This window comes from Phyllobates terribilis, unplaced genomic scaffold (assembly GCF_046119375.1).
Source record: "Phyllobates terribilis strain yellow unplaced genomic scaffold, ASM4611937v1 Scaffold_10__3_contigs__length_209671492, whole genome shotgun sequence".
In the NCBI taxonomy this organism is placed as follows: domain Eukaryota; kingdom Metazoa; phylum Chordata; class Amphibia; order Anura; family Dendrobatidae; genus Phyllobates; species Phyllobates terribilis.
The window spans coordinates 51,868,595-52,012,773 of NW_027362770.1; positions in this window are offsets into that span (position 1 = coordinate 51,868,595).

Consider the following 144,179-nt stretch of genomic DNA (forward strand, 5'->3'; position numbering starts at 1 on the left):
GACGATCTTCGTGGCAACACACCCGTGACAGTACCCCCCCTTCTACGAGGGGCCTCCGGACCCTCAGGGCCAGGTTTATCCGGGTGAGTCGTGTGGAAGGCCCGAACTAATCGGTCTGCGTTAATATCCGACGCAGGAACCCACATCCTCTCCTCAGGACCATACCCCTTCCAATGAACCAAGTACTGAAGGGACCGGCGATTAAAGCGTGAATCAATGACCCTCGATACCTGGAACTCCAAGTTACCATTGACAACCACAGGAGGGGGAGGTAAAGGTGACGGTACCACCGGCGCCACATACCTCTTAAGCAATGATCTGTGAAACACGTTGTGAATTTTAAACGTAGGGGGGAGGTCAAGACGGAATGCCACCGGATTAATAACAGAACTGATTCTGTACGGCCCGATGAACCTGGGACCCAGTTTCCAGGAGGGAACCTTAAGTTTAATATTCCTGGTAGACAACCATACCTGATCGTTCACACTTAGGTCCGGACCAGACACTCTCCTCCTATCAGCCATACGTTTGTATCGGTTCCCCATAGTATTCAGATTCTTCAGCACCCCTCTCCATACTGAAGCGAGAGATGAGGAAAATCGTTCCTCCTCCGGAACCCCCGAAGAGCCCCCCCTACTGAAAGTACAAAACTGGGGGTGAAAACCATATGCCCCAAAAAACGGGGACTTACCAGTGGACTCGCTTCGCCTATTATTGAGAGCAAACTCTGCCAGAGGTAGGAAAGAAGCCCAGTCCTCCTGGTTCTCTGACACAAAACACCGAAGATATGTCTCCAAGCTCTGGTTCATACGTTCCGTCTGACCATTGGTCTGAGGATGAAAAGCCGACGAGAATGACAAATGCATCCCCCGCCGTGCACAAAACGCCTTCCAGAACTTGGACACAAACTGAGACCCCCGATCAGACACCACCTCGGAGGGTACCCCGTGAAGCCTCACAATCTCCCCAATGAACACCTGCGCAAGAGTTTTAGCATTAGGGAGAGCCGGAAGAGCGATAAAATGTGCCATCTTGCTGAACCTGTCCACTACAACGAGTATGACCGTTTTACCCGAAGACGGAGGGAGGTCCGTAATAAAGTCCATAGACAGATGAGTCCAAGGACGCTCCGGGATCTTCAAAGGTAAGAGGGCCCCAGACGGACGGGTATGTGAGGTCTTAGAGCGCGCACAAACCCCACAGGACGCGACAAAAGTTACCACCTCTTTATGTAAGTTAGGCCACCAAAACCGACGCGAGAGGAGATCCACAGTTGCTTTACTCCCCGGGTGTCCTGCAAAAACTGAGTTATGGTGTGCCTCGATCACCTTTTGTCGCAACTGATCTGGAACGAACAGTCTCCCCGGAGGTCCAACAGGGGCGTCCCCCTGAGCCTCCAATATCTCCTCCTCCAGCTCAGAGCATACTGCCGAAACCACCACCCCCTCCTGAAGAACAGGAATCGGGTCGTCCGTATTCCCGGCCCCAGGGAAACTACGAGATAAGGCATCCGCCTTTACATTTTTAGACCCAGGACGATATGTAACGACGAAATTAAACCTGGTAAAAAACAATGACCACCTAGCTTGTCTGGGATTCAGACGTTTAGCGGACTCCAGATATAGCAGGTTCTTGTGATCGGTGATGACGGTGACCGGATGAACTGCCCCCTCCAAAAAATGGCGCCACTCCTCAAAAGCTAACTTAATGGCCAGGAGTTCCCTATTGCCGACATCGTAATTCCTCTCAGCGGACGACAATTTTTTAGAGAAAAAGGCGCACGGATGCCACTTACCAGGGGACGAACCCTGTGACAATACTGCTCCCACCCCTACCTCGGAAGCGTCTACCTCTACAAAGAATGGCTGAGACGCATCAGGTTGAATGAGTATGGGTGCCGAGGCAAAACATTTTTTCAAGGAGGAGAATGCTTGACAAGCCTTGTCAGACCACCTAGAAAAATCCGTCCCCTTTTTAGTCATGTCTGTGAGAGGCTTAACCACGGACGAGAAATTACGAATGAACTTCCGGTAATAGTTAGCAAACCCCAGGAAACGTTGTAGTGCCTTAAGATTCTCCGGCCGATCCCACTCAAGAACTGCCCGCACTTTCCCAGGGTCCATACGAAAACCGGACGCAGAAACCAGGAAGCCTAAAAACTGGAGTTCCTGTACGGCGAACACACACTTTTCCCACTTGGCATACAGTTTATTATCCCGCAAGATCTGTAACACCTGTCTAACATGCTCCTGATGAGACACCAGATCCGGCGAGTAAATTAAGATATCATCCAGATATATGACAACAAACTGTCCCACCAGGTGGCGAAAAATATCATTAACAAAGTGTTGAAACACCGCCGGGGCATTAGTCAGACCGAATGGCATGACAAGGTTCTCATAATGCCCCTCCGGAGTGTTAAAAGCCGTCTTCCACTCATCCCCCTCCTTCATCCTAATCAAATTGTACGCCCCCCTGAGATCCAACTTAGAGAACCATTTGGCGCCCACGATCTGATTAAAGAGATCGGGAATAAGTGGGAGCGGATACGGATCTCGGACCGTAATCCGATTAAGTTCACGGAAATCCAGGCAAGGGCGTAGGCCTCCATCTTTCTTCTTAACAAAGAAGAACCCCGCGGCCACCGGTGAAGATGAAGGTCTAATATGCCCCTTAGCCAGACTTTCAGAAATATAATCCTTCATGGCCTGCCTCTCAGGACCAGAAAGGTTATACAACCTAGCTTTAGGTAACTTGGCCTCAGGGAGCAGTTTTACAGAACAGTCATACTCGCGATGAGGAGGTAGTTCCTGACACCCATTCTCCGAGAATACATCCTCAAAGTCTGCCAGAAATGGAGGTAAGACCCAAGGAGTAACCGCACCGATGACCGTGTTCATGCAGTTTTTATTACAGAATTTACTCCATTGGCTTATCTCTCTGGTTTGCCAATTAATAACAGGGTTATGCTTAGCTAACCAAGGAAGGCCCAACACTATAGGAGTGGGAAGACCCTCCAACACGTAGCAAGACAACAGTTCTTTATGTATTGCCCCCACTTGAAGTTTTACGCCATGCACAGCTTGCAAAAAACTTCCCTGACCGAGAGGCCTGGCATCGATCGAGAATATGGGGATGGGTTTAGCCAACTCACTCAATCGCATACCTTGAACCCGGGCAAACCGAGCATCAACCAGATTAGCCCCGGCCCCACTATCCAGAAGAACAGATATCCTCTCAGTTCTCGTACCCACCACCACCTCCGCCGGTACGAGAAACTGAGACGAACCTAGGGACGAAATACCTACTCCCAGATTGCCGTCCACCACACAACCTGGGATCAACAGTTTTTTCGACGACTCTTTACTCAGCAAGGGGCGGGATGGACACCCCCCAATAAAATGTCCCTTTTTCCCGCAGAGGAAACACCTTCCTGTCTTATGGCGCACCACCGGTCCCCTTCCCCGAAATGATGTCCCTCCTAATTGCATAGGCTCCTCCGGACTGACCAGGGGAACCACCATATGAGGGGACCTTGTAAGAGGTGGAGACATTACAGGGGGTAGAGTTATCCCGCACCTCTCCCGAAGCCGTCTGTCAACGCGAATAGCAAGGGCCATAGCGGCTTCCAGTGACGCGGGAGAGTCATACTGTGCCAACACATCCTGTAATTTGTCGGATAAACCATGACAAAACTGGCTCCTAAGAGCCGGGTCATTCCACTGGGTGTCCGTGGCCCACCTACGGAACTCCGAACAGAATTCCTCCGCCGGACGATCTCCCTGCTGAATCCTACGTAACTTAGACTCAGCAAGGGAGATCCGATCTGGGTCATCATATACGAGTCCCAAAGCAGCGAAAAACCTATCCACTGACTGGAGAACTGGGGAGCTAGGGGGAAGAGAGAACGCCCAAGATTGTGGGTCCCCTTGTAGGAGCGAGATGACAATTCCCACCCTTTGTTCTTCACTGCCCGATGACCGAGGCCGCAGCCGAAAGTACAATTTGCATGCCTCCCGGAAAACAAAAAACTTGTCCCGCCCCCCAGTGAACCTGTCAGGGAGAGCTACTTTAGGTTCTGGTCCGGCTTGCTCCAGAGGATGCAAAACCTTGGACCTAACGTCCGCCAGCCCCATGGACAAACTCTGCAACTGCTGAGCTAGACCGGCTACTGGATCCATGGTAGCTGGAGAAAAACTAAGTGGGTCGGTGAAAATGTCACACTGTCACAGAATACTGGAGGTAGGGGGCCTAAGCTGACCCTAAGCTGGGGCCCTGACTAATCCCTCATCCTGGAGGTACTGTTAAAGGTACAGAGGTCCAGGCCGCCAGCGTAACCCCTACCTCCTGAGGATCCCTGCACCACAGTAATCTAGTCCTGAGAAGGACCCCGATCACAACAATTGGGAACCAGCAATAATATGCCCACACACAGTACTTAGACGAACGAGACAGTACAAGGGAAAAACCAAAACCACCTTGCATACAACTTCAACAAAACTACAACAGAGGGAACACCAACGGGAAAGGAGATAAATGATAAAGCGAGGAAAGGGAAATAACACTTTCAAATACACTTATCTCAGCAACTCCAAACACCACGATCCGCTCTGTAAGTCTGAATGAAAAGCTTTCACCGACACCTCACAAACAGACCTGCAGGAATATAAAGGAGTCTCACTAACGAAGCATTGATTGCAGCTGGGCGAGGCTGGACCTCAGCTAGCCCAGAGAGAGAGAGAATTAACTCCTTCACTGCCGAGAAAACACAAAGCACCAACAAGTCAGCTGCGAGAAGTCAGGCTGTGTACTCGTGACGATCTTCGTGGCAACACACCCGTGACAGGTGCATTGGTATGACCCAAAGGCATCACCAGATTCTCAAAATGACCAAACGGAGTGCTAAAAGCAGTTTTCCATTCATCACCCTCCTTCACTTGTAGCAAATTGTATGCCCCCGGAGATCAATTTTGGCCCCCACTAACTGGTTAAACAAGTCAGGAATTAATGGCAGTGAGTAGGAATTGCGTACAGTAATCTTATTAATTTCACGAAAATCCAGACATGGACGTAAACCCCCGTCGTTTTTTTTTAACAAAGAAAAATCCAACTGCCACAGTCGACTTAGAAGGTCTAATGTGACCAGCAGCCAGGCTAGTCTGTATGTACTCCTCCAAGGCCTTTCTTTCAGGGATAGTCAGATTAAACAAGCGACTCTTGGGAAGAGTAGCTCCCGGAACAAACTCAATGGCGCAATCATAATCCCTATGAGCAGATAAAACTTGCGACTCCTCCTCCGAAAAAAAACTCCAAAAATCTTGAATAGGTACAGGTAATTCTCCTTTTTCCACAGCCGCAATGCGACCATTACAACATTTATCATAGCACTTCGGACTCCAAGAATTAATCACATTAGTAGACCAGTCCGGTAAAGGATTGTGCAGTTTTAACCAAGGCAATCCTAGAACAACCGGAGAAGGTAAATTATCTAAAAGTCCAAAATTTCTTGGTGAACTCCATTGATAGTGAGGGGAAATGCTGCAACCTTGTGCGTAATACATTTCAAGGGAGTGATATTAATTGCAAACACAGAAATAGGTGATGACAAAGGTTTGGATTTCAATTTAAGGTTTTCCAAAAACCCTTTATCAATCACATTAAGTATTGAACCGCAATCACAAATAACTGAAATTCAATCAAATCTTCCTGCGAAGTAGTACTCCCAGAAAGAAATACTCCTGCAGAGCGTAAACAATCAATATGCGCGTACTTGACCTTTTTTTTTCTTTACTTAAGCGAAGCTCACAATACTTAATCAAATGGTCAGTTTTACCACAATAAAGACACAATCCCTCAGCGAACCTCCGGTCTCTGTCCTGAGAGCGGAGTGACATCACCCCAACCTCCATCGGTTCTCCGCCGTCTGAGCAGATTTTCTGGGGACTAGGAACTGACATTACAGTAGTCTTTACCGCATTCAGCCTGCACCTCAGACTCCTGACCACACGAACAGTTAATTGCATGGCATCCTGCAGAGTCTCAGGTGCAGGGAATGCAATTAGCAGATCCTTAACCCTTTCACTCAGACCAGCAAGAAATAAACATCTCAGCACAGGATCATTCCATTTAACTTCTGAGGTTCATCTCCTGAAGTGTGTGCAATAATTTTCAACATCACCTGGCTCCTGATTCAAAGGTCTGAATTCTGCCTCAGCAGATGAGATTCGATCGGGATCGTCATATAATAGCCCCATAGCAGAAAAAAATTCTTCAACAGACCTTAAACCCGGATCATTAGGTTGGAGAGAAAAGGCCCATCCCTGTGGTTCATTGTGCAAAAGTGACATAATAAAACCAATGCGCAGTGATTCATTCCCAGAGGACCTTGGTCTCAAACAAAAATATAACAAACAAGCATTTTTAAAGGAAAAAAAATCTTCCTGTTTACCATAAAAAACAACAGCCAGTCCTACCTTGGGTCGACAAAATGCGCTCCAGAACAGCTACTCACGTGTTACTGAAGCTCAGCCACCTCCAGAGACAATCCCTGCAGGTGTTGAGCCAAATCCTGGACGGAAACCATACTGATCCCCGAATTTCTTTCCTTTTAGTTTTTTGGGCTGGACTTACAGTTATGATCTGCAACATGAACTAAGGAAAGATAAGGGAAAGCTGTCCCTACAGTAAGACTAAGCTGAATCCCTACGATGCAGCAGGCTGCCTGTTCCTAGCGAATAGACCCGCCTTAGTCCTCGACTAGTCTGAAAGAAGACCTATAGCATTAAGGGAGAGGTCCATAAAAGAACTAAGGACTGGGACAAAAATGGGACACCTCCTAAACAGAGAAGTTGTTGCAGAACACAAAAAGACAAACAATCAAAAAGGTACTACAGGTCCCAGAAGGACCAAGCGAACTGACAGAGAAAGGCACAGAAGCACCTGGCTAGAGAAACAGTCATACACAGAAGTTCAGCACAGCCAAAATGGCGGAGCTGGAATATAAAGGCAGATGGTCACGTGACCGCAAAACACAAGATGGAAAAAACAAACAGGAGGGTTCTAACACAAATTTCAGAGATGGTCTATAGAAATGGGGTGGAATTATTCCTCTCCGCAGTATATTCCTGACTGGTTTGGATGATTAGGTTAAGGATAAGCTGGTCCGTTACTCTTCACCAGGGTCTCTTGAAACCACTCTTACTTTAGGGACTTGTCTGGACAGGAGATGACGAGGATGGCTTTGGAAAAAATTTTCCTCTGGACAGGATCTATCCTCTCCCTCTCTATTCTCTGAGGTCATCGGTGAACCTATGCAGATTAGTAGAGTGAGTACCTCTGAAAAGTTGAAACAACAAAGATGGAGTCCGTAGCAATGTCTTCTCTGCTGCTCCCCACATCACTTGGTCCATGAGTGCCCACACTTGGAGCCGGCGGGAAATGACTGCGCCTAGTCGGGACAGGGGTTACCCGTCTATGTACTCAGGTACACCTAGATATGAAAAAATTACTTTTGCCAATTGTTGTTTCTTTTTCTGGTAAACATCTTGAGGATTATGCTTTTGATAATTTTGGGGCTGAGTTATTTTTGGGATGCCTATTTAGCTAAAAATTCTGGGGGTTCCCCTAAACTCCTTAGATGCTTCTATAAAGCTATCTTCCTTGGATAATTCTCCTCATAGTCAAATTGTTGGGTTCCCTACTGCAGAGTATGTGTCCCTTACCACTGTTTTTTTTATTTACAGGGGGAAGAGATCCTTTTTCATCCTCCGGGACCTCCCTGCTGCAGTGGTTGCGGGTCTTCCATGGCTTTGTGCTCACAATACTATTATTGACTGAGAGGGAGGGTATATTGTCAGGTGGTCCTCAAGGTGTAGGTCTCACAGTATACCCATGCTGTCCCAGGTGGTGGGCTCCGCCTCACGGGTCCCTTGGTACTAAGGAATTCCAACATGTATTTTCTGAGAGGGCCACACAGAAGCTGCCGCCACACAGAACTTATGATTTCTCCATCCAACTTAATGAGGGGGCGAAACTGCCTAAGCGTAGAAATTTTAATTTGTCATAACCTGAGAGTCTCGCCATGAGAGATTATATTAAGGAGAATTTGGATAATTGGTTTATTCACCCCTTCAAATTTTCTGTGGGAGCAGGATTTTTTTCATTTTCAAAAAGGATGGGGGGCTTGCGCCCTTGTATTGATTACTGTACATAACCAGTACCCCCTTCCACTCATTCCCTATCTCTTTAACAAACTTATTGGGCCTAATTGGTTCACGAATCTGGATCTTAGGGGATCCTATAACATTGTCCGCATCAAAAGTGGAGATGAGTGGAAAACTGCCTTCAATACCCCAGAAGGCCAATATGAATATCGTGTCATGCCCTTTGGGCTTTGTAACACCTCAGCTGTATTCTAGGTGCTGGTCAATGATGTTTTTCGGGACCTCCTGGGTATCTGTGTTATCGTTTACATTGATGATATCCTCCTCTTTTCCAAGGACCTTGCGACACAGGTGTGCGCCATTCTGAAGAGATTAGAGGATCTTTTATGTCAAACTAGAGAAATGTGTATTTGAAGTGCAAGAGTTGGGATTCCTAGGGGTATCCCCTCCCCCAGGGGGTTTCGGATGGACCCCGCGAAGGTAAAGGCGGTGTCCGATAGATCCCAACCATGCAATCTCAAAGCTTTACAGCATTTCTTCAGTTTTGCTAATTATTACAGGAGGTTTATAAGGGGATTCTCCAAGGTCGTGAAACCCGTTACTGATCTTACTCATAAAGGGGCAGATGTCTCTAACATCTGTTGCGATCAAGGCATTTAACACTCAAGAAGGCACTTTCCTCCGCTCCTGTTGTGGCTCAGCCATATGTTAATAGGCCTTTTGTGGTGGAGGTGGATGCCTTTGAGGTAGGGGTGGGGGTAATGCACTCCCAGGGATCTCCTACCCCAACTAATTTGAGGCCATGCACCTTTTTCTATCAGAATTTTTCTCTCACAGAACTGAACTATGACGTTGACAACAAAGAGCATCTCGCCATTAAGTTAGCTCTGGAGGAGTGGAAACATTTCCTTGAGTGGGTTAAACATCCGTTTACTGTACTTACGGACTGTAAGAACCTGTATGCCTCATGACAAGTTGTTTGTTCCTGTACATCTGAGGTTGGGGTTGCTCAGGGAGTGTCATGACTCCATCACTACGGGTCACCTGGGCATAAATGGTACATGTCATCTTTTATACAGAGGATATTGGTGGCCATCCTTGTGTAAGGATGTAGAGGCCTATATTTAGACATGTGAAATTTGCACCAGAAACAAAGTTCCTTGCACTGCCTTGGTAGGAAAGCTTGTACCCCTGTACATCCTTGGTCGCACATATCTATGGATTTCATAACTGATCTCACAAGGTCCAACGGTATGACCACTGTTTGGGTAATTGTTGACTGCTTTTCCAAACAATGTCAATTGGTTCCTTTCACCAAACTGTCCAACGTGCTCAGGAGATGGTAGATCCATTTCTCACTCAGGTGGTACGACTGCATGGTGTCCCTATGAATATTGTCTCTGATCAAGTCTCCCAATTAATTTCCAGGTTTTGGAGAGCTTTCTGGAAGTGTCTTGGGACAGAGCTGTCATTTTCATCTGCCTATCTCCCTCCGACTAACAGGCAGACTGAGAGAACCAACCAGCGAGAATGGAAAGCTTACCTGGTCTTGGCTGAATTCACTTTAAGCAACAGGCACCATGAGGCTCTTGGCATATTCCCTTTCTTCTGTAATCTAGGTTTCCATCCTAGGTCTCCATGCTTTGAGTGGGGTTGTGGGACACTTCTGGCAGTCTCTTATACACTTCACTATCTCAGGAACGTCTGAGTGGAGGCTTGGTGTTATCTTAGGAAAGCAGGGGAGAGAATGAAGAGACAGGCCAACAAACATCGACAACAAGGGCTTAAACTAAGGGTTTCGGATAGAGTCTGGGTGTCGACCAAGACTCTTAAAATTAACGTGCCTTCCCACAAGTTGGCACCCAGGTTTATTGGACCATTCTTCATTATCGAGAGAATCAATGACGCTGCCATGGGGTTGATCTTCCTATTTCCATGCATATTATGAAAGTATTTCATAAGGGGTTGCTTAAGAAGTTAGCAATTACATTGGTGACCCAAGACCCCCCTCCTCCTATTGTAGCAGACAAGGCCAAGGAGTAAGAGGTAGAGAGTATTGAAGATTCTTGGAAGATTCAGAACTCTGTCCAATATTTACTCCACTGGAAGAGGTACAGTCCGGAGGAGAGGTCCTGGGTCTTGAGAAACAGAATTCATGCTGATCGAATTATCACTCAATTCCATAAGAGATTTCCGAATAAGGTGGGTGGTGAGAGTCCAGAGGTCTCTTTTAGACAAGGGGGTACTGTAAAGAATATCTGCCATGGACGCAACTGTCCTCCGGTATCCAGACTTCTCTGCTGCTCTGTTTGCACTGGGGGCGGAGCTAGCGGGTACTTTTGTGGTGCGACTATACACAGTGATGCCTCGTGTGTGGAAGCGGAGAGCGATGTGGGAACATGGGATGCCTTGCTTCCCACTGGTTTTGAAGCCTGGGAGACATGGAAAGTTGTGTCTCCCGGTTGCCAGGCAACACAGAACGTTGCCTTGCATGGTGTTAACCATTGGTGGGAGTGCGTGCACCCTGCTTTGCAGGGGAGCAGTGAGTGGCTCTCTGGACATGATAATGAAGAGTGCATCACCTGATTGTTATCTATAGATTTGGGAAGGCTATTTAAAGCTGCTTTTAATTCAGTTCAGTGTGGTTTATTTAGTTCCCCTGCTAGGTGTAGAGTGATTGCTTCCTGTTGGAGCTCTGGTTTAGAGATGAACAAACCTTTTGATGTTCGGGTTCATCGACTTTACCCGAACATCAAAAAAAGGTTTTTGGGCACCTGATCATGAACCCGAATGGGGCCCCAAACAACCATGGTTTCCAATGCTGTCATCTGTGTAACAGCACGGGAAAAAGGGCTTTGATCGGTGGTAACATCTTTACCGCCGGTCGGAGAGCTGCGGGATCATGCTGTCAGTTGTGACTGTGACCCGTGATAAAAAGCTTACCACGGGTTACAGGCATAAGCTGATGAGACTACTACCCCCATGAGCCAGTGCCTGCTGTCACTGTAAACAGCAAGCGCAGGAGCCTCTGATGGGAGAAGTAGTCTCTCATCAGCCGATGTCTGTGCTCCAAGTAAAAAATAGTTAAAATTAATAAATATTCAAATAAAAATAAAAAGCACATTATACTCAACTACACCTAATCCCTGATGCCTTTGTTCCCTGTAAAAAAATAAAAAAACATATACTCATCTTATAGCCTAATCCCCGATGCCCATGTCACCTGTAATAAAGAAAAAATCATAAACCACTATAATCCTCACCTATCTGCCATAATCCAGGTAATCCCGAGTGTTCCACGCAGATCAAACTTATAGATCAGTTACATAGGTAGATGTGACTGCTCTATCCGGTGATACACTGACAGGAGCATAATCGCTCGCGGCAGTGTATAGTGCTGAGCTGCCATGAGTGATGTCACTGGAGTTCATCAGCTGATGAAGCTCCGGTTATCTCACTTATGGCACCACCGATGCATGAGAAAATTCTCGCACAGTGGTGGTGCCGTAAGTGAGGTCACAGGAGCTCTTCAGCTTATGAACTCAAGTGACCTCTCTGAATGCAGTTCAGCGCTATGCACTGACACAGGAGCAATTACACTCCTGTGTCAGTGTGTAGCCAGCTGTCCTGTAGAGCAGTCACATCTGCTGATGTGAATCTTCTATAAGTGAGATCTGCGTGGTGCACTGTGGATTATTTCAACACATCAAACAGATGAGGGATATGGTTGTTTTTTAATTTTGATTTTTTACAGGAGACCAGGTCTTCAATGGAATGGGCGTTAGGTGAGTATTTTTGTTGTTTATTATTTTCTGTTTTTGCAGGAGACGATGGCTTCAATGGAATGGGCGTTAGGTGAGTATAACTGTCTTTGCTATTTTTAAATAAAAAGTAAAAGTGTGTTGTTGTTTTTTCAAATAAAGGATTTTTTTCTTGCTGTGTCTTTATGTCACAAATTTTACTATGGGGTTAGTAATGGGGGTGTCTTATAGACACCTCTCCAGCCTTGTATTGGCAGCTGACATGAAGCCCAGGTGAGTAATGTAGAGGCGTGGATAGGACACCCCCATTACTAACTCCATAGTAAAATTTGTGAAATAAAGATACAACGGAGCAAAAAGTCAAAATTTTCCAAAACCCTCTAGATACACCAGTTATATTACAGGAAGTTGCAGAGATATTCTCTTCTACAAGGTGTAGCAAAGCAAGTGGCCTGGAGGGAATCCCACCAGAAATGTTGCGCTTTTTTATTTGTATTATGCAAGTCATGCAGCTCGCACAAGTTGACACTTAAGAGGTGCTGGTCAGGTTTTTTTTTTACTATTTATCTCTATAGGAGGTTAAATTGCCTCCTACCTGACACTGTACTCCTCCCATTGACCACCAGGTGATTTATAATCAGTTTTACCAGCCCATTTAAATTGTAGGCATTTTAGCCCGAAGGGATGTGTGTTGTCCAAAGATGTAGGCTTGTAGCCCAAAAGTGGCATAGTACGTAGAACAAGGACCTACCAGACAGGAGTTCACCTTGCCGCGGTTGAAGGGCAAACATGAATTGACCAATTTATGCGCTTTTTGTAAGTACAACTTTTTGAGCAATAATATAGTCTAAATTCAATGATCACACTAACTTTGTGTATCTTGGCCACAGTGGACTGTTGCTGCGCTTTTTTATTTGTATGTATCCATCTATCTATCTATCCCTATTTATCACTATCTATCTCTCTATCCCCATATCTCCTTCCCTATCTCTCAATTCCCATCTCTCCATCCCTATCTCTCCATCCCTATCTCTCTATCAGTATCTCTCTATCCCTATCTCCTTATTCCTCCGTATCTATCTATTTCAAATCAAAAAAGCTTTATTGGCAGGACCAAATAAACATTAGTTTTGCCAAAGCACGTGTACAGTAGGGAATAGAGATAGGGACTGTGGTATGATGGGTAGGGACTGTAGGAACAATGGATGGGGCACATCCAGGGTGGGGGCAATGGAATTCCATGGCATATCATTGTTCTCTTTCTTGCAGCCTATGGCATGCGCTTCCCAACTTCTTTGCTATCTCCACCACACTCTCTTCTTCCCCCAGCAGGATAAATGTTTTCTCTTCATCCTTCAAGGAGCTGAAATCCGGGAAGAGATCAGAGAGTCTCCTGAAGTGAGTGTCCCTCACTGCTGAGTATTTGGTGCAGTGTAGCAGGAAGTGGATCTCATCCTACAGAGCCTCCTTGTAGCAGTGTGGGCACAGTCTGTTTTCCCTGGGCTTCTAGCTTTGTCTGTGCTGTCCAGACTCAATGGCCAGATTGTGGGCACTGAGTCTATACGCACTCAAGATCTGTCTCTGGGGTCCTGGAGTTTATCCAGATATGGAGCCATTCTGTAGTCACTCTGTAGACTCTGGTCCATGGTCAGTTTCTGTGAGGTGATGAAATCGTTCCTCCAGTCACTAACAAACCTCTCCTGGCCCTCGTCTACCATATTCCTGATTCTGGCTTTTGTCAGACTGCTGTGATTGGTATTTTGGTCAGGTTGGGTTTGGGGGGTGGGGGCTATTCTGGGGGTGGACCACCTATATGTAGCAGGGCTTTATGGTGATGGGAACTTGGATTGCTACTATGTAGGTGAGCCCGGAGAGACAGCACCCTCTTCAGAACTTCTAGGTGTAGAGGGACTCTGCCCAGCTCAGCTGGACCTGCAGTGGACCTAGAAAAGGTGCTTAAATAATTTCAGGTGGAATATTTCTGTTGTGCTGAAATCCCACCTTGACCAGTCTGGGTATGTGTGAGGACCCCAGAGTTCACCGCTGTACAGGAGGATTGGGGTGATGAGGGCATTGAAGATTTTTAGCCAGACCCTCACTGGCGGCTTCAGATGGTAGAGTTTCCTTCAGATGACATAGAAGGTTTTGCAGGCCTTGTCCTTCAGGGTCCCCATGGCTTGCTTGAAGCTCCCTGATTGGTGAATTTCCCGGCCCATGTTTTTCCATTCTTGTAAGAGTACAGTTGTTTAGTACAAATGAAGGGTGATCGACTGATCCTGGCTTTCTCTTCTGGAACATCATGATGTTAGTTTTCTTTGGGTTTATCGGTAGTGCTCATGAAGAGCTGAATTTCTCCAAGATTTTCAGGTTGTCTTGGAGGCCTTTCTCAGATGGTAACAGCAGCAGTAGGTCATCTGCATACAGCAAGAATTTCACCTGGGCATCATGGAGTGTGAGACCTGGTGCCGCAGAGTATTTCAGAGCAGTGGCCAGCTCATTGATGCAAATGTTGAAAAGCGTTGGAAAAGGCTGACATGAACCCCAACCCTATTACCCCTCTTGCCACCTCATCAGGGCAAGTGGCAAGAGCGAGTCTAAGTTCCAGAATTGGCACATCTTATTGATGCACCATTTTTAGCCTTGGAGGGGGCCAGGCTCCATGGCCCCTTCCCTGGCTATTAATATCAGCTCACAGCTGTCTGTTTAGCCTTTGCTGGTTGGATTTTATAGGGAGACCGTACATCAATTTTTTCCATTATACTCACCTAAGGCCCATTCCATTGAAGCCATCGTCTCCCGTAAAAAAACAGCAAATAATAAACAACTAAAATACTAATCTAACACCCATTCCATTGGAGCCCTGGTCTCCTATTAAAAAGCAAAATAAAAAACAACCGTATCCCTCACCAGTTTGACATGTTGAAATAATCCACAGTGTAACACGTACAGTAGTATTCAAAATAATAGCAGTCCAATATGGCTAATTAGATTAATCACTGCTTTTGGTATAAATTATATGACCACATGTCAAACAATTTACCAGTTGGTGCAGTAGATTCTAAGAAAACCAACAAACTCAGCACTCATGTTTTTGAGTATGTGTATTTGAATCATTAATTGTAAGGGGTGTGATCAAAATAATAGCAGTGTGGAGTTCAATTATTGAGGTCAGTCATTCTGTGATGAAACAGGAGTAAATCAGGTGGCCCTTATTTAAAGGTGAAGCCAGCACATGTTGCGTTTCTCCTTGAAAGCCTGAGAAATATGGGTCATTCGAGACATTGTTCAGAAGAACAGCGTATTTTGATTAAGAAGTTGATTGGAGAGGGTAAAACTTATAAAGAAGTGCAGACAGTGATAGGATGTTCAGCTAAAGTGATCTACAATGCTTTAAAATGTAGAGCAAAACCAGAGAAACGTGGAAGAAAATGGAAGACTACTAGTGTTGAGCGAGCATGCTCGACACTGCTCGGTACTCGCCCGAGCATCTCACTACCCGGGATGTTCGGCGAGCACCGAGCATTTCCGGGTTACTCGGGCGGGAGCTCGGGTCTCCGCCCTGCACATTTGGTGCTCTTTACAGAGCCAATGAACATGCAGGGATTGCCAGCCAGTCACTGTAATGCCGCAGCCATGTTGTTTGTGGGCATTACAGTGATTGGCTGGCCGCACAGCGTCACCTTGAGTATTTAAAACCAGGCGCCACCATCTTGGACACAGTCGCTCCGGATCAGACAGCGTAGGGTCAGTGCTGCTGAGCTAGGGAGAGATTTATACTCCGAAATACAGAACAAACCAAAAGTTTGGACACACCTTCTCATTTAAAGATTTTTCTGTATTTTCTTGACTATGAAAATTGTACATTCACACTGAAGGCATCAAAACTATGAATTAACACATGTGGAATTATATACTTAACAAAAAAGTGTGAAACAACTGAAAATATGTCTTATATTCTAGGTTCTTCAAAGTTGCCACCTTTTGCTTTGATGACTGCTTTGAACACTCTTGGCATTCTCTTGTTGAGCTTCAAGAGGTAGTCACCGGAAATGGTCTTCCAATAACCTTGAAGGAGTTCCCAGAGATGCTTAGCACTTGTTGGCCCTTTTGCCTTCACTCTGCGGTCCAGCTCACCCCAAACCATCTCGATTGGGTTCAGGTCTGGTGACTGTGGAGGCCAGGTCATCTGGTGTAGCACCCCATCACTCTCCTTCTTGGTCAAATAGCCCTTACACAGCCTGGAGGTGTGTTTGGGGTCATTGTCCTGTTGAAAAATAAACGATGGTCCAACTAAACGCCAACCGGATGGAATAGCATGCTGCTGCAAGATGCTGTGGTAGCCATGCTGGTTCATTATGCCTTCAATTTTGAATAAATCCCCAACAGTGTCACCAGCAATGCACCCCCACACATCACACCTCCTTCTCCATGCTTCACGGTGGGAACCAGGCATGTAGAGTCCATCCGTTCACCTTTTCTGCGTCGCACAAAGACACAGTGGTTGGAACCAAAGATCTCAAATTTGGACTCATCAGATCAAAGCACAGATTTCCACTGGTCTAATGTCCATTCCTTGTGTTTTTTAGCCCAAACAAGTCTCTTCTGATTGTTGCCTGACGTTAGCAGTGGTTTTCTAGCAGCTATTTTACCATGAAGGCCTGCTGCACAAAGTCTCCTCCTAACAGTTGCAGAGATGTGTCTGCTGCTAGAACTCTGTGTCGCATTGACCTGGTCTCTAATCTAAGCTGCTGTTAACCTGCGATTTCTGAGGCTGGTGACTCAGATAAACTTATCCTCAGAAGCAGAGGTGACTCTTGGTCTTCCTTTCCTTGGTCGGTCCTCATGTGAGCCAGTTTCTTTGTAGCGCTTGATGGTTTTTGCAACTGCACTTGGGGACACTTTCAAAGTTTGACAATTTTTCGCACTGACTGACCTTCAATTCTTATAGTAATGATGGCCACTCATTTTTCTTTACTTAGCAGCTTTTTTCTTACCATAATACAAATTTTAACAGTCTATTCAATAGGACTATCAGCTGTGTATCCACCAGACTACTGCACAACACAACTGATGGTCCCAACCCCATTTATAAGGCAATAAATCCCACTTATTAAACCTGATAGGGCTCATCTGTGAAGTGAAAACCATTTCGGGTGACTACCTCTTGAAGTTCATCAAGAGAATGCCAAAAGTGTGCAAAGCAGTCATCAAAGCAAAAGGTGGCTACTTTGAAGAACCTAGAATATGAGACATATTTTCAGTTGTTTCACACTTTTTTGTTAAGTATATAATTCCACATGTGTTAATTCTTAGTTTTGATGCCTTCAGTGTGAATGTACAATTTTCATAGTCATGAAAATACAGAAAAGTCTTTAAATGAGAAGGTGTGTCCAAACTTTTGGTCTGTACTGTAGTTATCGTAGGGTCTCTAAAGCCTGCCAAATCAAACAAACAGTCCTTCTCAGGACTAATATCCATCCCAGATATCAGGCAGGCAGGCTGTATAGGAGACGCCGTGGTTATACCAGCAAACGCTGCATTACAGTCCTGTGTGCTCCTGTTGGTCAAATTGCTAGACTTATCACCCCGGTCTCAGGGGCCAGGAAATTTTTTTTTTTTCATCTAAATCCTGTATTTTTTTTTCCTCAGTCAGACTGTCCAAATACGCATCTTATTAACCTTTTGGTCTCCCGCCCCCCAAAAAAAAAAATTGAGTGTGTCTGTGACTGTTCAGATACCAATATATCTGTTTAAAAGAGTCTGGTGTAGGCCAGAAAAATATAACTGTGGTTTTGCAGTTCCACGGGTCAAATCTCTGTATTATCCTTTTTTTGGCTTTTTTTGCCCTAAAAAAAAGCTGTAATAGTGTCTCCCTGATTGTTCAGACACAAATATATCTGTTTGAAAGATTCTGGTGTAGGCCAGAGAAATAGAACTGTGGTTTTCCTCTTCCATGGATCTAATCTCTTTTTTATTACCCTTTTTCCATTGATAGTGCGAGTGTAAGCTATTTTACTTAATTTACAATGGGCAAGGCGATGGTGATGTTGAGTCTAGAGGACGGGGCCGTGGCCAAGGTGAAAATATGCCACAACCAACAGCCACATCTTCTCACTCCCACTTCTTGACCGAATTACTAGGGAACCACACTACAATACCAGTATTGCGAATTGATCAGTGTGAACAGGTTATTAATTGGATAGCAGATAATACTTCCAGTTACCTGGGCACCACCACCTCCGGTTTGTCTTCCACATGGTCAAGTTTTAGTAGACGTGAGTCTCGACCGCATACTCCTCCTCACCCTGATGCTCCTTCCTCCCACCATGCCGAGTGTCGCCAGACAGCAACTGATCCCACACTTGGACACTCTGAAGAGCTGTTCACTAGTCCATTTCCATATTTTTGCCCCTCGCCTGCTCCGCTTGAAGTGGTGACAGAGGAGATCCCATGTAGCGATGCCCAAATATTTGAACAGCCACGGCCAGAGGAATTCGACGCTGTCAATTTGTCACAAGAGGTGGACGATGATGAGACACAATTGCCAGGAAGTGAGGAGGAGGATCGTGGTGCGCAAGTGGAAGAGGAGGAGGTGGTGGATGATCTAGTAACTGACCCAACGTGGCAGAAGGACACACAGAGCGAGGCCAGCAGCACACAGGGGGAGGGAGGCAGAGTACCCCAACAGGCAGGAATAAGCAGTGTGGTGGCCGCACACAGAAGGCGGGCAACAGTTCCCCGTAATACCAACACGAGGGACATTGCCAGTACAACTGGTAGGTCTTCCAGAGTATGGAATTTTTTTAAAGACTCTGCTGATAACCCCAAAAAGGTCAATTGTACCACCTGCCATGCCAGCATCAGCAGGGGTGACAAAACTACCAGCCTGACCACCACCAGCATGATCAGGCACATGGCAGAAAAGCACCCGACTTTGTGGGGTAAACCCCAGGGTCCACGACCAGTGTCAGCGGGTGTCACCACTGCTTCTTCCGCTGTTGTGCGTGTAATAGAACCCCCTGTTGTTCGTGCAAGGCAATCCCCTGTCCATATTGCATGCAAAGATGCCCCCTCCTCTCAGTCTTCACTTGTTATGGCAGTTTCTCAAGAAACAGCATCAATGTGTGTGTTGGAAATGCTGCCTTTTAGGCTGGTGGAGACGGAATCCTTCCTCAAACTTATGGCTGTGGCCGTCCCTCGGTACTTGGTCCCCAGCCGACACTATGTTGCCCGGTGTGCCATCCCCGCACTACACAAGCACGTGTCCCAAAACATCTGCCGTGCCCAGAACAACGAAGTTACTGGGAGAGTCCACCTAAAAACGGACAAAAACGGACATGTGGACAAGTGCTTGTGGCCAGGGACGGTACATCTCCCTGACGGCAACCTGGGTAGACATAGTGGAATCTGGGACCCAGTCGGACCTTGGGACGGAACACATCCTCCCCACACCAAGGATTGCGGGCCCTATGTCAGTCAGAGTTGCCCCCACAGTGTACAGCTCCTGCACCTCATCCTCCTCCTCCTCATGTTCAGCCTCCATCTCAGATATCACCACATCAGTTACAAGCTGGAAGCACTGCAGTACTGACTCAGCCAAGCGGCAACAGGCTGTGCTGAAACTCATAAGCTTAGGTGATAAACCTCACACTGCTTGTGAGTAGAGATGAGCGTTGTTCGACTCGAACTCAAATTCGAGCTATTTTGGGCGGTGTTCGAGCCGTTCGACGAACACGAACGATTTGAAAAAAATTCGGCTGTTCGAGGTTATGTTCGATAACTGTTCATGAACCAAAATCATAACTGGATTTTTTCGCAGTAATGATGAAAATTAATGTTAATACGCAGTTTGAGTGTACAGCGGGGCGGGGGGAGGGACAGGGGATGGATCTCTGCAGGAATTATGAAGATCTCCATTTTTTTTTTCTCTTTCCCGCATTTACAGTGGGGAGGTGCAATCTGTCAGCCTATCAGCAGCGCACACACGGAGCGAAGTGCTTTTTTTCACAAAAGCAAGAGCATGTGTCATTGGCAGTGTATGTCACATGTCCTTGCCCTATAAGACCCAGCCATTTTCCCCGTCGCCACCATTTTCTAACTGCTGCAGCTGCGTGTTAGACGGCACCGCTGTTGCTGTGTGCGCTATACCTTGTTAATTTCAAGCCAATTTTCGCACAAATCTACAGATAGCTTGGGAGTAGGGAATAGTTGTGATTGCAGTCCTTTTAAGGACTAGGTTACAGCATTTCCTATGACTTTTATCAGGCAGGTCTGTGCTCTTAAATAGATAGGTTGTGGGAGTAAAGACTAATTGTAATTGCAGTCCTTTTCAGGACTAAGTTACATCGTTCCTATCAGTTTTTGCCAGGCAGGTCTGTGCCAGTGCTGTGCAAGTTTTTTTCACAGCATTTGGCTGAATCTAGCAAAGCTAATCCTTTTTGGCCTATCGAAGAGTGTGTTAGTCAGTGGAGTAGCCTATCTGTGTTGCAAGCTACACCACTTGTGTATAGAATACCAATTTTTTTAATGCACCTAGTGAAGTAAAACCTTTTGGGCATAGCATCATTCTATTAGTCCAACTATACTGACCTCCATCAGGTTGCAAACTGAATATAATTTTTTTTGCATCTAGCTCTGAAAAAATATTTGGCCTTCTAGCAGTGTGTGGGACTTGTTCTTTTAGTTCATCTATACTGACCTCCATCAGGTTGCAAATTGAATATAATTTTTTTCTGCATCTTGCTCTGAAAAAATATTTGGGCTTCTAGCTGTGTGTGGGACTTGTTCTATTAGTCCATCTATACTGACCTCCATCAGGTTGCAAACTGAATATAATTTTTTTCTGCATCTACCTCTGAAAAAATATTTGGGCTTCTAGCTGTGTTTGGGACTTGTTCTATTAGTCCATCTATACTGACCTCCATCAGGTTGCAAATTGAATATAATATTTTTCTGCATCTAGCTCTGAAAAAATATTTGGCCTTCTAGCAGCGTGTGGGACTTGTTCTATTAGTCCATCTATAATGACCTCCATCAGGTTGCAAACTGAATATAATTTTTTTCTGCATCTACCTCTGAAAAAATATTTGGGCTTCTAGCTGTGTGTGTGACTTGTTCTATTAGTCCATCTATACTGACCTCCATCAGGTTGCAAATTGTAAATAATTTTTTTCTGCATCTAGCTCTGAAAAAATATTTGGCCTTCTAGCAGTGTGTGGGACTTTTTCTATTAGTCCATCTATACTGACCTCCATCAGGTTGCAAATTGAATATAATATTTTTCTGCATCTAGCTCTGAAAAAATATTTGGCCTTCTAGCAGTGTGTGGGACTTGTTCTATTAGTCCATCTATACTGACCTCCATCAGGTTGCAAATTGAATATAATATTTTTTTGCATCTAGCTCTGTAAAAATATTTGGCCTTCTTGCAGCGTGTGGGACTTGTTATATTAGTCCATCTATAATGACCTCCATCAGGTTGCAAACTGAATATAATTTTTTTCTGCATCTACCTCTGAAAAAATATTTGGGCTTCTAGCTGTGTGTGGGACTTGTTCTATTAGTCCATCTATACTGACCTCCATCAGGTTGCAAATTGAATATAATTTTTTTCTGCATCTAGCTCTAAAAAAATATTTGGCCTTCTAGCAGTGTGTTGGACTTGTTCTATTAGTCCATCTATACTGACCTCCATCAGGTTGCAAATTGAATATAATTTTTTTCTACATCTAGCTCTGAAAAAATATTTGGCCTTCTAGCAGTGTGTGGGACTTGTTCTATTAGTGCATCTATACAGACCTCCATCAGGTTGCAAACTAAATATAATTTTTTTCTGCATCTAACCCAGACAATAGTTTTGGCCTAATACCACAGTTTGGCCACTCAGCTCTGCTTGGTTCCCATCCATTGTTTTTTTGTGCAAACAACTCCAGAGTTGTGAATTAGTTAACCACCAAAATGAGTGGAAAAAGGCCTGCTGCTGGTGGAAAGGGGAATAGGCGTGTTGGGAAGGGGAAAAAAGGTTGTGTCTGTGGAGTAGGTGTTAAAGCAACAGTAACATCTGCAGAAGAAAGACAATCTTCCAGCAAAACTAAAATGTGTACTTCTTTTAGCAAACAATGTGATAAGATCCCTTTCTTACGGCCATGAAAATCACTACAAATTCCAGATGAGGCACAAAAACAGCAGGTGCTTCAACGGATATCAAGTGCTCCTTTAAGTGGGCTCTCCTCCACATCAACTTCAACATCACAAATACTCCAGTCCTCAGAGGTGTCACCCAAATCGCACTTGCTTCCTCACAGCTCCCAAATCTCCAGCTGCCCGTCTGAGTATGAGGTAGAACAGATGGTTGAGTCTGCAGAGCTGTTTACTCATACTATAGCCTGGGAATCAGAGGTCGGCTCCAGCGCTTCTGTGAATCCAGACAAGGAAATGATCTGCACTGATGCCCAGAATCTTTATGAGTCGGATCCAGGACCAGACGCAGAAGGTTCTGACCATAATGTAGACCCTCATTCCCAAACTGTAACTCCTGTTGGTGGAGACAATGAGGAAGACAATGATGAGACTCAAATACCTGATTGGAGCGACAACTTTAGTTTTTTGTCAGGGCAGGAACAGGTTGGCTCTGAGGACGATGGGTGTGATAACTCACAGGGTGATGATGATGAGATTGGAGATCCCACTTACTGTCAACCCACAGTCAGCCAAGAGATGAGGTCAGCAGAGTAGGTGGAGGAGGATGCTAGTGACGATGAGGTCAGGTTGCACTTTCCTGGACAGAGACGTAGTACTGGAAGCATGTCAACAACTGCATCCTCAAACACTACTCTGCCTCTGACCACAAGTCGTGGTGGCTCTTCAGGTCGCATGGGTGCTAAGCCTTGCATAGCCTGGGCATTTTTTCAGATCGATAAAGATGACCCAACTCGTGTTATCTGTAACATTTGTCAGCAAAAGCTAAGTAGAGGCCAAAAAATACATAGTTTGAGTACTTCATGCATGAACCGGCACATGGACATGAAGCATAAGTTGCAATGGGAAGCTCACTGTGCTACAATGCGGCCTAGCCGGCCGGGCCAACCACCATCTGCCACATCTTGTGCATCCGCAGCCTCTTCATCCTCTGTGACTGGGGGGACAGCAGTCACACCTGTTTTGGAACGCAGACATGCCACCTCTTTACCCGCCACAGCCAGCGTGATTGGCAGGTCATCATTTTCTTTGGAGGTGGTAACACCAGCTGGTGCTCAGCGCTGTCCGATATCGATAGCACCACCTTTGGATCAAGGCAACCTAACATGTCCGCCTGCATCTTCCTCACAGACCGGCAGTTTGCCGGGGACATCCTTCTTAACCCCGTCTAAGCACAACAGCCAGCCCTCAGTCCCTCAGATGTGGACAAGTAAAAGACCATTTCCTCCTAGCCATGAGAAAGCTAAGAGGTTGAATTTCACCATCTGCAAGCTCTTGGCTACAGAAATGCTGCCTTTCCGCCTGGTGGACACAGAGGATTTTCGAGACCTTATGTCCGTCGCAGTGCCCCAGTACCAGATGCCCAGTCGGCACTACTTCTCAAAGAAAGGTGTGCCTGCGCTCCACCAGCATGTCGCACACAACATCACCGCTTCTTTGAGAAACTCTGTGTGCGACAGCGTGCATTTCACCACAGACACTTGGACGTGTAGGCATGGACAGGGGCGTTACATGTCGCTGACTGGGCACTGAGTAACTATGGTGACAGCAGGACAAGGGGCTGCTGTCCAAGTCTTGCCGTCCCCACGAGTTGTGCGTCAATCCTCTTTATGTCAAAGTTCCTCCACTGCTTCTGCCTCCTCAACCTCCTCTCGGTCTTCCACCTGCACCCAAAGCCTGTCTGGTCATGCCACAAGCTTTCTAACTGCGCAGAAGGGATCCTGCTCACATCCTTACTATGCTGACAGTAGGGCTCAATGTCATCAGGCGGTTTTTACTTTGAAATGTCTGGGAAATGTGAGTCACACAGCTGAGGAGTTGTGGTCAGCTCTGGAGAACCAATTTCATGAATGGTTGTCTCCACAGGACCTGAAACCAGGGAAGGCCGTGTGCGACAATGCTGCAAACCTGGGTGCGGCCCTTCACCGGGGCAATGTCACACACGTGCCTTGTATGGCTCACGTGTTGAACCTGGTTGTCCAGCAATTTTTAGCCCACTATCCCCGACTAGATGGCCTTCTGCAGAGGACACGGTCGCTGTGTGCTCACTTCCGCCGTTCGCATCTCGCAGCTCAGCGACTTACATCTCTACAGAAGTCGTTGGGCCTGCCACTTCACCGGTTAAAATGCGATGTGCCTACCCGGTGGAAATCAGCTCTGCACATGTTGCAGCGACTGTGGCAGCACCGACAAGCCCTGGTGCAATATGTTCTGACGTACAGCCTGGACCAACGGGAACCAGAGGTGGGGCAAATCACGCTGGAGGAGTGGTCTCAGATCAGGGACCTATGCACCCTTCTGCACAGTTTTGAAATGGCGACGAAGATGTTTAGTGCTCACGATGCCATTATCAGCATGAATATTCCGGTGATTTACATGCTGGAGCACATGTTAAACAGAATTCAGAGTCAGGTGGTGGCACAAGAGGAGGTGGAGGAAGCAGAGGAGGAGGAGTTGTATGCGGAAGGGCTAACATCTGCAAGGTCCAGACGGTCGGCAGCACCAAGGCGGCAGGCATGTGAGGGTGGGGGAGATGGTTTCACCAGGGCGCGTGGTAGCAGCCAAACTAGTGAGGAAGGTGCAGGAGCCCAGGAAGAAGTGGAGGACGAACTGATAGAAGACTCATCAGATGAGGGAGACCTTGATCACATTTCTGTTGTGCGAGGTTGGGGGGAGAGGACAAAGGAAGGAAGCATGATTGTTACCTCACCACCAACACAACAGGGACTTGGTGCTCCTGGATGCGCAAGACACATGAGTGCCTTCTTGCTGCACTACCTGCAACATGACCCTCGAATTGGGAGAATTAGAAATAATCCTGACTACTGGGTTGCCACACTGTTAGATCCCAGGTACAAAAGTAAATTTGCAGAAATAATTCCTGCCATAGAAAGGGATGCACGCATGCAGGAGTATCAGCAGAGACAGTTGCAGAATCTTACATGTGCTTTTCCACAAAACACCAGTGGTGCACGTAGTGAATCTCACAGTTCCAACTTGCCCACCGTGGGACCGTCGAGTGTTCATCACTCAAACCGTAACAGAAACACAGTATCTGCTGGTAACATGAATTTTGCGGAATCATTTCACCACTTTTTTAGCTCATTCTTTGCAAGGCCACAGGAGACAAGAAGTCTGACACATAGTCAACGCCTAGAGACGATGGTACAGGAGTATCTCCAAGTAAACATTGAAGCCATGACTGTGTGTCTGGACCCTTGCTCTTTTTGGGCTTCCAATCTGGATAAATGGCCGGAACTCGCCACTTACGCCTTGGAGATCTTATCATGCCCCGCAGCCAACGTTCTGTCTGAACGTGTGTTCAGCGCTGCTGGTGGTGTGCTGACAGATAAGCGCACGCGGCTCTCCACTGATAATGTAGACAGACTCACGTTCATAAAGATGAACAAATCATGGATCCGAAATGACTTTTCTACCCCTGTGTCATCCTGGGGAGAGTAAAAGCTTGATGATTGGTTAAAATCACCTCACCAACCATTTTAAGCTTTCAAATTACTAATCATGTTTATCTGTATCTTGGCTGGAAAATAATTTGGGCTTTGTAGCAGTGTGCAGTACTGATTCTATTAGGCCATCTATACTAAGCTCCACCAGATTTAAAATTGCTAATCATGTTTATCTGTATCTTGGCTGGAAAATAATTTGGGCTTTGTAGCAGTGTGCAGTACTGATTCCATTAGGCCATCTATACTAAGCTCCACCAGATTTAAAATTAATAATAATTTTTAGCTGCATCTAGCCCGGAAAATAATTTTGTGGCTCCGAGATGAACAAGACACATAAGTGCCTTCTTGCTGCACTACCTGCAACATGACCCTCAGATTGTCAGAATTCGAAGTAATCCTGACTACTGGGTTGCCACACTCTTAGATCTCCCACACTCTTCGATCAACCTTTTCATTTTAATAAAGACCAAAAAAATGGTCATTTTTGAAATTATAAGCATTAGCAGGTTATTAGAAACTGAAATCAAACAGTTTTCAACTCAAAACTTTATTCTAGGTGATGTTACATTTGCACATAGGACCCCTTGTTCGAAAGGAGCTTCTGAACTCTCTCATCCATTGAATTTGTCGGGTTTTGGATGGTTTCTGCTTCAATTGTTTTGCATGAGGACAGAATACCCTCCCAGAGCTGTTGCTTAGATGTGAACTGCCTCCCGCCATCATAGACACTCCTTTTGATGATGCTCCAGAGGTTCTGAATGGGGTAGAGGTTTGGGGAGCATGGGGGTCACACCATAAGTTTGTCCCCTTTTATGCCCATATCAGCCAGAGAAGCAGATGTGTTATGTGCAGCATGAGACGGTGCATTATCATGCATGAAAATGATCTTGCTGTGGAATACACGGTTCTTCTTCTTGAACCATGGCAGGAAGTGCTATTTGAGAAACTCCACATACATTGTGGAGTTCATCTTTACCCCTTCAGGGATCCTAAAGGGGCTGACAATCTCTCTCCCCATGATTCCAGCCCAAAACATTACTCCACCTCCTACTTGTTGGCGCTGTAGTCGTGTTTGCGTGGGGTGTCCATCAACCAGCCATCCTCCACTCCATCCATCTGGACCATCGAGCGTTGCACGGCACTCATCCGTGAACAAAACAGTTTTGAAATCAGTCTTCATGTAATGTTTGGCCCACTGGAGCCGTTTCTGCTTGTGTGCAGTGGATAGCGGAGGTCGACAGGATGGCGTACGCACAGCTGCAAACCTCTGAAGGACCCTGCATCTTGCTGTTCGGGGGACATTGGAGGCACCAGCAGCTTCAAAAACTTGTCTGCTGCTATGACAAGGCTTTTTTGCCGCTGCTCTTTTAACCTGACGTAATTGCCTGTAGGAAAGAGTCCTCAATTTGCCCTTATCAGCACGCACACGTGTGTACTGTGAATCAGCTACATACTTCTTGATTGCCAAGACACTTCATCCTGATCATCGCACAATGTTGATTGTAGTCATGCCTTGATCTAAACACTCCACAATTTGTTGCTTCTCAGCAGCCGACACATCCTTTTTCTTTCCCATTTTGGCAGAAAATGTAGGCTGCTTAATAATGTGGGACAGCCTTCTTAAGTAGTCTTGCCGTTCATTGGATACACCTGCCAAACTAATTAGCACAGGTGTCTGCAATTGCTTACAATGATATAAAGAGCCCTGACACACATCACCATCAATGAGTTTAACTGACAAACAAACAAATTCTTCCCTTATCACTCCTAAACACTTTTTGCATAATAATTTGGAACACAGTGTACATGTGCTTTTCCACAAAACACCAGTGGTTCACGTAGTGAATCTTACACTTCAAACTTGCCAACCGTGGTCTGTATGGAGTTGTTCAATAAAGGGCCCAAAATTAAGATTACATAGACGGGAGAGGTCTCTATGAATAGGAATTCCTAAGAAGTTGATACCCAGTGAGGGCCAGGCAAAGGGAAAGTTGGACTGGATGGAATCCTGTATGGATTTGGGGAGGGAGACATCGAGGGCCTCAGACTTCACTGTATTGATTTTAAAATTTGACCATGTAACAAAGTGATTTATTTCAGCCATAACAGACTGCTGATGGATATATGTGATTGACATCATCAGCAAATGCAGAGCACTTGTACTCGGTGCCTCCCACCTCAATCCACCTAATATTGGGGTTATGGCGAATTGATGAGAGCAGGTCCTCCGTAACTAGGATGTATAAGAGAGGGGACAGAGGACATCCCTGCCTTGTCCCATTGGTGATTATGAAAGGTGATGAAAATGTTCTGACGCGCCCCCTGGGCCTTGGGACATCCGGAGCCGGACCCTTTTTGGTGGATGCTGGTGGTTGTAGTCTCCGTGGCGGCGACCCGGTTCCGTGGCTCAGGGCGGTCAAACCAGTGGCAGAACTATTTATGTGGTTTTCATGTTTAAATGTCCGACTACGCCACCCGTGGGTTGCGGTCAGAGTGAACCGCCGCTGCAGGGCAGACTGCTGATGCTGGTGTTGTGGGTGCAGCAGAGCGTAGCATAACTCCCCACGGGAGGAGTATAGCCTCAGGGCAGTGTATGCGGAGGATGGGGGTGATGGTGCAGGGCAGCAGCAGTAATGACACGGAGTCAGTGATGCAGTCCAGGGCCTTTACTCACAGTTCTTATTATCCAGACCACTTCTGCAGGTAACGGCTGCCCACGTCGTACTGTGCTCACCAGGTGAGGGGCTCAGACAACTCCCAGATAACTTTGGAGCGCTTCACAGGACCCCCTTTGTGTGGACCTTGTCTGGCCTTTCTTACCAACCCTTCTGTCCGGCTGCCTCGGGCCTCCTCTTGGTAAACTTGGCGCCAGTTTCCCTGACCCTATGTGCTGCCCTCCTAGCGGGTGTAGCGAGCGGCTGCGCCACATAAAATGTCACAGCCTCCGGTTTCTAGCTGAGGGTTGTTTCCCACCTCCACTAGTTTCGGGGACCGGTCTCCCCCTTTGGCCTCACCCCTCCACGCAGGTGGATTCGGGCGTGCGGTGGCGACTCGCCCGTCCACACCTCTGGGATCCCTTCGTTCCTCGTTCCTGGAGCCTTCTCCGCTCCTCTTCCTTCCTTCTCCCTCTTCCAGGCCTTGGCCTCTGTTACTAGGCCCGCCTCTGGAGCAGAGCTCATGCAGAGCCCCTGCTCCCTGTCACTTCTGCTCATACTTCTCTGCACTGAACTAAGATGGTGCCCACCTTTTATACTCCCTTCTCAATGCACCCAGGAACTGCTTCCTCCCTGCTCCTGCACTACAGGGTTCCCCTTCCTCAGTGTTCCCTCCCCCCACTCCAGCCAGGGACAGGGACTGTCGTGCCCATCTCAGGGGCATATTGGTCGCCCTGCCCCACGGCAATGTGGTGTAATGCATGCAGGTGTCGGGGTCCGGATCCACACTCCATCCTTACCTGAGAGTGAGATATCACACCTCTGGGTGAGGTGCAATACCTCTGCAGCAACCGAGCCCTGGGGGTGCTACAGTTCCATTTATCTTCAGCCTGGGTGACGCATTGCGATACAGGGCCGTGATTTTGGCTATAAAAGGGTCCCCTAGACCCCTACCCCAAGCTTTTTAAGAGAATAATATGTGGCGCGCCAGGAGACTATGGAAAGCTTTATCAGCATCCAATGAGAGTATCTAATTACAAATTTTTAACTGCATCTAGCCCAGGAAATACTTTGTGCCTAGTAGCAGTGTCTGCTAGTCAGCGGATTATCCCGGCTGTTAAGCAAGCTACACCACCTGTAGTTTGGACACTTAATTTTTTCAAAGGAAATGCTTAGGGACCACGGGATACTCAGTGAAGAGCATCAGGAGGCACCCCAAGGCATAGGGGCTGGGACTGGCGGTAGGACGCCTTGCGGTGGACAGCCGAGCTCGATCCTTATAAAAGCTTTCTAACTGCAGCAGCTTTAGTGGACGCTACTGGAGCTGGAATTACGCGGCTGCTGGCATGAGACTTGCCCTTCAATAGATCCTTGTAAAAGGATTTAAAGTGTATTCATTCAAATTAGAGAGACAATTTAAATTAAAAAGCTTAGAGCTGCCTCCACCACAGGGGGGCTTGCTCGACCCACCAGCGGACAGGCACCAGTATTGGGAGAGGGGGGCTGGCCGTCAGGGTCCACAGCGGCTCTGGCACAAACCCGGCGACACGGAGGTGGCACGGGCAGGAGCGGACTGGCCGTGTCGGCTTCTCACTTTTTGGATTTTAGAAGGGCATGACATGCCTATATCTGTGTCTCCCCCTCCTTTTACTCCTCCACCTCTTTTCTTTTCGCATGACTATATGTACTTGTCACTTTTCCATGTGTTAGTTATGTCTTCTGGGCAGTTTGTCAGCTTTTGGACACCTTTGAAGGTGTTTTCTATGTGTTTCTATGTGTTTTTGTTTGCCTGCCATTGGTTTTAACGGTGTTCGAAGGTGTTCGACGAACAGTTCGACGAACAGTTCGGCGAACACAAGGGTGTTCGACGAACCGAACCGAACTCGAACACTACGGGGTTGGCTCAACACTACTTGTGAGTTGTGGACAGCTGTGAAACAGCACGCAGATCTGTGGCTGGGCCTGTTGAGCCTACATCCAGGCATGGTCGTGTATGACAATGGCCGTAACCTGGTGGCGGCTCTGAGGCGAGGCGAGATCACATACATACCATGCCTGGCTCATGTGCTTAACCTCGTGGTTTAGCGGTTTCTTAAATCGCACCCCGAGTTGCCAGATCTGCTCGTCAAAGTACGCCGCCTGTCAGCTGATTATCGCAAGTCGGCTACAGCTTCCGCCACCCTTGCTGTGTTGCATCAGCGTTTGCAGCTTATGAATCACCGACTGGTGTGTGATGTCCCCACACGTTGGAACTCTACCCTCCACATGTTGCAAAGGATTTGTGAGCAGAAGAGAGCAGTTGTGGAGTACTGCTGCAACAAGGCCATCAATATTCAGGTCAGACTCCACACATAAGACCTCAGGAGTTGACCTGGATGTCTGACATATGCACCATCCTGACAAACTTTGAGGAGCCCACCAAGATGGTGAGTGGCGATGACGCCATCATTAGCGTCAGCATCCCACTTGTGTGTCTTTTGCAACGTTCTCTGCAGAGAATTAAATAGGAGGCATTGCAGCCAGAGTATGATGAGATGGATAAAGAAGCCATAGCGGGTGATTATAGACAGCCCAGCCTCATCTCATCCCAACGTGCATTGGGGGACAATGAGGGGGAGGAGGAGTAGGATGAGGAGGAAGAACAGGAGCTGGTATCATGCGCTGTAGACGGTAGTACCTGTACAACAGTCATACTGTCCGTTCACCGTGGGTGGCCTGGGGAAAGGGGGGAGGAGGAGGAGGAGGAGGAGAGCATGGTCAGTCGTCATCTTGGTGAGGACACGGAAGTCTTACCCATTACCAGTCTGGCATGCATGGCTGAATTTATGTTACACTGCCTTAACCGTGACCCTCACATTGTAAAAATGTTGGGTGACAGTCATTACTGGTTGGTGACACTTTTAAACCCCCGCTACAAGGAGAACTTTCACTCTCTTATTCCTGAGGTGGAGAGGTCTACAAAAATGGGGCAGTACCAGAAGGCCCTTGCTGCAGAACTGTTAAAAAAATTGGCATCTGAACACACTAGTGGCAGAGGTCACAGTTCGTTGATCGACCAAGGCGTACAGGTGAAAGAGACGCAACTCTAATCCAGAAGAGACAGGAGAACACTGTCAACATTCTGCGACAGTATTCTGAGACCCGCCCAGCTTACAGGCCCTGAGGCACGGGGTACTCTCACAAGGAGTGGAAAGTTTCAAAAGATGGTGAGGGAGTACCTTGCCGACCGTACCAACGTCCTTCGTGATTCCTCTGTGCCTTTTAATTATTGGGTATCCAAGCTGGACACGTGGAATGAACTCCCTCTGTACACCTTGGAGGTCCTGGCCTGCCCTGCCGCTAGCGTGTTATCGGAGCATGTTTTTAGCGCCGCTGGTGGAATTATAACTGATAAGCGCACTCACCTGCCAACTGACAATGCTGACAAGCTGACCATTATCAAAATGAACAAGGGCTGGATTGTGCCAGACTTCTCATCAACAACAAATGACAGCAGAGTTACATAAAGTCAAATCCATTGTGCTATTTCGGGAGGTGTATTCACATGCATCGCTTCACACCCACACATGGGTATACGCTTCCTCATTTCAGCTGTATTTTGCTCTTCTCCTTATTCTCAGCCTCCACCACCACTATACCACCAGGGTGACCTTGGTCCGATTTGCCAGGATTGCAAGTTCCTCCCTCATAATTTATGGCAGCTTTTGCTTGGAAGGCATAGGCAAAGACTATGGGAGACCCACTCCTCAATAATGGGAATAATGTTTTTAAGATGCTGTACTTCATGGCTCTTCCAAGGGGCATTAAAACCGTCTTGTTAAGCTACTGCGACCTTCACCACTTTTCAAAAGGGCATTAAAACCGTATTGTTAAGCTACTGCGAACTCCACATCTCTTCCAAGGGGCATTAAAACCATCTTGTTAAGCTACTGCGACCTCCACCACATTTTAAAGGGGCATTGATATTGTCTTTTTATTCCACTGTGACCTCCATGTCTCTTCCAAGGGGCATTAAAATCGTCTTGTTAAGCTACTGTGACCTCCACCACTTTTCCCAGGGGCATTAAAACCGTCTTGTTAAGCTACTGCGACCTTCACCACTTTTCAAAAGGGCATTAAAACCGTATTGTTAAGCTACTGCGAACTCCACATCTCTTCCAAGGGGCATTAAAACCATCTTGTTAAGCTACTGCGACCTCCACCACATTTTAAAGGGGCATTGATATTGTCTTTTTATTCCACTGTGACCTCCATGTCTCTTCCAAGGGGCATTAAAATCGTCTTGTTAAGCTACTGCGACCTCCACCACTTTTCCCAGGGGCATTAAAACCGTCTTGTTAAGCTACTGCGACCTCCAACACATTTCCAAAGGGCATTAAAACCGTCTTGTTAAGCTTTTGCGACCTCCACGTCTCTTCCAAGGGGTATTAAAACCACCTTGTTAAGCTACTGCGACCTCCACCACTTTCCCCAGGGGCATTAACACAGTCTTGTTAAGCTTTTGCTTTTCAATGCATAGGTGAACACTAAGGGAGACCCACTCCCCAATAATGGGTAGAAGGTTTTTAGTATGCTGTAATCCACGTCTGTTTCAAGGGGCATTGCAGTTCCTCATAATTTTTGGAAAGCCTTCCATTCACTGCTTAGGCAAACAGTGCACAGCAGACCCAGTTGCTATAAATGGACAAAACTATATAGTTAATGCCCTCTGACCTCCATGTCACTTCCAAGGGGCATTGAAGTGCCTCGGAATTTTTGGTAGGCATTGCACTCACTGTATGCCCTATAACTGTGTAGCTGAACCGCTCCTTTGGTACAGAAACATATCCTACAAGACATGTGTGGTTGACTGGACTGATATTGATGTGAATGGTCCCTGTTCCTCCTGCTCTTTCTCCTTTGCCACCACCTCATCATTCATCACCTGAATCTTTGTTTTAATGGGAGTCATAGAACTGAGATAGTAGCAGGAAAACATCCAGCAATACTCGGAGGAGGTAGTATATGCGCCAAAACGCTGACCACCTTAGGCCTAGCCGCTACTACATACATGCGCTTGCATTCCAAGGATCAGAAAGCTAAGGAGATGGATGGCCTCATGATCATGAATAATTTACTCGTTGTGCAGGAGGCCGACCACTGCTGCTGTCTACCTTTTGAACTTTGTGTTGAAGCCTGATTAACCCAAGACCCGCAATCCTCTATGTCTGGAGGACGTGTTGCATCCCAGTGTTCAACTGTGTCCCCGCTTCCACAATATTAACCCAGTGTGAAGGCATGAGATGGACCATCCCTGGCCACATTCACTTGTCCACGTGTTGGTGGTTAGGCTGTCCTTCAAATAGGGACGGCTGGGGACCGTTTATGGACACCCGGCTGCCCCTAAGCGGCTGGGGACCGTGTGTGGACTCCCGGCCGCGGGGCGGCTGGGGACCGAGTATGGACACCCGGCCGCCCCCTGGCAGCTGGGGACCAAGCGTGGACACCCAGCCACCGGGCGGCTGGGGACTGAGTATGGATACCAGGCCGCCAACGCAGCCATGACGTGGTGGCCAGTTTCTGCCTCCACATGCCTAAAAGGCCCAATTCAAAGTGCAAGCAAGCTAGCAGTATGGTATTGCAGCCTGGGGGTGGGTAGGTGGCAGGTTGCACACTTACGCTTGCATTCCAAGAAAACAAAGCAGATGTCTGGTTCTCTGGTGGGCTAGTCCAATGCTGCCCTAAAGCTGGCAGGGCTAAGAAAAGTGTGTGGGGGGAAGTTGACAGGAGAAATAGGGGCGGCTGGGGACCGTTTATGGACACCTGGCCGCCCCCAGGCGGCTGGGGACCGTCTGTGGACACCCGGCCGCGGGGCGGCTGGGGACCGAGTATGGACACCCGGCCACCCCCTGGCAGCTGGGGACCTAGCGTGGACACCCGGCCACCGGGCGGCTGGGGACTGAGTATGGATACCAGGCCGCCGACGCAGCCATGACGTGGTGGCCAGATTCCGCCTCCACATGCCGAAAAGGCCCAATTTCAAGTGAAAGCAAGCTAGCAGTATGGTATTGCAGCCTGGGGGTGGGTGGGTGGCAGGCTGCATACTTGTGCTTGCATTGCAAGGAATCGGGGAGGTACAATTGAACACTGCACTGGGACAAGGACTTGCACGGGGATAGTTGCATATCTGCATCTTCTGATGCGGCAAGGATCACTTCTGATGGCCACACTTTTAGTCAGTGACCTGGGTGTCAGAGATGCTTCCAGGGGTCTTCCCCATGCTGTTCCCATGTCTTTTCAGCACTGTATGCATGTGTCACACAGCACATGGCCAGATAAGATTGTAAAATGTTAAAATGACCCGGTGAATGCATTTGTCACGGTTGAAAGCAATACAAAAGTGCAAAAACGCATAAAAAATGCTACTTGTGAACATAGCCCAAGGTGTGGAGGAGTATTTTTGTTTTTGGTTATTGATTTTACTTTATACACAAGTCTTTACCCTGGAAAGGAAGTTTCTTAACATATTTCACAGGAAAACCTTTTCAGTTTCGTTTTTGAACGTTTTATTGTGGGCCCGTAAAAGTGGCTTAATACCTCTGACCATATTGTTGACAGCAGTGACCTGGGGGTCAGAAATGCTTCCTGGGGCAATACCCATGCTGTCCCCATGTCTTTTAAGCACAGTCACTATCGTTTTGGGCACTTTTTAGGCTTTCTACAGACTGCCGGGGGTGCAGACGCAAAAATGCTCAGGTCTCCCATAGACTAACATTGGGCTCGTTGCTCGGGTCGAGCACCCGGGTATCACGGCGAGCTCGGCCCGAGCTTCGAGCACCCGAGCATTTTAGTGCTCACTCAAAACTAAAGACAACCATTTGAATGGATCGAAGAATAGCCAGAATGGCAAAGGCTCATGATATGGGCATGTTTCTCTTACTATGGTATGGGACCTATATACCGCATACCAGGGATCATGGACCAGTTTGCATATATTAAAATACTTGAAGAGGTCTTGTTGCCTTACGCTGAGGAGGATATGCCCCTGAAATGGGTGTTTCAACAAGGCAACGACCCTAAGCACACCAGCAAATTAGCAAAATCTTGATTCCAGTTCAAAGGTTGACCTCTACCGATGTGACTGTCCTATCGGTGAGTTCTGCGTGGGACACTAAGGATTACCTGGTTTATGGCGGATAGGTAAGGATTATGGTGGTTTATTATTTTTTCTTTATTACAGGTGACATAGGCATCGGGGAGTAGGTGTAGATGCGTATAATGTGTTTTTTATTTTTATTTGAATATTTATTAATTTTAACTCAGTGGTGCCTGCGCTCGCTGTTTAAAGTGACATCAGGCATCAGCTGATGGGGGTAATAGTGTCATCCATCAATGCCTGTGACCCGTGGTAAGCTTTTTACCACGGGTCACAGCTGCGGGATCACGCTGACATCTGACAGTGTGATCCCGCTGTGCTCTGACCGGCGGTATCGATGTTACTGCCGATCAAAGCCCCTGTTTCTTGCACTGTACTGCATTTGTGCAGTTCATATTGTGGTCTTTTAAAAAAAATTTAACTACAGCAAAATGGCGCCAGCGGACGCACATGTGCATTAGCAATAGATGCTACTGCACAAGCGCTGCTGGTGACGCCATTTTGTTTGTGGAAAAAGAATTGGCTACAGCAAAATGGTTCCTCCGCAAGCGCTTGCGCAGTAGCATCTATTGCTTGCTGGCGCTTGTGCAGCAGCATCTATCTGGCAACTTTCCGATAGATTCTACTGCGCAAGCGCCACTGGTGGTGCCATTTTGCTGCAGCCAAATTTTTTTAGCGGCAAGCGATAGATGTTACAGCGCATGGGCATCCGCCAGTGCAATTTTGCTGTAGTTAAATTTTTTTTTAAAAGACACAATATGAACTTCACAAGCACAGTATTTAAAATAGGAGGCAGGTCACTGAAGGATCAGTGATCTGTCATTTAAGTCCATAAGGATGAATATGGGAACAGAGCATCAAAAAAAGAGGCGCCCACCGGCCTGCCCCGAAACACAAGAATCTAATTAACTCCAAACTGCAAATAAAGTTTAAGCAACAGCCACAAGACTGATTTCATCAACCCAGGTATCATTTTAATCAGTGTAACTGCGCCAACCTGACACTGTCAGTAGTTTACTTAGCAAAATCCTGATGCCAGGCTTTAACAATGGCATGTGGAGCACCTTAAAGGGAATCTGTCACCATTTTGGAGTTATCAAACCTCTACTATGGCCATACAGAGTACAGAAAAGTAAATCTATACATAACTTTTTGGCCCATAGTAGGGATTTGATTGTAGAGAAAAGCGCTTTAATCAATTCCATGTTGTACAGACTTGGTGTCTGGGGGATGCCAAACAATTCCCGCCTATGTGCTTATTATTCCCCCAAATCCCCGCCTATATGCTTAATTATCATATTCCACCCCTCCCCTGCACATCACAGGGCCCTGTGACAGACCCTGTGAAGTGTACTGTGCTCCCTGACTTCCTGGGCATGCGCAAAGCGCCGCTCACATAGAGCACACTTTGCTTCATCCCTGCACCGTCTGCCTGTGCTCTGCGCCGCAGGTTTCTATTGCATAGGTGCCGGGGAGTCACTGTCACTTGTCGGTGCCTGCACAATAGAACCCAGCAGGGCAGAGCACAGACAGACGGGGCCGGGATGAAGCAAAGCGCGCTCTATGTGAGCGGCGCTTTGCGCATGCCCGGGAGGTCAGAGAGAACAGTGCATGTCACAGGCCCTGTGTCACAGGGTCCTGTGACGTGCAGGGGAGGAGGGTAATATGATAATTAAGCATATAGGTGGGGATTTGGGGGAATAATAAGCACATAGGCTGAGATTGCTTGGCGTCCCACGTATGCCAAGCCTGTACAAAATAAAATTGATTAAAGCGCTTGTCTCTGCAATCAAACCTCTACCATGGGCCACACAGGTAAGTATAGATTTACTTTTCTATACCCTGTATGCCCATAGTAGAGGTCTGATAATTCCAAAGTGGTGACAGATTCCCTTTAAGCCCACTCCAAACACTTGCTTCTGATTTATGCTGTAAATGTAGGGGATGGAGATTGAGTGAAAACAAACAGGTGGCAAGGCAGCGGGACTTGGTTTCAGCAGTCATTCTGCCAGATTCCTATTAAAAGAATGTACCCAATTATATAAATAACTAGTGTCGGGCGAGCACTAAAATGCTTGAGTGCTCGTTGCTCGGGTCGAGCAAATTGGAATACTCGGGTGCTCGACCCGAGCAACGAGCCCAATGTAAGTATTTGGGAAACTCGAGCATTTTTTAGGCGGCTCCGCCAGGCAGTCTGTAGAGAGCCTAAAAATTGCCCAAATCAATGGGAACAGTGCTCAAATGACATGGGAACTGCATGGGGAAGACGCCTGGAAGCATTTCTGACTCCCAGGTCACTGCTGTCCACAATGTTGTCAGAGGTATTATGCCACTTTTACGGACTCACAATAAAACATACAAAAACAAAACCAAAATGGATTTTCCTGGGAAATATGTTAAGGAACATCCTTTCCAGCATAATGACTTGTATATAAGGCAAAATAAATAACCAAAAACAAAAATACGTCTCCACACCATAGGCTATGCTTACACTTAGTGTTTTTGATGCAGTTTTGCACTTTTGTATTGCTTTCAACTGTGACAAATACATTCAACAGGAAATGTCATTTTAACATTTTACAACCTTATCTGGCCATGTGATGTGTTAGACATGATCAGACACATTCTGTTTCATTTATGAAGGAGGAACTCTGAAAGTCACAAAGCCTATTTTTATAGGGCCATCAGGTGGCCTTTACTTTTCTTAAAGTTCTAGCAGTCGGCCTTCGCTATTCTTAGAGTGCCATCAGCCGGCAATGCTTTGTTGTTCCCATTACTAAAGAGTGGGTCTCCTATACTGTTATTACGAATGCAGTGAGTGGCAGGGCTGCCAAAAATTTGGACGCGCCACAATGTCCCTTTGAAAATTTGGACACACCCCAATACCCCTTTGAAGAGACTTAGAGGAGGACCTCCTGAAAACAATGTTCCCATTATTAGGAAGTAGGTCTTCCATTGTGTTTATCTATGCAGTGAATGCAAGGGTTGCCAAAAATTGGGAGGCACTCCAATGCCTCTTAGAAGAGACATAGAGAGCCTCATGAAAAAAGTTCCCATTATTAGGAAGTGGGTCTCACATAGTGTTGGCCTGTGCAGTGAATGCAAGGGCTGAAAAAAAAATTGGAAGGCACTCCAATGCCCCTTGGAAGAAACTTAGAAGGCCTCATAAAAAAATGTTCTCATTATAAAGGAGCAGGTCTCCTATACTTGTAATGCCCATGCACTAAGTGTATGGGCAGACAAACATTTACCCCTGGGGGGTATACATGAACATACTGAATGAAAAACATTTTTTACGGGCATCATAAACACCCTTTAAAAAAATTATGTGGGTGTTGTATCACGGACCACGGTCACCCTGGTGATATAGTGGTGGAGGATAAAGAGAAGGAGGAGGACAAGAACAAATAACCAAAATCAGGAAGTGTGTACCCATGTGTGGGTGTGAAAAGGTGCATGGGAATACACCTCCCAAAAAAAGACATTGGATTTAAGTTTATGTTATGCTGCTTTCATTCGGTGGTGTTGAGAAGTCTGGCCCAATCCAGCCCTTGTTCATTGTTATAAGTCAGCCTATCAGCCTTTTCAGTTGACAGGTGGATGCGCTAATCAGTTATAATTCCATCAGCGGCACTTAAAACCCGCTCTGATAAAACGCTAACAGTAGGGCAGGCCAGGACCTCCAAGGCATAGAGAGCCAGTTCATTCCTCATATTCAGCTTGTATAACCAATAATTATAAGGCACAGAGGAATCATAGAGGACGTTGGTACGGTCGACAAGGTACTCCCTCAGCATGTTCCCAAACTTTGCACTCCTTGTGAGAGTATCCCGCGCCTCAGGGCCTGTGCGATGGGGGGGGGGGGGCTGAGAAAATTCTCCCAGAACTTTGACAGTGTTCCCCTGCCTCTGTTGGATTGTTGTGTCTCTCTTGCCTGTAGTCCTTGGTTATCCAACAAACTGTGACCTCTTCCGCCAACGTTTTCAGATGGGAATTTTTTTAATAGTTCAGAAAATAGGGCCTTCTGGCATTGCCCCATTTTGTGCCTTTTTTGTAGACCTGTCTGCCTGAGGAATAAGAGATATAAAGTTCTCCTTGTAGCAGGGGTCTAGAAGTGTCACCAACCAGTAATGACTGTCACCCAAAATTTTGAGAACGCGAGGGTCATGGGAAAGGCAGCGTAACATAAATTCAGCCATGCGTGCCACACTGCTAACAGGCAAGATTTCCATGTCCTCACCAAGAAGGCGACTGACCATGCTCTCCTCCTCCTCCTCTCTGTCCTCAGGCCATCCACGCTGAACAGACGGTATGACAGTTGTGAAGATAGTACCGGCTATAGAGGAGGAAACTTGCTCCTGTCCTTCCTCCTCCTCTTCCTCTACCTCATTGTGACCTAATCCATGTTGGGATTAGATGAGGCTGGGCTGTGTAATCACTCTGTATGGTTCCTTGCTCCATGTCATCGTGCTCCACCTGCAATGCATCCTCTTTGATTGTGAGCAGAGAGTGTTTCACCAGACAGAGAAGTGGGATGGTGACGCTAATTATGGCATCGTCGCCGCTCACCATCTTGGTGGAGTCCTCAAAATTTTGGAGGATGGTACAGATGTCTGAAATCCATGTCCACTCCTGAGGTCTTGTGTGGAGTCTGAACTGAATACAGCCTTGTTGATGCTGGTAGTGAGCAACTGCCCTCTTCTGCTAACAAATTCTTCCCAACATCTGCAGTGTAGAGTTCCAACGTGTGGAGACATCACACACCAGTCGGTGAGCCGAAAGCTGCAAACGCTGCTGAAGCACGACAAGGGCGGCGGAAGCTGTAGCTGACTTTCTAAAATGGGCACACAGGCTGCGTACTTTGATGAGCAGATCCGGCAGCTCCAGGTAGGTTTTGAGAAACTGATGAACCACGAGGTTAAGCACATGGGCCAGGCATGGTACATGTGTGAGCTCGTCTCACCTCAGAGCCGCCACCAGGTTCCGGCCATTGTCACACATGACCATGCCTGACTGTAGGTTCAGTGGTGTCAGGCACAGATCTGCTTGCTTTTTCAGAGCTGTCCACAACTTTTCAGCATTGTGTGGTTTGCCACCTAAGCATATTAGCTTCAGCACAGCCCGCTTGACTGAGGCAGTGCTTCCAGCTTGTGACTGATGTGGTCATTTCGGAGATGGAAGCTGAAAAGGAGGAGGAGGATGAGGTGCAGCAGCTGTAGACTGTGGGGGCAACCCTGATTGACCTAGGGCCAGCAATCCTCGGCATCGGGAGGACGTGTTCCGTCCCAAGATACGACTGGGTCTCAGCTTCTACTACGTTAACCCAGTGTTCCGTCAGCGAGATGTACCATCCCTGCCCACAAGCACTTGTCCAAGTGTCCGTGGTTAGGTGTACTTTCCCGGTAACTGCATTGCTGAAGGCACGGCTAATGTTGTGGGACACGTGCTTGTGTAATGTGGGGACGGCACACCGGGATCACAGCATTGTGGTGGCAAGGGGAGGTGATCGCAATACTCACCTCCTCTTCTGGCCTCCAGCGCTGTCTCCGTGACTTCCTGGATGTTGCCATGATGACCCAATGTCGTCATGACAACATCCGGGTCACTAGACAGTAGGAAGATTCTTTGGTCAAGCGCAGTGCATGACCAAAGTATCTTCTCCCTGTGCAGCACTGACAGCCTGTATAGCACAGGGATGGTGCTGCATTCCTGTGCTATACAGGCAATCAGAATAAAAAAAAGTGAAAGTCCCTGAGTGGGACACAGAATAAAGTCTAAAAAATGTTAAAAAATGAAAAAAAAAATTTTTTAAAAAAAATATAAAAAAAGTAAATAAAAAAATAATCCATCAAAAATAAAAAATATAATGTACCCATCAATAAATATTATTATGAAAAAAACAAAAAAAAAAACAATAAAAGTACACATATTTGGTATCACCGTGTCTGGAATGACCTGACCTATAAAACTGTCCCACTAGTAAGCCCCTTCAGTGAGCACGGTAAAAAAAAAAAAAAAAACAAAGCAAAAAACAATGCTTTATCACCATACCGCCAAATAAAAAATGGAATAACACGCGATCAAAAAGACGAATTTAAATAAAAATCTTACCGCTGAAAACGTCAAGTTGTCCCGCAAAAAACAAGCCACCATACAGCTCCATCAGCCGAAAAATAAAAAGTTATAGCTGTCAGAATAAAGTGATGCAAAAAAAAAATTTTTTCTATAAAATTGCTTTTATTGTGTAAAAGCGCCAAAACACAGAAAAATTATATAAATGTGGTACCGCTGTAAACATACTGACCCGAAGAATAAAGCTACCTTATCAATTTTACCACACGTGGAACAGCATAAGAAAACAAAAAAAGCAATTCCTGAATTGTTGGTTTTTGTTTATTCTGCCTCCCAAAAATCGGAATAGAAAGCGATCAAAAAAGTCATGTGCCTGAAAATGGCAACAATAAAAACGTCAACTCATCCCGCAAAAAACAAGCCATCACATGACTCTGTCGGCCAAAATATGGAAAAATTATAGCTCTCAAAATATGGCGATGTCAATCATAAAAACCCGATATGATTCTGGTATCGCTGTAATCGCACCGACCTGAAGAATAAAGACGTCTAATCACTTATACCGCACGAGGAACGGCATAAAAAATAAACTCTCGGGTTAGGGTTGGGCTAGGGTTAGGGTTAAGGTTGGGTTAGGGTTGGGATTTTTTCAAAAGTAAAAAAAAAAAAAAAAAAAAAGATGACGATATGGCGACTAGTGTTGAGCGCAACTAGAGTTTGCTCGAGTCTCCACCCCATATGCTTCGCGGAAAAAAATCCTTGCGGGGATTGCCTGCCATGCACGAGCGATCCCCCGCATGTTTTTTTGTCGTGTCTAATAACCGTGAAACATGTGGGTGGGGACTCGAACATTTCACTACATGGTGCATACCTGAGTACCCGATGCAAACTCAAGTAGCGAGCACTTGCGCTCAAGACTAATGACAACTTATTCAATATGATGAGCTAATGTTATCAAATTTTGTGTCGTACCTCTGGGTTCAAAATGTTCACATTACCCATTGATAAAATCTTTGAGGGGTGTAGTTTCGAAAATGGGGTCTCTTGTGGGGGGTTTCCAATATTTAGGCACATCAGGGGCTCTCCAAACGCGACATGGCATCTGCTCTCGATTCCAGCCAATTTTGCGTATAAAAAGTCACACAGTGCTCCTTCACTCCTGAACCCCGCCGTGCGCCCAAACACTGTATTTTCCCCACATATGGGGTATTGGCGTACTCAGGAGACATTGCACAAAAGTTTTTGGGGTTCATTTTCTCCTCTTACCTTTGTGAAAATAAAAAAATTGGGGCTAAAACATCATTTTTGTGGAAAAAGGTTGATTTTTTTATTTTCACGGCTCCATGTTATAAACTTCTGTAAAGGACTTTGGGGGTTCTGGGTGCTCTCCACACATCTAGATAAGTTCCCTGAGGGGTCTAGTTTCCAAAATGGTATCACTTGTGGGCCGTTTTCTACTGTTTAGGCACAACAGGGGTTCTCCAAACACAACATGGCGTCCGCTAATTATTCAAGCAAATTTTACAATCAAAAAGTCAAATGGCGCTCCTTCCCTTCCGAACCCTTCTGTGCACCAAACAGTGGTTTTCCCCCACATATGAAGTATCTTCTTACTCAGGAGAAATTGCACAATAAACTGCATCATGCAATTTCTCCTGTTACCCTTATGAAAATGCAAAATTGGGGGCTGAAAAACATTTTTGTGAGAAAAATGTGAAAATTTTATTTTTACGGCTCAATGTTATAAACTTCTGCGAAGCACCTGAGGGTTAAAGGTGCTCAACACACATCTAGATAAGTTCCCTGAGGGGTCTAGTTTAAAAAATGGTGTCACTTGTGGGGGTTTCTACTGTTTAGGCACATCAGGGGCTCTCCAAACGCAACATGGCGTCCGCTAATTATTCAAGCAAATTTTACAATCAAAAAGTCAAATGGCGCTTTTTCCCTTCCGAACCCTGCCGTGCGCCCAAACAGTGTTTTTTCCCCACATATAGGGTATCTGCGTGCTCATGGGAAATTGCACAACAAATTTTGGGGTCCATTTTTTCCTGTTACCCCTGCAGAAATAAAAAAAATTGGGTTTAAAATAACATTTTTGTGAAAAAAGTTAATTGTTAATTTTTTTCTTCCACATTCCAAAAATTCCTGTGAAGCACTTAAAGGGTTAATAAAGTTCTTGAATGTGGTTTTAAGCACCATGAGGGGTGCACTTTTTAGAATGGTGTCACTTTTGGGTATTTTCTGTCATAAAGACCACTCAAAGTGACTTCAAATGTGATGTGGTCCCTAAAAAAATGGTTTTGTAAATTTTGTTGGAAAAATGAGAAATCGCTGGTCAATTTTAACCCTTATAGCTCCCTAATAAAAAAAAATTTGGTTCCAAAATTGTGCTGATGTAAAGTTGACATGTGGGAACTGTCATTTATTAACTCTTTTGTGTGACATATCTCTCTGATTTAAGGGCATAAAAATTCAAATTTTGAAAATTGCTAAATTTCAAAATTTTCACCATATTTCCATTTTTTTCACAAATAAATGCAAGTGATATCGAAGAAACTTTACCACAATAATGAAGTACAATATGTCACGAAAAAACAATCTCTGAATCAGGGGGATCCATTGGAGCATTCCAGAGTAATTACCTCATAAAATGACAGTGGTCAGAATTGTAAAAATTGGCCTGGTCATTAACGTGCAAACCACCTTGGGTTGTAAAGGTGTTAAATACCTGGCCTGTAGGTAACTATTTTGAACAGCAAACAGGTGTCAAAAACTTCACTGACACACTGAAACATTTTTAATGGAGGCCAGAAAAGGCAGTATTTTCTATTTTCTGAAAACGTATATGTGATCCATGTGACGGAGAAACCACAGTTTTAAATATCTGGCCTGTAGGTAACTATTTTTAACAGCAAACCAGTGTCCAAAACTTTGCTGACACACTGAAACTAATTTTTAATGGTGGCCAGAAATGGCAGTATTTTCTGAAAACCTATATGTGATCCGTGTGACGGAGAAACCACAGATTTAAATAGCTGGATTTTTAGCACTGTAATATGGAAAGGACCAGGCTGTATTCTGCAGTGCCAACAAGCAAATGGCGCAGAAAAACGGTGTTCTCTGGATTGCTTTTTGAGCAAATAATGAGGATTAAGAACCAAAAAAAAATTATTCCTGGCCCCTGAGACCTGGGCCTATGTCTAGAAATGTCTATCAGCAGCAGCAGAAAGAACTAGAATGGAGCGTTATGTGCTATATGCACTGCAGTCTGCTATATACACTGCCTGCCTGCCTATATACACTGCCTGCCTGATATCTCTGTAGATGGATTAGTCCTCAGAAGGACTGTTTGTTGATGTGGATATGCGTAATATATTTCTGTTCTGCCTACACTAACTAATAAACAAGCAAATCTCTCCTTAGCTCACCAGCACCTCTCCCTACAGTGTCTGATTGCGGAGTAGACTGATGAGTAGAGATGAGCGGTGTTCGAATTGAACTGTTCGCCAATCTCGAATTCGAGCTGTTTTGGGCGGTGTTCGAGCCGTTCGGCGAACCCGAACGATTTGAAAAAAATTTGGCTGTTCGAGGTTATGTTCGATATCTGTTCGTGCACCAAAATCATAACTGGATTTTTCCTCAGTAATGCTGAAAATGAATGTTAATACGCAGTTTGAGTGTACAGCGGGGCGGGGGGAGGGACAGGGGATGGATCTCTGCATAAATAATGAAGATATCCATTTTTTTTCTCTTTCCCGCATTTACAGTGGGGAGGTGCAATCTGTCAGCCTATCAGCAAGCGCACACACGGAGCGAACTGCTTTTTTTCACACAAGCAAGGGCATGTGTCATTGGCAGTGTATGTCACATGTCCTTGCCCTATAAGACCAAGCCATTTTCCCCGTCGCCACCATTTTCTCACTGCTGCAGCTGCGTGTTAGACGGCACCGCTGTTGCTGTGTGCGCTATACCTTGTTAATTTCAAGCCAATTTTCGCACAAATCTACAGATAGCTTGGGAGTAGGGAATAGTTGTGATTGCAGTCCTTTTAAGGACTAGGTTACATAATTTCCTATGACCTTTATCAGGCAGGTCTGTGCTCTTAAATAGATAGGTTGGGAGTAAAGACTAATTGTAATTGCAGTCCTTTTGAGGGCTAGGTTACATCAGTTCCTATCACTTTTTGCCAGGCAGGTCTGTTTTAGTGCTGTGCAAGTTTTTTTCACAGCATTTGGCTAAATCTAGCAAAGCAAATCCTTTTTGGCCTCTTGCAGTGTGTGTTAGTCAGTGGAGTAGCCTATCTGTGTTGCAAGCTACACCACCTGTGTATAGAATACTAATTTTTTTACTGCACCTAGTGAAGTAAAACCTTTTGGGCATAGCATCATTCTATTAGTCCATCTATACTAACCTCCACCAGGTTGAAAATTCAATATAATTTTTATCTGCATCTAGCTCTGAAAAAATATTTCGGCTTGTAGCAGTGTGTGAAACTTGTTCTATTAGTCCATCTATACTAACCTCCACCAGGTTGCAAATTCAATATCATTTTTTTCTGCATCTAGCTCTGAAAAAATATTTTGGCTTGTAGCAGTGTGTGGGACTTGTTCTTTTAGTCCATCTATACTAACTTCCTCCAGGTTGCAAATTAAAAATAATTTTTATCTGCATCTAGCTCTGAAAAAATATTTGGGCTTGTAGCAGTGTGTGGGACTTGATCTATTAGTCCATCTATACTAACCTCCACCAGGTTGCAAATTAAAAATAATTTTCATCTGCATCTAGCTCTGAAAAAATATTTGGCCTTGTAGCAGTGTGTGGTACTCATTGTATTAGGCCATCTATACCAAGCTCCACCAGCTTTGAAATTAAAATAATTTTTAGCTGCATCTAGACCTGAAAATAATTTTTCTTCCCAATAGTGGTAGCAATAGAAATATGTGGCGCGCTCCTGGCTAACAAAAATATACGCTTCATAACAAAAAACACCAGCCTAGCGCACTGCATTAATAAGATGGCATCATCGTCTCTCCCAGTGCTAGGCCTACTACGCCGGCCAGCATTCCTGTGCCTAAAACACAATGTATGGGTCCGCGCTAGCCACGATCATGAGGGGTCTAAAGCTGCTGCTAACGCTTTATCACATTTCAATTGGCAGATTTTCACAGAGGTCCTCCCCAACGCCCACCCATCGGGCAACAGTTGCCCACCTTCCCTATGGGATCTAGTGGCGAATAGTTGATGCCATTAATCAGAGCGTCAGTTGCCCCGTCGACGTGGCAAGCATACGGTAAGGCATGGGAAGAGTGCACACGACTAGTAGCAGGCAGACGGGTTGACCAATGTGAACAAGCCAGATCACAAGTCACCATAGAATTTCTCCACCAGCTAATGATGAGGGGCATATCAGGGGCGTCAGCGCAGCGGTGTCTGACCGGAGTAGCATTTCACTTCCAACTACTTAATTGGGGAAATGTGACAAAGATTCATCATCAGACAATCCATAAAAGGGTGGAAAAGGGGTCAGCCAAGTCAGGAGTGTAGATGTCCCGTCCCGTGTCACTAAAACTGATTTCTCACATCATATCCCTAACACCATTAACATGACACTCACAATTTGAAGCAACACTACTGTCTACTGCATTTGCGATCGCCTTCTTCGGGGCGCTATGCATAAGCGAATTAGCCCCTCAATCCAAAATTCCACAAGTGGAGGCTTATTACACCAGGACGTAGTCATAGCCAATAATACAATACGTCTACGCATGCGCCAATCGAAAACGGTTCCAGCGGGCAGGGGCACTTAGGTACTTCTACAACCCACAAACGGTACACTGAGTCGGGTAACAGTAGTAAAAACATATATAACCATCAGATCACAAAGTAATTTCTTCCTATCACACATTGATGGAACGCCATTATAAAGATACAAGTTCCAAGCTATATTTAATAAATGCATAACATCGGCAGGGAACCACCCCAAAGATTACGGAGCACACTCATTCCGCATAGGCACGGCCACGGAAGCAGCAAGAGCAGGACTGTCAGAAACGGAAGTTCAGATGATAGGGAGATTGCGATCCACGTGTTTGGCGAGATACATAAGACCGGACTTGTTATCCTAACGTGGTTTGTTTCTTTTACAGGTGACGCTAAGCCAACAGTGTGGGTGATAGGCCACTTGTATATATATTGGGCAGAAAAAAGGGCGAAAGTCCGCCCAGGCGGGAGAAAATTAGAGTTTCATAACACATATTTCAACTGGAGAGGTATTAGAGGCCTGCTATGGCCACAGGTACTAATGGAGGTAATCAAGGTAGGGTGAGAGGCAAGAGGTCTGGTCATCTTAGTTATACAGGCCGGGGGAAACAACCTAGGTCATCACAAAAGCGCATAAATAATGGCAATAATGAAACTAGACACTGAGCGCTTCAGAGAATTTTTCACAAAACTAACTATAGTATGGTCAGAGATTGTGCCGATAGCGGTATGGCAAGGTGCGCGAGACATCACGGCCATCGAACGGACAATGCGGGTAATAAATATTCGGATGGCAAAATTTAGAAGAGACAGAGGCGGTGTATTGATACGACACCGACAACTGGAAGGAGATAAAGCAGGCCTCATACGGCCCGACGGTGTTCACTTAATGGATATTGGACTGGACATATTCCTGTCAGGACTCCAGGACGGAGTGGAACAAGCGTTAAGAGTGATGGGTGGGGGTCAGAGTCCTGCTTACGAGTACGCAGGATCCTCCATGGCCTGGAAATAGAAAGTACATGTTGGAGAGTTACACTTGTTGGCCAACTTGCCAGAGTGGAGACCCAGGGCATGCTGCAACAAGCTGAATTATATTAGAAATAAAATGCCTTTCTAATGGAATGAGTATAAAGAGTTAATAAAGCTGTGACCGATCCTCACCCATCCAGTTGTAAGAGTTACATTATTGTATTGTCAAGGAAAGGGGGCAGTAGGGGGGCTGAGCGTCTCGGTTTGGTTGGGGGTCCCCACAGTCTGCCTAGGCTAGATGCATTTAAAAATTCTTATTAGATACACAGGCGGTGCAGCTTGCTTCGCAGCTGGGCTACTACGCCTAAAGTATTGCCTAGACTTGAAGCAGTTAAAAATTCTACGCTGACTAGCAAACACTGAAGCTTTGGAGCAGACCTCTGAGTAAACAGCTCTTCAGACTCAACCATCTGTGTTACACCAAGCCATAGTGTATGTAGTTTCTTACAGTTAAAAGGGGGGGGGGGGAGCGACCCAACCCACCTGGAATTGACGATGCCTACATCACGTAAGACACAGCAAGGGGACTCCAAAAAGAGTCTCCATTTTTTCCCAAAATTGTGGCACAGACACCACTTAACCCTAGAATGCATTCCAGGGGCCTCGGAGGCCCGCCCTGTTAATTGTTTTCTATTTTCTGCAAGATTACTTTAGTTAGAATTTTGAAGCTCTAGGTATTCTTCATGTATATAGTTGTTTGTCATTTGAGTTTGAGTTATTCAATGTTATTTGCACATGGGCCTAAAAGGCCCCAGGTATGTGAAAGTGTAGATTTTTATGGTCATGCGTTCTAGGGTTAAGTGGCATCAATTGCCCCACAGTTGCTTAAAACAGTTGGTGAGGTGATTTTACCAAATCCTCAAGCTTTTAGTCTCCCCAGGATGAGGGGTAGAAAAGTCCTTGCGAATCCAAGATTTGTTCATCTTTATGAACGTGAGTCTGTCTACACTCTCAGTGGACAGCAGCGTGCGCTTATCTGTCAGCACACCACCAGCAGCGCTGAACACACGTTCAGAGAGAACGCTGGCTGCAGGGCATGACAAGATCTCCAAGGCGTGAGTGGCGAGCTCCGGCCATTTTTCCAGATTGGAATCCCAAAATGAGCAAGGATCCAGTGACACAGTCATGGCTTCGAAGTTCACTTGGAGATACTCCTGTACCATCCTCTCTAGGTGTTGACTAGAGATGAGCGTTGTTCTACTCGAACTGTTCGCCAATCTCAAATTCGAGCTGTTTTGGGCGGTGTTCGAGCCGTTCGGCGAACACGAACAATTTGAGAAAAATTCGGCTGTTCGAGGTTATGTTCGATAACTGTTCGTGCACCAAAATCATAACTGGATTTTTTCTCAGTAATGATGAAAATTAATGTTAATACGCAGTTTGAGTGTACAGCGGGGTGGGGGGAGGGGCAGGGGATGGATCTCTGCAGGAACAATGAAGATCTCCATTTTTTTTTCTCTTTCCCGCATTTACAGTGGGGAGGTGCAATCTGTCAGCCTATCAGCAGCGCACACACGGAGCGAAGTGCTTTTTTTCACACAAGCAAGGGCATGTGTCATTGGCAGTGTATGTCACATGTCCTTGCCCTATAAGACCAAGCCATTTTCCCCGTCGCCACCATTTTCTCACTGCTGCAGCTGCGTGTTAGACGGCACCGCTGTTGCTGTGTGCGCTATACCTTGTTAATTTCAAGCCAATTTTCGCACAAATATACAGATAGCTTGGGAGTAGGGAATAGTTGTGATTGCAGTCCTTTTAAGGACTAGGTTACAGCATTTCCTACGACTTTTATCAGGGAGGTCTGTGCTCTTAAATAGATCGGTTGTGGGAGTAAAGACTAATTGTAATTGCAGTCCTTTTCAGGACTAGGTTACATGAGTTCCTATCAGTTTTTGCCAGGCAGGTCTGTGCCAGTGCTGTGCAAGTTTTTTTCACAGCATTTGGCTGAATCTAGCAAAGCTAATCCTTTTTGGCCTATTGCAGAGTGTGTTAGTCAGTGGAGTAGCCTATCTGTGTTGCAAGATATACCACCTGTGTATAGAATACCAATTTTTTTACTGCACCTAGTGAAGTAAAATCTTTTGGGCATAGCATCATTCTATTAGTCCATCTATACTGACCTCCATCAGGTTGCAAATTAAAACTAATTTTTATCTGCATCTACAGTACCTCTGAAAAAATATTTGGGCTTCTAGCAGTGTGTGGGACTTGTTGTATTAGTCCATCTATACTGACCTCCATCAGGTTGCAAACTGAATATATTTTTTTCTGCATCTACCTCTGAAAAAATATTGGGCTTCTAGCTGTGTGTGGGTCTTGTTCTATTAATCCATCTATACTGACCTCCATCAGGTTGCAAACTGAATATATTTTTTTCTGCATCTACCTCTGAAAAAATATTTGGCCTTCTAGTAGTGTGTCGGACTTTCTCTATTAGTCCATCTATACTGACCTCCATCAGGTTGCAAATTAAAACTAATTTTTATCTGCATCTACAGTACCTCTGAAAAAATATTTGGGCTTCTAGCAGTGTGTGGGACTTGTTCTATTAGTCCATCTATACTGACCTCCATCAGGTTGCAAACTGAATATATTTTTTTCTGCATCTACCTCTGAAAAAATATTGGGCTTCTAGCTGTGTGTGGGTCTTGTTCTATTAATCCATCTATACTGACCTCCATCAGGTTGCAAACTGAATATATTTTTTTCTGCATCTACCTCTGAAAAAATATTTGGCCTTCTAGTAGTGTGTCGGACTTTCTCTATTAGTCCATCTATACTGACCTCCATCAGGTTGCAAATTAAAACTAATTTTTATCTGCATCTACAGTACCTCTGAAAAAATATTTGGGCTTCTAGCAGTGTGTGGGACTTGTTCTATTAGTCCATCTATACTGACCTCCATCAGGTTGCAAACTGAATATAGTTTTTTCTGCATCTACCTCTGAAAAAATATTGGGCTTCTAGCTGTGTGTGGGTCTTGTTCTATTAATCCATCTATACTGACCTCCATCAGGTTGCAAACTGAATATATTTTTTTCTGCATCTACCTCTGAAAAAATATTTGGCCTTCTAGTAGTGTGTCGGACTTTCTCTATTAGTCCATCTATACTGACCTCCATCAGGTTGCAAACTGAATATAATTTTTTTCTGCATCTAGCTCTGAAAAAATATTTGGCCTTCTAGTAGTGTGTCGGACTTTCTCTATTAGTCCATCCATACTGACCTCCATCAGGTTGCAAATTAAAACTAATTTTTATCTGCATCTACAGTACCTCTGAAAAAATATTTGGGCTTCTAGCAGTGTGTGGGACTTGTTCTATTAGTCCATCTATACTGACCTCCATCAGGTTGCAAACTGAATATATTTTTTTCTGCATCTACCTCTGAAAAAATATTGGGCTTCTAGCTGTGTGTGGGTCTTGTTCTATTAATCCATCGATACTGACCTCCATCAGGTTGCAAACTGAATATATTTTTTTCTGCATCTACCTCTGAAAAAATATTTGGCCTTCTAGTAGTGTGTCGGACTTTCTCTATTAGTCCATCTATACTGGCCTCCATCAGGTTGCAAATTAAAACTAATTTTTATCTGCATCTACAGTACCTCTGAAAAAATATTTGGGCTTCTAGCAGTGTGTGGGACTTGTTCTATTAGTCCATCTATACTGACCTCCATCAGGTTGCAAACTGAATATATTTTTTTCTGCATCTACCTCTGAAAAAATATTGGGCTTCTAGCTGTGTGTGGGTCTTGTTCTATTAATCCATCTATACTGACCTCCATCAGGTTGCAAACTGAATATATTTTTTTCTGCATCTACCTCTGAAAAAATATTTGGCCTTCTAGTAGTGTGTCGGACTTTCTCTATTAGTCCATCTATACTGACCTCCATCAGGTTGCAAATTAAAACTAATTTTTATCTGCATCTACAGTACCTCTGAAAAAATATTTGGGCTTCTAGCAGTGTGTGGGACTTGTTCTATTAGTCCATCTATACTGACCTCCATCAGGTTGCAAACTGAATATATTTTTTTCTGCATCTACCTCTGAAAAAATATTGGGCTTCTAGCTGTGTGTGGGTCTTGTTCTATTAATCCATCTATACTGACCTCCATCAGGTTGCAAACTGAATATATTTTTTTCTGCATCTACCTCTGAAAAAATATTTGGCCTTCTAGTAGTGTGTCGGATTTTCTCTATTAGTCCATCTATACTGACCTCCATCAGGTTGCAAACTGAATATAATTTTTTTCTGCATCTAGCTCTGAAAAAATATTTGGCCTTCTAGTAGTGTGTCGGACTTTCTCTATTAGTCCATCTATACTGACCTCCATCAGGTTGCAAACTGAATATAATTTTTTTCTGCATCTAGCTCTGAAAAAATATTTGGCCTTCTAGTAATGTGTCGGACTTTCTCTATAAGTCCATCTATACTGACCTCCATCAGGTTGCAAATTAAAACTAATTTTTATCTGCATCTACAGTACCTCTGAAAAAATATTTGGGCTTCTAGCTGTGTGTGGGACTTGTTGTATTAGTTCATCTATACTGACCTCCATCAGGTTGCAAACTGAATATATTTTTTTCTGCATCTACCTCTGAAAAAATATTTGGCCTTCTAGTAGTGTGTCGGACTTTCTCTATTAGTCCATCTATACTGACCTCCATCAGGTTGCAAATTAAAAATAATTTTTATCTGCATCTACAGTACCTCTGAAAAAATATTTGGGCTTCTAGCTGTGTGCGGGACTTGTTGTATTAGTCAATCTATACTGACCTCCATCAGGTTGCAAACTGAATATATTTTTTTCTGCATCTACCTCTGAAAAAATATTTGGCCTTCTAGTAGTGTGTCGGACTTTCTCTATTAGTCCATCTATACTGACCTCCATCAGGTTGCAAATTCAAAATAATTTTTTTCTGCATCTAACCCAGCCAATAGTTTTGGCCTAATACCACAGTTTGGCCACTCAGCTCTGCTCGGTTACCATCCATTGTTTTTTTGTGCAAACAACTCCAGAGTTGTGAATTAGTTAACCACCAAAATGAGTGGAAAAAGGCCTGCTGCTGGTGGAAAGGGGAATAGGCGTGTTGGGAAGGGGAAAAAAGGTTGTGTCCGTGGGGTAGGTGTTAAAGCAACAGTAACATCTGCAGAAGAAAGACCATCTTCCAGCCAAACTAAAATGTCTACTTCTTTTAGCGGACAATGTGATAAGATCCCTTTCTTACGGCCACGCCAATCGCTACAAATTCCAGATGAGGCACAAAAACAGCAGGTGCTTCAACGGATATCAAGTGCTCCTTTAAGTGGGCTCTCCTCCACATCAACTTCAACATCACAAATACTCCAGTCCTCAAAGGTGTCACCCAAATCGCACTTGCTTCCTCACAGCTCCCAAATCTCCAGCTGCCCGTCTGAGTATGAGGTAGAACAGATGGTTGAGTCTGCAGAGCTGTTTACTCATACTATAGCCTGGGAATCAGAGGTCGACTCCAGCGCTTCTGTGAATCCAGACGAGGAAATGATCTGCACTGATGCCCAGAATCTTTATGAGTCGGATCCAGGACCAGACGCAGAAGGTTCTGACCATAATGTAGACCCTCATTTCCAAACTGTAACTCCTGTTGGTGGAGACAATGAGGAAGACGATGATAAGACTCAAATACCTGATTGGAGCAACAACTTTAGTTTTTTGTCAGGGCAGGAACAGGTTGGCTCTGAGGACGACGGGTGTGATAACGCACAGGGTGATGATGATGAGGTCGGAGATCCCACTTACTGTCAACCCACAGTCAGCCAAGAGATGAGGTCAGCAGAGGAGGTGGAGGAAGATGCTAGTGACGACGAGGTCAGGTTGCGCCTTCCTGGACAGAGACGTAGTACTGGAAGCACGTCAACAACTGCATCCTCAAACACAACTCTGCCTCTCACCACAAGTCGTGGTGGCTCTTCAGGTCGCATGGGTGCTAAGCCTTGCATAGCCTGGGCATTTTTTCAGATCGATAAAGATGACCCAACTCGTGTTATCTGTAACATTTGTCAGCAAAAGCTAAGTAGAGGCCAAAAAATACATAGTTTGAGTACTTCATGCATGAACCGGCACATGGACATGAAGCATAAGTTGCAGTGGGAAGCTCAGTGTGCTACAATGCGGCCTAGCCGGCCGGGCCAACCACCGTCTGCCATATCTTGTGCATCCGCGGCCTCTTCATCCTCTGTGACTGGGGGGACAGCAGTCACACCTGTTTTGGGGCGCAGACCTGCCACCTCTTTACCCGCAACAGCCAGCGTGATTGGCAGGTCATCATTTTCTTTGGAGGTGGTAACACCAGCTGGTGTTGAGCGCTGTCCGACATCGATAGCACCACCTTTGGATGAAGGCAACCTAACATGTCCGCCTGCATCTTCCTCACAGACCGGCAGTTTGCCGGGGACACCCTTATCAACCCCGTCTAAGCACAATAGCCAGCCCTCGGTCCCTCAGATGTGGACAAGTAAAAGACCATTTCCTCCTAGCCATGAGAAAGCTAAGAGGTTGAATTTCACCATCTGCAAGCTCTTGGCTACAGAAATGCTGCCTTTCCGCCTGGTGGACACAGAGGATTTTCGAGACCTTATGTCCGTCGCAGAGCCCCAGTACCAGATGCCCAGTCGGCACTACTTCTCAAAGAAAGGTGTGCCTGCGCTCCACCAGCATGTCGCACACAACATCACCGCTTCTTTGAGAAACTCTGTGTGTGACAGGGTGCATTTCACCACAGACACTTGGACGAGTAGGCATGGACAGGGGCGTTACATGTCGCTGACTGGGCACTAGGTAACTATCGTGACAGCAGGACAAGGGGCTGCTGTCCAAGTCTTGCCGTCCCCACGAGTTGTGCGTCAATCCTCTTTATGTCAAAGTTCCTCCACTGCTTCTGCCTCCTCAACCTCCTCTCGGTCTTCCACCTGCACCCAAAGCCTGTCTGGTCATGCCACAAGCTTTCTAACTGCGCAGAAGGGATCCTGCACACCTCCTTACTATGCTGGCAGTAGGGCTCAACGTCATCAGGCGGTTTTTACTTTGAAATGTCTGGGAAATGTGAGTCACACAGCTGAGGAGTTGTGGTCAGCTCTGGAGAACCAATTTCATGAATGGCTGTCTCCACTGGACCTGAAACCAGGGAAGGCCGTGTGCGACAATGCTGCAAACCTGGGTGCGGCCCTTCGCCGGGGCAATGTCACACACGTGCCTTGTATGGCTCACGTGTTGAACCTGGTTGTCCAGCAATTTTTAGCCCACTATCCCAGACTAGATGGCCTTCTGCAGAGGGCACGGTCACTGTGTGCTCACTTCCGCCGTTCGCATCCCGCAGCTCAGCGACTTACATCTCTACAGAAGTCGTTGGGCCTGCCACTTCACCGGCTAAAATGCGATGTGCCTACCCGGTGGAATTCAACTCTGCACATGTTGCAGCGACTGTGGCAGCACCGACAAGCCCTGGTGCAATACATTCTGATGTATAGCCTGGGCCAACGAGATCCAGAGGTGGGGCAAATCACGCTGGAGGAGTGGTCTCAGATCAGGGACCTATGCACCCTTCTGCACAGTTTTGAAATGGCGACGAAGTTGTTTAGTGCTGATGATGCCATTATCCGCATGACTATTCCACTGATTTACATGCTGGAGCACATGTTAAACAGAATTCGGAGTCAGGTGGTGGCACAAGAGGAGGTGGAGGAAGTAGAGGAGGAGGAGTTGTATGCGGAAGGGCTAACATCTGCAAGGTCCAGACGGTCGGCAGCACCAAGGCGGCAGGCATGTGAGGGTGGGGGAGATGGTTTTACCAGGGCGCATGGTAGCAGCCAAACTAGTGAGGAAGGTGCAGGAGCCCAGGAAGAAGTGGAGGACGAACTGATGGAAGACTCATCAGATGAGGGAGACCTTGATCACATTTCTGTTGTGCGAGGTTGGGGGGAGAGGACAGAGGAAGGAAGCATGATTGTTACCTCGCCACCAACACAACAGGGACTTGGTGCTTCTGGATGCGCAACACACATGAGTGCCTTCTTGCTGCACTACCTGCAACATGACCCTCGAATTGTGAGAATTAGAAATAATCCTGACTACTGGGTTGCCACACTGTTAGATCCCCGGTACAAAAGTAAATTTGCCGAAATTATTCCTGCCATAGAAAGGGATGCACGCATGCAGGAGTATCAGCAGAGACTGTTGCAGAATCTTACATGTGCTTTTCCACAAAACACCAGTGGTGCACGTAGTGAATCTCAAAGTTCCAACTTGCCAACCGTGGGACCGTCAAGTGTTCAGCACTCAAACCGTAACAGAACCACCGTATCTGCTGGTAACATCAATTTTGCGGAATCATTTCACCACTTTTTTAGCCCATCCTTTGCAAGGCCACAGGAGACAAGAAGTCTGACACATAGTCAACGCCTAGAGACGATGGTACAGGAGTATCTCCAAGTAAACATTGAAGCCACGACTGTGTCACTGGACCCTTGCTCTTTTTGGGCTTCCAATCTGGATAAATGGCCGGAGCTAGCCACTTACGCCTTGGAGATCTTGTCATGCCCCGCAGCCAGCGTTCTGTCTGAACGTGTGTTTAGCGCTGCTGGTGGTGTGCTGACAGATAAGCGCACGCGGCTCTCCACTGATAATGTAGACAGACTCACGTTCATAAAGATGAACAAATCATGGATCCGAAACGACTTTTCTACCCCTGTGTCATCCTGGGGAGAGTAAAAGCTTGATGATTGGTTAAAATCACCCTACCAACCGTTTTAAGCTTTCAAATTACTAATCATGTTTATCTGTATCTTGACTGGAAAATAATTTGGGCTTTGTAGCAGTGTGCAGCACTGATCCTATTAGGTCATCTATAATAAGCTCCACCAGATTTAAAATTAAAAATAATTTTTAGCTGCATCTAGCCCGGAAAATAATTTTGGGGCTCCGAGATGCGCAAGACACATAAGTGCCTTCTTGCTGCACTACCTGCAGCATGACCCTCATATTGTCAGAATTCGAAGTAATCATGACTACTGGGTTGCCACACTCTTAGATCCCCCAAACTTTTCGATCAACCTTTTCATTTTAATAAAGACCAAAAAAATGGTCATTTTTGAAATTATAAGCATTAGCAGGTTGTTAGAAACTGAAATCAAACAGTTTTCAACTCAAAACTTTATTCTAGGTGATGTTACATTTTCACATAGGACCCCTTGTTCGAAAGGAGCTTCTGAACTCTCTCGTCCATTGAATTTGTCAGGTTTTGGATGGTTTCTGCTTCAATTGTTTTGCATGAGGACAGAATACTCTCCCAGAGCTGTTGCTTAGATGTGAACTGCCTCCCGCCATCATAGACACTCCTTTTAATGATGCTCCAAAGGTTCGGAATGGGGTAGAGGTCAGGGGAGCATGGGGGTCACACCATAAGTTTGTCCCCTTTTATGCCCATATCAGCCAGAGATGCAGATGTTTTATGTGCAGCATGAGATGGTGCATTATCATGCAGAAAAATGATCTTGCTGTGAAATACACGGTTCTTCTTCTTGAACCATGGCAGGAAGTGCTGTTTGAGAAAATCCACATACATTATGGAGTTCATCTTTAGCGCCTTCAGGGATCCTAAAGGGGCCGACAATCTCTCTCCCCATGATTCCAGCCCAAAACATTACTCCAACTCCTCCTTGTTGGCGCTGTAGCCGTGTTTGCGTGGGGTGTCCATCAACCAGCCATCCTCCACTCCATCCATCTGGACCATCGAGCGCTGCACGGCACTCATCCGTGAACAAAACAGTTTTGAAATCAGTCTTCATGTAATGTTTGGCCCACTGGAGCCGTTTCTGCTTGTGTGAAGTGGATAGAGGAGGTCGACAGGATAGCGTATGCACAGCTGCAAACCTCTGAAGGACCCTGCATCTTGTTGTTCGGGGGACGTTGGAGGCACAAGCAGCTTCAAAAACTTGTCTGCTGCTATGACAAGGCTTTTTTGCCGCTGCTCTTTCAACCTGACGTAATTGCCTGTAGGAAAGAGTCCTCAATTTGCCCTTATCAGCACTCACACGTGTGTACTGTGAATCAGCTACATACTTCTTGATTGCCAAGACAGTTCATCCTGATCATCGCACAATGTTGATTGTAGTCATGCCTTGACCTAAACACTCCACAATTTGTTGCTTCTCAGCAGCCGACACATCCTTTTTCTTTCCCATTTTGGCAGAAAATGTATGCTGCTTAATAATGTGAGAGAGCCTTCTTAAGTAGTCTTGCCTTTCATTGGACACACCTGCCAAACTAATTAGCACAGGTGTCTGCAATTGCTTACAGTGATATAAAGAGCCCTGACACACATCACCATCAATGAGTTTAACTGACAAACAAACAAATTCTTCCCTTATCACTCCTAAACACTTTTTGCATAATAATTTGGAACGCAGTGTACATGTGCTTTTCCACAAAACACCAGCGGTTCACGTAGTGAATCTTACAGTTCTAACTTGCCAACCGTGGTCTGTATGGAATTGTTCAATAAAGGGCCCAAAATTAAGATAACATAGATGGGAGAGGTCTCTATGAATAGGAATTCCTAAGTATTTGATACCCTGTGAGGGCCAGGCAAAGGGAAAGTTGGACTGGATGGAATCCTATATGGATTTGGGGAGGGAGACATCGAGGGCCTCAGACTTCGCTGCATTGATTTTAAAATTTTACCATGTAACAAAGTGATCTATTTCAGCCATAACAGCATGGATGGATATATGTGATTGAGTGATATATACTAGGACATCATCAGCAAATAGAGAGCACTTGTACTCGGTGCCTCCCACCTCAATCCACCTAATATTGGGGTTATGGCGAATTGATGAGAGCAGGTGCTCCGTCACTAGGATGTATAAGAGAGGGGACAGAGGACATCCCTGCCTTGTCCCATTGGTGATTGTGAAAGGTGATGAAAATGTTCTGACGCACCCCCTGGGCCTTGGGACACCCGGAGCCGGACCCTTTTTGGTGGATGCTGGTGGTTGTAGTCTTCGTGGCGGCGACCCGGTTCCGTGGCTAAGGGCGGTCAAACCAGTGGCGGAACTATTTATGTGGTTTTGATGTTTAAATGTCCGACTACGCCACCCGTGGATTGCGGTCAGAGTGAACCGCCGCTACAGGGCAGACCGCTGAGGCTGGTGTTGTGGGTGCAGCAGAGCGTAGCATAACTCCCCACGGGAGGAGTATAGCCTCAGGGCAGTGTATGCGGAGGATGGGGGTGATGGTGCAGGGCAGCAGCAGTAATGACACGGAGTCAGTGATGCAGTCCAGGGCCTTTACTCACAGTTCTTATTATCCAGACCACGTCTGCAGGTAACGGCTGCCCACGTCGTACTGTGCTCACCAGGTGAGGGGCTCAGACAACTCCCAGATAACTTTGGAGCACTTCACAGGACCCCCTTTGTGTGTCCTTTGTCTGGCCTTTCTTACCAACACTTCTGTCCGGCTGCCTCGGGCCTCCTCTTGGTAAACTTGGCGCCAGTTTCCCTGACCCTATGTGGTGCCTTCCTAGCGGGTGTAGCGAGGGGCTGCGCCACATAAAATGTCAGAGCCTCCGGTTTCTAGCTGAGGGTCGTTTCCTGCCTCCACTAGTTCGGGGACCGGTCTCCCCCTTTGGCCTGACCCCTCCACGCAGGTGGATTCGGGCGTGCGGTGGCGACTCGCCCGTCCGCACCCCTGGGATCCCTTCATTCCTCGTTCCTGGAGCCTTCTCCGCTCCTCTTCCTTCCTTCTCCCTCTTCCAGGCCTGGGCCTCTGTTACTAGGCCCGCCTCCGGAGCAGAGCTCATGCAGAGCCCCTGCTCCCTGCCACTTCTGCTCAGACTTCTCTGCACTGAACTAAGATGGTGCCCACCTTTTATACTCCCTTCTCAATGCACCCAGGAACTGCTTCCTCCCTGCTCCTGCACTACAGGGTTCCCCTTCCTCAGTGTTCCCTCCCCCCACTTCAGCCAGGGACAGGGACTGTCGTGCCCATCTCAGGGGCATATTGGTCGCCCTGCCCCACGGCAATGTGGTGTAATGCATGCAGGTGTCGGTTCCTGATCCACACTCCATCCTTACCTGAGAGTGAGATATCACACCTCTGGGTGAGGTGCAATACGTCTGTAGCAACCGAGCCCTCAGGGTGCTACAGTTCCATTTATCTTCAGCCTAGGTGACGTATTGCGGTACAGGGCCGTGATTTTGGCTATAAAAGGGTCCCCTAGACCCCTACCCCAAGCTTTTTAAGAGAATCATATATGGCGTGCCAGGAGACTCTATGGAATGCTTTCTCAGCATCCAACGAGAGTATCTAATTACAAATTTTTAACTGCATCTAGCCCAGGAAATACTTTGTGCCTAGTAGCAGTGTCTGCTCGTCAGCGGATTATCCCGGCTGTTAAGCAAGCTACACCACCTGTAGTTTAGACACTTAATTTTTTCAAAGGAAATGCTTCGGGACCATGGGATACTCAGTGAAGAGCATCAGGAGGCACCCCAAGGCATAGGGGCTGGGACTGGCAGTAGGATGCCTTGCGGTGGACAGCCGAGCTCGATCCTTATAAAAGCTTTTTAACTGCAGCAGCTTTAGTGGACGCTACTGGAGCTGGAATTACGCGGCTGCTGGCATGAGACTTGCCCTCCAATAGATCCTTTTAAATGGATTTAAAGTGTATTCATTCAAATTAGAGAGACAATTTAAATTAAAAAGCTTAGAGCTGCCTCCACCACAGGGGGGCTCGCTCGACCCACCAGCGGACAGGCACCAGTATTGGGAGAGGGGGGCTGGCCATCAGGGTTCACCGCGGCTCTGGCACAAACCCGGCGACACGGAGGTGGCACGGGCAGGAGCGGACTGGCCGTGTCGGCTTCTCACTTTTTGGATTTTAGAAGGGCATGACATGCCTATATCTGTGTCTCCCCCTCCTTTTACTCCTCCACCTATTTTATTTTCGCATGACTATATGTACTTGTCACTTTTCCATGTGTTAGTTGTGTCTTCTGAGCAGTTTGTCAGCTTTTGGACACCTTTGAAGGTGTTTTCTATGTGTTTCTATGTGTTTTTGTTTGCCTGCCATTGGTTTTAACGGTGTTCGAAGGTGTTCGATGAACAGTTCGACGAACAGTTCGGCGAACACACGGGTGTTCGACGAACCGAACCGAACTCGAACACTACGGGGGTGGCTCAACACTAGTGTTGACTATGTGTCAGACTTCTTGTCTCCTGAGGCCTTGCAAAGGATGGTCTAAAAAAGTGGTGAAATGATTCCACAAAATTGCTGTTACCAGCAGATACTGTGTTACTGTTACGGTTTGAGTGATGAAGACTCGACAGTCCCACGGTTGGCAAGTTAGAACTGTGAGATTCACTACGTGCACCACTGGTGTTTTGTGGAAAAGCACATGTAAGATTCTGCAACAGCGTCTGCAGATACTCCTGCATGCGTGAATCCCTTTCTATGGCAGGAATTATTTCGGCAAATTTACTTTTGTACCGGGGATCTAAGAGTGTGGCAACCCAGTAGTCGGGATTACTTCGAATTCTAACAATCCGAGGGTCATGTTGCAGGTAGTGCAGCAAGAAGGCACTCATGTGTCAGAGGAGGAGATGTGACAGGAGCAGAGGCTCTGCATGAGCTCTGCTCCGGAGGCGGGCCGGAGAAGAGAGGAGTGGGAGCAGGAAGGCTCCAGGAACCGAAGGGACCCTAGGGGTACGGGCCGTGTAGAGGGGTCAGGCCAGATAAGGGGAATCGGTCCCTCAACTAGCGAAGAAACAGCAAGGCTCAACTAGAAACCGGAGGCTGCAGCATTTCATGTACTGCAGGCCAAAGTCCACACCAGTCTCACTAAGAAGGTAGCCACATAGGACCCAGGGGACGGAACACACGTCGCTTGCCAAGGCCCGAGGATACCGGATAGAAGTGTCACTGGGTGTGAGGTGCAGGGAGAAGGCCAGAAAAAGGAAACACAGAAGGGGGTCCTGCTAAGTACTCCGGAGCTATCTGGGGGTGGACTGAGCCCCTCACTGAGTACGCACAGCACGACGGGGGAGATTGCTCTGGTACCTGTTATCTGGACTGCAACAAATGTGAGTAAAGATCTTGGGACTGCATCACACGGACTCTGTGTTCATTACTGACTCCCTGCACTACAATCACCATCATCCACCCATACTGCCCTAAAGCTACACTCTTCCTGTGGGGAGTAATAATACCATTGCTGCAAAACCACCAGCTTCAGAGGACTGTTCCGCAGCGGCGGCCCCATTGGCCGCACTCCACAGGTGGCGCAGTCGGGCATTATAAAACCCATATATACTAATTACCCTTGGATTGACCGCCCTGGGTCACGGACCGGGTCACCGCCACAGTGACTACAACCCCCAGCGTCTACCGGCCCGGCTCCGGGTACCCCACGGCCCAGGGGGCGCGTCAACTTCTTAGGTCCCTGATCTGAGACCACTCCTGCAGCTTGATTTGCCCCACCTCTCGATCTCGTTGGCCAAGGCTATACGTCAGAATGTATTGCACCAGGGCTTGTCGATGCTGACACAGTCGCTGCAACATGTGCAGAGTTGAATTCCACCGTGTCGGCACATCGCATTTCAGCCGGTGAACTGACAGGCCCAACGACTTCTGTAGAGATGTAAGTCATTGAGCTGTGGGATGCGAACGGCGGAAGTGAGCACACAACGACCGTGCCCTCTGCAGAAGGCCATCTAGTCTGGGATAGTGGGCTAAAAATTGATGGACAACCAGGTTCAACATGTGAGCCATACAAGGCACGGGTGTGACATTGCCCCGGCGAAGGGCCACACCCAGGTTTGCAGCATTGTCGCACGCGGCCTTCTCTGGTTGCTGGTCCAGTGGAGACAACCATTCATGAAACTGGGTCTCCAGAGCTGACCACAACTCCTCAGCTGTGTGACTCACATTTCCCAGACATTTCAAAGTAAACACTGATGCCATTGAGCCCAAATGCCAACATAGTAAGGAGGTGTGCAGGATTCCTTCTGCTCAGTTAGAAAGCAGGTGGCATTTCCAGACAGGCTTTGGGTGCAGGTGGAGGACCGAGAGGAGGTTGAGGAGGCAGAAGCAGTGGAGGAACTTCGAGATAAAGAGGATTGACGCACAACTCATGGGGACGGCAAGACTTGGACAGCAGCCCCTTGTCCTGCTGTCACCATAGTTACCCTGTGCCCAGTCAGCGACATGTAACGCCCCTGTCCATGCCTACTCGTCCAAGTGTCTGTGGTGAAATGCACCCTCTCACACACAGAGTTTCTAAAAGAACCGGTGATGTTGTGTGCGACATGCTGGTGGAGCGCAGGCACACCTTTCTTTGGGAAGTAGTGCCGACTGGGCATCTGGTACTGGGGCACTGTGACGGACATAAGGTCTCAAAAATCCTCTGTGTCCACCAGGCGGAAAGGCAGCATTTCTGTAGCCAACAGCTTGCAGATGGTGAAATTCAACCTCTTAGCTTTGTCATGGCTAGGAGGAAATGGCCTTTTACTTGTCCACATCTGAGGGACCGAGGGCTGGCTGTTGTGCTTAGACGGGGTTGAGTAGGGTGTCCCCAGCAAACTGCCGGTCTGTGAGGAAGATGCAGGCGGACATGTTAGGTTGCCTTGATCCAAAGGTGGTGCTCTCGATGTCAGAGAGCGCTCAACACCAGCAGGTGTTTCCACTTCCAAATGAACTGACCACCTGCCAATCACACTGGCGTTGCGGGTAAAGAGGTGGCAGGTCTGCGTCCAAAAACATGTGTGACTGCTGTCCCCCCAGTCACAGAGGATGAAGAGGCTGCGGATGCACAAGATGGGGCAGACGGTGGTTGGCCCGGCTCGCTAGGCCGCATTGTAGCACAGTGAGCTTCCCACTGCAACTTATGCTTCATATCCATGTGATGGTTCATGCATGAAGTACTCAAACTATGGATTTTTTGGCCTCTACTTAGCTTTTGGTGACAAATATTACAGATAACACGAGTTGGGTCATCCTTATCGATCTGAAAAAATGCCCAGGCTATGCAAGGCTTACAGCCCATACGACCTGAAGAGCCACTACGACTTGTGGTCAGAGGCAGAGTTGTGGTTGAGGATGCAGTTGTTGTTGTGCTTCCAGTACTCCGTTTCTGTCCAGGAAGGCGCAACCTAACCTCGTCGTCAATAGCATCTGTGACGCCCCGCTGTGCTTGGTATCACAGATCCTAGAAGAGTGCATTGATGGAATCCTCCACAAGAGGCCCCCATAAACATTCACACATCTTCACCTTCCACCTCAGACCAGCAGAGGGAGCCCATTAGGGATATAAATAGGGAAGGTGCCGCTAGGCAGTTCAGTTCCTCTGAAGAGTTCCTGCAGTAGAGAAGCCTAAGGGAGGTTAGTCTGCAGTGGAGCTCAGTCTAGTCTAGAGAACTCAGTTAATAGTTCAGCAGTGTAGCACGAGGCTCCTGCTAGCTATATTCAGGGAGCCCAGTTAGAGCTTAAGGTGTGCCGGCACCATAAGATCGGTGAAGCGCGGCAAGCTGTCGTTAGTGTGTATAGCCTAGTGAGGGCCTGAGCAGGTCGAAGGCGAGTGGCGAGTTATTACATAAGGGGCAGAGGAGCTTAACCAGCTCACCCCGAAGCATTTACCGGACACCGGATCTGAGCTTACCGGGATCTCTATGACCCAGTAAGGCATAACCGGAATCCATGGAGAACTACAAGTCCCAGGATCGCGAAGGTGCTGATACGTAACAGAGCCAGGAGACGCTTAGGCCCCCCATACTGGGAGCGTGAACTCCAAGACAAGGCCCTGCCACAAGGTCAGCCAGCACAGGACAGAGACAAAGTTAGGCCTAGCTCCAGGCAGGTCAGAAACTTACTACGCAGAGGCAAGAAACAGGAGGCCCTACACACGCTCATTGGGTGGGATCCTGATATGCACCCTTCACCCTACAGTGCTCCGGGATGTGCCTGAATTTCCACCAGTAAAAGGTATTGAAGTGACTACTGTGTCCATTCCCGTTCTTGCTCTGACCCAGCTGGGTCTCGCCTGTCCTGCATTCCCCCTGCATACGCTGCCCTGAGGCCTAGCTCCACCTGTGGGGAGCTATACCATCGAGCTGCCTTATCACCGGCCTTAGTGAACTGCTGCAGCGCTGGTGCTTCTCACCAGATACCACAGGTGGCGTCACGAACTCTTATAAAATTAACTATTATCTACCCTTTTAAAGAGTGACCCCAGGGTACGGGCCCGGGAGCCGACCACCGCGACATCCCCAAGGCCAGGCAAAGGCCCGGGTAACGAGTCATCCCCATCCCCTGGGCTAGTCACATCCTCCTCCACCTCCTCTGCTGACCTCATCGACTGGCTGACTGTGGGTTGACAGTAAGTGGGATCTCCAACCTCGTCATCATCACCCTGTGTGTTCTCACACCCATCGTCCTCAGAGCCAACCTCTTCCTTCCCTGACCGAAAAGTCAAGTTGTCGCTCCAATCAGGTATTTGAGTCTCATCATCGTCTTCATCATTGTCTCCACCAACAGGAGTTACAGTTTGGGATCGAGGGTCTACATTATGCTCAGAACCTTCTTCATCTGGTCCTGGATCCGACTTATAAAGATTCTGGGCATCAGTGCAGATCATTTCCTCATCTGGATTAACAGAAGCTCTGGAGCAGACCTCCGTTTTCCAGGCTATAGTATGAGTAAACAGCTGTGCAGACTCAACCATCTGTGTTACCCCATACTCAGACGGGCAGCTTGAGACTTGGGAGCTGTGAGGAAGCAAGTGCGATTGGGTTGACACCTCTGAGGACTGGAGTATTTGTGATGTTGAAGTTGAGGTGGAGGAGAGCCCACTTGAAGGAGCACTTGATATCCGTTGAAGCACCTGCTGTATTTGTGCCTCATCTGGAATTTGTAGCAATGTGCGTGTCCGTAAGAAAGGGATCGTATCACATTGTCCACGAAAAGAAGTAGACATCTTAGTTTGGCTGGAAGATGGTCTTTCTTCTGCAGATGTTACTCCCCCCCCCCACCGTGGGGGGGCTAGACCCACCAGCGGATAGGCATCAGTCTTGGGAGAGGGGTGCTGACCGTCAGGGTCCACCGCTGCTCTGGTACAAACCCGGCGGCACAGAGGTGGCACGGGCAGGAACGGACTGGCCATGTCAGCTTCGCACTTTTTTGGTTTTAGAAGGGCATGACATGCCTATATCTGTGTCTCCCCCTCCTTTTACTCCTCCACCTCTTTTCTTTTCGCATGACTATATGTACTTGTCACTTTTCCATGTGTTAGTTGTGTCTTCTGAGCAGCTTGTCAGCTTTTGGACACCTTTGAAGTGTTTTCTATGTGTTTTCTATGTGTTGCTATGTGTTTTTGTTTGCCTGCCATTGGTTTTAATGGTGTTCGAAGGTGTTCGACAAACCGAACCGAACTCGAACACTACGGGGGTGGCTCAACACTACTGATGAGCACAGTGGCGCCAGGTCTAATATAGAGTGGATTGTTCCACTGGATTTTTAATGGTGTTTTAACAATTCTGTTGGTATGTCCATTATTTTGTATATGTGTCTAGAGATATCGAAATAAATTGATGTATTTTGTATTCATCTTCTTTTGTACTTTTGATTATTGGTTCAGGTGATCACTGCTTAGGTGCATGTCTTCTCTTCTTCTCAAATTGCATAGTTAGTTCAGGACATGCTACAGGTAGATCCCAGTTACTTGATGGTGCCCTCCTAATATGTTAGTTGACACCAAGAGAAATAGTGGTGGCTGGGGAATGGGTACAGAGGAATGGCCGCCGGCATGAGGTTGCGGCAAGCTTCTGTCTCCATGAACCTAAACATTTCCAGTGCAAGCAGTCGAGAAATGTGGCAGTTTAGCATTCTGGTCTATGTATGGTTGGCTGCATATTAGTGTTTGCATTCAAAGGACTGGGGTAGGGACAACTGAACGCTGTGCTGGGACAAGGACATAGACCTGGTTACTGATGGTGGTGGATGCAAGTCTTGGTGTTCTGGGGAACAGTTGCCCACCTTGTGTCTGTGGCCACCCCATTGTCATGCTAGGTAAGGGAAGAACCCAGCGTATGATGATGGGAAAAGGGGGGAAGCCCAGCACCTAGGGAAAGTGGGAATGGAGCCCACTAAGCAGATCTAACAACACTCTGACTCCCCTATCGTCCCTAAATAGGTTCTGCACCTATCACCGAGCAGGATACCTTAGCCCTGGCTGACCCTAGAGCTAGGCCCTAGTTAGGGAGGGGCAGGGGTGACCACTAGTCAGCCCCACTGCAACTAAAGACAAACCAGGAAAACAGACAAGGGGATACACTTTGCTTTGAGAAGACACCAGAGAGATCACGACTACAATTCACAAAGGAACTCCAAGAAGAATCCAGCTGACCATCAGAACTCAACACCTGAATCGAGGATTTTACTCTATCTCCTAGCAAATCTCTGGAAAAAATGAGTGTATTTAAAGATCCAGCAATGTTGTGTTAATTAGCAGCAGAAGGTGGAGATCACTGCTGGGTGCTAGAGAGGGAGGGATGATGAAAGGATCAAGAAGGTGTCTGCAAGGCCAAGAGAAGCGACCTTCTACAGCCACATCCAGAATTACTTTCTGTCAAACCTGACACACCTGTGATACCCACTGCTTTTTCCTGCCTGTTGTGGTGCTATGGCTACCTCCCCCTCTGCGCAGTTGTCCTCGCTATTAGAGATGAGCGTTGTTCTACTCGAACTGTTCGCCAATCTCAAATTCGAGCTGTTTTGGGCGGTGTTCGAGCCGGTCGGCGAACACGAACAATTTGAGAAAAATTCGGCTGTTCGAGGTTATGTTCGATAACTGTTCGTGCACCAAAATCATAACTGGATTTTTTCTCAGTAATGATGAAAATTAATGTTAATACGCAGTTTGAGTGTACAGCGGGGCGGGGGGAGGGGCAGGGGATGGATCTCTGCAGGAACAATGAAGATCTCCATTTTTTTTTCTCTTTCCCGCATTTGCAGTGGGGAGGTGCAATCTGTCAGCCTATCAGCAGCGCACACACGGAGCGAAGTGCTTTTTTTCACACAAGCAAGGGCATGTGTGATTGGCAGTGTATGTCACATGTCCTTGCCCTATAAGACCAAGCCATTTTCCCCGTCGCCACCATTTTCTCACTGCTGCAGCTGCGTGTTAGACGGCACCGCTGTTGCTGTGTGTGCTATACCTTGTTAATTTCAAGCCAATTTTCTCTGAAATCTACAGATAGCTTGGGAGTAGGGAATAGTTGTGATTGCAGTCCTTTTAAGGACTAGGTTACAGCATTTCCTACGACTTTTATCAGGGAGGTCTGTGCTCTTAAATAGATAGGTTGTGGGAGTAAAGACTAATTGTAATTGGAGTCCTTTTCAGGACTAGGTTACATGAGTTCCTATCAGTTTTTGCCAGGCAGGTCTGTGCCAGTGCTGTGCAAGTTTTTTTCACAGCATTTGGCTGAATCTAGCAAAGCTAATCCTTTTTGGCCTATTGCAGAGTGTGTTAGTCAGTGGAGTAGCCTATCTGTGTTGCAAGATATAACACCTGTGTATAGAATACCAATTTTTTTACTGCACCTAGTGAAGTAAAATCTTTTGGGCATAGCATCATTCTATTAGTCCATCTATACTGACCTCCATCAGGTTGCAAACTGAATATAATTTTTTTCTGCATCTAGCTCTGAAAAAATATTTGGGCTTCTAGCGGTGTGTGGGACTTGGTCTATTAGTCCATCTATACTGACCTCCATCAGGTTGCAAATTAAAAATAATTTTTTTCTGCATCTAGCTCTGAAAAAATATTTGGGCTTCTAGCGGTGTGTGGGACTTGGTCTATTAGTCCATCTATACTGACCTCCATCAGGTTGCAAATTAAAAATAATTTTTTTCTGCATCTAGCTCTGAAAAAATATTTGGGCTTCTAGCAGTGTGTGGGACTTGGTCTATTAGTCCATCTATACTGACCTACATCAGGTTGCAAATTAAAAATAATTTTTTTCTGCATCTAGCTCTGAAAAAATATTTGGGCTTCTAGCGGTGTGTGGGACTTGGTCTATTAGTCCATCTATACTGACCTCCATCAGGTTTCAAATTAAAAATAATTTTTTTCTGCATCTAGCTCTGAAAAAATATTTGGGCTTCTAGCAGTGTGTGGGACTTGGTCTATTAGTCCATCTATACTGACCTCCATCAGGTTGCAAATTAAAAATAATTTTTTTCTGCATCTAGCTCTGAAAAAATATTTGGGCTTCTAGCGGTGTGTGGGACTTGGTCTATTAGTCCATCTATACTGACCTCCATCAGGTTGCAAATTAAAAATAATTTTTTTCTTCATTTATCTCTGAAAAAATATTTGGGCTTCTAGCAGCGTGTGGGACTTGTTCTATTAGTCCATCTATACTGACCTCCATCAGGTTGCAAATTAAAAATAATTTTTTTCTGCATCTAGCTCTGAAAAAATATTTGGGCTTCTAGCAGTGTGTGGGACTTGGTCTATTAGTCCATCTATACTGACCTCCATCAGGTTGCAAATTAAAAATAATTTTTTTCTGCATCTAGCTCTGAAAAAATATTTGGGCTTCTAGCAGTGTGTGGGACTTGGTCTATTAGTCCATCTATACTGACCTCCATCAGGTTGCAAATTGAATAAAAAAATTTTCTGCATCTAGCTCTGAAAAAATATTTGGGCTTCTAGCGGTGTGTGGGACTTGGTCTATTAGTCCATCTATACTGACCTCCATCAGGTTGCAAATTAAAAATAATTTTTTTCTTCATTTAGCTCTGAAAAAATATTTGGGCTTCTAGCAGTGTGTGGGACTTGTTCTATTAGTCCTTCTATACTGACCTCCAGCAGGTTGCAAATTGAATATAATTTTTTTCTGCATCTAGCTCTGAAAAAATATTTGGGCTTCTAGCGGTGTGTGGGACTTGGTCTATTAGTCCATCTATACTGACCTCCATCAGGTTGCAAATTAAAAATAATTTTTTTCTGCATCTAACCCAGCCAATAGTTTTGGCCTAATACCACAGTTTGGCCACTCAGCTCTGCTCGGTTACCATCCATTGTTTTTTTGTGCAAACAACTCCAGAGTTGTGAATTAGTTAACCACCAAAATGAGTGGAAAAAGGCCTGCTGCTGGTGGAAAGGGGAATAGGCGTGTTGGGAAGGGGAAAAAAGGTTGTGTCCGTGGGGTAGGTGCAGAAGAAAGACCATCTTCCAGCCAAACTAAAATGTCTACTTCTTTTAGCGGACAATGTGATAAGATCCCTTTCTTACGGCCACGCCAATCGCTACAAATTCCAGATGAGGCACAAAAACAGCAGGTGCTTCAACGGATATCAAGTGCTCCTTTAAGTGGGCTCTCCTCCACATCAACTTCAACATCACAAATACTCCAGTCCTCAAAGGTGTCACCCAAATCGCACTTGCTTCCTTACAGCTCCCAAATCTCCAGCTGCCCGTCTGAGTATGAGGTAGAACAGATGGTTGAGTCTGCAGAGCTGTTTACTCATACTATAGCCTGGGAATCAGAGGTCGACTCCAGCGCTTCTGTGAATCCAGACGAGGAAATGATCTGCACTGATGCCCAGAATCTTTATGAGTCGGATCCAGGACCAGACGCAGAAGGTTCTGACCATAATGTAGACCCTCATTCCCAAACTGTAACTCCTGTTGGTGGAGACAATGAGGAAGACGATGATAAGACTCAAATACCTGATTGGAGCGACAACTTTAGTTTTTTGTCAGGGCAGGAACAGGTTGGCTCTGAGGACGACGGGTGTGATAACGCACAGGGTGATGATGATGAGGTCGGAGATCCCACTTACTGTCAACCCACAGTCAGCCAAGAGATGAGGTCAGCAGAGGAGGTGGAGGAAGATGCTAGTGACGACGAGGTCAGGTTGCGCCTTCCTGGACAGAGACGTAGTACTGGAAGCACGTCAACAACTGCATCCTCAAACACAACTCTGCCTCTCACCACAAGTCGTGGTGGCTCTTCAGGTCGCATGGGTGCTAAGCCTTGCATAGCCTGGGCATTTTTTCAGATCGATAAAGATGACCCAACTCGTGTTATCTGTAACATTTGTCAGCAAAAGCTAAGTAGAGGCCAAAAAATACATAGTTTGAGTACTTCATGCATGAACCGGCACATGGACATGAAGCATAAGTTGCAGTGGGAAGCTCAGTGTGCTACAATGCGGCATAGCCGGCCGGGCCAACCACCGTCTGCCATATCTTGTGCATCCGCGGCCTCTTCATCCTCTGTGACTGGGGGGACAGCAGTCACACCTGTTTTGGGGCGCAGACCTGCCACCTCTTTACCCGCAACAGCCAGCGTGATTGGCAGGTCATCATTTTCTTTGGAGGTGGTAACACCATCTGGTCTTGAGCGCTGTCCGACATCGATAGCACCACCTTTGGATGAAGGCAACCTAACATGTCCGCCTGCATCTTCCTCACAGACCGGCAGTTTGCCGGGGACACCCTTATCAACCCCGTCTAAGCACAATAGCCAGCCCTCGGTCCCTCAGATGTGGACAAGTAAAAGACCATTTCCTCCTAGCCATGAGAAAGCTAAGAGGTTGAATTTCACCATCTGCAAGCTCTTGGCTACAGAAATGCTGCCTTTCCGCCTGGTGGACACAGAGGATTTTCGAGACCTTATGTCCGTCGCAGTGCCCCAGTACCAGATGCCCAGTCGGCACTACTTCTCAAAGAAAGGTGTGCCTGCGCTCCACCAGCATGTCGCACACAACATCACCGCTTCTTTGAGAAACTCTGTGTGTGACAGGGTGCATTTCACCACAGACACTTGGACGAGTAGGCATGGACAGGGGCGTTACATGTCGCTGACTGGGCACTGGGTAACTATGGTGACAGCAGGACAAGGGGCTGCTGTCCAAGTCTTGCCGTCCCCACGAGTTGTGCGTCAATCCTCTTTATGTCATTTTTCCACCACTGCTTCTGCCTCCTCAACCTCCTCTCGGTCTTCCACCTGCACCCAAAGCCTGTCTGGTCATGCCACAAGCTTTCTAACTGCGCAGAAGGGATCCTGCACACCTCCTTACTATGCTGGCAGTAGGGCTCAACGTCATCAGGCGGTTTTTACATTGAAATGTCTGGGAAATGTGAGTCACACAGCTGAGGAGTTGTGGTCAGCTCTGGAGAACCAATTTCATGAATGGTTGTCTCCACTGGACCTGAAACCAGGGAAGGCCGTGTGCGACAATGCTGCAAACCTGGGTGCGGCCCTTCGCCGGGGCAATGTCACACACGTGCCTTGTATGGCTCACATGTTGAACCTGGTTGTCCAGCAATTTTTAGCCCACTATCCCAGACTAGATGGCCTTCTGCAGAGGGCACGGTCGCTGTGTGCTCACTTCCGCCGTTCGCATCCCGCAGCTCAGCGACTTACATCTCTACAGAAGTCGTTGGGCCTGCCACTTCACCGGCTAAAATGCGATGTGCCTACCCGGTGGAATTCAACTCTGCACATGTTGCAGCGACTGTGGCAGCACCGACAAGCCCTGGTGCAATACGTTCTGACGTATAACCTGGGCCAACGAGATTCAGAGGTGGGGCAAATCACGCTGGAGGAGTGGTCTCAGATCAGGGACCTATGCACCCTTCTGCACAGTTTTGAAATGGCGACGAAGATGTTTAGTGCTGACGATGCCATTATCAGCATGACTATTCCGCTGATTTACATGCTGGAGCACATGTTAAACAGAATTCGGAGTCAGGTGGTGGCACAAGAGGAGGTGGAGGAAGTAGAGGAGGAGGAGTTGTATGCGGAAGGGCTAACATCTGCAAGGTCCAGACGGTCGGCAGCACCAAGGCGGCAGGCATGTGAGGGTGGGGGAGATGGTTTTACCAGGGCACATGGTAGCAGCCAAACTAGTGAGGAAGGTGCAGGAGCCCAGGAAGAAGTGGAGGATGAACTGATGGAAGACTCATCAGATGAGGGAGACCTTGATCACATTTCTGTTGTGCGAGGTTGGGGGGAGAGGACAGAGGAAGGAAGCATGATTGTTACCTCGCCACCAACACAACAGGGACTTGGTGCTCCTGGATGCGCAACACACATGAGTGCCTTCTTGCTGCACTACCTGCAACATGACCCTCGAATTGTGAGAATTAGAAATAATCCTGACTACTGGGTTGCCACACTGTTAGATCCCCGGTACAAAAGTAAATTTGCAGAAATTATTCCTGCCATAGAAAGGGATGCACGCATGCAGGAGTATCAGCAGAGACTGTTGCAGAATCTTACATGTGCTTTTCCACAAAATACCAGTGGTGCACGTAGTGAATCTCACAGTTCCAACTTGCCAACCGTGGGACCGTCAAGTGTTCAGCACTCAAACCGTGACAGAACCACAGTATCTGCTGGTAATATCAATTTTGCGGAATCATTTCACCACTTTTTTAGCCCATCCTTTGCAAGGCCACAGGAGACAAGAAGTCTGACACATAGTCAACGCCTAGAGACGATGGTACAGGAGTATCTCCAAGTAAACATTGAAGCCACGACTGTGTCACTGGACCCTTGCTCTTTTTGGGCTTCCAATCTGGATAAATGGCCGGAGCTAGCCACTTACGCCTTGGAGATCTTGTCATGCCCCGCAGCCAGCGTTCTGTCTGAACGTGTGTTCAGCGCTGCTGGTGGTGTGCTGACAGATAAGCGCACGCGGCTCTCCACTGATAATGTAGACAGACTCACGTTCATAAAGATGAACAAATCATGGATCCGAAACGACTTTTCTACCCCTGTGTCATCCTGGGGAGAGTAAAAGCTTGATGATTGGTTAAAATCACCCTACCAACCGTTTTAAGCTTTCAAATTACTAATCATGTTTATCTGTATCTTGACTGGAAAATAATTTGGGCTTTGTAGCAGTGTGCAGCACTGATCCTATTAGGCCATCTATACTAAAGCTTCACCAGATTTAAAATTAAAAATAATTTTTAGCTGCATCTAGCCCGGAAAATAATTTTGGGGCTCCGAGATGCGCAAGGCACATAAGTGCCTTCTTGCTGCACTACCTGCAGCATGACCCTCATATTGTCAGAATTCGAAGTAATCATGACTACTGGGTTGCCACACTCTTAGATCCCCCAAACTTTTCGATCAACCTTTTCATTTTAATAAAGACCAAAAAAATGGTCATTTTTGAAATTATAAGCATTAGCAGGTTGTTAGAAACTGAAATCAAACAGTTTTCAACTCAAAACTTTATTCTAGGTGATGTTACATTTTCACATAGGACCCCTTGTTCGAAAGGAGCTTCTGAACTCTCTCGTCCATTGAATTTGTCAGGTTTTGGATGGTTTCTGCTTCAATTGTTTTGCATGAGGACAGAATACCCTCCCAGAGCTGTTGCTTAGATGTGAACTGCCTCCCGCCATCATAGACACTCCTTTTAATGATGCTCCAAAGGTTCTGAATGGGGTAGAGGTCAGGGGAGCATGGGGGTCACACCATAAGTTTGTCCCCTTTTATGCCCATATCAGCCAGAGATGCAGATGTTTTATGTGCAGCATGAGATGGTGCATTATCATGCAGAAAAATGATCTTGCTGTGAAATACACGGTTCTTCTTCTTGAACCATGGCAGGAAGTGCTGTTTGAGAAAATCCACATACATTATGGAGTTCATCTTTAGCGCCTTCAGGGATCCTAAAGGGGCCGACAATCTCTCTCCCCATGATTCCAGCCCAAAACATTACTCCACCTCCTCCTTGTTGGCGCTGTAGCCGTGTTTGCGTGGGGTGTCCATCAACCAGCCGTCCTCCACTCCATCCATCTGGACCATCGAGCGCTGCACGGCACTCATCCGTGAACAAAACAGTTTTGAAATCAGTCTTCATGTAATGTTTGGCCCACTGGAGCCGTTTCTGCTTGTGTGAAGTGGATAGAGGAGGTCAACAGGATGGCGCATGCACAGCTGCAAACCTCTGAAGGACCCTGCATCTTGTTGTTCGGGGGACGTTGGAGGCACAAGCAGCTTCAAAAACTTGTCTGCTGCTATGACAAGGCTTTTTTGCCGCTGCTCTTTCAACCTGACGTAATTGCCTGTAGGAAAGAGTCCTCAATTTGCCCTTATCAGCACGCACACGTGTGTACTGTGAATCAGCTACATACTTCTTGATTGCCAAGACACTTCATCCTGATCATCGCACAATGTTGATTGTAGTCATGCCTTGACCTAAACACTCCACAATTTGTTGCTTCTCAGCAGCCGACACATCCTTTTTCTTTCCCATTTTGGCAGAAAATGTAGGCTGCTTAATAATGTGAGAGAGCCTTCTTAAGTAGTCTTGCCTTTCATTGGACACACCTGCCAAACTAATTAGCACAGGTGTCTGCAATTGCTTACAGTGATATAAAGAGCCCTGACACACATCACCATCAATGAGTTTAACTGACAAACAAACAAATTCTTCCCTTATCACTCCTAAACACTTTTTGTATAATAATTTGGAACGCAGTGTACATGTGCTTTTCCACAAAACACCAGTGGTTCACGTAGTGAATCTTACAGTTCTAACTTGCCAACCGTGGTCTGTATGGAGTTGTTCAATAAAGGGCCCAAAATTAAGATAACATAGATGGGAGAGGTCTCTATGAATAGGAATTCCTAAGTATTTGATACCCTGTGAGGGCCAGGCAAAGGGAAAGTTGGACTGGATGGAATCCTATATGGATTTGGGGAGGGAGACATCGAGGGCCTCAGACTTCGCTGCATTGATTTTAAAATTTTACCATGTAACAAAGTGATCTATTTCAGCCATAACAGCATGGATGGATATATGTGATTGAGTGATATATACTAGGACATCATCAGCAAATAGAGAGCACTTGTACTCGGTGCCTCCCACCTCAATCCACCTAATATTGGGGTTATGGCGAATTGATGAGAGCAGGTGCTCCGTCACTAGGATGTATAAGAGAGGGGACAGAGGACATCACTGCCTTGTCCCATTGGTGATTGTGAAAGGTGATGAAAATTTTCTGACGCACCCCCTGGGCCTTGGGACACCCGGAGCCGGACCCTTTTTGGTGGATGCTGGTGGTTGTAGTCTTCGTGGCGGCGACCCAGTTCCGTGGCTCAGGGCGGTCAAACCAGTGGCGGAACTATTTATGTGGTTTTGATGTTTAAATGTCCGACTACGCCACCCGTGGATTGCGGTCAGAGTGAACCGCCGCTACAGGGCAGACCACTGAGGCTGGTGTTGTGGGTGCAGCAGAGCGTAGCATAACTCCCCACGGGAGGAGTATAGCCTCAGGGCAGTGTATGGAGGATGGGGGTGATGGTGCAGGGCAGCAGCAGTAACGACACGGAGTCAGTGATGCAGTTCAGGGCCTTTACTCACAGTTCTTATTATCCAGACCACGTCTGCAGGTAACGGCTGCCCACGTCGTACTGTGCTCACCAGGTGAGGGGCTCAGACAACTCCCAGATAACTTTGGAGCACTTCACAGGACCCCCTTTGTGTGTCCTTTGTCTGGCCTTTCTTACCAACACTTCTGTCCGGCTGCCTCGGGCCTCCTCTTGGTAAACTTGGCGCCAGTTTCCCTGACCCTATGTGGTGCCTTCCTAGCGGGTGTAGCGAGGGGCTGCGCCACATAAAATGTCAGAGCCTCCGGTTTCTAGCTGAGGGTCGTTTCCTGCCTCCACTAGTTCGGGGACCGGTCTCCCCCTTTGGCCTGACCCCTCCACGCAGGTGGATTCGGGCGTGCGGTGGCGACTCGCCCGTCCGCACCCCTGGGATCCCTTCATTCCTCGTTCCTGGAGCCTTCTCCGCTCCTCTTCCTTCCTTCTCCCTCTTCCAGGCCTGGGCCTCTGTTACTAGGCCCGCCTCCGGAGCAGAGCTCATGCAGAGCCCCTGCTCCCTGCCACTTCTGCTCAGACTTCTCTGCACTGAACTAAGATGGTGCCCACCTTTTATACTCCCTTCTCAATGCACCCAGGAACTGCTTCCTCCCTGCTCCTGCACTACAGGGTTCCCCTTCCTCAGTGTTCCCTCCCCCCACTCCAGCCAGGGACAGGGACTGTCGTGCCCATCTCAGGGGCATATTGGTCGCCCTGCCCCACGGCAATGTGGTGTAATGCATGCAGGTGTCGGGTCCTGATCCACACTCCATCCTTACCTGAGAGTGAGATATCACACCTCTGGGTGAGGTGCAATACGTCTTTAGCAACCGAGCCCTCAGGGTGCTACAGTTCCATTTATCTTCAGCCTAGGTGACGTATTGCGATACAGGGCCGTGATTTTGGCTATAAAAGGGTCCCCTAGACTCCTACCCCAAGCTTTTTAAGAGAATCATATATGGCGTGCCAGGAGACTCTATGGAATGCTTTCTCAGCATCCAACGAGAGTATCTAATTACAAATTTTTAACTGCATCTAGCCCAGGAAATACTTTGTGCCTAGTAGCAGTGTCTGCTAGTAAGCGGATTATCCCGGCTGTTAAGCAAGCTGCACCACCTGTAGTTTAGACACTTAATTTTTTCAAAGGAAATGCTTCGGGACCATGGGATACTTAGTGAAGAGCATCAGGAGGCACCCCAAGGCATAGGGGCTGGGACTGGCAGTAGGATGCCTTGCGGTGGACAGCCGAGCTCGATCCTTATAAAAGCTTTTTAACTGCAGCAGCTTTAGTGGACGCTACTGGAGCTGGAATTACCGCGGCTGCTGGCATGAGACTTGCCCTCCAATAGATCCTTGTAAATGGATTTAAAGTGTATTCATTCAAATTAGAGAGACAATTTAAATTAAAAAGCTTAGAGCTGCCTCCACCACAAGGGGGCTCGCTCGACCCACCAGCGGACAGGCACCAGTATTAGGAGAGGGGGGCTGGCCGTCAGGGTTCACCGCGGCTCTGGCACAAACCCGGCGACACGGAGGTGGCACGGGCAGGAGCGGACTGGCCGTGTCGGCTTCTCACTTTTTGGATTTTAGAAGGGCATGACATGCCTATATCTGTGTCTCCCCCTCCTTTTACTCCTCCACCTCTTTTATTTTCGCATGACTATATGTACTTGTCACTTTTCCATGTGTTAGTTATGTCTTCTGAGCAGTTTGTCAGCTTTTGGACACCTTTGAAGGTGTTTTCTATGTGTTTCTATGTGTTTTTGTTTGCCTGCCATTGGTTTTAACGGTGTTCGAAGGTGTTCGACGAACAGTTCGACGAACAGTTCGGCGAACACACGGGTGTTCGACGAACCGAACCGAACTCGAACACTACGGGGGTGCCTCAACACTACTCGCTATGCATGTCACATTTCCAGGTTGGGTCAATGACTTCATTGTCCACCACCTGGTCTTCCATGTACACACCCTGGGCCTCCTCCTGATATGCTGGCAATTGAGTCTCATCATTATCCACCTCTTGCGACAGTTATTGCACTTTCCCACGGTCGCCTTCATGTGACCATGGCTGCTCAAATATTTGGGCACCTCTACATGCAATCTCCTCATGCCCTGCTTGAAGGTGGCGAGAGGCCCGAATCTATAAATGGAAAAGTGAACAGCTCTTCGGAATGTCCAAGTGTGGGATCACTTGTCTCTGGGCATTGTGGGGGGCAGGAGGATCAGGGTGAGGAATATGTGGTCCAGACTCTTGGCTAATGAGACTTCACCATGTGGAAGACAGGGTGGTGGTGGTTGCAAACTGACTGGAAGCATTATCTGCTATCCAACCAACAAACTTTTCACACTGGTCTGGCTTCAAGAGTAGTGTTCCGTGGCCCCATAGAAAGCGGGACAGGAAGGTAGGGCGACATGATGTGGGTGCCTGTTGTGCTCTCTCAGCAGCCACAATTTGAGCTTGGCCACGGCCTCTCTGCGTACACCATCGCATCCACTTCCCCGTCACTTGCCATTTGCCTTGCCCATTTTAAATGGAGTATAATTTGTCACGTTCCCAAAAATGTCAGGATTATTGACGCAGTAATATAGGATTACGTCTGATGATGGACAAGTTTCTCTGCTTCCACAATACAGCAATGCTATTAAAATCAACCAAATCTGGCTGTATGGTACTAACAAGCAAATGGAGCAGCAAAAATGGTGTATTATATTGCTTTTCAACAAAATAATCAGGATAAAGAGCAAAAAAATTATTAGCCCTGACATCTAAGGTTATGGATATGAGTAACAGCAGCAGAAAGAACGTGCAATGGACCCTATTCTGTTGTATACTTTCCACAAACTCTGACTGCCTAACTACTGCTATAATTAGGGTTAATATGCATCAGAATTAGTCCTTAAAAGGACTGTTAGTTTAGATTTATAATAGTGTGGAATACCTCACTAGAATAAACGCCAATTCTCTCCCTCGCTCAGCAAGACCTCTCCCTACTCTGCCTGTCTAACGGGTAGACTGTAACAAGTATAGGGCTCCAGGTTCTATATAGACCCAATGACGCTATGCGGCCAGCCAATCAATGTAATGCCACAACCAACATGGCTATGCCATTACAGTGACAGGCAATCCCTGGATCTTATTTCACTGTCTAAACAGCGCCAAACATGCAGGGTGGGGACTGGCGCTCCCGCCCGAGCATTTCAAAAATACTCACAGAGCACCAAGCATCTCAAGAACTGACATGTGAGTATCGAATAGCGGCGAGCATGCTCTTTCATCACTATTTGTGATACAGCATTTATTTTCCTGTCCAAAATTATCAATTTGGTCTCATCTGTAGCGATGAGCGAACATGCTTGCCACTGCTCGGTACTCACCCGAGCATCTCACTGCTCTAAATGCTCGGCGCTCGATGATTATTTCCGGGTTGTTCGGGCGGGAGCTCAGATCTCCTCCCTGCATGTTTGGCACTGCCATGCACTGTAATGCCGTAGCCATGTTGGTTGTGGGCATTACAGTTATTGGCTGGCTGCACAGCATCATCAGGTGTATATAAGACCGGGAGCTGCCATGCTCGTCACAGTCTACCCCAGAATCAGGCAGAGTAGGGAGAGCTGCTGCTGCGTCAGGGTAAGATTTGCTTCTTTATAATTCATATTCCACAAAATATATCTATAATATCCATCTGAACTAACAGTCCTTCTGAGGACTAATCCAGCTGCATATAATCAGTGCCAGGCAGGCAGACAGTATGTGTGGCAGACTGCAGTGCATATAGTGCAAGAGGGTCCATTGAACGTTCCTGCTGGTGCTGTTCTTACAGATATTTGTAAACATAGCCCCAGATATCAGGAGCCAGGGATAAAAATTTTTTATCTTAATCCTGGTTATTTGCTTAAAACAGTCCAGAGTACACTATTTTTCTGCTCCATTTGCTTCTTGGCACTGCAGAATACAGCCAGATTCTTTCCATATTACAGCGAAAAAAATCCAGAAATTTGCAGTGAACTTGGAAAATATTGGCCTCCATTTAAATTTTGTTACAGTGTGTCAGTGAAGTTATTCTATAAAGTTAATTCATCGCACTCTCTAGAATGTGAAGATGCAAGATTTCATTTATTTGTTACAGCACAAACAAACTAATAATCGAACCAGTGAAGTATGGCGACAATAGAGTCGTTTCGGCCTATTAGCCTTATTCAATTCAGCCGCTACTGTAAGAGAAGAACAAGTATGTAACTACATGGTCAACCAATATATTCATCAATAAAATTCCAGAGAATCACAAGGGAGACATGCCAGGGTGTAAGGGGGGGGAGAAGGGGAGGTGGGGGTAAGGAAGTAAGGAAAGGTGGAGGAGAGAGTGAGGACATGGTGCAGTAAAAATAGTAGAGTCAATATATACATATAAACATAACTATAACTCATGTACAAAAAACATTGTAGGAGAGATACCATAGAACAAACGCAAAAAGACAAAAACAAAAAAACCTTACTTTTTTATGGTTTACATAAAGTTTTAGTTGTGCTTGATAGCAGTAGAGTTTTGGTAATATTTTGAAGCAGTAGGAGGACCACTGGGATGGCAGACTAAGAGACAAAGATATTATTATCGCAAAATTTTTTATAGCATATCTGTAGCAATCCCTTGAGTTAGGGTTAGGGATGGAGGAGCAGTGCATTGGGATGGTTAACTTCATCAGGTCCAGGGTGCGCTGGCTGAACTCAAGCTTAAGTAAAATGAATTGTTGGATGGTTACTACGGGGTTAAAGAATGCTAGGAGCAACCAATGTATGGTAGGTTATGGTAAGTTACCTCCAGGGTGGTAGACTTGGGCGCTGGTGTCCTGTAAGTTGTGAGGCACTGAGAATGAGTGTGTATAGCGGCGCTCCTGCGCCTTGCTAGTTGGAAGCCGTGCCATGAATGGAGAGGAGGGCTTTTTTGAAGTCCAGGTGGCCGCCAGACCGTATGTACATCATCCGGTGGGGGCCGCTAGCGTGTGTATAACCATGGGGAAGTTGTGAGTTCTGTGCCCTATGTAGGGCGCATGCGCAGTGCGGCTCAGACGCTGGTGTAGGTAACCATGGGGACATTGAGTACGGCGCTCGGTGATGGGTGCATGCTCAAAGTGTACAATCGGCTTGAACAGTCATTAGTAGTGATGGGTGAGCACTAAAATGCTCAGGTGCTCGATGTTCGGGTCGAGCAAATTGGAATGCTCGGGTGCTCGACCTGAGCAAACGAGCCTAATGTAAGTCTATGGGAAACTTAAGCATTTTTCAGGCGGCTCCCCACGGCTGTCTGCAGAGGGCTTAAAAATTGCCCAAATCGATGGGAACAGTGCTCAAATGACTTGGGAACAGCATGGGAAAGACCCCTGGAAGCATTTCTGACTCCCAGGTTACTGCTGTCAACAATCTACAATCGGCTTAAATAGTCATTAGTGAGTAAAATGTCCAGGGGATATCTGGTAATAGAGGAGTGTGCCGTTCCCTGGTATATAGAGAAGGCCAGATGGTAGCAAAGGGGGGGGGGGGGCTGCTGCAGAAACTAGATTATAGGTGAGCTAATAGGGGTCTAAGTACTTGGATGGGTAGGTCTGGATGAGAGGGGGGTAACTAGTGTACTTACCCCATGGATGGAGTAGGGTCATTGTGTCTGTGGAGAGAAAAATTGTTTAGTAAATCAAGTCAATTTCCCTATTATGATTAAGACCTTTAGGGGATAAAGTTTGTAATGTATGGATCCAGTAAGATTCTCGTTCTTTCAACATCCTAATATGGTTTCCACCTCTCCTCGGTCCCGGGACATGCTCAATTACCTGGAAGCATAGCTGTGCTATTGTGTGTTTAGATTTGGAAAAGTGATCTGGTAATGGGAGCCAATTCTTACCACAATGGATAGTGGATTTGTGGCTGGCTATGCGGTCTCTTATGTGTTGTGTTGTCTCGTCTACGTAAAGTAGGCCACATGGACACTTGATTACATATACAACAAAATTTGAGTCACACGTGTAGAACCCTTTGATTGGGTAGCTCTTGCCGGTCCTGAGGTGTGTGATGGTTTCAGATTTAGTGATATTAGAACAGGCCGCACAGCTAAGGCAGGGAAAGGTACCATATTTCTGTGCAGTAAGGAGGCGTTGAGTGGCGGTGACCTGGGAACTGCCTAGGTCAGCTTTGATAATTTTATCCCTGATGTTGGGGGCCTGTCTAGTACACATGAGGGCCGAGTTGGAAAATGCGGGAATTTCCAGATATGCTCTTGAAAGTAGTGGCCAATGTTTTCTGATCGTTGAATGTATTTTGGACACCAGAGGGTGATAGGTGTGTACAAATGGAACTCATTCTGTCATGGGGGAAGGGGGGGACCTTTTTGTCTAGGTTATAATGCTTTAGATCTTTCGGTTTCAAGTAGGTTGGCAGGATAATGTCTATCCTGAAACTTTTGTGACATGGTCTGTAAACGCTTGGGGAGGAGGTCCGGATTGCTGACTATGTGGGTGACATGATGGAATTGAGTACAGGGGAGGCTGTTCTTGGTTGTTTTAGGATGGCAGATGGAGAAGTGTAGAAGACTATTACAGTCCGTAGGCTTTGTGTAAAGGTCTGTCGTGAGGTGCCCATCTGAGTACTTTATAACGACCGTGTCGAGGAAAGAGACCTTTGTTAGGTTATAGTTCAGAGTAAATTGAAGTTCTGGTCTGATAGTGTTTAGTATGGCAAAAAAGCTGGTTAGTGTATTGGTAGATCCTTGCCAAATGCAGAAGATATCATCGATACAGCGATGGTAGGTGATGCAGTGTTGTTTAAATAACTCGTTAGTGTAGATATAATCCTCTTCAAACTTATGCATGTATGCATTTGCATAAGCAGGGGCTACATTCGAGTCCATAGCAGTATCATACTTTTGTATGTAGAAATCGTCTCTAAACATGAAATAATTTTCATGCAGGATAAGTGATAATAGTTCGAGGCATAGTTGAATAGAGTTGGGTAATAAATCTGACTGTGAGAGAAGATGTGAAGTTGCTTTTAATCCTCGAATGTGAGAGATGGAGGTATATAGACTATTCATGTCGAGTGTAACCAATAAGCTGTCTGGTGGGATACTTTGGATATCTTGAATGATGTTCAAGAATTGGCTTGTATCGATTAGGAAGGCCTTGGTTTTTTGGACAAGTGGTGTTAGGATTTTCTCCAAGTATTTAGCTATTGGCGGGAGGATAGAGTCTGTCGAGGCAACAATGGGGCAGCTGGGTGGGTTGGTAAGTGACTTATGGATTTTGGGAATTATGTAGAACACCAGGGTTATTGAGTGTGGATTTGTCAAAAATGTGATTGCTTTGGAATCAATTGTATTGAGGGTAAGGTTTTTCCTAAGTACTGCCTGAATTTTGGAATGAATGGTGCTAGTGGGATCGTGGTTGATCCTGGAGTATGTGCTTGTGTCTGCTAGCTGGCAATTAATTTCATCTATGTAGTATATTTTATCCATAACAACTGTAGCCCCTCCCTTATCTGCTGGTTTTATCACTATTTGTTTATTGTTTTGTAGGGTCCTGAGGGCTTGTTTCTCATCATTAGAAAGATTCTGAAGTGTTGGATAGAGCCCCAAACGTTGTTCGTGTAGCAGGCTTTTGATGTCTTTATCAATCAGGGCTATTGTAGTCTCCGCTGCATGGTTAGTATGTGGTGGTCTAAATGAGCTTGTGTTACGTAAACCCAGAGATGCAATAGAGAGTTCCAGAACAGGTGAAAACCCCGGGTGGAGAGACCCTGTTAGCGGATGTCTCAACAGAAAGTCCAAAAGGAGTTTTGAGGCGTATTGAATGATAGAAGCACTGGAGGTCCTTCTCCAGCTGGAAAGCATCCCAGTTGGGTGTAGGACTAAAAGAGAAGCCTTTCTGTAGTACTTGTAGTTCAGTAGGAGTAAGGATGTAACTAGAAATGTTCATCACCAGGTTGGTCATCTTACCTGGGACCGAGTGGTCATTCTTTGTCCTCCTCAATCTTCTGGTGGGTCTACGCGTTGGCATCCTCCTCACCTGCCTCTCCATAAAAAACGTTGTCCATTTGGGCCAGTGGAAGAGTCGCTACCAGAGCTGAAGGATCCTTGGTTGCGCTGTGGGTATCATCGTTGGGGGTAGTGAGCGGAAGAAGCATTCCATCTGTATACGTGGTCGTTGGCGTAGTCGTCGTTGTCACTTTGGAATTTCTGTCTTTTGAGTTCCTGTAGTACTTTTTGATGGTCCAAGATGATCTTGTCCATCTTTACACTAAGGTTGTTCCAGTCAGTCTGAGATAGATTTGTTGAAAGTTGCGCTTCCATAGCAGTGATGCTCCTTTCAGTCTCTTTGATTGCCCTCTGTAAGTGTTCAATTGTAAGGATGATAATATCAAGTGAACATTTGTTAAGAATTTTCTTAAACTTATCACAATATTCGGAATTATCGGCAAAGAGAGTGGGGCGGAGGTGACTCTGTAGGCCCCGTGGGATTTTCCCTTGTCTATTGTACTCGGCGAGAGAGATGAGGTGTATATTATAAGAGGTCAGTCTCCATCTCTCTCATTCGTAATCCCTAGTATGGATTTCCTCAGAGAGAATTCTAAGGAAATCATTGGACGTGGTGACTAGTGACAAGATACTGTTACTAGTGGCATTATCATAGGCAAAGGTATCGGTGGTCATTGGAAGACTGGTGCAGACGCCCAAGAGGTCATAGATAAGGAGTTAATTGGCGTGCACTCTGTTTATTGGCGAGGTGCAGATGCAATGGGCTTGGCTTACTCTAGATACACTATAAAGTTAATTCATCGCACTCTCTAGAATATGAAGATGCAAGATTTCATTTGTTTGTTATAGCACAAACAAAATAATAATCGAACCAGTGAAGTATGGCAACAATAGCGATGTTTTGGTCTATTAGCCTAATTCAATTCAATCACTACTGTAAGAGAACAACAAGTATGTAACTACATGGTAACATGGTCAAATAATATATTCATCAATAAAATTCCAGAGAATCACAAGGGAGATATGCCAGGGGGGAAGGTTGGGAGGGGAGAATGGGATGGGGAAGGGGGAAAAAGGGAAGAAGGGGAGGTGGGGGGAAGAAAGTAATGAAAGGGAGAGGAGAGAGTGAGGACATTGTGCAGTAAAAATAGTAAATTATATATATACATATAAACATAACTACAACTCATGTACAAAAAAACATTTTAGGAGAGATACCATAGAACAAAAGAAAAAAACAAAAACAAAAAACCCTTACTTTTTTCTGGTTTACATAAAGTTTTAGCTGTGCTTGGTAGTAGTAGAGTTTTAGTAATATTTGGGAGCAGTAGGAGGACCACTGGGATGGCAGACTAAGAGACAAAGATATTATCGCAAAAAAATTGATAGCATATCTGTAGCAATCCCTTGAGTTAGGGATGGGGGAGCAGTGCATTGGGATGGTGACCTTTATCAGTTCCAGGGTGCGCTGGATGAACTCAATGATAATTAAAATGAATTGTGGGATGATTACTAAGGGGTTAAAGAATGCTAGGAGCAACCAATGTATGGTACATTATGGTAAGTTACCTCCAGGGTGGTAGACTTGGGCGCAGGTGTCCTGTAAGTTGTGGGGCACTGAGAATGTCCTTAAGGAGCATGTGTATAGCGGCGCTCCCGCACCTTGCTAGTTGGAAGCTGTGCCATAAATGGAGAGGAGGGCTTTTTAGAAGTCCGGGCGGTCACCAAACCGGAAGTGCGTCATCCGGTGGGGGTGTACCACCAGATGTGATGTATCGGTGGACGCCGCTAGCGTGTGTGTAACCATGGGGATGTTGTGAGTTCTGTGCCCTATGTAGGGTGCATGCGCAGTGCGGCTCAGACGCTGGTGTAGGTAACCACGGAAACATTGAGCACGGTGCTCCGTGATTGGCGCATGATCAGAGTGTACAATCGGCTTGAACAGTCATTAGTAGTGATGGACGAGCACTAAAATGCTCGGGTGCTTGATGCTCGAGCGGAGCTAATTGGATTGCTCGGGTGCTCGACCCGAGCAATGAGCCCAATTTGAGTCTATGGGAAACTCAAGAATTTTTCAGGCTGCTCCCCCCCGGCGGTCTGCAAATGGTCTGAAAATTGCCCAAATCGATGGGAACAGTGCTCAAATGACATGGGAACAGCATTGGGAAGACTCTTGGAAGCATTTCTAACTCCCAGGTTACTGCTGTCAACAATGTTGTCAGAGGTATTACGCCACTTTTACGGACTCACAATAAAACATACAAAAACTAATCCAAAATGGATTTTTCTGGGAAATATGTTAAGGAACATCCTTTTCAGGGTAATTACTTGTATATAAAGCAAAATAAAGAACCAAAACTGAAAATACTCCTGCACACCGTGGGCTATGTTCACAAGTAGCGTTTTTGATGCGTTTTTGCACTTTTGCATTGCTTTCAACCAAGACAAATGCATTCACTGGGAAACGTAATTTTAACATTTTACACCCTTATCTGGCCATGACGTGTGTGACACATCATTAGACAAATGCATACAGTGCTGAAAAGACATGGGAATGGCATGGGGAAGACACTGGAAGCATCTCTGACTCCCAGGTCACTGCCTACAAATGTGCCCATCATAAGTGATCCTTGACGCATGCGAAGATGCCTCCCGCCATGCACCTGTTGTTGTAGACTTGCAACAATCACTGTCCACATCCTTGTCCCAGTGCAGCGTTCAGTTGTCCCTACCCCATTCCTTGGAATGCAAGCGCAAGTATGCAGCCAGCCACCCATCCACCCACAGGCTGCAGTACTATCCTGCCAATTTTTTTACAGCTGCTTTCACTTTAAATGTGGCCTTTTAGGCTCATGGAGGTGGAAGCTGTCCACAATCTTATAGCCGCGGCAACTAGGAATCCATACTCGGTCCCCAGCCGCCACTATTTCTCCCTGTGTCGTCTCCGCTTTCCACAAGCATGGGTCCCACAACATTACCTGTGCTCTCCCCAGTGAACTTACTGGGAAGGACCACCTGCCCACAAACACATGGTCAAGTGAATGTGGCCAGGGATGTTACAGAGCCAGTCCACAGCTTTTTTTGCTGAGAGTTGTATTTCATCACAGCCATATTCTTTAGCTTGGTGAAAAGACATGGGAAACCATATCTACTCCTGCTGTCATTTCTCCCAGGAAGTCCTCTAAAGCTGCTTTCACTTGAAATGTGGTCTTTTAGGCTTGTGGAGGTGGAATCTTTTCACAACCTCATGCCGGTGGCGGCCGGGTGTCCATATTCGGGCCCCAGCCGCCACTGTTTCTCCCGGTATCGTCTCCGCCTTCCACAAGCACGGGTCCCACAACATTACCCGTGCCCTCCCCAGTGCACTTACTGGGAAGGACCCCCTAACCACAAACATGTGGACAGGTTAATGTGGCCAGGGACAGTACGGAGCCAGTACACAGCTTTTTTTGCTGAGAGTTGTATTTCACCACAGCCATATTCTTTAGCTTGGTGAAAGGACTGGCATAGAGGGAAACCATTTCTACTCTGTGTGTCATTTCTCCCAGGAAGTCCTCTAAATCAGCATGTTGCAGAAGCAATGACAGCCCATCCAACATCAAGTCGCACTTCTCGGTGGTGCTTTGACACACAAACATCTTTCTTTGCGCATTTAATTTCATGACTACAGAGTTGGGCAATGGCCTGATCTGCAATCCGGTTTGAGAAATAACATGCATAAGCATGTCCGATTCACATTAAAAAAACAGCCATAGAGTGTCTGGGAACCTTCCCCCACACTTTTCTTAGCCAGGGCTGCTTTTCGGCAGGGTTGGACGGACCCACCAGAACACCGGAGACAACTCCAGTGGGCTCTGGCTTCTCCTTCAGGAGAGTTCATAGTGCCGAGGTGAGGCCATGATGATGATAGAGGCCACCATCTGCTTAGTTTTCTGTTACTTGGAATGTAAGCGCAAGTATGCAGCCAGCCACCCACCCACAGGCTGCAATACTAAACTGCCATATTTCTAGGCAGCTGCTTGCACTTGAAATGTGGCCTTTTAGGCTTGTGGAGATGGAAGCTTTTCACAACCTCATGCCTTGTGTCCATACTCGGCCCCCAGCCATCACTTTTTCTCCCGGTGTTGTCTCTGCCTTCTACAAGCGCGGGTCCCTCAACATTACTGCTGGTACTTTTCTGTGGGAATTTGCTTGCCTCCTACCAGCCAGGATTATTTCCAGTGCACTATGGTACGACGCCATGGTATTAGCACTGCTCCCAGTAACAGTAGCGAAGCCATCCCCAAATTCCTTCTCAGGAATTTTATTTGGCTGACTGAGTGGCTGCCCAAATACATTGGTTTCTCACAAAGGAGCTGAAGATAGAGTGGCAGTAGGTGCAAGTTTCTTCAGCCTGTTAGATATTACAGGGTGAACGGCAGCACATTGGATCAGTGGTTAGCACTGAAGCCTTGCAGCGTTGGAATCCTGGATTCAAATCCCAGCAAGGACAACATCTGCAAGTACTTTGTTTGTTCTCCCCACGTTTGTGTGGGTTTCCACCTCAGTTTAAAAGCAGCCATAGAGTGTCCGGGAACCTTCCCACACACTTTTTTCAGCCAGGACTGCTTCTCGGCAGGGTTGGACGGTCCCACCAGAAAATCTTCTGGTGTGCCCTGGTATCTGCATCAGGAGAGTTCATGATAGTGCTTACTTTGCAGCTGCTATGGGGCTCTTGGGCAGGGAGAAAGGATAGCCCTAAGAATCAAATCCTCTGGTGGGCACTATGTATTTGAATCTAAAACAGCTTCTCAGTGGAAGTTGTATTTCACCACAGCCATATTCTTTAGCTCGGTGAATGGACTGGCATAGAGGGAAACCGTATCTACTCCGACTGTCATGTCTCCATCACCAGGTTCCACCCATTGTCACACACGACCATGCCTGGCTGTATGTTCAGCGGTGAGAGCCACAGATCAAGCTGCTGTGTTACAGCTTTCAACAACTCTGCAGCGCTGGGCGGTTTGTCACCTAAGCATTAAGCATGTAATCTTCAGCACAGCCTGTTGCTGCTTGCCCAAGGCAGTGCTGCAGTGCTTTCAGCTTGTGACTGATGTGGTCATTTCGGAATTCTAGGAGGAGGTGCAGGAGCGGAACAATGTGATTATATTAAGGTTACATTGGCGACTCTGTTTTTATACTAAAGAAAGATCCTACTGTTTTTTTTTTAACGTTATTTTTTAAGGCAAATGCATTCACTGGGAAATGTCATTTTAACATTTTACAACCTTATCTGGCAATGTGGTGTGTGACACATCATCAGGCACATCATGTTTCATTGATGATAGAGGGACTCTGAAAGACACATAGAGCAGGGCTACAGTAACAACAAATTCCCATTAGAAAGGAGAGAGTCTGCTAAACATAGGGTATGCATGGTATATAGGGTATATAGGGTATATATAGGGTATGCAGAGAGCCCAACGGCTGACCAAGTTTAGGAAAAACCCCACTAAGAATTTAAAGACACATAGAGCAGGGCCACAGTAACAAGTACGACATGTTCCCATAAGAAAGGAGAGGGTCTGCTATACAGTTATAGGGTATGCAGTGAGTCCAATGGCTGACCAAATTTAGGAAAAACCCCACTAAGAAATTAAAGACACATAGAGCAGGGCCACAGTAACGACAAATTCCAATAAGAAAGGAGAGAGTCTGCTATACAGTTATAGAGTTTGCAGTGAGTCAAACGGCTGACCAAATTTAGGAAAAATCCCACTAAGAATTTAAAGACACATAGAGCAGTGCCACAGTAACAAGTACGACATGGTCCCATAAGAAAGGAGAGGGTCTGCTATACAGTTATAGGGTATGCAGTGAGTCCAACGGCTGACCAAATTAAGGAAAAACCCCACTAACAATTTAAAGGGACATAGAGTAGGGCCACAGTAACAACAAATTCCCATTAGAAAGGAGAGAGTCTCCCATAGTGTTGGCCTATGCACTGAATGCAAGGGCTGCCAAAAATTTGGAGGCACTCCAATGCCCCTTGGAAGAGACGTGGAGGAGGGCCTCATAAAAAAAATGTACCCATTAGAAAGGAGCGGGCCTCCTATACTTGTAATGCCCATACACTAAGTGTATGGGCTGACAAACATTTACCCCTGGGGGGTATACATGAACATACTGTATAAAAAATGTTTTTATGGGCATCATAAACACCCTTTAAAAAAATTATGTGGGCATCATGGACCACGGTCACACTGGTGATATGGTGGTGGAGGATGAGGAGAAGGAGGAGGACAAGAGCAAATAGCCAAAATCAGGAAGCATATACCCATGTCTGGGTGTAAAAGGTGCATCGGAATACACCTCCCAAGAAAAGACACTAGATTTAAGTTTGTTACGCTGCTATCATTCGGTGGTGTTGAGAAGTCTGGCCCAATCCAGCCCTTGTTCATTTTTATAAGAGTCAGCCTGTCAGCATTTTCAGTTGACAGGCGGATGCGCTTATCAGTTATAATTCCACCAGCGGCACTAAAAACCGGCTCTCATAAAACCCTGGCGGCAGGGCAGACCAGGACGTCCAAGGCATAGAGAGCCAGTTCATTCCACGCATCCAGCTTGGATACCCAATAATTATAAGGCACAGCGGAATCACGGAGGACATTGGTACGGTCGGCAAGGTACTCCCTCAGCATCTTCACAAACTTTGCACTCCTTGTGAGAGTACCCCGTGCCTCAGGGCTTGTGCAATGGGAGGGGCTGAGAAAATTCTCCCACAACTTTGACAGTGTTCCTCTGCCTCTGCTGGATTGAAGTTGTGTCTCTCTCGCCTGTACTCCTTGGTTGTCCATTAAAGTGTGCCCTCTGCCGCCAGCGTTTTCAGATGGGAATTTTATTAATAGTTCCTCAACAAGGGCCTTCTGGTACAGCCCCATTTTTGTAGACCTGTCTGCCTCAGGAATAAGAGAAATAAAGTTCTCCTTGTAGCGTACGTCTAGAAGTGTCACCAACAAGTAATGACTGTCACCCAAAATTTTGAGAATGCGAGGGTCATGGGAAAGGCAGCGTAACATAAACTCAGCCATGTGTGCCAGACTACTAACAGTTAACCAACAGAGAATTTACCGAACAAAAGAGATCAGGAGTAGATCAATTCGTTAAAAAACCTTTAATGAATCATGGTTCGGCCAATAGATGGCACTGCATAGGAAAGCGCTCACACAATTACAGTAGTATGTGTTAAAAGAATTACATTATCTTTGTGGTATGAACATAATATAGTATATATATCAATACAATTACTAGCAACATGGTATATAATCATCAAAATATTATAGATCATTAGTGATAACTTTCACAGCACTGATAAGCATGACGGATATATCAATACACTAATTAGAGCAGAGTACATGATCATCAACATTTTAAATCATTGATTATATTTGTCACAGCACTAATGGAACAGTACAGCAATTAATTTGTTTGGAACTATACTGGCTGTACATTGAGGAAAATGTGCCTAGAGCAATCAATACTGGAAGATCAATACCATTTCATGGCAGCTGTACAATTGCATAAACAATTGTTTAATTGACCAAAACCATAAAAATTGCTTTAGTGCAATATATACTAGAAGTCAATGTGCCTATATGTATGGTACATAATTGTTCTACAGGCATACACAATATGGATGACACATCACATAGTATATATAAAAAGTAATTATTCAGTCAAGCCCACCATTAATGGAATAGAGGTGGTATAAAAAAGAAGAATGATTCTTCAATGATATAACATGTGAAGTTACATGGGTCAAGCTACCAATCTAAGCTAAAGCAGGACCAAAGTGCTATTATTAGTATATATGTGTAAATCAACCTGCCTACCGCAGGTATGTTCATACCTTTATGCTATACCAAAGCCGCGTGGCGCCTATCCCGACGCGCATTTCGGCATCACACCTTCGTCATTATCACTAATGATCTATAATATTTTGATGATTATATACCATGTTGCTAGTAATTGTATTGATACTGTATATATACTATATTATGTTCATACCACAAAGATAATGTAATTCTTTTAATACATACTACTGTTGTTGTGTGAGCGCTTTTTTATGCAGTGCCATCTATTGGCCGAACCATGATTCATTAAAGGTTTTTTTAACGAATTGATCTACTCCTGATCTCTTTTGTTTGGTAAATTCTCTGTTGGTTTACTTATATGTCCCGAATTGATCTAGTCCTATGCATACTTACCTGTATGGGCATTAGTGATGCACATAAGAAATCTGAATTATTTAGATTCTGTATCAAGTATAATAATGTGTACAGACTACTAACAGGCAAGACTTCTGTGTCCTCACCAAGAGCATGACTGACCATGCTCTCCTCCTCCTCTTCCTCCTCCTCCTCCTCCTCTGTCCTCTAGCCATCCACGCTGAACAGACGGTATGACAGCTGTGCAGGTAGTACCGTCTATAGTGCATGAAACTAGCTCCTGTCCTTCCTCCTCCTCCTCCTCTTCCTCATTGTCACCCAATCCACGTTGGGATGAGATGAGGTTGGGCTGTGTGTAATCACCCTATATGGTTCCTTTCTCCATCTCATCGTGCTCCACCTGCAATGCATCCTCTTTGATTGTGAGCAGAGAGCGTTTCAGAAGACAGAGAAGCGGGATGGTGATGCTAATTATGGCGTCATCGCCGCTCACCATCTTGGTGGAGTCCTCAAAGTTTTGGAGGATGGCACATATGTCGGACATCCATGTCCACTCCTGAGGTCTTATGTGTGGAGTCTGAACTGAATACCGACGGCCTTGTTGATGCTGGTACTCAACAACTGCCCTCTTCTGCTCACAAATCCTTTCCAACATCTGCAGTGTAGAGTTCCAATGTGTGGGGACATCACACACCAGTCTGTGAGACGGAAGCTGAAATCCCTGCTGAAACACAACAAGGGAGGCGGAAGCTGTAGCTGACTTTCTAAAATGGGCACACAGGTGGCGTACTTTAACAAGCAGATCCGGAAACTCCCAGTAGGATTTGAGAAACTCCTGAACCACAAGGTTAAGCACATGGGCCAGTCAAGGTGCGTGTGTGAGCTCGCCTCGCCTAAGAGTCGCCACCAGGTTTCGGCCATTGTTGCACAGGACCATGCCTTGCTGTAGGTTCAGTGGTGTCAGCCACAGATCTGCCTGCTCATTCAGAGATGTCCACAACTCTTCAGCATTGTGCGGTTTGCCACCTAAGCATATTAGCTTCAACACAGCCTGTTGCCGCTTGGCCGAGGCAGTGCTGCAATGCTTCCAGCTTGTGACTGATGTGGTCTTTTCAGAGATAGAGGCTGAAGAGGAGGAGGAGGCTGAGGAGGATGAGGAGCAGGAGCTGTAGACCGTGGGGGCAACCCTGATTGACCTAGGGCCCGCAATCCTTGGCATCGGGAGGACGTGTTCCATCCCAAGGTCCGACTGGTCCCAGCTTCCACTATGATAACCCAGTGTGCCGTCAGCGAGATGTACCGTCCCTGCCCACAATCACTTATCCACGTGACCGTGGTTAGGTGGACTTTCCCGGTAACTGCATTGTTGAGGGCACGGCTAATGTTTTGGGATACGTGATTGTGTAATGCGGGGACGGCACACTGGGAGAAATAGTGGCGGCTGGGGACCGAGTACTGAGAGTTGGCCGCCGCCATCAGGTTGCAGAATGCTTCTGTCTCCATGAGCCTAAAAGGCAACATTTCGAGCGCAAGCAGTCGTGAAATGTGATAATTTAGTAGTGTGGCCTGTGGGGCGTTGGCTGCATATTTGCACTTGCGTTCCAAGGACTGGGGTATGGACAACTGAACACTGCGCCGGGACAAGAACATGGACATGCTTCTGATGCTGCTAGTTGAGTGTGTGCAACGACAGGTACAGGGCAGGGGGCACCTTTGCATCCACCTTGGACAGGCGATTGGCTTACATGCACAACAGCGGAAGACGCAATGGTGCCACCTGCAAACACTGTTCCTGGACCCTGGGGATCAGCCCACAAAGTCGGGTGCTTTGCTGCCTTGTGCCTAATCATGCTGGTGGTGGTCAGGCTGGTTGTTTTGCCACCCATGCTAATGCTGGCCTGGCAGGTGGTGCAAATGGCCTTTTTGGGGTTACTGGCAGAGTCTTTAAAAAACAACCAGACTCAGGAAGACCTAACAGTTGTACTGGCAACTTCCTCTGGGTTGGTGTTATGGGGAACGGTTGCCTGCCTTCTTTCTGCAGCCACCACACTGCTTCTTCCTGCCTGTTGGGGTGCTCTGCCTCCCTCCCCCTGTGTGCTGCTGTCCTCGTTCTGTTTGTCCTCCTGCCAGGTTGGGTCAGTTACTATATCATCCACCACCTCGTCTTCCACTTCCGCAGCCTGGTCCTCCTCCTGACTTTCTGGCAATTGTGTCTCATCATCGTCCACCTCTTGTGACACTTTCCCACCATCGCCTTCGTGAGACAGTGAGTGCTCAAATATTTGGGCATCGCTACACACGATCTCCTCTTGCATCCGCTACAAGTGGACCAGGCGAGAGGCCCGAATCTATAAATAGAAAAGTGAACAGCTCTTCAGAGCGTCCAAGTGTGGGATCAGTTATCTCCGGGCACTCGGCATGGTGGGAGGAAGGAGGATCAGGGTGAGGAATATGCGGTCCAGACTCACGGCTACTGAGACTTGACCGTGTGGAAGACAGGATGGTGGCGGTGGTGGTGGCTAGGTGACTGGAAGCATTATCCGCTCTCCAACCAACAACCTTTTGACACTGCTCTGGGTTCAATAGTGGTGTGCTGCGGTCCCCTAGGAATTGGGACACGAAGGTCGGGCAAGAAGATGTGGGTGTTTGTTATGGCACAATTTCAGCTTGCCCACGGCCTTGTCCTTGGCTTCTGCATGCACCATCACCATCACATCCAGTTCCCCATCCCTTGCCATGTGCCTTGCCCATTTTAAATGGAGGACAGTATCTTCCACGCTCACTACAAATGACTGAGTTTAGAGCGAACATATATGTGATCCGTGTGATGGAGAAAACAGAGTTTTAAATACCTGGCAGTAGGTAACTAGTTCGAACAGCAAACTGGTGTAAATTTCTTCACTGACAAACTGAAGGAAATTTTTAATGGAGGCCAGAAATGACAGTATTTTCTGACAACATATATGTGATTCTTGTGATTGGAAAAACATGGTTTTAAATACCTTGCCTGTAGGTAACTAGTTTGAACAGCAAACTGGTGTGAATTGCTTCACTGACATGCTGAAAGAAATTTTTAATGGAGGCCAGAAATAGCAGTATTTTCTGACAATGTATATGTGATCCGTGTGACAGAGAAATCAGAGTTTTAAATAGCTGGATTTCTAGCACTGTAATATGGAAAGGTCCTGGCTGTATTCTGCAGTGCCGACAAGCAAATGGTGCATAAAAACAGTGTTCTCTGGATTGCTTTTTAAGCAAATAATGAGGATTACGATCCAAAAAAAAATATTCCTGGCCCCTGAGACCTGGGCCTTTGTATAGAAATATCTAACAGCAGCAGAAGGCAGAATTGGAATGGAGCTTCTTGTGCTATATGCACTGCAGTCAGCTATATACACTGCCTGCCTATATCCCCTGCCTGCCTGATATCTCTGCAGATGGATTAGTTAGTCCTCAAAAGGACTGTTAGTTAAGATGGATATGTGTAAACTATCATGGACCTTGGTGTGGTATGCGGGGTGTGACAGGCCACAAACTTTTGTGGGACCTTTGGGTGTTGGTATAAGGGTTTAGTTTACGTGGGGAGAAAAATATATATATATATATATATATATATATATATATATATATATATATATATATATATATATATATATATATGCAGTACAGACCAAAAGTTTGGATGCACCATCTCATTTAAAGATTTTTCTGTATTTTCATGACTATGAAAATTGTACATTCACACTGAAAGCATCAAAACTATGAATTAACACAGGTGGAATTATATACTTAACAAAAAACAACTGAAAATATGTCTTATATTCTAGGTTCTTCAAAGTAGCCACCTTTGCTTTGATGCTGCTTTGCACACTCTTGGCATTCTCTTGATAAGCTTCAAGAGGTAGTCACCGGAAATGGTCTTCCAACAATCTTGAAGGAGTTCCCAGAGATGCTTAGCACTTGTTGGCCCTTTTGCCTTCACTCTGCGGTCCAGCTCATTCCAAACCATCTCGATTGGGCTCAGTTCTGGTGACTGTGGAGGCCAGGTCATCTGGCGTAGCACCCCATCACTCTCCTACTTGGTCAAATAGCCCTTACACAGCCTGGAGGTGTGTTTGGGGTCATTGTCCTGTTGAAAAATAAATGATGGTCCAACTAAACGCAAACCAGATGTAATAGCATGCCGCTGCAAGATGCTGTGGTAGCCATGCTGGTTCAGTATGCCTTCAATTTTGAATAAATCCCCAACAGTGTCACCAGCAAAGTATCCCCACACCATCACACCTCCTCCTCCATGCTTCACGGTGGGAACCAGGCATGTAGAGTCCATCCGTTCACCTTTTCTGCGTCGCACAAAGACATGGTGGTTGGAACCAAAGATCTCAATGTAGCGCCGGCGTCCCTGCCCTCTGCTAGGCAGGGACGCTGTTCCCCTCACCTCTCTGCTCCATGCCCGGCGTCCTCCTCCCGCTCTGCTGGCAGCGCGCGCTCCTTCCCGGCCACTGTGCTTAGGGCGCGCGCGCTCTCCCTCCCTCTTAAAGGGGCCGCGCGCGCCGTCCTAAGGAGTCCCCGGCCAATGGCCGGAGGACTTCACCATATATAAGGCACCTCCTCCAAAATGGAGGTGCCCGAGCAATGTTGTTGCACTGTTCACTACTCTGCTTCAGCCCTCAGGTCCCGTTGCCAGTTACCTGCCAGATACCTGCCAGATTCCTGCCAGCTTGCTGTCTTATTCCTGACCGATTATCTGCTACCTGCCTGCTAGTCTGAGGTCCGACGGTCTGCCTTACTACTCCTGTCAGTCTGTCTAAGGACCAGCCTGTCCGCTCACCTGGGAGCGCACTTCAGCCACCTGCCTGCTTGCCTGAGGTCCGACGGTCTGCCTTCCAACTCCTGTCAGTCTGTCTATGGACCAGCTTGCCTGCTCACCTGGGAGCACACATCTGCTACCTGCCTGCTAGCCTACCTGGAGGCTCCGCCGTCACGTGCTGTGACCACCTGCCTGTCCAGTGACTCCTGCCCGCTCACCTGGGAGCGCTCATCTGCTGCCTGTCTGCTAGCCTACCTGGAGGCTCTGCCGTCACGTGCTGTGACCACCCGCCTGTCCAGAGACTTCTGCCCGCTCACCTGGGAGCGCTCATCTGCCGCCTGTCTGTTGGTCTTCCTGGAGGCTCCGCCGTCACATGCTGTGACCACCCGTTCATCCAGAGACTCTCGCCTGCTCACCTGGGAGCTCACGTCTATCATCAGCCGCCACAGGTCGTATCAACCCTTTACCCAGAGACTGCCCCGGTCACTTGCCGTGACCATCTGCCCGTTCATCCAGAGACTGCCCCGGTCACTTGCCGTGACCATCTGCCCGTTCATTCAGAGACTGCCCCGGTCACTTGCCGTGACCATCTGCCCGTTCATCCAGAGACTGCCCCGGTCACTTGCCGTGACCTCCAGCCCGTTCACTCAGAGACTGTCCCGGTCACCTGCTGTGACTTCCTGCCCGTCTTCCCTGGTCGCCACCCGCTCCCTTACAAGGACCGCCCCCTTGTATAGTAGCTCAGAGGTTCCGCCTCCCAGACCCGTTACAGTTTGCTCGGGCCATGGAACCCGGTGGCACCCAAGCTCCCTCGCTCTCGGACCTGTGTCATGAACTGTCCCGTCAAAGGTCCCAACAGGAGTCCATCCTGGGTCACCTGCGGAATGTCAATACTCGCCTGGACACTCTGACTGCTCCACCAGCAACCTCCGCCAGTGCCATGTCTCGCAATCTGGCAGCTCCGCTGCCCACTAATACCATGGTATCCTACCCCGGACCCCGGCTTTCTGCACCTCCTCGCTTCGGAGGCGACTCCGCCCAGGCTCGGGGCTTCATAAATCAGTGCACCCTGCACTTTGAACTATTGTCCCACCAGTTTAACTCTGACCGAGCCAAAATTGCATTCATCATGTCCCATCTCACCGGGGAGGCCCTGGCCTGGCTAAATCCTCTATAGGAGAGAGGAGACCCCCTGGTGTCCAACTTGCCTGCTTTTCTCACGGCTTTCCGGAAAGTCTTCGACGAACCCGGACGGAAGACCTCATCCGCATCATCACTGCTACGCCTCCGTCAGGGAAGTCTCACCGTGGGCCAATATGCCATACGGTTCCGTACCCTTGCCTCGGAGCTGGCCTGGGATAACGACGCTCTGGTATCCGTCTTCTGGGAGGGTCTGTCCGGCCGTATTAAAGATGAACTTGCCGGTCGGGACATCCCTACCACTCTCGATGACCTAATAACTCTTGCCACCCGGATTGACCTACGGTTCCAGGAGCGTGCCAAAGAGGTCACCCGTGAGAGGAGGTTACCACGTCTAGCTCCTACTTTTCAGAAACCCGTCACTCCCTCCGTCTCTACCCAGGTACACTCTCCTGAGCCTATGCAGGTCGACCAGACCAAGATGGTCAAAACCCGGCAGGACTTACGCCGTGCCGAGGGGAGCTGCTTCTACTGTGGCAGTAAGGAGCACCGGATCCGTACCTGCCCGGAGAGGTCGGGAAACGCCTGTGTCTAGGTTCGCTCAGAGAGGTCGACCTAGACAAGAATAAATCCTCTCCATCTCTGCTGTTGTCAGTCTCAATCGTCTGCGGGGAGAACCGTTATTTCGAACTAGCCCAACTTGACTCTGGAGCAGCCGGGAATCTTATTTCACAGTCCCTGGTAGAGAAATACCGCATCCCCACCAAACCTCTGGCTGTACCCTTGTCTGTTGCTGCCGTGGATGGGGGTCTCTTACCACGCCCCATCCAACTCATCACCGAATCCATTACTCTGCAGGTGGGAATGCTGCATTCTGAGAGTATCTCCTTTCATGTTCTGCCTGGACTCTCCCACGCCCTCTTGCTAGGCCTACCTTGGCTCCAGAGACATGCACCCGTGCTTGACTGGCAGACCGGAGAAGTCCTTCGCTGGGGACAGGACTGCCATAAGACCTGTCTGGTTCCCGTCCATCCCGTCCATCCTTCTCCTACCCCAGCTAATCTACCTGGACTTCCGATTCCTTATTGGTCTTATGCTGATGTCTTTAATAAAAAGGAAGCAGAGACACTACCCCCTCATAGACCATACGACTGCCCTATCGACCTGTTACCTGGTACTACTCCTCCCCGTGGGCGTATTTATCCATTATCCGCTGCTGAGACCCGGTCGATGTTCGAATATATTGAGGAGAATCTGGCCAGGGGATTCATCCGGAAATCTACCTCCCCGGCGGGAGCAGGCTTCTTTTTCGTCAAAAAGAAGGACGGCTCTCTCCGTCCCTGTATAGACTATAGAGGCCTTAACCAGATCACGGTGAAGAATAAGTACCCCCTTCCGCTCATTCCGGAGTTATTTGATCGTCTGAGGGGGTCTAGAATCTTCACCAAACTGGACCTCCGTGGGGCGTACAACCTGGTTCGTATCCGTCAGGGGGATGAATGGAAGACGGCATTCAACACCCGGGACGGCCACTATGAATATCTGGTAATGCCCTTTGGTCTCTGTAACGCTCCTGCCGTCTTTCAAGAGTTGGTCAATGACATCTTCCGGGACCTTCTCTACTCCTGCGTAGTGGTGTACCTGGACGACATCTTGGTCTTCTCTCCGGATCTCCAGACTCACCGGAGGGACGTTCGTCAGGTCCTGCTCAGGCTCAGGCAGAATCACCTCTTCGCTAAATACGAGAAGTGCCTCTTTGAGCAGACCTCGCTTCCATTTTTGGGCTACATTATTTCTCAGACCGGCCTACGAATGGATCCAGAGAAACTGTCTGCCATCGAGAAATGGCCTCGACCGGAGGGGTTGAAGGCCATTCAGCGATTCCTGGGCTTCGCTAACTACTACCGCCTCTTCATACCACACTTCTCTTCCCGGACTGCCCCAATTTCCGCGCTCACCCGTAAGGGTACTAATCCCAAAGAGTGGCCGCCCGAAGCAGAGGAGGCCTTTCTTTCCCTAAAACAGGCCTTCTCTTCCGCCCCGGTGCTGCATCGCCCGGACGGCAACAAGCAGTTCTTCCTGGAAGTTGACGCCTCCTCCTCTGGAGCTGGAGCGGTACTTACTCAAAAATCATCTTCCGGGAGAATGGTAACTTGTGGCTTCTTCTCCAAACTCTTCTCCTCTTCTGAGCGCAACTATTCCATAGGAGACCGAGAGTTATTGGCCATCAAGCTGGCGTTGGAGGAGTGGCGTTACCTACTCAAGGGGGCTCTTCACCCGGTAATAATTTACACTGACCACAAGAACTTGGCTTACCTCCAGCATGCCCAGAGACTTAACCCGCGCCAAGCCCGGTGGTCCTTGTTTTTTGCTCGCTTTGATTTTGTTCTTCATTTTCGCCCGGCTGACAAAAACGTCAAAGCAGACGCCTTGTCCCGATCCTTTCTGGTGTCCGATCTCGAGGAAGAACCTAAACATATCATCGATCCCGCCAGAGTAATGCAGGTGGCTCCCATGAGTCTAAATCGTCTCCCTCCCGGTAAGACGTTTGTTTCAGTACCTGATCGGAAGAAGATCCTACACTGGGGCCATTCGTCTAAACTAGCTTGCCACGCCAGTCAGAAAAAGACCCTCCAGCTTATTGCCCGGCACTACTGGTGGCCTACCCTGCACAAGGACGTAATAGACTTTGTTTCTGCCTGTGTGTCCTGCGCCCGCAACAAAGTCCCGAGACACCTGCCAGCCGGTCGCCTCCTTCCGCTTCCTGTGCCTGCTGCCCCCTGGCAGCATATTGCTATGGACTTCATAACTGATCTCCCCGTCTCCGCCGGTTGTACGGTCATTTGGGTGGTCGCTGATCGCTTTTCCAAGATGGCTCACTTTATTCCCCTGCCAGCCCTCCCGTCTGCACCCGAGCAGGCTAAAGACTTTATCCGCCACATCTTCCGTCTTCATGGCCTGCCCCTCCACATCGTGTCGGATCGTGGGGTACAGTTCACCTGACGTTTCTGGAGAGCCACTTGTAAACTGCTAGACATCACCCTGGACTTCTCTTCCGCTTACCGCCCACAGTCCAATGGTCAAGTGGAGCGGATCAATCAGAACCTGACCAGTTACCTCCGGCACTTTGTTAATGCCCATCATTCAGACTGGGTGGATCTCCTAAAATGGGCCGAGTTCTCTTATAACAATCACGAGAGCGAATCCTCCTCCAAATCCCCGTTTTTTTGTAGTCTTCGGTCAGCATCCTCGGATTCCTTTTCCTGTCTCCACCTCTGTGGACAACCCGGCTGCGGAATCTCTCGTTAGCAAATTTTCCTCCATTTGGGAGAGTACCCGATCCGCACTCCTTCAGTCGTCCGAACGGATGAAAAGACACGCTGACAAAAAACGCCTGGATCCTCCACAATTTCGTCCTGGAGATAAAGTCTGGCTCTCATCTAAATATGTCCGACTCAAGATACCTTCTTACAAGTTAGGGCCTCGGTTCATCGGTCCTCTGGAGGTCATCAGTCAGATCAACACGGTGGCCTATAAATTGAAACTCCCGGCCAACTTACGGATCCCTAACTCCTTCCATGTATCTCTCCTCAAACCTGTGGTTCTTAACTCTTTTTCCAAGTCTACAGGTACGCCTCCTGCTCCGGTTTCTGCTGAGGACGAGTTTGAGGTAGAGAACATTCTTGCCACCAAAAGGGTAAGAGGAAAGACCTTTTTTCTAGTAGATTGGAAGGGGTTTGGTCCTGAGGAGAGAACGTGGGAGCCCCGGGAGAACATCCATGCCCCTCTCATCCTAGCTAAATTTCTGTCTGGCCTAAAAAAGGGGGGGCCTAAAGGGGGGGGTACTGTAGCGCCGGCGTCCCTGCCCTCTGCTAGGCAGGGACGCTGTTCCCCTCACCTCTCTGCTCCGTGCCCGGCGTCCTCCTCCCGCTCTGCTGGCAGCGCGCGCTCCTTCCAGGCCACTGTGCTTAGGGCGTGCGCGCGCGCTCTCCCTCCCTCTTAAAGGGGCCGCGCGCGCCGTCCTAAGGAGTCCCCGGCCAATGGCCGGAGGACTTCACCATATATAAGGCACCTCCTCCAAAATGGAGGTGCCGGAGCAATGTTGTTGCACTGTTCACTACTCTGCTTCAGCCCTCAGGTCCCGTTGCCAGTTACCTGCCAGATACCTGCCAGATTCCTGCCAGCTTGCTGTCTTATTCCTGCCTGATTATCTGCTACCTGCCTGCTAGTCTGAGGTCCGACGGTCTGCCTTACTACTCCTGTCAGTCTGTCTAAGGACCAGCCTGTCCGCTCACCTGGGAGCGCACTTCAGCCACCTGCCTGCTTGCCTGAGGTCCGACGGTCTGCCTTCCAACTCCTGTCAGTCTGTCTATGGACCAGCTTGCCTGCTCACCTGGGAGCACACATCTGCTACCTGCCTGCTAGCCTACCTGGAGGCTCCGCCGTCATGTGCTGTGACCACCTGCCTGTCCAGTGACTCCTGCCCGCTCACCTGGGAGCGCTCATCTGCTGCCTGTCTGCTAGCCTACCTGGAGGCTCTGCCGTCACGTGCTGTGACCACCCGCCTGTCCAGAGACTTCTGCCCGCTCACCTGGGAGCGCTCATCTGCCGCCTGTCTGTTGGTCTTCCTGGAGGCTCCGCCATCACATGCTGTGACCACCCGTTCATCCAGAGACTCTCGCCTGCTCACCTGGGAGCTCACGTCTATCATCAGCCGCCACAGGTCGTACCAACCCTTTACCCAGAGACTGCCCCGGTCACTTGCCGTGACCATCTGCCCGTTCATCCAGAGACTGCCCCGGTCACTTGCCGTGACCATCTGCCCGTTCATTCAGAGACTGCCCCGGTCACTTGCCGTGACCATCTGCCCGTTCATCCAGAGACTGCCCCGGTCACTTGCCGTGACCTCCAGCCCGTTCACTCAGAGACTGTCCCGGTCACCTGCTGTGACTTCCTGCCCGTCTTCCCTGGTCGCCACCCGCTCCCTTACAAGGACCGCCCCCTTGTATAGTAGCTCAGAGGTTCCGCCTCCCAGACCCGTTACACTCAAATTTGGACTCATCAGAACAAAGCACAGATTTCCACTGGTCTAATGTCCATTTCTTGTGTTCTTTAGCCCAAACAAGTCTCTTCTGCTTGTTGCCTGTCCTTAGCAGTGGTTTCCTAGCAGCTATTTTACCATGAAGGCCAGCTGCACAAAGTCTCCTCTTAACAGTTGTTGTAGAGATGTGTCTGCTGCTAGAACTCTGTGTGGCATTGACCTTGTCTCTAATCTGAGCTGCTGTTAACCTGCGATTTCTGAGGCTGGTGACTCGGAAAAACATCCTCAGAAGCAGAGGTGACTCTTGGTCTTCCTTTCCTGGGGCGGTCCTCATGTGAGACAGATTCTTTGTAGCGCTTGATGGTTTTTGCAACTGCAATTGGGGACACTTTCAAAGTTTTCCCAATTTTTTGGTCTGACTGACCTTCATTTCTTAAAGTAATGATGGCCACTCGTTTTTCTTTACTTAGCTGCTTTTTTCTTGCCATAATACAAATTCTAACAGTCTATTCAGTAGGACTATCAGCTGTGTATCCACCAGACATCTGCACAACACAACTGATGGTCCTAACCCCATTTATAAGGCATGAAATCCCACTTATTAAACCTGACAGGGCACACCTGTGAAGTGAAAACCATTTCCGGTGACTACCTCTTGAAGCTCATCAAGAGAATGACAAGAGTGTGCAAAGCAGTCATCAAAGCAAAAGGTGGCTACTTTGAAGAACCTAGAATATAAGACATATTTTCAGTTGTTTCACACTTTTTTGTTAAGTATATAATTCCACATGTGTTAATTCATAGTTTTGATGCCTTCAGTGTGAATGTACAATTTTCATAGTCATGAAAATACAGAAAAATCTTTAAATGAGAAGGTGTGTCCAAACTTTTGGTCTGTACTGTATATATATATATATATGTACAGTGTGTTCCAAAAGTAGGTGGCTAGAAAATAATAACATTTATTTTGATTTATATATAAAATTATATTTACTAACACAAGCATAACATTGACAATTAAACTGTATTCTGAACAATAATACAAAAGCCCTTAAATGTTATCAACGCAGGTGCTCAAACTGTTTTCCATTACAAATTGCACAGCTTTGAAGTCTGCCTCTTACGCTTTGTCAAACTTTTTTGCACAAGTCTATTTGGGTATTATTTTCTTGAAATGCATCTCTTATGTAATTTTTCAAATCACTGACACTTTTTGGTTTTCGACTATAAACTTTGTCCTTGAGTACTCCCCAAAAGAAAAAATCCATTGGGGTCAAGTCTGGTGAACGTGCAGGCCAATCAAGTGGGTCTTTTGGCCAATCCATTTATTAGGAAATGTTTCATTAAGATACTCACGGACTACTCTTGAATAATGTGGAGGGGCCCCATCTTGTTGGAAATAAAGGTCATTTGAATTAGGCTGTTGCTGTAACTGGGGAACAACTTGATTCATTAGAATTTCGATACTTATCTCCTGTGACTGTTCCATCAAAAAATATTGGTCCTAAAACACCAAAACTTGAAATACCACCCCAAACATTGACACCAGGCTCATTTAGTTGTTGCTCTAATGTTAAATGCATGTTCTCATTTTACCAGTAAATACAATTATGTCTGTTAATATGGTCGGATACTTTGAAAGAAGCTTAATCACTCCACATAATGTTATCTAAAATTACTGGATTTTCTTCAGTTTCGTTAAGCATAATCTCACTAAATTGCAGACGCTTCTCTGGATCATCGTCCAATAAACCATGAATTAGACGTGGACGATAAGCTTTCAACCCAATAGATTTCAGGATTCGCATGATAGAAGCTCGTGAAATTCCCAATTCCAAAGAGGCTCTTCTAGTGGACTTTTTTGGACTCTGATGTTTCAGCAACAAGTTGTTTATTATCTTCTGTACAGACTGTTTTGGGTCGACCAGTTTTTGGAGCATCAAGGATTGAGCCAGTGGCATTGAATTTGTCATGAATGCAATAAATCGTTTGTCTCTTTGGGGCTTGAGTACCAAATGTTTAAACCCAATTTGCTCTAACGGTTTCAGCATTTTGAGATTTCCAATACTCTGTTAAAATCCATTTTCTTTGATCTGTATTTAAATTATTTACCATTATGTGTTATCTAAATTATCTGAAAAGAAAACATATTTGGGGGAGATCTATCTGTGAAAACTAGATCTGTGAAAATGGCTCAGTTGTCCTTAGCAACCAATCAGATTCCACCTTTCATTTTCCAAAGAGTCTGTGAGGAATGAAAAGTGGAATCTGATTGGTTGCTAAGGGCAACTGAGCCAGTTTCACTTTACACCATGTTTGATAAATCTCCCCCTTCATAACCTTATTACATTTTCTGTCCACCTACTTTTGGACAACCCTGTATATATACAGTATATATATATATATATATATATAAATAAATACAGTACAGACCAAAAGTTTGGACATGCCTTCTCATTTAAAGATTTTTCTGTATTTTCATGATTATGAAAATTGTACATTCACACTGAAGGCATCAAAACGATGAATTAACACATGTGGAATTATATACTCAACAAAAAAGTGTGAAACAACTGAAAATATGTCTTATACTCTAGGTTCTTCAAAGTAGCCACCTTTTGCTTTGATGACTGCTTTGCACACTCTTGGCATTCTTGATGAGTTTCAAGAGGTAGTCACCGGAAATGGTTTTCACTTCACAGGTGTGCCCTGTCAGGTTTAATAAGTGGGATTTCTTGCATTATAAATGGGGTTGGGACTAGTGTTGAGCAAGCACTAAAATGCTCTGGTGCTCGAAGCTCGGGTCGAGCTCACCGTGATACTCGGGTGCTTGACCCAAGCAACGAGCCCAATGTTAGTCTATGGGAGACACGAGCATTTTTGCGGGGGCACCCCCGGCAGTCTGTAGAAAGCCTAAAAAGTGCCGAAAACAATAGTAACAGTGCTCAAAAGACATGGGAACAGCATGGGCATCGCCCCAGGAAGCATTTATGACCCCCAGGTCACTGCTGTCAACAACGTCGTCAGAGGTACTAAGCCACTTTAACGGGCTCACAATAAAACGTTCAAAAACGAAACTGAAACGGTTTTCCTGTGAAATATGTTAAGTAACTTCCTTTCCAGGGTAAAGACTTGTGTATAAGGTAAAATAAATAACCAAAAAAAAAATACTCCTCCACACCTTGGGCTATGTCCACAAGTAGCATTTTTTATGCGTTTTTGCACTTTTGTATTGCTTTCAACCATGACAAATGCATTCACCGGGAAATGTAATTTTAACATTTTACAATCTTATCTGGCCATGTGCTGTGTGACACATGCATACAGTGCTGAAAAGACATGGGAACAGCATGGGGAAGACCCCTGGAAGCATCTCTGACACCCAGGTGACTGCCTAAAAGTGTGCCCATGAGAAGTGATCCTTTCCGCATCAGAAGATGCAGACTTGCAACTATCCCCGTGCAAGTCCTTGTCCCAGGGCAGTGTTCAATTGTACCTGCCCCATTCCTTGCAATGCAAGCGCAAGTATGCAGCCTGCCACCCACCCACCCCCAGGCTGCAATACCATACTGCTAGCTTGCACTTGAAATGGGGCCTTTTAGTTTGGAGGAGGTCGAAGCTGGCCACTACCTCATGGCTGCTTCAGCAGCGAGGTATCCATACTCAGTCCCCAGCCGCCCGGTGGCCGGGTGTCCACGCTCGGTCCCCAGCCACCAGGGGGCGGCCGGGTGTCCATACTCGGTCCCCAGCCGCCCCGCGGCCGGGTGTCCACACACAGTTCCCAGCTGCCTGGGGGCGGCCGGGTGTCCATAAACGGTCCACAGCCTCCCCTATTTCTCCTTGAAACTTCCCCCACACTTTTCTTAGCCTGGCCTGCTTTAGGGCAGCATTGGACGAGCCCATCTAGAGAACCAGACTCCTCCGGTGGGCCCTGGCTTCTCCATCAGGGGAGTTGAGAGTGCCAAGGTGAGGAGCATGATGATGATGATAGAAGTTAGCGTCTGCATTGTTTTCTTGGAATGCAAGTGCATGTATGTAGCAGTGGCTAGGCCGGAGGTGGTCAGCATTTTGGAGCATATCCTACCTCCTCTGAGGATTGCTGGAGGTTTTCCTGCTACTATCCCAGTTCTATGACTCCCGTTAAAACAAAGCTTCAGGTGATGAATGATGGATGAGGTGGTGGCAAAGGAGAAAGAGCAGGAGGAACAAGGACCATTCACATCAATATCAGGCCAGTCAACCACACATGTCTTGTAGGATATGTTTCTGTACCAAAAGGAGCAGTTCAGCTACACAGTTATACGGCATACAGTGAGTGCAATGCCTAACAAAAATTCAGAGGCACTCCAGTGCCCCTTGGTAGTTACATGGAGGTCAGAGGGCCTTAACTAAACCGTTTTTCCATTTATAGCAACTTGGTCTCCTGTGCACTGTTGGCCTAAGCAGTGAATGGAAGGATTTCCAAAAATTATGAGGAACTGCAAAACCCTTGAAACAGATGTGGATTACAGATATATACAACACTGAATGTAGCAGTATAAGACACTGACCATATTCAGACCCGCAAATCAACAGGCCGGTAAATACTCGTGTACTTATTATATGGACCAATGTGGAATGGCAGACCATTCGGTAAGACACATAATTAAGGAGAACCACCGAATGATAGGTCCAATACAACAAAAGCAATTGATTAAATACCTTTATTAAAGTTGTGGTTGAAGTGACACTACATGCACAAGGAAAGCCGCATTACAGTAATCATACAGTAATGTTACAATATGTGCTGGACTATAGAATATGTTGATGAAGTAGGATAGGTAATTACAAAGCAGATCAATAAATGGAAGGGAGGGGGCATAAAGGGCTTAGATCACCGAATAGGCAACTAAAGATAACATATGAATGGCCAAATCATATATATATATATATACTTGACAGTATGGAGAGGAAAATTCCTATGTACTCCATATCATTAACAGTACATGTACCCCATGCCCATCCATGTAATAATCAAAGTAATCGACGTATAAACTCAGATCATAGAGAGTATCTACCTGCACAGTAGTCCAGTGTGTGTAAATGGCACCAAGCGGCGTAGCCCCGACGAGCGTTTCGGACACACGTCCTTCGTCAGGGGGTAGCGTCCATATGAACCGGCGTGTATAAGAATACTGATGTGACCAATCGGTAAGTACCGGATGTCCTACATACTTAGGGTCGCCCGCAATCAAGGTCCAAATCGAGGTGGGCGCGTACAGCTGTGTATCCGCCGATGTATACAGGCAGCGCTTGGTGTTCACGCATGCGGCGGCCGGAGGGACCGGAAGTCGCGGGCATCGCGTCATGCATCAGCCGACGTCGGGAACACACGTGACCCGGGTCACCTGATGCATGGAGACACGTGACCGCAGCCTCAGGGAGCACAGACGGCGCATGCGTGTAGCGCTTACCCGTAGCCATGGGCACCAATCTGTCCTCTGTATCTAATCAACCACGGGAGATCAGGAAGCCAGGACGAAAAGAGGAGCACAAAAGGAGTAAAGGCACCGCAATTGAAGAAAACACCCGGAGAATGGAGGTAAATTTAAAATGAATAAGTGCGAGACTAATAAAGTGACTGTGCAGTACATAAAAATATATATAGTCCTATATTAAATCCATATATAGGCCACATTGGAAGATATGTATAGAGAGGAAGAGGATTAATAAATGAATAAAGTGAACTTGTGCAAATATATAAGAGCCCTACAATGGCCAATTAAAACATTATGGTGTGTATATAGAGGGTACTACACAGTATATATGTCTATATTTGAATATACTTGCGTATATATACATACCCTAATCATAAAGTGTTCACGTGCAAAAATAAGGATAACAGAGAGACGTTATATCCCATCAGGAAAACATATTTGACCTGATATATGTGGAAAGGAGCATTTTCTAAGATGTATGAATACATCAAGGGGCCCACACCAAACTCGCATATATAAATATATGCACCAATATGCCATATCACTATGTATATATGTATATGTATACAAAATATAAAGTATATATACAGGATATAAAAGAAAAAAGAGGAAGTAAGAAAGAAAAAGGTGACAAAAAATCATACTGATATATGTCATCCATATCTATAACATATATATATGTAGATTCTGTGTGTTTCCCTGGCCATGTGGTGTGTTGATTAGAGCAGTGAAGACAAATGTGTATGAGATATATGAAAAAGAAAGACTACATAAACAATAATAATAATGAAGAAATATGATAATAGATGATGACAGTGGACGTGAAAGGAATATACATATCTACGCAGTGACATGTGTCTATCTCCTCATAAGGTTACACACACTGCAATACATAAATACAGCGATCATATGACATAGTTAAAAGAAAAAGAGCAATATGATAACGGCTTCCAATCTTCAATCCCGGAATATGTCATGACACTAGGATCCCACTCCGATGCTAGATCAAAGGCCACATCAGAAAAGAACTACAAAAGGGAAAAAAATTAAAATTACTATCATATAGAAAATTAAAAACATATTAAAAACAAAAAGGCAGGTTCAAGGACTGAATTGGTCACAGGAAAGGAACGTAACTGATGTTTTCGTTGAGTCCCAGAGGACAGACAGTTTTCAATGTCCAGATCCATCTCGTTTCTAATTGGGCCAAACGTTTACTTATCTTACCCCCTCTAATGTTAAATGGAACCATATCGATCCCAATTACTCTAAGCAATGAGGCGTCACATCCATGGAATATCTTGAAGTGTCTCGGTAGTGTCTTCAAGAGAGATGGATCATTGATTTCTTTTGCTGCTATGATACCGAGAACATGCTCGCGTACCCTAACCTTTAATTGGCGGGTAGTTAATCCCACATAGATTAATGAGCATGGGCAAGTGGCATAATAAATCACTGCAGTTGTGGTACATGTAATAAGGTGTTGGATATTGTACATTGTTAGTCCGTCCGAACTTTGAAATGTGTCGGATCGCCCCACATTTGGACAGGCCACACATTTTCCACAGGGTCTACAGCCTTTGGGTGGTTTGGCTTTGGACATAAAAGTTGTTCTTTTATTGGTGTAGTGACTTTTCACTAAATCGTCCCGTAAATTACGTGACCGACGACAAGTAATATTGGGTTTCGGGCTCAGATATCTCGAGAGCACAGGGTCAGATTGTAGGATGGGCCAAGATTTGTTTAGAAAGTAACGCATCAGATTAGTTTGACCATGGTACTGTGTGATGAATCTAGCAGTTCTGTTCGTTGTCTGTGTTTTATTTGAATATAGTTCATTGTGTCTAGAGGTATATTTAGCCCTATTAAATGCTCTTTTGACGGAGCGACGACTATAACCTCTCTCCAAGAATCTCATCTTCAGTGCATCGGCCTGTTGTATAAAATCTGCATCACTGGAGCAGATTCTCCTTAATCTAAGGAATTGGCCTACCGGTATCGACCGAATCATTGCTGGAGGGTGTGACGAAGATGCCAGCAGTAAAGAATTCACCGCTGTATCTTTGCGAAAAAGAGTGGATTGTAAACAATTATGGGCATCTCTATAAATCTTCACATCCAGGAAATCGATGGAGTCCGTGTCATATTGATATGTGAGGTGGATGTTTAAGTGATTCTGATTCAAATAATTCATAAATTGATGTAATTCTTTAGTAGTCCCCTGCCAGATCAAGAATATATCATCTATGTACCGCGTCCAAAAAAGAACGCGGTCCATAGATGGATATTGATCTGACATGAATAGGTCCCTCTCCCACAGCCCCAGGAATAAATTAGCATATGCCGGTGCAAATGCCGCGCCCATTGCGGTACCCCGGAGCTGTAGGTAGAAGGACTCATTAAATAGAAAAAAATTGTGGGATAGGGTGAACTCTAATAGTTGGATAATGAGATCACCCATATTCGCTGTGGTGGATGAAGAGTGCAGAAAGAATTGGGTAGCCCGTATTCCATCTGCATGGGGAATGTTGGTGTACAATGATTCTACATCACCTGTCACGAGAATGGTATCCCCATCTATGTGAAGCCCATCTATTTTCCTCAAGAACTCAGAGGTGTCTTTAGTGAAAGACGGTAGTGATTCCACCAGTGGCTGTAGTTTGGTGTCAATGAATCGATTTACATTTTCCAAGTAATTCTCTTTCCCTGAGATAATTGGTCTCCCTGGTGGTGTTTGGCAGTTTTTATGTATTTTTGGTAAAAGATAAAGGGTGGGAATGGAGGGTTCACTGACCTGAAGTGCTAGATATAGTTCCTTTGAAATGACTCCATTGTCCCTAGCTATTTGTAAGATGGAGGAAAGTTCCGTCTGATATTTTATTATGGGATTGAAGGTTAGTTTTTTATAACATTCCACATTTCTCAATTGGCAGAAAGCTTCCTCCTCATACATTGATTTAGGCCAGATCACCACATTCCCACCCTTATCAGCCGGTTTAAACACCACATCTGGCAACTTATGCAGCCGCTGGAGACACTGTCTCTCATCTCTGGTCAAATTATCCAGTGTTGGGTAGCGTGGAATTTTCTCAAAATCTTTGCTCACCATTTTAACAAATACATCAATGGTGGGACAAGTGGACAGGGGTGGGAATTTCTGAGAGCGTGGCCTAATAGAAGAAGGGATCTTACCCCCTATCGGACTGTTGTGTTCCTCCGCCAATTCTTCCAGGTTGGCTAACGCCTCCTGTTCCGTCTCTGTAGGAAATAAACAAAAGGCGGCCTCATCATGGAAGTATCGTTTAAATAGTAATTTTCGTGCAAAGAGATGGAGATCTTTAATGGCCGTAAACCTATCGAATTGCGCTGACGGGCAAAACATCAGACCTTTATTCAACAGAGAAATCTCCCTCTGGGAAAAAGAGTGAGAGCTTAGGTTAATTACCTTCAAGCTGCCTCTAGACTCTGGCGAGTAGGTATAGTTGCGCTTGTTAGGAGGGAACCGTAACTCGCGTTTCCGTTTTGGAGTAGATATGGAAGATACAGAGACGGAAGAGGAGGTGTCAGAAGCCTCGCTGGTCGGCGGGTTCGATGAAATAGATGGGGTACGATCCCTTGCTAGGCCCGGGGGAGTAAGTTTCTTCCACCTATATACTCTGCCCATCGCAAAATCCCTCTGGTCTCTAGTTAATTTTTTGGCATGGTTCGCCTGGATGTCCTTTACCCACAAGTCCATGGACTTATTCATCTGTGCATCAATGGAGCTGATTTGATCCACAGATAAATCCACTTTCGCATTGGAAACCGTCTTTTCAAGGGATTTATCAATTTCATTGATGGACTTGAGATTAAGTTGTATCAATAATTCCATAAATCTCTTAGATGTGTCATTGCACACCTGCTCCCAATCCCTAATAAAGTCCTTATCTTCAATCAGAAAAGATGGTATGACCCGTACCCTAAGGCCTCTGGGGATCAACTGTTTCAAAATGTAATTTTCTAGGAAAGCTTTATTCCACCAAAGGCGTGTCCTTTTTAACAATAAGTTCCTAATTACGTTTGTAACTGTATCAACCTGTGAACCAATAGAATCCAGAGCTGTAGCACCACTGTTACCAAAAACTTCATTAATTTGTCCCTGCCAGGATAGTTCCCTGGCTTTTAGGTCCATATTCAGAGTAGACGGAGCCTGTGCAAAACACAGTAAAGATATCAGATATATACAACACTGAATGTAGCAGTATAAGACACTGACCATATTCAGACCCGCAAATCAACAGGCCGGTAAATACTCGTGTACTTATTATATGGACCAATGTGGAATGGCAGACCATTCGGTAAGACACATAATTAAGGAGAACCACCGAATGATAGGTCCAATACAACAAAAGCAATTGATTAAATACCTTTATTAAAGTTGTGGTTGAAGTGACACTACATGCACAAGGAAAGCCGCATTACAGTAATCATACAGTAATGTTACAATATGTGCTGGACTATAGAATATGTTGATGAAGTAGGATAGGTAATTACAAAGCAGATCAATAAATGGAAGGGAGGGGGCATAAAGGGCTTAGATCACCGAATAGGCAACTAAAGATAACATATGAATGGCCAAATCATATATATATATATACTTGACAGTATGGAGAGGAAAATTCCTATGTACTCCATATCATTAACAGTACATGTACCCCATGCCCATCCATGTAATAATCAAAGTAATCGACGTATAAACTCAGATCATAGAGAGTATCTACCTGCACAGTAGTCCAGTGTGTGTAAATGGCACCAAGCGGCGTAGCCCCGACGCGCGTTTCGGACACACGTCCTTCGTCAGGGGGTAGCGTCCATATGAACCGGCGTGCATAAGAATACTGATGTGACCAATCGGTAAGTACCGGATGTCCTACATACTTAGGGTCGCCCGCAATCAAGGTCCAAATCGAGGTGGGCGCGTACAGCTGTGTATCCGCCGATGTATACAGGCAGCGCTTGGTGTTCACGCATGCGGCGGCCGGAGGGACCGGAAGTCGCGGGCATCGCGTCATGCATCAGCCGACGTCGGGAACACACGTGACCCGGGTCACCTGATGCATGGAGACACGTGACCGCAGCCTCACGGAGCACAGACGGCGCATGCGTGTAGCGCTTACCCGTAGCCATGGGCACCAATCTGTCCTCTGTATCTAATCAACCACGGGAGATCAGGAAGCCAGGACGAAAAGAGGAGCACAAAAGGAGTAAAGGCACCGCAATTGAAGAAAACACCCGGAGAATGGAGGTAAATTTAAAATGAATAAGTGCGAGACTAATAAAGTGACTGTGAAGTACATAAAAATATATATAGTCCTATATTAAATCCATATATAGGCCACATTGGAAGATATGTATAGAGAGGAAGAGGATTAATAAATGAATAAAGTGAACTTGTGCAAATATATAAGAGACCTACAATGGCCAATTAAAACATTATGGTGTGTATATAGAGGGTACTACACAGTATATATGTCTATATTTGAATATACTTGCGTATATATACATACCCTAATCATAAAGTGTTCACGTGCTAAAATAAGGATAACAGAGAGACGTTATATCCCATTAGGAAAACATATTTGACCTGATATATGTGGAAAGGAGCATTTTCTAAGATGTATGAATACATCAAGGGGCCCACACCAAACTCGCATATATAAATATATGCACCAATATGCCATATCACTATGTATATATGTATATGTATACAAAATATAAAGTATATATACAGGATATAAAAGAAAAAAGAGGAAGTAAGAAAGAAAAAGGTGACAAAAAATCATACTGATATATGTCATCCATATCTATAACATATATATATGTAGATTCTGTGTGTTTCCCTGGCCATGTGGTGTGTTGATTAGAGATGAGCGTTGTTCTACTCGAACTGTTCGCCAATCTCAAATTCGAGATGTTTTGGGCGGTGTTCGAGCCGGTCGGCGAACACGAACAATTTGAGAAAAATTCGGCTGTTCGAGGTTATGTTCGATAACTGTTCGTGCACCAAAATCATAACTGGATTTTTTCTCAGTAATGATGAAAATTAATGTTAATACGCAGTTTGAGTGTACAGCGGGGCGGGGGGAGGGGCAGGGGATGGATCTCTGCAGGAACAATGAAGATCTCCATTTTTTTTTCTCTTTCCCGCATTTGCAGTGGGGAGGTGCAATCTGTCAGCCTATCAGCAGCGCACACACGGAGCGAAGTGCTTTTTTTCACACAAGCAAGGGCATGTGTGATTGGCAGTGTATGTCACATGTCCTTGCCCTATAAGACCAAGCCATTTTCCCCGTCGCCACCATTTTCTCACTGCTGCAGCTGCGTGTTAGACGGCACCGCTGTTGCTGTGTGTGCTATACCTTGTTAATTTCAAGCCAATTTTCGCACAAATATACAGATAGCTTGGGAGTAGGGAATAGCTGTGATTGCAGTCCTTTTAAGGACTAGGTTACAGCATTTCCTACGACTTTTATCAGGCAGGTCTGTGCTCTTAAATAGATAGATTGTGGGAGTAAAGACTAATTGTAATTGGAGTCCTTTTCAGGACTAGGTTACATCAGTTCCTATCAGTTTTTGCCAGGCAGGTCTGTGCCAGTGCTGTGCAAGTTTTTTTCACAGCATTTGGCTGAATCTAGCAAAGCTAATCCTTTTTGGCCTATTGCAGAGTGTGTTAGTCAGTGGAGTAGCCTATCTGTGTTGCAAGATATACCACCTGTGTATAGAATACCAATTTTTTTACTGCACCTAGTGAAGTAAAATCTTTTGGGCATAGCATCATTCTATTAGTCCATCTATACTGACCTCCATCAGGTTGCAAACTGAATATAATTTTTTTCTGCATCTAGCTCTGAAAAAATATTTGGGCTTCTAGCGGTGTGTGGGACTTGGTCTATTAGTCCATCTATACTGACCTCCATCAGGTTGCAAATTAAAAATAATTTTTTTCTTCATTTACCTCTGAAAAAATATTTGGGCTTCTAGCAGTGTGTGGGACTTGTTCTATTAGTCCTTCTATACTGACCTCCAGCAGGTTGCAAATTGAATATAATTTTTTTCTGCATCTAGCTCTGAAAAAATATTTGGGCTTCTAGCGGTGTGTGGGACTTGGTCTATTAGTCCATCTATACTGACCTCCATCAGGTTGCAAATTAAAAATAATTTTTTTCTGCATCTAGCTCTGAAAAAATATTTGGGCTTCTAGCAGTGTGTGGGACTTGGTCTATTAGTCCATCTATACTGACCTCCATCAGGTTGCAAATTAAAAATAATTTTTTTCTTCATTTATCTCTGAAAAAATATTTGGGCTTCTAGCAGCGTGTGGGACTTGTTCTATTAGTCCATCTATACTGACCTCCATCAGGTTGCAAATTAAAAATAATTTTTTTCTGCATCTAGCTCTGAAAAAATATTTGGGCTTCTAGCAGTGTGTGGGACTTGGTCTATTAGTCCATCTATACTGACCTCCATCAGGTTGCAAATTAAAAATAATTTTTTTCTGCATCTAGCTCTGAAAAAATATTTGGGCTTCTAGCAGTGTGTGGGACTTGGTCTATTAGTCCATCTATACTGACCTCCATCAGGTTGCAAATTGAATAAAAAAATTTTCTGCATCTAGCTCTGAAAAAATATTTGGGCTTCTAGCGGTGTGTGGGACTTGGTCTATTAGTCCATCTATACTGACCTCCATCAGGTTGCAAATTAAAAATAATTTTTTTCTGCATCTAACCCAGCCAATAGTTTTGGCCTAATACCACAGTTTGGCCACTCAGCTCTGCTCGGTTACCATCCATTGTTTTTTTGTGCAAACAACTCCAGAGTTGTGAATTAGTTAACCACCAAAATGAGTGGAAAAAGGCCTGCTGCTGGTGGAAAGGGGAATAGGCGTGTTGGGAAGGGGAAAAAAGGTTGTGTCCGTGGGGTAGGTGCAGAAGAAAGACCATCTTCCAGCCAAACTAAAATGTCTACTTCTTTTAGCGGACAATGTGATAAGATCCCTTTCTTACGGCCACGCCAATCGCTACAAATTCCAGATGAGGCACAAAAACAGCAGGTGCTTCAACGGATATCAAGTGCTCCTTTAAGTGGGCTCTCCTCCACATCAACTTCAACATCACAAATACTCCAGTCCTCAAAGGTGTCACCCAAATCGCACTTGCTTCCTCACAGCTCCCAAATCTCCAGCTGCCCGTCTGAGTATGAGGTAGAACAGATGGTTGAGTCTGCAGAGCTGTTTACTCATACTATAGCCTGGGAATCAGAGGTCGACTCCAGCGCTTCTGTGAATCCAGACGAGGAAATGATCTGCACTGATGCCCAGAATCTTTATGAGTCGGATCCAGGACCAGACGCAGAAGGTTCTGACCATAATGTAGACCCTCATTCCCAAACTGTAACTCCTGTTGGTGGAGACAATGAGGAAGACGATGATAAGACTCAAATACCTGATTGGAGCGACAACTTTAGTTTTTTGTCAGGGCAGGAACAGGTTGGCTCTGAGGACGACGGGTGTGATAACGCACAGGGTGATGATGATGAGGTCGGAGATCCCACTTACTGTCAACCCACAGTCAGCCAAGAGATGAGGTCAGCAGAGGAGGTGGAGGAAGATGCTAGTGACGACGAGGTCAGGTTGCGCCTTCCTGGACAGAGACGTAGTACTGGAAGCACGTCAACAACTGCATCCTCAAACACAACTCTGCCTCTCACCACAAGTCGTGGTGGCTCTTCAGGTCGCATGGGTGCTAAGCCTTGCATAGCCTGGGCATTTTTTCAGATCGATAAAGATGACCCAACTCGTGTTAACTGTAACATTTGTCAGCAAAAGCTAAGTAGAGGCCAAAAAATACATAGTTTGAGTACTTCATGCATGAACCGGCACATGGACATGAAGCATAAGTTGCAGTGGGAAGCTCAGTGTGCTACAATGCGGTCTAGCCGGCCGGGCCAACCACCGTCTGCCATATCTTGTGCATCCGCGGCCTCTTCATCCTCTGTGACTGGGGGGACAGCAGTCACACCTGTTTTGGGGCGCAGACCTGCAACCTCTTTACCCGCAACAGCCAGCGTGATTGGCAGGTCATCATTTTCTTTGGAGGTGGTAACACCAGCTGGTCTTGAGCGCTGTCCGACATCGATAGCACCACCTTTGGATCAAGGCAACCTAACATGTCCGCCTGCATCTTCCTCACAGACCGGCAGTTTGCCGGGGACACCCTTATCAACCCCGTCTAAGCACAATAGCCAGCCCTCGGTCCCTCAGATGTGGACAAGTAAAAGACCATTTCCTCCTAGCCATGAGAAAGCTAAGAGGTTGAATTTCACCATCTGCAAGCTCTTGGCTACAGAAATGCTGCCTTTCCGCCTGGTGGACACAGAGGATTTTCGAGACCTTATGTCCGTCGCAGTGCCCCAGTACCAGATGCCCAGTCGGCACTACTTCTCAAAGAAAGGTGTGCCTGCGCTCCACCAGCATGTCGCACACAACATCACCGCTTCTTTGAGAAACTCTGTGTGTGACAGGGTGCATTTCACCACAGACACTTGGACGAGTAGGCATGGACAGGGGCGTTACATGTCGCTGACTGGGCACTGGGTAACTATGGTGACAGCAGGACAAGGGGCTGCTGTCCAAGTCTTGCCGTCCCCACGAGTTGTGCGTCAATCCTCTTTATGTCATTTTTCCTCCACTGCTTCTGCCTCCTCAACCTCCTCTCCGTCTTCCACCTGCACCCAAAGCCTGTCTGGTCATGCCACAAGCTTTCTAACTGCGCAGAAGGGATCCTGCACACCTCCTTACTATGCTGGCAGTAGGGCTCAACGTCATCAGGCGGTTTTTACATTGAAATGTCTGGGAAATGTGAGTCACACAGCTGAGGAGTTGTGGTCAGCTCTGGAGAACCAATTTCATGAATGGTTGTCTCCACTGGACCTGAAACCAGGGAAGGCCGTGTGCGACAATGCTGCAAACCTGGGTGCGGCCCTTCGCCGGGGCAATGTCACACACGTGCCTTGTATGGCTCACGTGTTGAACCTGGTTGTCCAGCAATTTTTAGCCCACTATCCCAGACTAGATGGCCTTCTGCAGAGGGCACGGTCGCTGTGTGCTCACTTCCGCCGTTCGCATCCCGCAGCTCAGCGACTTACATCTCTACAGAAGTCGTTGGGCCTGCCACTTCACCGGCTAAAATGCGATGTGCCTACCCGGTGGAATTCAACTCTGCACATGTTGCAGCGACTGTGGCAGCACCGACAAGCCCTGGTGCAATACGTTCTGACGTATAGCCTGGGCCAACGAGATTCAGAGGTGGGGCAAATCACGCTGGAGGAGTGGTCTCAGATCAGGGACCTATGCACCCTTCTGCACAGTTTTGAAATGGCGACGAAGATGTTTAGTGCTGACGATGCCATTATCAGCATGACTATTCCGGTGATTTACATGCTGGAGCACATGTTAAACAGAATTCGGAGTCAGGTGGTGGCACAAGAGGAGGTGGAGGAAGTAGAGGAGGAGGAGTTGTATGCGGAAGGGCTAACATCTGCAAGGTCCAGACGGTCGGCAGCACCAGGGCGGCAGGCATGTGAGGGTGGGGGAGATGGTTTTACCAGGGCGCATGGTAGCAGCCAAACTAGTGAGGAAGGTGCAGGAGCCCAGGAAGAAGTGGAGGACGAACTGATGGAAGACTCATCAGATGAGGGAGACCTTGATCACATTTCTGTTGTGCGAGGTTGGGGGGAGAGGACAGAGGAAGGAAGCATGATTGTTACCTCGCCACCAACACAACAGGGACTTGGTGCTCCTGGATGCGCAACACACATGAGTGCCTTCTTGCTGCACTACCTGCAACATGACCCTCGAATTGTGAGAATTAGAAATAATCCTGACTACTGGGTTGCCACACTGTTAGATCCCCGGTACAAAAGTAAATTTGCAGAAATTATTCCTGCCATAGAAAGGGATGCACGCATGCAGGAGTATCAGCAGAGACTGTTGCAGAATCTTACATGTGCTTTTCCACAAAATACCAGTGGTGCACGTAGTGAATCTCACAGTTCCAACTTGCCAACCGTGGTCTGTATGGAATTGTTCAATAAAGGGCCCAAAATTAAGATAACATAGATGGGAGAGGTCTCTATGAATAGGAATTCCTAAGTATTTGATACCCTGTGAGGGCCAGGCAAAGGGAAAGTTGTACTGGATGGAATCCTATATGGATTTAGGGAGGGAGACATCGAGGGCCTCAGACTTCGCTGCATTGATTTTAAAATTTTACCATGTAACAAAGTGATCTATTTCAGCCATAACAGCAGGGATGGATATATGTGATTGAGTGATATATACTAGGACATCATCAGCAAATAGAGAGCACTTGTACTCGGTGCCTCCCACCTCAATCCACCTAATATTGGGGTTATGGCGAATTGATGAGAGCAGGTGCTCCGTCACTAGGATGTATAAGAGAGGGGACAGAGGACATCCCTGCCTTGTCCCATTGGTGATTGTGAAAGGTGATGAAAATGTTCTGACGCACCCCCTGGGCCTTGGGACACCCGGAGCCGGACCCTTTTTGGTGGATGCTGGTGGTTGTAGTCTTCGTGGCGGCGATCCGGTTCTGTGGCTCAGGGCGGTCAAACCAGTGGCGGAACTATTTATGTGGTTTTGATGTTTAAATGTCCGACTACGCCACCCGTGGATTGCGGTCAGAGTGAACCGCCGCTACAGGGCAGACCGCTAAGGCTGGTGTTGTGGGTGCAGCAGAGCGTAGCATAACTCCCCACGGGAGGAGTATAGCCTCAGGGCAGTGTATGCGGAGGATGGGGGTGATGGTGCAGGGCAGCAGCAGTAACGACACGGAGTCAGTGATGCAGTTCAGGGCCTTTACTCACAGTTCTTATTATCCAGACCACGTCTGCAGGTAACGGCTGCCCACGTCGTACTGTGCTCACCAGGTGAGGGGCTCAGACAACTCTCAGATAACTTTGGAGCGCTTCACAGGACCCCCTTTGTGTGTCCTTTGTCTGGCCTTTCTTACCAACACTTCTGTCCGGCTGCCTCGGGCCTCCTCTTGGTAAACTTGGCGCCAGTTTCCCTGACCCTATGTGGTGCCTTCCTAGCGGGTGGAGCAAGTGGCTGCGCCACATAAAATGTCAGAGCCTCCGGTTTCTAGCTGAGGGTCGTTTCCTGCCTCCACTAGTTCGGGGACCGGTCTCCCCCTTTGGCCTGACCCCTCCACGCAAGTGGATTCGGGCGTGCGGTGGCGACTCGCCCGTCCGCACCCCTGGGATCCCTTCATTCCTCGTTCCTGGAGCCTTCTCCGCTCCTCTTCCTTCCTTCTCCCTCTTGCAGGCCTGGGCCTCTGTTACTAGGCCCGCCTCCGGAGCAGAGCTCATGCAGAGCCCCTGCTCCCTGCCACTTCTGCTCAGACTTCTCTGCACTGAACTAAGATGGTGCCCACCTTTTATACTCCCTTCTCAATGCACCCAGGAACTGCTTCCTCCCTGCTCCTGCACTGCAGGGTTCCCCTTCCTCAGTGTTCCCTCCCCCCACTCCAGCCAGGGACAGGGACTGTCGTGCCCATCTCAGGGGCATATTGGTCGCCCTGCCCACGGCAATGTGGTGTAATGCATGCAGGTGTCGGGTCCTGATCCACACTCCATCCTTATCTGAGAGTGAGATATCACACCACTGGGTGAGGTGCAATACGTCTGTAGCAACCGAGCCCTCGGTGCTACAGTTCCATTTATCTTCAGCCTAGGTGACGTATTGTGATACAGGGCCGTGATTTTGGCTATAAAAGGGTCCCCTAGACCCCTACCCCAAGCTTTTTAAGAGAATCATATATGGCGTGCCAGGAGACTCTATGGGATGCTTTCTCAGCATCCAACGAGAGTATCTACTTACAAATTTTTAACTGCATCTAGCCCAGGAAATACTTTGTGCCTAGTAGCAGTGTCTGCTAGTCAGCGGATTATCCCGGCTGTTAAGCAAGCTACACCACCTGTAGTTTGGACACTTAATTTTTTCAAAGGAAATGCTTCGGGACTACGGGATACTTAGTGAAGAGCATCAGGAGGCACCCCAAGGCATAGGGGCTGGGACTGGCACTAGGATGCCTTGCGGTGGACAGCCGAGCTCGATCCTTATAAAAGCTTTTTAACTGCAGCAGCTTTAGTGGACGCTACTGGAGTTGGAATTACGCGGCTGCTGGCATGAGACTTGCCCTCCAATAGATCCTTGTAAATGGATTTAAAGTGTATTCATTCAAATTAGAGGGACAATTTAAATTAAAAAGCTTAGAGCTGCCTCCACCACAGGGGGGCTCTCTCGACCCACCAGCGGACAGGCACCAGTATTGGGAGAGGGGGGCTGGCCGTCAGGGTTCACCGCGGCTCTGGCACAAACCCGGCGACACGGAGGTGGCACGGGCAGGAGCGGACTGGCCGTGTCGGCTTCTCACTTTTTGGATTTTAGAAGGGCATGACATGCCTATATCTGTGTCTCCCCCTCCTTTTACTCCTCCACCTCTTTTCTTTTCGCATGACTATATGTACTTGTCACTTTTCCATGTGTTAGTTGTGTCTTCTGAGCAGTTTGTCAGCTTTTGGACACCTTTGAAGGTGTTTTCTATGTGTTTCTATGTGTTTTTGTTTGCCTGCCATTGGTTTTAACGGTGTTCGAAGGTGTTCGACGAACAGTTCGACGAACAGTTCGGCGAACACACGGGTGTTCGACGAACCGAACCGAACTCGAACACTACGGGGGTGGCTCAACACTAGTGTTGATTAGAGCAGTGAAGACAAATGTATATGAGATATATGAAAAAGAAAGACTACATAAACAATAATAATAATGAAGAAATATGATAATAGATGATGACAGTGGACGTGAAGGGAATATACATATCTACGCAGTGACATGTGTCTATCTCCTCATAAGGTTTCACACACTGCAATACATAAATACAGCGATCATATGACATAGTTAAAAGAAAAAGAGCAATATGATAACGGCTTCCAATCTTCAATCCCGGAATATGTCATGACACTAGGATCCCACTCCGATGCTAGATCAAAGGCCACATCAGAAAAGAACTACAAAAGGGAAAAAAATTAAAATTACTATCATATAGAAAATTAAAAACATATTAAAAACAAAAAGGCAGGTTCAAGGACTGAATTGGTCACAGGAAAGGAACGTAACTGATGTTTTCGTTGAGTCCCAGAGGACAGACAGTTTTCAATGTCCAGATCCATCTCGTTTCTAATTGGGCCAAACGTTTACTTATCTTACCCCCTCTAATGTTAAATGGAACCATATCGATCCCAATTACTCTAAGCCATGAGGCGTCACATCCATGGAATATCTTGAAGTGTCTCGGTAGTGTCTTCAAGAGAGATGGATCATTGATTTCTTTTGCTGCTATGATACCGAGAACATGCTCGCGTACCCTAACCTTTAATTGGCGGGTAGTTAATCCCACATAGATTAATGAGCATGGGCAAGTGGCATAATAAATCACTGCAGTTGTGGTACATGTAATAAGGTGTTGGATATTGTACATTGTTAGTCCGTCCGAACTTTGAAATGTGTCGGATCGCCCCACATTTGGACAGGCCACACATTTTCCACAGGGTCTACAGCCTTTGGGTGGTTTGGCTTTGGACATAAAAGTTGTTCTTTCATTGGTGTAGTGACTTTTCACTAAATCGTCCCGTAAATTACGTGACCGACGAAAAGTAATATTGGGTTTCGGGCTCAGATATCTCGAGAGCACAGGGTCAGATTGTAGGATGGGCCAAGATTTGTTTAGAAAGTAACGCATCAGATTAGTTTGACCATGGTACTGTGTGATGAATCTAGCAGTTCTGTTCGTTGTCTGTGTTTTATTTGAATATAGTTCATTGTGTCTAGAGGTATATTTAGCCCTATTAAATGCTCTTTTGACGGAGCGACGACTATAACCTCTCTCCAAGAATCTCATCTTCAGTGCATCGGCCTGTTGTATAAAATCTGCATCACTGGAGCAGATTCTCCTTAATCTAAGGAATTGGCCTACCGGTATCGACCGAATCATTGCTGGAGGGTGTGACGAAGATGCCAGCAGTAAAGAATTCACCGCTGTATGTTTGCGAAAAAGATTGGATTGTAAACAATTATGGGCATCTCTATAAATCTTCACATCCAGGAAATCGATGGAGTCCGTGTCATATTGATATGTGAGGTGGATGTTTAAGTGATTCTGATTCAAATAATTCATAAATTGATGTAATTCTTTAGTAGTCCCCTGCCAGATCAAGAATATATCATCTATGTACCGCGTCCAAAAAAGAACGCGGTCCATAGATGGATATTGATCTGACATGAATAGGTCCCTCTCCCACAGCCCCAGGAATAAATTAGCATATGCCGGTGCAAATGCCGCGCCCATTGCGGTACCCCGGAGCTGTAGGTAGAAGGACTCATTAAATAGAAAAAAATTGTGGGATAGGGTGAACTCTAATAGTTGGATAATGAGATCACCCATATTCGCTGTGGTGGATGAAGAGTGCAGAAAGAATTGGGTAGCCCGTATTCCATCTGCATGGGGAATGTTGGTGTACAATGATTCTACATCACCTGTCACGAGAATGGTATCCCCATCTATGTGAAGCCCATCTATTTTCCTCAAGAACTCAGAGGTGTCTTTAGTGAAAGACGGTAGTGATTCCACCAGTGGCTGTAGTTTGGTGTTAATGAATCGATTTACATTTTCCAAGTAATTCTCTTTCCCTGAGATAATTGGTCTCCCTGGTGGTGTTTGGCAGTTTTTATGTATTTTTGGTAAAAGATAAAGGGTGGGAATGGAGGGTTCACTGACCTGAAGTGCTAGATATAGTTCCTTTGAAATGACTCCATTGTCCCTAGCTATTTGTAAGATGGAGGAAAGTTCCGTCTGATATTTTATTATGGGATTGAAGGTTAGTTTTTTATAACATTCCACATTTCTCAATTGGCGGAAAGCTTCCTCCTCATACATTGATTTAGGCCAGATCACCACATTCCCACCCTTATCAGCCGGTTTAAACACCACATCTGGCAACTTATGCAGCCGCTGGAGACACTGTCTCTCATCTCTGGTCAAATTATCCAGTGTTGGGTAGCGTGGAATTTTCTCAAAATCTTTGCTCACCATGTTAACAAATACATCAATGGTGGGACAAGTGGACAGGGGTGGGAATTTCTGAGAGCGTGGCCTAATAGAAGAAGGGATCTTACCCCCTATCGGACTGTTGTGTTCCTCCGCCAATTCTTCCAGGTTGGCTAACGCCTCCTGTTCCGTCTCTGTAGGAAATAAACAAAAGGCGGCCTCATCATGGAAGTATCGTTTAAATAGTAATTTTCGTGCAAAGAGATGGAGATCTTTAATGGCCGTAAACCTATCGAATTGCGCTGACGGGCAAAACATCAGACCTTTATTCAACAGAGAAATCTCCCTCTGGGAAAAAGAGTGAGAGCTTAGGTTAATTACCTTCAAGCTGCCTCTAGACTCTGGCGAGTAGGTATAGTTGCGCTTGTTAGGAGGGAACCGTAACTCGCGTTTCCGTTTTGGAGTAGATATGGAAGATACAGAGACGGAAGTGTTTTCTTCAATTGCGGTGCCTTTACTCCTTTTGTGCCCCTCTTTTCATCCTGGCTTCCTGATCTCCCGTGGTTGATTAGATACAGAGGACAGATTGGTGCCCATGGCTACGGGTAAGCGCTACACGCATGCGCCGTCTGTGCTCCGTGAGGCTGCGGTCAAGTGTCTCCATGCATCAGGTGACCCGGGTCACGTGTGTTCCCGACGTCGGCTGATGCATGACGCGATGCCCGCGACTTCCGGCCCCTCCGGCCGCCGCATGCGTGAACACCAAGCGCTGCCTGTATACATCGGCGGATACACAGCTGTACGCGCCCACCTCGATTTGGACCTTGATTGCGGGCGACCCTAAGTATGTAGGACATCCGGTACTTACCGATTGGTCACATCAGTATTCTTATACACGCCGGTTCATATGGACGCTACCCCCTGACGAAGGACGTGTGTCCGAAACGCGCGTCGGGGCTACGCCGCTTGGTGCCATTTACACACACTGGACTACTGTGCAGGTAGATACTCTCTATGATCTGAGTTTATACGTCGATTACTTTGATTATTACATGGATGGGCATGGGGTACATGTACTGTTAATGATATGGAGTACATAGGAATTTTCCTCTCCATACTGTCAAGTATATATATATATGATTTGGCCATTCATATGTTATCTTTAGTTGCCTATTCGGTGATCTAAGCCCTTTATGCCCCCTCCCTTCCATTTATTGATCTGCTTTGTAATTACCTATCCTACTTCATCAACATATTCTATAGTCCAGCATATATTGCAACATTACTGTATGATTACTGTAATGCGGCTTTCCTTGTGCATGTAGTGTCACTTCAACCACAACTTTAATAAAGGTATTTAATCAATTGCTTTTGTTGTATTGGACCTATCATTCGGTGGTTCTCCTTAATTAGATGTGAATTACAGCATACTAAAAACCTTCTACCCATTATTGGGGAGTGGGTCTCCCTTAGTGTTCACCTCTGCATTGAAAAGCAAGAGCTGACTAAAATTAGGAGGAAATGCAATGCCCGTTGGAAGAATGGTGGAGGTCGCAGTGGAATAAAAAGACAATATCAATGTCCCTTGGAAAAGTGGTGGAGGTCGCAGTAGCTTAACAAGATGGATTTAATGCCCCTTGGAAGAGACGTGGAGGTCGCAGTAGCTTAACAAGACGGTTTTAATGGCCCTTGGAAGAGACGTGAGGGTTGCAGTAGTTTAACAAGACAGTTTTAATGGACCTTGGAAGAGACATGGAGGCTGCAGTAGTTAACAAGATGGTTTTAAAGCCCCTTGGAAAAATGGTGGAGGTTGCAGTAGCTTAACAAGACGGTTTTAATGCCCCTGGGTAAAGTGGTGGAGGTCGCAGTAGCTTAACAAGACAGTATTAATGCCCCTTGGAAGAATGGTAGAGGTCGCAGTGGAATAAAATGACAATATCAATGCCCCCGGGGAAAGTGGTGGAGATTGCAGTAGCTTAACAAGATGGTTTTAATGCCCCTTGGAAGAGACGTGGAGTTTGCTCTAGCTTAAGTAGGCGGTTTTAATGCCCCTTGGAAGAATAATGGAGGTTGCAGAAGCTTAACACGACTGTGTTAATGCCCCTGGGGAAAGTGGTGGAGGTCGCAGTAGCTTAACAAGATGGTTTTAATGCCCCGTGGAAGAGACGTGGAGGTTGCTGTAGCTTAACGAGATGGTTTTAATGCCAATTGGAAGAGACGTGGAGGTTGCAGTAGCTTAACAAGATGGTTTTAATGCCCCTTGGTAGAGACGTGGAGGTTGCAATTGAATAAAAAGACAATATCAATGCCCCTGGGAAAGGTGGTGGAGTTTGCAGTAGCTTAACAAGACGGTTTTAATGCCTTTGGAAGAATGATGGAGGTCGCAGTGGAATAAAAAGACAATATCAATGCCCCTTGGAAAAGTGGTGGAGGTCGCAGTAGCTTAACAAGACGGTTTTAATGCCCCTTGGAAGAGACGTGGAGGTCGCAGTAGCTTAAAAAGACAGTTTTAATGCACCTGGGGAAAGTGGTGGAGGTCGCAGTAGCTTAACAAGAAGGTTTTAATGCCCCTTGGAAGAGACGTGAAGGTTACAGTAGCTTAACAAGATGGTTTTAATGGCCCTAAGGAAGAGACGAGGAGGTTGCAGTAGCTTAACAAGATGGTTTTAATGCCCCTTGGAAGAGACGTGGAGGTCGCAGTGGAATAAAAAGACAATATCAAAGCCCCTGGAAAAAGTGGTGGAGGTCGCAGTAGCTTAACAAGATGGTTTTAATAGCCCTTGGAAGAGACATGGAGTTTGCAGTAGCTTAACAAGACGGTTTTAGTGCCCCTTTGAATAGACGTGGAGGTTGCAGTTGCTTAACGAGATGGTTTTAATGCCACTTGGAAGAGACGTGGAGGTTGCAGTAGCTTAACAAGATGGTTTTAATGCCCCTTGGTAGAGACGTGGAGGTTGCAATTGAATAAAAAGACAACATCAATGCCCCTGGGAAAGGTGGTGGAGTTCGCAGTAGCTTTACTAGATGGTTTTAACGCCCCTTGGAAGATTGGTGGAGGTCGCAGTGGAATAAAAAGACAACATCAATGCCCCTTGGAAAAGTGGTGGAGGTCGCAGTAGCTTAACAAGACGGTTTTAATGCCCCTTGGAAGAGACTTGTAGGTCGCAGTAGCTTAACAAGACAGTTTTAATGCCCCTTGGAAGAGACGTGAAGGTTGCAATAGCTTAACAAGACGGTTTTAATGCCCCTTGGAAGAGACGTGGAGGTTGCAGTTGCTTAACGAGATGGTTTTAATGCCACTTGGAAGAGACGTGGAGGTTGCAGTAGCTTAACAAGATGGTTTTAATGCCGCTTGGTAGAGACGTGGAGGTTGCAATTGAATAAAAAGACAACATCAATGCACCTGGGAAAGGTGGTGGAGTTCGCAGTAGCTTTACAAGATGGTTTTAACGCCCCTTGGAAGATTGGTGGAGGTCGCAGTGGAATAAAAAGACAATATCAATGCCCCTTGGAAACGTGGTGGAGGTCGCAGTAGCTTAACAAGACGGTTTTAATGCCCCTTGGAAGAGACTTGTAGGTCACAGTAGCTTAACAAGACAGTTTTAATGCACCTGGGGAAAGTGGTGGAGGTCGCAGTAGCTTAACAAGACGGTTTTAATGCCCCTTGGAAGAGACGTGGAGGTTACAGTAGCTTAACAAGACGCTTTTAATGCCCCTTGGAAGAGACGAGGAGGTTGCAGTAGCTTAACAAGATGGTTTTAATGCTCCTTGGAAGAGACGTGAAGGTCACAGTAGCTTAACAAGACTGTTTTAATGCTCCTTGGAAGAGACATTGAGGTTGCAGTAGCTTAACAAGACCGTTTAAATGCCCCTTGGAAGAATGGTGGAGGAGGCAGTAGCTTAACAAGACGGTATTCATGTCCCTGGGGAAAGTGGTGGAGGTCGCAGTAGCTTAACAAGATGTTTTTCATGCACCTGGGGAAAGTGGTGGAGGTCGCAGTAGCTTAACAAGACGGTTTTGATGCCCCTTGGAAGAGACGTGGAGGTTGCAGTAGCTTAACAAGACTGTTTTAATGCCCCTTGGAAGAGACGTGGAGGTCGCAGTGGAATAAAAAGACAATATCAATGCCCCTGGAAAAAGTGGTGGAGGTCGCAGTAGCTTAACAAGACGGTTTTAACTCCCATTGGAAGAGACGTGAAGGTCCCAGTAGCTTAACAAGACGGTTTTAATGCCCCTTTGAAGAGACGTGGACATCGCAGTAGCTTAACAAGACAGTTTTAATGCCAATTGGAAGAGACCTGGAGGTTGCAGTAGCTTAACAAGACGGTATAATGCCAATTGGAAGAGAAGTGGAGGTCGCAGTATCTTAACAATACGGTTTTAATAGCCCTTAGAAGAGACGTGGAGGTTGCAGTAGCTTAACAAGACGGTTTTAATGCCCCTTGTAAGATACGTGGAGGTCGCAGTAGCTTAGCAAGACGGTTTTAATTGCCCTTGGAAGAGACGTGGAGGATGCAGTAGCTTAACAAGATGGTTTTAATGCCCATTGGAAGAGAAGTGGAGGTCGCAGTATCTTAACAATGCAGTTTTAATGGCAGTTAGAAGAGAGGTGGAGGTTGCAGTAGCTTAACAAGATGGTTTTAATGCCCTTTGTAAGAGACGTGGAGGTCGCAGTAGCTTAACAAGACGGTTTTAATGGCCCTTGAAAGAGACGTGGAGGTTGCAGTACCTTAACAAGATGGTTTTAATGCTCCTTGGAAGAGACTTGGAGATGGCAGTAGCTTAGCAAGACTGTTTTAATGCCCCTTGAAAGAATGGTGGAGGTCGAAGTAGCATAACAAGATTGTGTTAATGCCCCTGGGGAAAGTTGTGGAGGTCGCATTAGCTTAACAAGATGGTTTTAATGCCCCTTGGAGGAGACGTGGAGGGTGCAAAAGCTTAACAAGACGGTTTTAATGCCCCTTGAAAGAGACGTGGAGGTTGCAGTAGATTAACAAGATGGTTTTAAAGCCCCTTGGTAGAGACAGGGAGGTTGCAGTGGAATAAAAAGACAATATCAATGCCACTGGTAAAGGTGGTGGAGGTTGCAGTAGCTTAACAAGACGGTTTTAATGCTCCTTGGAAGAATGGTGGAGGTCGCAGTGGAAAAAAAATTCAATATCAATGCCCCTTGGAAAAGTGGTGGAGGTCACAGTAGCTTAACAAGACTGTTTTACTGACCCTTGGAAGAAACGTGGAGGTCGCAGTAGCTTAACAAGACAGTTTTAATGCCCCTGGGGAAAGTGGTGGAGGTCGCAGTATCTTAACAAGACGGTTTTAATGCCCCTTGGCAGAGATGTGGAGGTTGCAGTAGCTTAACAAGACAGTTTTAATGCCCCTCGTAAGAGGTGTGGAGGTTGCAGTAGCTTAACAAGACGGTTTTAATGCCCCTTGGAAGAGACGTGAAGGTCGCAGTAGCTTAACAAGATGGTTTTAATGCACCTTGTAAGAGACGTGGAGGTCGCAGTAGCTTAACAACATGGTTTTAATGCCCCTGGGGAAAGTGGTGGAGGTTGCAGTAGCTTAACAAGACGGTTTTCATTCCCCTTGGAAGAGACGTGGAGGTTGCAGTAGCTTAACAAGACGGTTTTCATGCCCCATGGAAGAGACGTGGAGGTTACAGTAGCTTAACAAGACGGTTTTAATGCCCCTTGGAAGAGACGTGGAGGTCGCAGTAGCTTAACAAGACGGTTTTATTGGCCCTTGGAAGAGACGTGGAGGTGGCAGTAGCTTAACAAGACAGTTTTAATGCCCCTTGGAAGAGACATGGAGGTCGCCGTAGCTTAAAAACCCGGTTTTAATGGCCCTTGGAAGAGACGTGGAGGTTGCAGTAGCTTAACAAGACAGTTTAATGCCCCTTGGAAGAGACGTGGAGGTTGCAGTAGCTTAACAAGCTGGCTTTAATGCCCCTTGGAAGAGACGTGGAGGTTGCAGTATCTTAACAAGACAGTTTTAATGACCCTTTGAAGAATGGTGGAGGTCGCAGTACCTTAACAAGACTGTGTTAATGTCCCTGCGAAAAGTGGTGGAGGTCGCAGTAGCTTAACAAGATGGTTTTAATGCCCCTTGGAAGAGACGTGGAGGTTGCAGTAGCTTAACAAGACGATTTTAATGCCACTTGGAAGAGACATGGAGGTCACTGTAGCTTAACAAGATGGTTTTAAAGCCCCTTAGTAGAGACCGGGAGGTCGCATTGGAATACAAAGACAATATCAATGCCCCTGGTAAAGGTGGTGGAGGTTGCAGTAGATTACTAAGACGGTTTTAATGCCCCTTGGAAGAATGTTGGAGGTCGCAGAGGAATAAAAATACAATATCAATGCCCCTGGGAATAGTGGTGCAGGTCTCAGTAGCTTAACAAGGCGGTTTTAATGCCCCTTGGAAGAATGGTGAAAGTCGCAGTGGTATAAAAAGACAATATCAATGCCCCTTGGAAAAGTGGTGAAGGTCGCAGGAGTTTAACAAGACGGTTTTAATGCTCCTTGGAAGAGACGTGGAGGTCACAGTAGTTTAACAAGACAGTTTTAATGCACCTGGTGAAAGTGGTGGAGGTCGCAGTAACTTAACAAGACGGTTTTAATGCCCCTTGGAAGAGACGTGGAGGTCGCAGAAGCTTAACAAGACATTTTTAATGGCCCTTGGAAGAGATGTGGAGGTTGCAGAAGCTTAACAAGATGGTTTTAATGCCCTTTGGAAGAGACGTGGAGGTCGCAGTGGAATAAAAAGACAATATCAATGCCAATGAAAAAAGTGGGGGAGGTCGCAGTAGCTTAACAAGACGGTTTTAATGCCCCTTGGAGGAGACGTGAAGGTCGCAGTAGCTGAACAAGATGGTTTTAATGCCCCTTGGAAGAGACGTGGAAGTTGCAGTAGCTTAATTAAAAGGTTTTAATGCCCCTTTGAAGAGACGTGGAGGTCGCAATGGAATAAAAAGACAATATCAATGCCCCTGGAAAAAGTGGTGGAGGTCGCAGTAGTTTAACAAGATGGTTTTAATGCACCTTGGCAAAGACGTGAAGGTCACAGTAGCTTAACAAGACGGTTTTAATGCCCGTTGGAAGAGACGTGGAGGTTGCAGTAGCTTAAAAAAAAACGTTATAATGCCCCTTGGAAGAGACGTGGAGGTTGCAGTAGCTTAACAAGATGGCTTTAATGTCCCTTTGAAGAATGGTGGAGGTCGCAGTAGCTTAACAAGACTGTGTTAATGCCCCTGGGGAAAGTGGTAGAGGGCGCAGTAGCTTAACAAGATGGTTTTAATGCCGCTTGGAAGAGACGTGGAGGTTGCAGTAGCTTAACAAGACGATTTTAATGCCCCTTGGAAGAGACGTGGAGGTTGCAGTAGCTTAACAAGACGGTTTTAATGCCCAATGGAAGAGACTTGGAGGTCACAGTAGCTTAACAAGATGGTTTTAAAGCCCCTTAGTAGAGACAGGGAGGTCGCAGTGGAATAAAAAGACAATATCAATGCCCCTGGTAAAGGTGGTGGAGGTCGCAGTAGCTTAACAAGACGGTTTTAATGCCCCTTGGAAGAATGGAGGAGGTCGCAGAGGAATAAAAAGACAATATCAATGCCCCTTGGAAAAGTGGTGGAGGTCGCAGTAGCTTAACAAGATGGTTTTAATGCTCCTTGGAAGAGACGTGGAGGTCGCAGTAGTTTAACAAGACAGTTTTAATGCCCCTGGGGAAAGTGGTGGAGGTCGCAGTAGCTTAAAAAGACGGTTTTAATGTCCCTTGTAAGAGACGTGGAGGTCGCAGTAGCTTATCAAGACGGTTTTAATGGCCCTTGGAAGAGACGTTGAGGTTGCAGCAGCTTAACAAGACTGTTTTAATGCCCTTTGGAAGAGACGTGGAGGTCGCAGTGGAATAAAAAGACAATATCAATGCCCATGAAAAAAGTGGGGGAGGTCGCAGAAGCTTAAGAAGACGGTTTTAATGTCCCTTGGAGGAGACGTGAAGGTTGCAGTAGCTAAACAAGATGGTTTTAATGCCCCTTGGAAGAGACGTGGAGGTTGCAGTAGCTTAACTAAACTGTTTTAATGCCCCTTGGAAGAGACGTGGAGGTCGCAATCGAATAAAAAGACAATATCAATGAACCTGGAAAAAGTGGTGGAGGTCGCAGTAGCTTAACAAGACGGTTTTAATGCCCCTTGGAAGAGACGTGAAGGTCGCAGTAGCTTAACAAGACGGTTTTAATGCCCTTTGGAAGAGACGTGGAGGGTGCAGTAGCTTAACAAAACCGTTTTAATGCTCCTTGGAAGAATGGTGGAGGTCGCAGTAGCTTAACAAGACAGTTTTAATGCCCCTTGGAAGAATGTTGGAGGTCGCAGTGGAATAAAAAGACAATATCAATGCCCCTGGGGAAAGTGGTGGTGGTCGCAGTAGCTTAACAAGACTGTTTTAATGTCCCTTGGAAGAGACGTCGAAGTTGCAGTAGCTTAACAAGATGGTTTTAATGCCCCTTCGAAGAGACGTGGAGGTTGCAGCAGCTTAACAAGACGGTTTTAATGCACATTGGAAGAGACATGGAGGTCGCAGTGAAATAAAAAAAATATATCAATGCCCCTGAAAAAAGTGGTGGAGGTCGCAGTAGCTAAAAAGGACGGTTTTAATGCCCCTTGTAAGAGACGTGGAGGTCGCAGTAGCTTAACAAGACAGTTTTAATGCCCCTGTGGAAAGTGGTGGAGGTCGCCGTAGCTTAACAAGACAGTTTTAATGCCCCTTGGAAGAGACGTGGAGGTTGCAGTAGCTTAACAATACAGGTTTTAATGCCCATTGGAAGAGACGTGGAGGTTGCAGTAGCTTAACAAGACGGTTGTAATGCCCCTTGGAAGAGACGTGGAGGTCGCAGTAGCTTAACAAGACGGTTTTACTGCCCCTTGGAAGAGACCTGAAGGTTGCAGTAGATTAACAAGACGGTTTTAATGTCCCTTGGAAGAGACGTGGAGGTCACAGTAGCTTAACAAAATGGTTTTAATGGCCCTTGGAAGAGACGTGGAGGTTGCAGTAGCTTAACAAGACAGTTTTAATGCCCCTTGGAAGAGACGTGGAGGTCGCAGTAGATTAACAAGATAGTTTTAATGCCCATTGGAAGAGACGTGGAGGTTGCAGTAGCTTAACAAGATTGCTTTAATGCCCCTTGGAAGAGACGTGGAGGTTGCAGTAGCTTAACAAGACAGTTTTAATGCCCTTTGAAGAATGGTGGAGGTCGCAGTAGCTTAACAAGACTGTTTAATGCCCCTGGGGAAAGTGGCGGAGGTCGCAGTAGCTTAACCAGATGGTCTTAATGCCACTTGGAAGAGAGTTGGAGGCTGCAGTAGCTTAAAAATACGGTTTAATTCCCTTGGAAGAGACTTGGAGGTCACAGTAGCTTAACAAGATGGTTTTAAAGCCCTTAGTAGAGGCGGGGAGGTCGCAGTGGAATAAAAAGACAATATCGATGCCCCTTGGAAAAGTGGTGGAGGTTGCAGTAGCTTAACAAGACGGTTTTAATGCCCCTTGGAAGAGACGTGAAGGTCGCAGTAGCTTAACAAGACGGTTTTAATGCCCCTTGGAAGAGACGTGGAGGTTCAAGTAGCTTAACAAGATGGTTTTAATGCCCATTGGAAGAGACGTGGACGTCACAGTAGCTTTACAAGACGGTTTTAATGCCCCTGGGGAAAGTGGTGGAGGTAGCAGTAGCTTAACAATATGGTTTTAATACCCCTTGGAATAAATGTGGAGGTTGCTGTAGCTTAACAAGACGGTTTTAATGCCCCTTGAAAGAGACGTGGAAGTCACAGTAGCTTAACAAGATGGTTTTAATGCTCCTTGGAAGAGATGTGGAGGTTGCAGTAGCTTAACAAGATGGTTTTAATGCCCCTTGGAAGAGACGTGGAGGTTGCAGGAGCTTAGCAAGACGGTTTTAATGCCCCTTGGAAGAATGGTGGAGGTCGCAGTAGCTTAACAAGATGGATTTAATGTCCCTGGGGAAAGTGGAGGAGGTCGCATTATCTTAACAAGATAGTTTTAATGCCCCTTGGAAGAGACGTGGAGGTTACAGTAGCTTAACAAAACGCTTTTAATGCCCCGTGGAAGAGGCATGGAGGTTTCAGTAGCTTAACAAGACGGTTTTAATGCCCCTTGGAAGAGACGTGGGGGTCACAGTGTAATAAAAAGACAATATCAATGCCCCTGTGAAAAGTTGTGGAGGTCGCAGTAGCTTAACAAGATGGTTTTAATGCCCCTTGGAAGAATGGTGGCGGTCGCAGTGGAATAAAAAGACAATATCAATGCCCCTGGAAAAAGTGGTGGAGGTCGCAGTTGCTTAACAAGACTGTTTTAATACCCCTTGGAAGATACGTGGAGGTTGCAGTCGCTTAACAAGATGGTTTAAATGCACCGTGGAAGAGCCATGCAGTGCAGCATCTTAAAAACATTATTCCCATTATTGTGGAGTGGGTCTCCCATAGTCTTTGCCTATGCCTTCCAAGCAAAAGCTGCCAAAAATTAGGACGGAGGAACTTGCAATGCTGGCAAACAAGAGCCATGCAGCACAGCATCTTATAAACATTATTCCCATTATTGGGGAGCGGGTCTCCCATAGTCTTTGACTATGCCTTCCAAGCAAAAGCTGCCAAAAATTAGGACCGAGGTTCATGCAATGCTGGCAACACGGACCAAGGTCACCGTGGTGGTTTCCTGGTGGTGGAGGCTGAGGATAAGGAGAAGAGCAAAATACAGCCAAAATGAGGAAGCATATACCCATGTGTGGGTGTAAAGTGGTGCATGGGAATACACCTCCCGAAATAACACAGTGGATTTGACTTTATGTTACTCTGCTGTCATTTGGTGGTGATGAGATGTCTAGCCCAATCCAGCCCTTGGGCCAGACATTTTGTTAAGGGTCATCTTGTCAGCATTGTCAGTTGACAAGTGAGTGCGCTTATCTGTTATAATTCCCCCAGCGGCACTAAAAACAAGCTCCGATAACACGCTAGCGGCAGGGCAGGCCAGGACCTCCAAGGCGTACAGAGCGAGTTCATTCCAAGTGTCCAGCTTGGATACCCAAAAATTAAAAGGCACAGAGGAATCACGGAGGACGTTGGTACGGTCAGCAAGGTTCTCCCTCACCATCTTTTGAAACTTTCCACTCCTTGTGAGAGTACCCCGCGCCTCAGGGCCTGTAAGCTGGGCGGGTCTCAGAAAACTGTCCCAGAATGTTGACTGTGTTCCCCTGCCTCTGCTGGATTGGAGTTGCGTCACTCTCGCCTGTACGTCTTGGTTGCGCAACGAACTGTGACCTCTGCTGCTAGCGTGTTCAGATGGGAATTTTTTTTAACAGTTCTGCAGCAAGGGCCTTCTTGTACTGCCCCATTTTTGTAGACCTCTCCATCTCAGGAATAAGAGAGTGAAAGTTCTCCTTGTAGCGGTGGTCTAAAAGTGTCACCAACCAGTAATGACTGACACCCAACATTTTGACAACTTGAGGGTCACGGTTAAGGCAGCGTAACCTAAAGTCAGCCATTCGTGCCAGACTGGTTACGGGCAAGACTTCCGTGTCCTCACCAAGATGACGACTGACCATGCTCTCCTCCTCCTCCTCCTCTTCCTCCTCCCCCCTGTCCTCATGCCACCCACGCTGAACCAACGGTATGACAGTTGTACAGTTACTACCATCTACAGCTTATGATACCAGCTCCTGTTCTTCCTCCTCCTCCTTCTCCTCTCCCTCATTGTCCCTCAATGCACATTGGGATGAGATGAGGCTGGGCTGTGTGTAATCGCCTGCTATGGCTTCTTGATCCATCTCATAATACTCTGGCTGCAATGCCTCCTCTTTAATTCTCTGCAGAGAGCATTGCAAAAGACAGACAAGTGGGATGCTGACGCTAATGATGGCGTCATCGCCACTCACCATCTTGGTGGACACCTCAAATTTTGCCAGGATGGTACATATGTCAGACATCCAGGTCCACTCCTGAAGTCTAATGTGTGAAGTCTGACCTGAATATCGAAGGCCTTGTTGCAGCTGGTACTCCACAACTGCTCTCTTCTGCTCACAAATCCTTTGCAACATGTGGAGGGTAGAGTTCCAACGTGTGGGGACATCACACACCAGTCGGTGTGCCGGAAACGCTGCTGCAACACAGCAAGGGTGGCGGAAGCTGTAGCCGACTTGCAAAAATTGCAAGATCTGGCAACTCGGGGTACGATTTAAGAAACTGCTGAACCACGAGGTTAAGCACATGAGCCAGGCATGGTAAGTATGTGATCTCGCCTCACCTCAGAGCCGCCACCAGGTTATGGCCATTGTCCCACACGACCATGCCTGGATGTAGGTTCAGCGGTCTCAGCCACAGATCTACCTGCTCTTTCACATCTGTCCACAACTCACAAGCAGTGTGAGGTTTATCACCGAAGGTTATGAGTTTCAGCACAGCCTGTTGCCGCTTGGTTGAGGCAGCACTGCAGTGCTTCCAGCTTGTAACTAATGTGGTGAAATCTGAGATGGAGGCTAAACATGAGGAGGAGGAAGATGCGCAGGAGCTGTACACTGTGGGGGCAACTCTGACTGACATAGGGCCCGCAATCCTTGGTGTGGGGAGGATGTGTTCCGTCCCAAGGTTCGACTGGGTCCCGGCTTCCACTATGTTTACCCTGTGTGCCGTCAGGGAGATGTACCGTCCCTGGCCACAAGCACTTGTCCACATGTCCGTTGTCAGGTGGACTCTCCCAGTAACTGCATTGTTGAGGGCACGGCAGATGCTTTGGGACACGTGCTTGTGTAGTGCGGGGATGGCACACCGGGAAAAATATTGTCGGCTGGGGACCGAGTACCGAGGGACAGCCACCACCATAAGGTTGCGGAATGATTCCGTCTCCACCAGTCTAAAAGGCAGCATTTCCAACGCAAGCAGTCGAGAAATGTGCAAATTTAGGACTGTGGTCTGTGGGGTGTTGGCTGCGAATTTGCGCTTTCGTTCAAAGCTCTGGGATATGGACAATTGAACGCTGCGGTGGTACGTGGACGTGGACGTTGATGCTATTTCTTGAGAAACTGCCTTAACAAGTGAAGACTGAAAGAAGAAAGCATCTTTGCATGCAGTATGGACAGGGGATTGCCTTGCACGAACACCAGGGGGTTCTATCACACGCACAACAGTGGAAGAAGCAGTGGTGACACCCGCTGACACTGGTCATGGACCCTGGGGTTCGCCAAACAAAGTCGGGTGCTTTGCTGACATGTGCCTGACCATGCTGGTGGTGGTCAGGCTGGTAGTTTTGTCACCCCTGCTGATGCTGGCATGGCAGGTGGTACAAATGGCCTTTTTGGCGTTATCAGCAGAGTGTTTAAAAAAATTCCAGTCTTTGGAAGACCTACCGCTTGTACTGGCAACGTCCCTCGTGTTGGTGTTACAGGGAACTGTTGCCCGTCTTCTGTGTGCGGCCACCACACTGCTTCTTCCTGCCTATTGGGGTACTCTGCCTCTCTCCCCCTATGTGCTGCTGGCCTCACTCTGCGTGTCCTCCTGTCACGTTGTGTCAGTTACTAGATCATCCACCACCTCCTCCTCTTCCACTTGCGCCCCACGATCCTCCTCCTCACTTCATGGCAATTGTGTCTCGTCATCGTCCACCTCTCATGACAAATTGCCAGCGTCGACTTCCTCTGGCCGTGGCTGTTCAAATATTTGGGCATCGCTACATGGGATCTTCTCTTCCACCACTTCAAGTGGAGCAGGCGAGGGGCACAATTATGGAAATGGGCAAGTGAACAGCTCTTCACAATGTCCATGTGTGGGATCAGTTGCTGTCTGATGACACTCGGCATGGTGGGAGGAAGGAGCATCGATCGGGGTGAGGAGGAGTATGCGGTCGAGACTCATGGCTACTAAAACTTGACCGTGTGGAAGACAGACTGGAGTTGGTGGTGCCCAGGTGACTGGAAGAATTATCTGCTATCCAATTAATAACCTGTTCACACTGATCAGTTCGCAATACTGGTGTTGTAGTGTGCTTCCCTTGTAATTCGGTCAAGAAGTGGGAGCGAGAAGATGTGGCTGTTGGCTGTGGCACATTTTCACCTTGGCCACGGCCCCGTCCTCTACATGCACCTTCACCAGAACGTCCAGTTCCACATCCCTTGCCACGCGCCTTGGCCATTGTAAATGAAGTAAAATAGCTTACACTCGCACTATCAATGGAAAAAAGGTAATAAAAAGGAGATTAGAACCGTGGAAGAGGAAAACCACAGTTCTATTTCTCTGGCCAACACCAGAATCTTTTAAACAGATATATTTGTGACTGAAGAGGCAGGGAGAAACTATTACTGTTTTTTTTAACGTAAAACAGGCCAAAAGCTGGATAATACAGAGATTTGAACAGTGGAACTGCAAAACCACAGTTCTAATTTACTGGCGTTTACCAGACTTTCTTAAATAGATATATTTGGGGCTGAACAGTCAGCGACACACTCAAACTATTTATTTTATGTAAAAAGACCCAAAAGTGGACAATACAGAGATTTGACCCGTGGAACTTCAAAACCAGTTATAGTTATGTGGCATACACCAGAATCTTTCAAACAGATATATTTGTGTCTGAACAGTCAGGGAGACACTATTACAGTTTTTTTATGGCAAAAAATGCCAAAAACAGGATAATACAGAGATTTGACCCATTGTAAGGCAGCACTAGTCATCATAATGTGGGATACTCGCTGCACCCGGTAAATCAAAGCACACCAAGTGTCCTTCCGGTATTTCACAATGCTGCAGTTTATTGCATTTCATAAACCACAGTTCACCGGGTCCAACTCAGTGGCACGCCGACACACATATATATCAAACACCACTTATTAGGAGGGCACCATCTAATACTCGGAATCTACCCGCAGCATATCACAACATAGTACACGTAACAATCAAAGAGGAAAGAAGATATGCTTTCTAGCGGTGATCACCCAAATAATCAACAATAAACAATTTACCATAAATATACATCAGTTTATTCAAAACATATAACTCCTGACACATATACACAGAGGAACATACCGACCAACAATTAAAACACCATTAAAAATAGTGGACGGAACCACTACTAGAAGAACCAGCTATTACAAAAGACCTTCCTATATTCTTGTGAAATATAATGCATAGTAGTACACGTAAATGAATAAGGAATAGAGTATAAATTGCACAGACTGATATGGGGTATCTGTGATGGTCAATATTCCCCAAACCCTATATTGCACATACCCAATAGAGATTCTCATGAGGCATACAAAACACACAAATGATTAGATATATATATATATATATATATATTTCTATATATATATATATATATACACAGCCTCAAGTACCTGTCAGCAGATTGAGATTAAAATCTCCATATGTGGGGAGCCAAGCCAATGTGAATAGAGGTGTAGATAAGAATATACATAGCCTGAAAGGGTAATACCTTTTACCCCACACCAGCAATCATATAGGCAATATCTATGGCCTAATCTGCCCCTGAAGCTTATAAAAAGTCCAAATCTGCACCAGGACCTGGAACAGGTAAGTGCTGCAAGGATACAGCCTGTACATAGGAAGGTATAGCTGGGACTCCAGTGCCCAACGCGTGTCGCCACTCAAGGTGGCTTCATCAGGGGCATATGAGGTACAGTTCCTCGTGTCAGTTTATGTAGCAGCCACTTAATTGCATAATTGTGGGATTTACCAGGAGACAGCTGTGTATCTGCAGACACCGGGGCTCCATTCATCGTAAGGCGGAAGTCCACACTACAGAGCCGGAAGCACGTGCCTCTAAATTTGCCGGCGTCTTGCGTTACCATGGTGTCCCATGCCCATATCTCTAGCGCATGCGCAAATTGAAAATGAGCCGCTGCGTGTCAGCAGACACAGGAGTCGCATATCACGCAAGACGGAAGTGCATGTAGCAAAGACCAAGGCCCTCCCCTCTACAAACACACATCATCAAATCACGTGCCCTAAGCGACAAAGGCATCCTACGTTCCCATAGTGACCCGTACCCGCATATTTATCTCATTCTCCGTATATTAGCACAAGTAAAGTTCTTAAGTGCCACTGTCCGTCCCCTTTATCCTTGTCCCTCACAAAGTATTCAATGTCAAACAACTCTAGTTTGCCAGGAATTGTGTAATAGGTGGACTAGGCACTCATCATGATGTAGGGGCACTATCAGGAGAACATATGTTCAGAAGTGGCAATTCCTTACATGGACACAATATTCATAGGGCACGAAGGACGCACCCATAGAATATAGAACCAGCAGGAACCATACAGGTAAGTAAATGTCGCCAGTTGAAATTCCAAAAAGCAAATAATGCCCATGTGGTTATGAAAAATTATATACAAAATTGAATGTCAGTATAATACACCACATATGGCAGGAGAAATTACAATCAGAATTTATTGCACTAATATTATTCATTCTACAGGGAGGTATCCTCATCCACCATCTGTGTGCTATTGAGACACATTGGAGGCATATTGTGTGAGTCTAATATTGAGCCTGTTGTGATTCAGCTCGCTAATAAAGGCTTCACATTCCTCAAAGGTACCCGACCAAAGAAAAAACACATCATCGATGTATCTTCGCCATGTGAGAACCTTATCCTTGAAGATCGCATTTTCGTACACTGCCGTTTCTTCCCACCATCCCAGATATAAATTTGCGTATGAAGGTGCATATCTCGCACCCATGGTGGTGCCAGCCACCTGTCGATAGAATTTCCTATCGAACACAAAGTAATTTTTATCTAGGATGAAGTGCAACAGATCTAAGATGAACGAGTCATGTTTACGATCCCCTGTGGACTGATGGTTTAGAAAATACGTGACCGCCCTGATACCTAGATCATGTGCAATGCTAGTGTAGAGAGACTCTATGTCCAATGAGACCAGGATGGTGTTGTCAGGGATTACCAATCCATTCAAATGTTGGATGAGGTGAGAGGAGTCCCTGACATAAGACTTTAGTGACAGGGCTAGTGGTTGTAAAAAGAAGTCTAAGTAAATGCAGGGGCGTTCAAAGAGACCCCCAATACCCGAAACAATGGGTCAACCAGGTGGCTCAGTCAAGGATTTATGCACTTTGGGAAGCAGATAAAGAGTAGGTACTACAGGATGGGGGGTAGTTAGAAATTCCATTTCCTTTTTATTTAATATATTATTGTACCCAGTTCTCCCTATCAAGGTGTCCAATTTGTCCTCAAAGAACAAAGTTGGATCTGATGGTAACAGATGATAGCAAGTGATGTTAGATAGTTGTCGGTTGACTTCCTTAATGTACAATGCACTGGGCCATAACACAATGTTCCCACCTTTATCTGCTTCCCGTATCAGAAATTCCTGATTAGATGTCAATTTGGTAAGCGCTCGTCTCTCTGCTTTGCTTAGATTATTATCTCTGTATGGAACACTTTTTAAAGATCGAATACCCCTACACATGTTATCAAAGAAAATTTGGACCGCTGGAAACAGTGAAAAAGATGGTGTAGCCTGTGAATGGAATCTACCTGTAAATCTCTTGCGTAACCGAGGTTCTTCATTTTCTTGCAATAAATCCAGAAGATCCTGAAAAGTCTGTCTTTCCTCAGTTGGTAGACCATCAATTAGTGAGGGCTGGTGATTAGTGTTGAGCATTCCGATACTGAAATATCGGGTATCGGCCGATATTCGCGGTATCGGAATTCCGATACTTAATTCCGATACTTTTGCAATATCGTATACCGGAATCGGAAGTTCCCATAATGCAATGAGCCATTTTCATTTTATTCAGCCAATGAGGATCCTAAGAAGTGTGGGCACATCCTGTTAGGCATGTAGGCATCTTAACTAATGGCATGGCTGTGATTGGCTGCTGAAATGATGTCATGATGCACTATAAAAGCCGCCGCCGCCATTTTGAGCTCACTCTGCTGTGAATTCAGTTAGGGATAGGATGCTGTTGTTCTAAGGGACAGTTTTAGCTACCTATTTGGTCTATTCTGCTTTACCCAAGCTACTTTATAAATCGCTGTGCCTTGCAGTGCTAGTGCACAGTTCTCTGTGCTGTTCACCGCTTTCTGCAAGGTCTCTGTGTGTGAGTGCAGCTCACCCTGTAGTGTGTGCTTCAGCCACGTCTGGTTATAGTGCACTCAGTGTGTGTCACTGCCTCATACATTGTCCTTTTTTGCCAATTCATAATTTTTCCTGATATCTCCTATTAGTGTGGTGGTTCCATCCGTATTCAGCTAAATTTGTTCCAAACACACTATATAGGAGTAGATAGAGAAATTTTTTTGGTCTTGCAGCGCTAGTGCACAGTGCTCTGCATCTGTACTGTTCACCGCTGTCTGCAAGGTCTGGTGTGTGAGTGCAGCTCACCCTGTAGTGTGTGCTTCAACCACGTCTGGTTGTAGTGCACTCAGTGTGTGTCACTGCCTCATACATTGTCCTTTTTTGCCAATTCATAATTTTTCCTGATATCTCCTATTAGTGTGGTGGTTCCATCCGTATTCAGCTAAATTGGTTCCAAACACACTATATAGGAGTAGATAGAGAAATTTTTTTGATCTTGCAGCGCTAGTGCACAGTGCTCTGCATCTGTACTGTTCACCGCTGTCTG